The sequence below is a fragment of the Stenella coeruleoalba genome (assembly GCF_951394435.1).
Source record: "Stenella coeruleoalba genome assembly, chromosome: 2".
In the NCBI taxonomy this organism is placed as follows: domain Eukaryota; kingdom Metazoa; phylum Chordata; class Mammalia; order Artiodactyla; family Delphinidae; genus Stenella; species Stenella coeruleoalba.
In genome coordinates this window covers 36587218-36731396 of record NC_137147.1, presented here as the reverse complement: position 1 = coordinate 36731396, position 144179 = coordinate 36587218, and the positions used below count along the sequence as shown (strand labels likewise).

Here is a 144179-nt window from a genome sequence, read left to right as displayed (position 1 = left end):
ATAGCAAAAGAAAAAAACACTTCCTTATAGTTATCAGTTATGTTTATAGTGACAAAATCAAAATTAATATTCAGAACCACAGAGTTTACCAAATTGGCTAATATCAAAATCTAGATTTTTAAAAAGAAACAAATTTGAAAGAGTAACTCATCTATCTGTCAATATACTTACAGACTTCCAAGATGGCTCATTTGCACCAATTTCCTGAATCCTCTCTTTCACAGCTTCCTCCATGGCTGGTATGGGGACAACACTGTTGCTGGGAAGAGTAAACAACTGACTAAGGAATTTCTGATAGTGGGATCACAGTTTTAGTTTTCCAGTGGAATGAACACAGAGGTGTGTCTGTTTTTCCTTATGGATCAAATCTTTTCAACATTTATCCCAAATTTTCTGCCTGTCTTTTGGTCCTTCAAAGTGAAAAATGTTGTATCTTTCAAAGTTCTTGGCCAGGATAGCTTCATCTTTATCCTAAATATACTGACATACATGTTAAACTCCCATTTCGAATTTAATATGAAGACATCTATTTCCCTCCTTTTGAAATATAAATACAGTCATAGTATGAAACCTTAGGACAGAAAACCCCACATAGAAAAAAAGACTTATGAGTCATCAAATGAGAATGGTAACAGGGGTTGAAATGATGGTACTGGGAAATCATTTCTAGAATTCAGTAACTGAGTATAGAGAAGGAAAATTTTAAAGGAGATCAAAAAGATGAAAGTTAGAAGACAGTAGGTTTTAGCTTAAAAAAATAAGAATTTTCTTAAAATTAGGGCTGTCTGAAAATGTAATGGCTTTTGGAGGGGGTGGGCAGTAAGTCCTTGTCACTGGAAATATTGAAATAGACACAGATAAATACCTGTAAAGAATGTTGACTGAAAACTTGGTATATGAACTTTAATATTGCGTCCACTTCTAAGATTTTGTATTTCTGTGCTACAGATGAAAAAAAAAATACAACTTTAGGATCACAATCACAGTTCATGATAGAGTTGAGGATTAGAATACTAATCCTGACTAAGACTTCTAAATCCTGACATAATGCTCTGAACCAGAGTTTGATGAATGTCAGTAGCTTAGCAAAAGTGTGCCAAGGAAGCAAAAGGGTTTTTCAGGTCTGTATTAAGTGAATAAGTGAGAGGGGAATAAAAGTCCTCTAAAGCAAGAACAGGGTATGAGAGGAAATGTCCAAAGAATAAAAACGAACAAAGCAAAAGAATTTATCATTATACTTGTATTTTAATTTCACATATATTTATTTGGTGTGCTCTGTATACATAACGTAGTGCTACATATTCCTGAGGACAGAAATAAATTAGATAGTATCTACTCACTATGTTAATAAGTACAATAATAAGACAAAATATAAGTGCCACAACAAAGTATAAACATTTTCTATGTGAACTGGAGAATAAAGAGATCATCTGGAATAGAGATGACCCAAGGAACAAAAATAAATTTCCAAAAAGAGATGGTATTTGAGATGGTTCTTGAGAAGTGGATTCATTCATTCAACAACCAAAAAATTCACCACATTGCAAGTTTGGTCATTCATTCATTCATTCCATAAATTTAAGTATTTTAGACCTATTTATTGAATTCTGCTAAATTTCAAACATGGTAAGTATTCAGCAGTGAACAAAATAGATAAAAATCTCTGTCCTCAAAGAACTTATACCCAGCAGGGAGTAAGGGTGGAAGAGAAAATAAGTTAAACCAATAACTTATATATATTCGACAGAGATAAGTACTATGGAGAAAGATAAAATAGGGAAGGGGGACAGTGTAGGAAGGGTGAGGGAGGTGTTGCAATTTCAAAGTGAGTGGTCAGGGAAGGCCTCACCAAGAAGGTGATATTTGAGCAAATACATGAAAGAGCTGATGACAGAGTGAGCTCTGCAGATATCAGGAGGGAGAGCTATAGGAAGTAGGAAGAGTGAATGCGAAGGCTTGATGTGGAAGTGAGAATGGTGTCTGAGGACCAGTGCAACTAGAACGAGAGAGAGAGAAAGCAGAGGGGAATAAGGTCCAAGGAGATAGGAACTCTACTGTGATAAGACCTTGTAGGCCAGTCTGAGGCCACTGTAAAGACTTTGGATAAAATTTCCACAGGAGGGCTTCCCTGGTGGCGCAGTGGTTGAGAGTCCGCCTGCTGATGCAGGGGACACGGGTTCGTGCCTTGGTCCGGGCAGATCCCACGTGCCGCAGAGCGGCTGAGTCCGTGAGCCATGGCCGCTGGACCTGCGCGTCCGGAGCCTGTGCTCCGCAACAGGAGAGGCCACAGTGGTAAGAGGCCCGTGTACCGCAAAAAAAAAAAAAAAAAAATTTCCACAGGAGTGAGTGTAATCTAGGTAGAGGGAAAAGCAGGAACAAAGATGGAGAAGCAAGGGGAAGGGGGGAAATTTTGAGGAGCACAAGAACTCTTTCCAGGATCATAGTATCTAGAGGAGTAAGGGAGATAAATAAGGGTGGAAAATATAATAGAAAAGGCCTAAATATAACACAGAAGCATTGGAATTTAATTTCTGAGTCAATGGGAAAGTATTAAAAGCATGAGTAAAAACATTGAAGCTGTACTTTACAACAATTAGGATGGTTAGAATAACAGAGTCTAATAACAGGCAGCTAATAAATGCAGAACAAATACTATAATTTTTTTAAAATTTTTATTGGAGTATAGTTGATTTACAGTGTTGTGTTAGTTTCTGCTGCACAGCAAAGTGAGTCAATTATACATACACATATATCAACTCGTTTTTTAGATTCTTTCCCCATATAGGTCATTACAAACTTCTGGTTACAAGGTGGTAAGGTGGGGGTGAGGGATAAATTGGGAGACTGGGATTGACATATACACACTACTACATATACACACTACTATATACATATACACACTACTATATACACACTACTATATTCATATACTACTACTATATAAAATAGATAATAAGGACGTACTGTATAGCAAAAATACTATATTTTAAAATATCAATATTTTGTCATTCCTAGTGAAATAATTAATTCAGGTAAGGCTCATCAATGAGCTCTAAAGCCATTAAGTGAAAAATTGATGGGAAACTAGATAATCTCACAGTGATTTAATAATGGTTACAAGACATCATGTAAATAACAACCTCAATGGTGTAAAAGTAAAAGTTTAAGTGAGAGAAGTCAGGAAATAGAACAGGGAAAGAGAATGAAAGGAAAGAGCAAGGTCAACAAAAATCTTCACTTTACTAAATTAAAGATCAAGAGGTATCATAAAGAGTTGAAACAACAAGAGAAAGTGTCAGTATATTAATTTAAATCACAAAGATAACCTATGGAAGAACTAAAAATAATATAATTCTACTGTGAAGATGAGAGAAAGGCAATGAAGAACTAGTGCCAGTTATCTAAATCTTCCACCATAGGTGGAAGTCAAGAGACAATTTCTAAAGTTGAATTCAGAAAGGAGAAAGCTCTTCCTTGCAGCAGAATGCCAGTAATACAGGTTAGGAAATAGATACATGGAGGAAAGTTTGATGAGAAAGAGCATATTTAATATTATATATATACAAGGATATGTTTCTTTTTATTATTTTAATTGACATTTGAAAATTCTTTGAATTCTTTTAGTCTACTGACACAGGGTACATTTGGTTGAAAGAGAAAAGGCAGAGTGAAGAGACCATTCCAGAGTGAAAAGAAAGAGAAAAGTCAGAGTAAAAAGAAACCAGGCCCTATGTGAATATGAAAGGACAAGAAGATACCATGGCATCATGTAGAAGCTGGAAAAGGCAAACACATTATCCCCTAGAACCTCCAGAAGGAATGCACCTCTGCCACCACCTTGATTTTAGTTTGCTGGACCTGTGTAGGACTTCTAACCTACATAACTGTAAAATAATACATGTGTGTTGTTTTAAGCACTGGGTTTGTGGCAATTTATTTATTTATTTATTTAGGCTTTGCCGGGTCTTAGTTGCGGCACATGGGAGCTTCGTTGTCTCATGCGGCATCTCTTAGTTGTGGCATGTGGACTCTTAGTTGTGGCAAGCAGGTGTCTTAGTTGCGGCACACAGGTTTCTTAGTTGCGCCATGTGGACTTTTAGCTGCAGTATGCGAACTCTTAGTTGCGGCATGCATGCGGGATCTAGTTCCCCAACCAGGAATCAAACCCAGGGCCCCTGCTTTGGGAGTGTGGAGTCCTACACACTGGACCACCAGGGAAGTCCCTGTGGTTATCTGTTAGAGCAGCAATAGGAACTAATACACCAGCTCTCCTCCATTCACTCTTGCAAACATGAATGTCAATTATATCTGAACCCATACCTGGATTCAGATATAATTGTATGCCCCCAATATTAGCTCTTATATTTAGGTCTATGATTCATTTTTAGTTCATTTTTGTATATGGCACAAGACATGAATCAAAGTTTTTCCTTGCTCTCTCTTTCTTTTTTTTCTTTTTGGCATATGGATCCAATTGTTTCAGAATCATTTGTTGAAAAAGACTCCCCTTTCATCACTAAATTGTCCCTCTATCTTTATTTAAAATAACAACACAACAGATGTCCATATATGTGTGGTTCTCTCTGAACTTTCTATTCATCCCATTTATCTTTTTATTTATCTTTACACTAATATCACACTGTACTGATTACTGTAGCTTTAAATAAATCTTTTTTTTAAATAAATCTTGAAATCAGATGGTGTTAACCCTTCAACTTTGCTACTCTTTTTCAAAGAATTTCAACAGTGTTTGGCTATTCTAGGTCCTTTGCATTTGCATATGAATTTTACAATCAGCTTGTCATTCTTATAGATGATGATAGTACTCTTCTCCCAAACAAACTTTATAAAAGTAAAATGAAAATTATTTGGCACCCTGAAGTAAAAATGGAAAAACAGTAGTGTAACTCTTTACTTTCCTGATTAATAAAATGAAAACACAAAGGGGATTTCATCAAGCACTAGAAAGCATTAAGAAAATGCTTCACCATGCAGGCGTAGAGAATGGATTTGAGGACACATGGAGGGGGAAGGGTAAGCTGGGATGAAGCGAGAGAGTGGCACTGACATATATACACTACCAAACGTAAGGTAGATAGCTAGTGGGAAGCAGCCGCATAGCACAGGGAGATCAGCTTGGTGCTTTGTGACCACTTAGAGGGGTGGGATAGGGAGGGTGGGAGGGAGACGCAAGAGGGAGGGGATATGGGGATATATGTATACGTATAGTTGATTCACTTTGTTATACAGCAGAAACTAACACAACATTGTAAAGCAATTATACTACAATAAAGATGTTAAAAAAAAAAAGAAAGAAAGAAAGAAAAAGAAAATGCTTCACCAAAAGCAAAAATTCCAAAATGTGAAAATCAAATTTTGGGTAATTCTTCTGTGAAATTCTTAAAATAGCCCAAATTTTTGTTCTTCAATACATACTTACCCCTTCAGGGAAGAAGCATAAATAATAATTCCATTGTCTATTCCTAAAACAAAGATTAGATATCTCAAAAATTGGGACTCTAATTCCAGGGAAATGCTCTTACAGCAGTGAAAGTATATCCCAATTATGTATTAGTCATAACAGAATCAATAGGAGAAAGCTCAGAGATCACCTAGAAGTTCTCAACCCAGATGACATATTAGAATCTCAAAGAGGAGTTTAAAAAATACGTATGCCTGGGCCCTACCATGAGTTCTGATTGATCTTAACTGATCTAGGATGGAGACTAGGCATATATATTGTAAAAGCTGCCCAGATAATTCTAATGTGATGATAGAGAAGGACTGTCCAACTATTTATATTTTCTTTTATATATGATAAAACTAAGGCAGGGAGAAATTGACTTTCTCAGGAACGGAACTAATAAGTATTAACTAAAACAATAGAATATAATATTTACCAAAAATTGTTATTAGTTATTGGTGATAACGATACTACCCCCAAAACACAGTGCCTTAAAACAACAAAAATGTATTATCTAACAAGATTTTGAGAGTGGCTTACTTGAGTGATCTGGTTCAGGGTCTCCTGTGACATTGCTGTCAAGTTGTCACGTGGAGATGCAAACATCTGAAGGTATGACTGGGGCTGGAAAAAAATGCTTCTAAGGTAGCTCATTCACATGACTGTTGGCAGGATGTTTCAGTTCTTCCCTGGCTATTGGGAGCACGCCTCAGTTTCTTGCCACAAGGGCCTCTCCAAAGCACTGTTTGATATGTCCTCAGGATAGGGCAGCTGGTTTACCAGAATGAATGATCCAAGAGAGGGAGCAAGGAGGAAGTCATGATGCCTTTTATGACCTACAGACATGCCTCCACTGCTGCCATATTCTACTCATTAGAAGCTAGTTACTAAATCCAGCCCACACTCAAAAGGAGGGGAATTAGCCACCACGCTTTGAAGGAAAGAGTATCAAAGAATTTATGGTCTCATTTTAAAACCACTACAGGAATACTGTCTGTTTGGGTTTTTCACGTAAAACAATGTATTTAAAAATTATATACTCCTGCACTGGGGATACAAAGAAAAGAGACAGAGGCAAAAACCTTATAGAACTTACCTCCTATGACAAGAAGGACACTAAATAAGTATAAAAATTAATAAAATACTTTTAGATAGTCATAAGTGCTGCAGATAGAAAAGAATAATGTAACCGTGATCAGGGAAGGGAAATGAGGAGGTAACTCTTGATAGTGTGATTAGACAGGCCTCCTATGGATATATTAAGATAACAGATCATACTATACATTCTATTAGAAAACCTGACTTTATCATCTAACAAGGTGAGGGCTGCTAACAAAATACCATAGATTGGATGACTTAAACAACAAACATTTATTTCTCACAGTTCTGGAGACTGGGAAGTCCAAGATCAAGGTACCAGTCAATTCAGTTCCTAGTAAGCCCCCACTTCTTTGCTTGCAGTGTCTTCACTCAGATCTCTTTTCTTCTTCCTGTAAGAACAATAATCCCAACATAGGGCCCCACTCTCATGACATCATCTAAACCTAATTATCTCCCAAAGGTTCACCTTCAAATAACATCACATCGAGGGTTAGTTAGGGCTTCAATATATGAACTTGGGGCAGACAAAATTCAGTCTAATATACATACTACTATATATAAAATAGATAACTAATAAGAACCTACTGTATAGCACAGGAAACTCTACTCAATACTCTGTAATGGCCTATATGGGAAAAGAATCTAAATAAGAGTGGATATATGTATACGTACAGCTGATTCACTTTGCTGTACACCTGGAACTAACACAACATTGTAAATCAACTATACTCCAATAAAAATAAAAATAAAAAAATTCAGTCTATAGCAGCTATCTTTCATATCTATACATTTCAATATTTCCTTTAAAACTACATCCATCTTGATGGAAATCTGTATCCTTTTTTTTTTTTACAATTGTAAATAATGCTGTGATAAACACCTTTATACATATATCTTTGTGTACATGTATAAATATTTCTGTAGGATGAACTCCTAGAAGTGAAATTATTTGGTCAAAGTAAACACATATTTAAATTTTAGATAATATCAAACTGCCCTTCAAAAAGGTTGTAAAAATGTACACCTCCTCAAAATGGAAGAAAGTTTCTGTAGTTACTGCTAGTGTGAACATGTACATCAAAAGATTTTACTTATCTCTTACAAATGGGCCATTCTTGGTCTTCATTTTATTTGATAAATATGTAACATGTGACATAGTTAATTACCCTTTCTTCTACAAAACACTTTCTTCACTTGTCTTCTAAGGCTGAATCCTCACCTGTTTTCCTCCTAACACAATGGACTCGTCTTTTCGATCTTCCTTCCTGGTTCTTCCTCATCTCCTTGAATTCTAGACATTGAAGTGTCATAGGGATCAGTTCTCAGTCCTCTCTCTACCTACACCCATTCCCTTGGTCAGATCACATCCAATCTCATGGATTTAAATACCACATCTCCACTTGGATGACTAAGAGGCATCTAAATATATCTAAAGCTGGATTTATCATCTTAACCCTAAAACCTGGTCCTTCCACAGTGTCACCTAATATATTTCAACTCAGTAAATGGCAACTCCATCTTTTCAGTTGCTCAAGCCAAATCCTTGGTTTCTTTTTCTTATGCCCCAACTTCCTCTCTTCTTTCAGATTTCTGCTCAAATCAGATCCTGCCTCCCATCACCATTCCCTACACTCTTAATTTACCTATTTTTTTTTTAAATAGCATGTCTTGGGAATTCCCTGGCAGGCCGGTGGTTAGGGATTCGCATTTCCACTGCAGAGGGCCCAGGTTCAATCCCTGGTCCGGGAACTAAGATCCTGCAAGACGCATGGTGTGGCCAAAACAACAACAACAAAAGCATGTCTCAATATGTAAAATTAGAGTATATATTTTTTCAGTGGATCATTGTCTCCTCATCAGAATATTAGCTGAAGGTAGAAACTTAGCTGGTTCTCTATGGTATCTCCAGCACTTAGAGCAGTGTTTTTGGTTGTTGTTGGCATAGTGGCCACTCTATATAATTATTTGTTCAATAAATGAATGAATTGTACAGGTCATACATAGATAATATAATTGGAAACCAGGCCGATGAGGTGGCAAAGGCAGATAAAGCATCCAAGGTTCGGGCCTAGCCTAGGCACTAATATGGAGCTTTAAGCAACTTATCCTTCAAAGTCTTTTTTCATCTGTAAAATGGGGTTTATGCCATATTCTTCAGAAAACAAAGACATTTGGAATGGTCACTATCTACTTGGACAATACACAAAAGTTTCACTACCTGCAACTTCTAGGAACATTTGCTTCAATTCTTCTCTTAATTTCACCTGCTCAGGTATAACACGACTTGAGCGTAGATTTTCAGAGGCTCTTAGGTTGTATTTCCAAAATGCCCACCTAGACAAACTTTTGAGACTTGTAAAGGCAATTATCAGGAAAAAAAAAAAATCGCCTAATTCCATTATGGTGATGGTTGCAGAGCTCTTTAAATATGTTAAAAATCATTGAATTGTATACTCAAAACAGGTTAATTTCATGGTATGTAAATTACATCTCAAGAAAACTGTTAATAAGAAATTAGAGATTCTCTAATTCCATATATGTGGCTCCCGTAAGATATCATCAGAATTTAAGAATAAGGTAAAAGCCATCTACCAAAACCCCAAAACGGAAAATGAATAAAGTTCAATAGATGAGCTCTGCCATTGACTTACACCATCCTAAGAAATGGTCTGTAAAAGAAACCCAGATATTTAGTGCTACTTGAGTAACAGATAAATTAGAGAACTGCATCGGGATAACTGTAAGCTGAGTGTCTAAGAACCAGCCAAGTTCCTCGAGCACAGACAGCACTCAACGGACTCAACTTGCAGGACCAGAAGATTGCTCCCCAGTCCTGCAGTCCCGCTCCCCAAGCAAACGCCCAATCTCACTTCTCCAGAGTGGACGTCTACGAGGAGTGTCCGCCCTCGTTGGTCACTTGGCATCTAACCCCAGATGTGAGTGGGGGATCGGACAAAGCCTAGACTCGCAAAGCTGACGACCCTCCCCGCACTGGCCAACCTGGGGTTACCCCGGACGCTGAGGGAACCATGCGGGCTGGGCTTCAACCTTGGCCGAGCATCAGATTCGCCTGAGAAGGCTTTCAAAACTGTCAGGGGCATCACCCAGTCGCTCCGATTCAGTTTCGGGGTGGGGGCCCTGACACCAGTCTGACGGAGCCGGGGAGCAACAACGCCGGACGCCGCCCCACACTCTGCAGCTCTACCCACTGCCGGCCAGCCCGACGCCCGTCAAGCTCCCCACGCGGGACACGGGCCAGAACGCTCCAGCACAGGCCCCGCGCCCGCCGCCCGCGCCCGCCGCCCGCGCCCGCCAAAACGGTCTCCCGCGAGACCGCCCCTCGGCTCCGCCCCCTGCCCCGCCACCGAAGGGCTGATTCCCTCTTCAGCTGGTTCCCCGCCCACACGAAGGCGAGATCTGGAACGGCTTTTTCCACCAGCCAATCATTTCCGTCAGCCAGTCACCACCAGTTCCTCCGCATCTCCTTCGCCCTCATCCGTCCGCAGTGTCACACGGCACTCGCCCTACAGCCAAGGGTTACCCACGTTCCCGCCTCAGTGGGCTGCGCAGGCGCAACCTGGTTTAGCGGAGCGCAGGCGCAAACTTGCGAACGGCTGTAAGGAAGAGGAACGGGTGGTTCCGCGCGTCCTTGGAGGGAGTGGCTCCTCCAGTTTGGCTAAGTCCTCAGTGGAAGCTTGAGTAGGAGTGCTGCACAGGAAGGTGGAGTTCGCCTCTGCAGCCGCACTTGTCGCTAGGGTGTGTTGGAGCGCAGGCAAAGGTTCAGGGTAGGGAAGGGTCCCTAATAGCCTTTGTTTCGCGGAAGGAGACTTCTGTAGTTGGAAGTTCCGAGTCTGGTAGACTGGGGAGGAGGGGTTGTTCCCACCTTGTCAGACCTGCACACAGGCGCCTTGCCCCTGAGGAAAGAGTCGCCGGGCAAGAAAGTACCTGGTGGCTGCCTGCTGGCTCCTGTACTTGTGTGGCAGCAAGCCGCATTAATCTGACGCGAAGATGTTTCTGCCAGGATAGTTGGGGATGCCTGGAATCTAGAGTCGAACTCAGAAACCCAAACCTTATTTCCTCTAAGAAAATTCGAGTTCAGCCCAGGACTTGATCAAGGGTTACATGGCAGGTTAGAGACAGATGTTCAACAAGAACTAAAGTCTTCTTGCACGCCATTGCTATTTTCCACCGTGCTGAGTGGAACACATGCTAAATGGAGCTCCATAAATTTACCATTTCTCCTCAAACTCTTGCTGTCCTCCATATGTCGTCTCCCCAGTCTTGGACCTAGGGTCAGTTTCTTGTATGGCCCCTTAGAAAATTAAGCATTCCAGTTGACCTCTCCCTGTCCCACACCTGAAGGAGATCTAAATGCTTAAACTAGTGGATCTGGTTGTCATGTTTACTTTTGGTCATTTGGCTAGTTTCCAGTTTGGGGCAATTATGAACAATGCTGCCATGAATAATTTTGTAAATGTCTTTTTGTAGAATATACATACATATTTCTGTTACCTATATATGTAGGAGTGGAGCTGCTGGTTCATAAGGCATGCCTGTGTTCAATTTTAGATACAAACTGTGGGAGGTTTCTAGAATAATGGCTCCCTAAAAGTGTGCTTGTCCTACTCTCCGGAACCTGTGAGTATATTGGGCTACATGGCAAAAGAGAATTAAGGTTGCTAATCAGCTGACCTTAAAATATGGAGATTATTCTGGATTGTCCAAGTGGGCCTAATGTAATCACAACGATCCTTAAAAGAGGAGGGAGGCAGGAGGAGGAGAATAAAAGAAATAGTCATACGAAAAAGACTGGGCAGACTTCATGACCCTGGCTTTGAAGGTGGAAGAAGGAGGCAATGCGCCAAGAAAGTGGGCATCTTCTAGAAGATGGAAAAGACAAGGAAATGGATTCTCCCCTCCCCAGAAGGAACTTAGCTCTGAGACCTCCAGAAATGCAGGATAATAAATATTTGTTTCAGCCACAAAGTTTGTGATAATTTGTTACAGCAGCAGGAAACTGATAACACTGCCAAACTTTTCCAAAGTAATTTTATCAATTCATACACTTTGAGAGCTTTGAAATAAAATGTCCATACTTTACCCTCACACCACACTCACTGAACTGGAATCTCTGGATAAGCCCAGAAAAAGAAATGATTTTTTAATTAGGTGATTCTGCTGCATCTTGAAGGTTGAGAACTATTTGTCTAAATCCTTAAATCTAAATTCATGTCTCATCATTGAAGAACAGAGTGGCAGCGATTTGGCCACAAGATAAAAGCAGTTCTAGAAAAGATTTGTTCCAGGTAGTGGAAGGGTTCCTCTCCCTTGTCTGCTCAGAGTTAACATAGCTAATCTTTTACAGTTAACTCGTTGAACAATCAGTTTCTACTAATACAATTCATAAAGGAGCATTAAGACTAAGGACTCTGTACTTGCAGAAGATTTTTCTTTAACATGCTTATGAAGTGGCTCCTTGAGACACTTCCGCATCTTGGCACGTTCACCTTCATGGGGAACTTGACCCCAAGAGCTGACAGTACTTGCAATTCCTCAAAAAGAAGGAGTTGGAGAAGTGGGGAAACAGCTAGCCTGGCTCGTTGAGTTGTGCAGTCCTTCCAGCTCTTTGTGCTGAGGCCGCAGCAGGCAGCTGACCCTTGGGCCATGACCCTGGGGAATCCTGAACAAGAAGGTGGTTTTCTTAGAGGTTGGGTTGCAGGTGGAGGCTCTGGACAGGGTGTCCCTTCATTTCCTCAAGGATATTCTTCAGAAGAAAGGTAAGTGAACTTCTTACATTGCATCCAGGGATCCTGGAGTCAACTTACTTGGTAGTGATACCACCAACTGCTGGGCCCCCCTTGGCAACAAATTCAAAAGTCCTAAGAAGCCCTGGGCAGTTTTCATTAAAAATATGTCATCTAAAAAGAAATGAAATTGAGTTACTTGTAGTGAGGTGGATGGACTTAGAGGCTGTCACACAGAGTGAAGTAAGTCAGAAAGAGAAAAGCAAATACCATATGCTAACATATATATGGAATCTAAAAAAACAAAGGTTATGAAGAACCTAGGGGCAGGACAGGAATAAAGATGCAGACGTAGAGAATGGACTTGAGGACATGGGGAGGGGGAAGGGTAAGCTGGGATGAAGTGAGAGAGTGGCATGGACATATCTACACTACCAAATGTAAAATAGATAGCTAGTGGGAAGCAGCCGCATAGCACAGGGAGATCAGCTTGGTGCTTTGTGACCACCTAGAGAGGTGGGATAGGGAGGGTGGGTGGGAGATGCAAGAGGGAGGGGATATGGGTATATATGTATATTTATAGCTGATTCACTTTGTTATACAGCAGAAGCTAACACAACATTGTAAAGCAATTATACTCCAATAAAAATGTTATATATATATATATATGTCATCAAAAGGAATGAAGAGTGAGCCAGTGTTCAAACTATAAACTAGTAGGAGCTAACAGTTCAAGTACTTTCCTGACTAGTGTCAAATGTCAGTTTCCCTTTAAAATTTGAAATACTCCATGGCATGCTGAGCTCCAGAGTGCCTTGGCACACATTTGAGACCCATGGCTGTCAGTTTAGAAGTTGTTCTCATCTTTTCCTTGAATGAGTATTCAAGATAACCATTTTCTTCCAAAGTGTTACTTTTATAAGGTCCAGTGTAACTTCACACCTTCCACCCTGAAGATCCCTCTAAAACTAAGCCCCACAGGAGTCCTTTTCAATTGACCACAGCAGGCGCTGAGTGTCCACTCTGGCCTGTTCAGATTCTGACCTGTTCCCACAGAGGACATCTTGGATAAATCTAAAACTACCTTGGAAGATGAGCAGTTTCGTATTCTAAATGAAAAAAATTAGAGATTATATATTTAAAAACAGTCCATTAACTTAGATATCGGCCTACATCTAGGAAAACTGGCAGACACTATAAATACTAAGAAAATTTAAAACACAATATAGTCTATTGCACATTTTTAAGAATTCTTAATGACTTTCCTACCCTTCAGCATTTCACATCTGATTTTCAAACTCTCAGTTAATCAAATAGATAAGATAGATTCAAATTACAGAATATAACTTTACCTAGATTCATAAGGGGGTATAACCAAAAAACTACTCATTCTAGAAACAGGCCATTAACTATAGATATAAATATTCCAACTAAGAACAAGTTTTGATTAATATCCTGCTTAAAATACAGTTAATAAATATAATTAGATACTATATATTACAATTAACAATCCAGACTAGACCACAAGTAAATGTACAAAACAAGATTACAACAAAGAAAAGTTAATTGCCAAATATCAAAGGAGAGAAGAGATTTAAGTGAAAAGTTTCAAATGTGTTTTATTCATAACGTAGCCATATTCAAGATGCTGGAGGAAATGTCCATGTCTGCTGAGTTCTGGTTGGCAGAAATTCTTTATTCATTATCCTATCCAGTCTCACATGCAGAAGCAATCTTTGATTTGTCAGAGGCTTCATATACTTGTATAATAAGCCTTAGGTGATTGCTGATTTTCTTGTCTGCTGTTTTCATGTTAAATCTCAGCATCTTCTTAATAGTTTCTCAAAAGTCAACAAGCTACAAAGAACCACAAAAATCAAGACATGTCATTAGTTTTGCTCACCTACTTAACTATGTACAATGAAATTTTTATTAGAAATTTAGTTTTATTAAACATTTCTTTATGAAGTGTACATTATTCTATGTTCAAATGTATTTTTAAGCAAAAAAAAATTACAAGAAATCTAAAATTACCTTTGCATTTTAAGATTTGTTTTTATTTTTACAATCTTATAGACTAAACCTAATTTTATTGCTGCTTGTTTTTCATCCATGAGGTAATTATTTTTTGGACTTCTGATTTGCTGTAGGTAATAGCTGTCCCCTAAATACATATCTCTCCACCCATTCTCTAAAAACTATAGTGATCAACAAGGAGAGCAGATAAAACTCTCCATAAATCATGCCTAAAGCTTAAGTAAAGAATACCACAGACTTCAGTTTTCATATAAGTGGGGAAATAAATATTCTAAACCAACAGAGGCAGCTCCAGAGCCCACACTGGAGTATGCAGTTAGTTTCCTCTGGTGTCCCGGAAAAGGGACAGTTCATAAAGGGGGAAATACGAAGAACAAGTCTGAGACCTGATGAATCAGAATACCGGCAACTGGGGAAGGAAAAGAAAGGGGCTTAGAGCATGTGAGAGCAGAAATGGCCGATCTAGAGGGCAAGGTTTCTGAGCAGAGAGGGAGCTACTTGGAAGGGTGAGGTGTTCCCTAGAGGCTTCGTGCCAAGGGAAAAGAAAAAAGCAAGCACTGGAAATTAAGGGACCTATATAAACAAGAGAGTATTGCAAAAACAGACATCACATAAACCCCCACCCCAAAATAAAAGGCTTTACTTCCTAAGTAAACTTTAGCAACTGCACTCACCATGTCAACAGAAGAGGGTGGTACGGAGTTAAGAAGCCTAGTAAGTATACCCTGCCCCTTAAGTACCCTGAGGTAGAAACACCTGAAATTGAGAGGGCAGGGCAATCAAAGGGATTTTAACGTGAATAGATAAATGGCAAATATCCATTTTAAATTGTTATGAGAAGAAAACAGAAAAGCAGTATCATCCAAACTGTTCAGGTGGTGAAAATACTACCCCCAGAAAAACTGCCACGAAGCAGAGGCAACATGTTTGACAACACCTGAAATGAATTAAATATCAATTAAACAAGGATTTGCAGACATGGGGAAAAAACACCTTTTGAATCAGAAATGCAATAATTTGGAGGGACTTCCCTGGCTGTCTAGTGGTTAAGACTCTGCACTTCCACTGCAGGGGACAGGGGTTCGCTCCCTGGTCGGGGAACTAAGATCCAGCATGCTGACGCAGCCAAAAAAAAAGCAATAATTTGGAATAGAAATGGACAAAAATAATATCTAGATGCCTAATGGATAAGAAAGATGTGATGATTAAACACAAGCAAGACATCTCAGAAATGAAGAGTAAACTACAGAATGCCCAAAGAAGAGATCAGAATGAAAATATAATAAGGGAGGGACACTAAGAGAATAAAAACAATTAAGAAAATGAATATGCAGAAGTTAAAAAAGAGAAAAAAAAGAAAATGGTAATATCATGACTTTTGGTTTTAAGAATCTCTTATGGAAATTCGTTAAAGTCTCATGTTTCTTGGGCTTCCCTGGTGGCGCAGTGGTTGAGAGTCCTCCTGCCGATGCAGGGGACATGGGTTCGTGCCCCGGTCTGGGAAGATCCCGGATGCCGTGGAGCGGCTGGGCCCGTGAGCCATGGCCGCTGAGCCTGCGTGTCCGAAGCCTGTGCTCCGCAACGGGAGAGGCCACAACAGTGAGAGGCCCGCGTACCACCCCCCCAAAAGAGTTTCATGTTTCTTAAGAAACATGTATGGGGGTGTGACATGTAATCCCACAATAGCCCCAAATTATCATTTAGGCTTTAGAAAATTCTCTTAAAATATCTGCTTTATAAATCTAGTGAGAACCTAAGCAAGTTTAGAAGCACTACCCTCTTGTCCAAGAAAGTGATCCAGCCCCACAAAAATGGTTTCCCCTTAACTTTCATTTTCTCTCATCCCTACCCTGCTTGTATTTGGTTAGTCAGAGGACGTGTACACAATCCTAAGCTATGATAATCATATATCCCATTCCTTGCCACTGTGAATTCACTAAGGATAGGCATTTGACCTAAGCTGGGCTTGTAAGACCCTTTCTTGGGATTCTCTCTCCTGTCACAGAAAATCTAACTGTAAAATTCTGTGGCTGTCAGCCAGACAGACAAGCTGACAGAGAGCTGCCAAGAAGAATATGAGAAAGGCCTTATATTGAAGATTCCAGGTGCTAATCTGTGGCCCAGGTGCATCCCTGCCTTCTCAGAGCTCTGGTTGTTTAACTGCCTTTGATTCCACAAGCCTATCAATTCTCTTTTGTCTAAGGTAGTCTAAATTGAGGTGGGTGTTTATCATTTCAACTTAAATAATCTTAATATAGTAATTTAAAAAAAAAAAAACCTCTTCTTGTTGTCCCGGTACTTCTTCAAGTGTGCTCTTTGCTGTGCAGAGCTCAGGAGAGACAGTTTTTTAACATTTGATGGGCCCTCTCTTTGTCCCACCTTGCATCTTGCTCAGCAGAGTCTACTGTAGTTTCCAAGTCTGTTTCCATAACTGCCTTCCCTTTCATTGCTTCAACTTTTGTTAAAGATTGCCTGAGCTTCTCAATTGTTTTGTCCTGTGAGGGTATAAGGTTGGGGGAAAGGGAGATGACTGTGATTAAAACTCCTCTAAATAACAGGCATGATACATAATAACTCATGCTTTTTTTTTCTTCTTTTTCTTTTTTCTTTCTTTCTTTTTTTTTGGAAGAGCTAGATAATGGAAAAGAAAGAAAATTCCACAACTTATGAATTAAGAGACATTTCTCCACCATCATGCTCATCAATAACCAACAGTTACTGAGCACTTTTATAAACTAGGCACTTGGGATTTAAAGAGGTTTAACACATGTTCCATGTCCTCAAAAGTCTTATAGTCTGTGCTAATCAAACACAGAAATAGAGAAAATAACTGGCTGCAATAAGAGAAATATTCTTGATAATCAACTGGCAAAAAAAAAGTTGATCAGTAAGTATCTAGTGTATATTTGGTTTCAGGCATAAAATGTATGTTTGAAATACTACAACTGGAGCTTGATATAGAGAAGATCCAAAGAGCATCCCCCCAAAAATCACTAAAACTTTTAACCATTAACCCAATAAGAAAGACAAAAGTATGACTGAAACAAAAAGCAAGGGATCTAGATACCTAACATTTAGAATACCGGTTACCTTTGAGGAGGATACCTGGGGGCTTCAGTGGGATTGATAATACTCTGATTCTTAACATGAGTGGTAGATTTGTAGCATCTAATTTTATTATTCTATATGCTTTTATATTATATATATATATTCTTTTATATGTATGTAAAATAATTTTAATGTTAATTTTTCAAGTTCAAGGAGAAACATGCAGCAAAAATAGAAACAGACCAAAGCTTAAGTGAATTTTTGAAAGTCTCATTTTTTTACTTACTTTAAGGACATTTACTCTTGTCAGTTGAGTTTTCATAGTTTTATTTGACAATTTAAAGTCACTGAGCTGTTTCTGAAGTTCATGAATTTTCTCCTCTAATCTTTGAGTTGTAACAACCTTCAAATTCTGCTGAATTTTCAGTAATGTTTCTTGCTTGTTGTCTTTCTCTAGCTGCTTGAATGTTTTGCCATGCTCCATCTGGGAAATCTTAGTCTGGGAGTTTTCCTTTACAGAAATCAACAGTATTAGAATTAAGAAGTTATGCTTTAAGATGGTGTTCTACAGTAGCATACCAGATCTACTCTACACTGACAAACTGTAGACTTAATTCTTACATAAGTAGAATAGTTTTCACCATAAATATGCATTATTAAAATAATCCAGAAAATAAAATATGACAATAAAAGTGATGGCTTAAGGCTAACAAGGGTACAGTTAAGTATACAATGTTATAAACACCAGGTGATAGTAGAGATTAGTTCAACTTTTCTAAGAATGTATTATAAGGAAATAATAAAATATTTAGATAAAGACTCAAGCACAAAGATATTCTATACAACATTATTCATAACATGAAGAAATAAAAACAATGCAAATGTCAAAAAATAGTTAAAATAAATTACATGTGATTGATTATACATTCATTATAAATAAAGTTTTCAAAAATATTTACTAAGAGAAAGTACTAATGATATAGTTAAATGACAGAAGCAGGATGAAGAAAAAATATGCTATCTCAATTATGTTAAAATATTCTTGGAAAATAATCATAGGAAGATATACCTATATGTTAACACTGATTATCTCAAAGGGGTAGAAATACTGATTGTTTTAATTGTATTCTTTCTACTATTCTGTACTTTATAAAGTTACTACCAGAAAAAAAAAAGAGAGAGAGAGAAGAGGTGTAGATTTAATGAAGATACCACATATTTTCATTATATATAAACTAAAAATTAGTAAAATATATTGAAAAGAACCACTAGTTCTTTCAAAAAAGGAAACAGATACTCCAGGCAAGACTGGTTAAAGAAGGAAGAGAAAATGAAAATACACAGTATTACGAAGGAGATATATACAAAACTAATGTACATAAATTAATTTTATTAAGAGAAAAAAGTTATTAGAAGACAATGGAGTAATGCCTTCAAATCTCTGTGTGAAAATAAAGTCTAAATTCAACTATAAATTGAGCCTGAAGTTTAAAAAAAAAAATTAGCTTTTGACAAAATTCAACACCCATTTATGATAAAAACCCTGCAGAAAGTAGGCATAGAGGGAACTTTCCTCAACATAATAGAGGCCATATATGACAAACCCACAGCCAACATCGTCCTCAATGGTGAAAAACTGAAAGCATTTGCACTAAGATCAGGAACAAGACAAGGTTGCCCACTCTCACCACTCTTATTCAGCATAGTTTTGGAAGTTTTAGCCACAGCAATCAGAGAAGAAAAGGAAATAAAAGGAATCCAAATCAGAAAAGAAGTAAAGGTGTCACTGTTTGTAGATGACATGATACTCTACACAGAGAATCCTAAAGATGCTACCAGAAAACTACTAGAGCTAATCAATGAATTTGGTAAAGTAGCAGGATACAAAATTAATGCACAGAAATCTCTGGCATTCCTATACACTAATGATGAAAAATCAGAAAGTGAAATCAAGAAAACACTCCCACTTACCACTGTGACAAAAAGAATAAAATATCTAAGAATAAACCTACCTAAGGAGACAAAAGACCTGTATGCAGAAAATTATAAGACACTGATGAAAAAATTAAAGATGATACAAATAGATGGAGAGACATACCATGTTCTTGGATTGGAAGAATCAACATTGTGAAAATGACTCTACTACCCAAAGCAATCTACAGATTCAATGTAATCCCTATCAAACTACCACTGGCATTTTTCACAGAACTAGAACAAAATATTTCACAATTTGTATGGAAACACAAAAGACTCCAAATAGCCAAAGCAATCTTGAGAATGAAAAACGGAGCTGGAGGAATCAGGCTCCCTGACTTCAGACTATACTACAAAGCTACAGTAATCAAGACAGTATGGTACTAGCACAAAAACAGAAAGATAGATCAAGGGAACAGGATAGAAAGCCCAGAGATAAAGCCACGCACATATGGTCACCTTATTTTTCATAAAGGAGGCAGGAATATACAGTGGAGAAAGGACAGCCTCTTCAATAAGTGGTGCTGGGAAAACTGGACAGCTACATGTAAAAGTATGAAATTAGAACACTCCGTAACACCATACACAAAAATAAGCTCAAAATGGATTAAAGACCTAAATGTAAGACCAGAAACTATCAAACTCTTAGAGGAAAATATAGGCAGAACACTCTATGACATAAATCACAGCAAGATCCTTTTTGACCCACCTCCTAGAGAAATGGAAATAAAAACAAAAATAAACAAATGGGACCTAATGAAACTTCAAAGCTTTTGCACAGCAAAGGAAACCATAAAAAAACCAAAGACAACCCTCAGAATGGGAGAAAATATTTGCAAATGAAGCAACTGACAAAGGATTAATCTCCAAAATTTACAAGCAGCTCATGCAGCTCAATAACAAAAAAAACAAACAACCCAATCCAAAAATGGGCAGAAGACCTAAATAGACATTTCTCCAAAGAAGATATACAGATTGCCAACAAACACATGAAAGAATGCTCAAATCATTAATCATTAGAGAAATGCAAATCAAAACTACAATGAGATATCATCTCACACCAGTCAGAATGGCCATCATCCAAAAATCTAGAAACGATAAATGCTGGAGAGGGTGTGGAGAAAAGGGAACACTCTTGCACTGCTGGTGGGAATGTGAATTGGTACAGCCACTATGGAGAACAGTATGGAGATTCCTTAAAAAACTACAAATAGAACTACCATATGACCCAGCAATCCCAGTACTGGGCATATACCCTGAGAAAGCCATAATTCAAAAAGAGTCATGTACCAAAATGTTCATTGCAGCTCCATTTACAATAGCCCGGAGATGGAAACAACCTAAGTGTCCATCATCGGATGAATGGATAAAGAAGATGTGGCACATATGTACAATTAAATATTACTCAGCCATAAAAAGAAACAAAATTGAGCTATTTGTAATGAGGTGGATAGACCTAGAGTCTGTCATACAGAGTGAAGTAAGTCAGAAAGAGAGAGACAAATACCGTATGCTAACATATATATGGAATTTAAGAAAAAAAAATGTCATGAAGAACCTAGGGGTAAGACAGGAATAAAGACACAGACCTACTAGAGAATGGACTTGAGAATATGGGGAGGGGGAAGGGTAACCTGTGACAAAGCGAGAGGGTGGCATGGACATATATACACTACCAAACGTAAGGTAGATAGCTAGTGGGAAGCAGCCACATAGCACAGAGAGATGAGCTTGGTGCTTTTTGACCACCTGGAGGGGTGGGATGGGGAGTGTGGGAGGGAGGGAGATGCAAGAGGGAAGAGACATGGGGACATATGTATATGTATAACTGATTCACTTTGTTATAAAGCAGAAACTAACACACCATTGTAAAGCAATTATACTCCAATAAAGATGTAAAAAAATACTTGTCATTTATGCAAGTATTCAAAAAATTTTTTCTCTCCAAGACACCATTTCTTAGGAATCTATTAGAGGATATAACCCAGCAAAATAAGAAAGTAAACCAAAAGAGAGGAAGACAAGAGATTCATGAAACAGTGCAACCTAACCAGGAGATTGGAGAAGAAAAGTCACAGGATTATAGCTGTGCCCAGGCTGACAGAGCAAACAGTCCAGACCGACACAAGAGAATTAAGGACTTTGGATGAGAAAGAATGGGAGATTTTTATAGATTAGAAGATCCTCCGATGCAGTATTTGGGGAAAAAATTAATAAGTGAATGTTGAAAATTATACATATGAAACACAAGGGAAGTATTAACTCTAGGAAAAATAACATGCACTACAAGAAAGGAAAGGTCACAAGAGTATAATACTTGGCATTTTGTAAACACTATTTAGTGTCATAGTGAAGTAAATGCTGATTATGGATTTAGCTAAAAATATTGATATAACAATACTGGGAAGATGGAAGGGGGAGTTGGGAAAAAGATAAACCTTCATCTGTCATATAATAGGAAGTCAACAGATAATGTCTAAAATAAATAACTCAAGATATAGCAATATAAGCAAATTATTTTTAAAAATGGAATTAACTACCAGAAGCAACAGCTAAAGGGGTTAAAAGTAGTTCCCTCTGGGAAATAGGATAGATGGAGGTACAGAAGTGGGCTGCTGCTTTTCAATAGAAGACTCTTGTTATATTTAATTTTTTTAAATGTACATATATATAATATATACATATAAGTGTAAAAGGTAAAAAAAAGTCTCTTAAATAACTTCAGCTCAAAGAAGAAACGGAAACCAATAGTAAAAGTATAAACATATAAAACATAGTAAAAGGACACTTCTTATTAAAAGGTATTGGACAAGCCACAGAGGAATATTTGTAGCCTTTGATGCTTTTATGATTTAAAACAAAGGACCAAAGAAAAGCATATTTACATAAAGAAAAAGAGAAATTAGGGGTGTAGATTTAATAAAGATACCATATATTTTCATTACTTATACATAAAAAATAAATGGTAAAATGTATAGGGAAAAGAACCATTAGTTCTCTGGAAAGATAAAATAGATGCCCCAGGTAAGCCTGGTTAAGGAGGAAAGAGAGAAAGTAAAATATTAGAAAGGAGAAACATACAGAATGCATAGATATAGAAAAGATGAAAATAATTCTAAACAGTACTTTGTAACTCAGTGGCAATAAGTTGAAAACCTAAAAGAAATACATTGTTTCCTAGAAAACAATATAATATTCAACTGTGTCCAGAAAATCCAAGAACTCTAGTAAAGAAAACTATTGGACTTAATAAGTAAATTCAGTAAGGTGGTATATAATTTTTAAAGATATAAACATATCAAAGGCTTTTATCTATATTAGTAATAATCATTTCAAATAGAAATAGGGAAAATATGCCACTCATAATGGGCAGGAAATCTATTTTCCTTCCTGACCTAGGAGTAAACTTTACAAGAAAAAATTACGTGAAGGACTTTTATAGGACTTATATGAAAGAACATTATAAAATCCTATTACAGTACACAAAATAAGATCTGCTAAAGGGAAGGAGGACATGTACAAAATTATCAAAAATCATCAATTTTCAAAAATCATACCATTACAAAGCCAACTGAGTAAACTACAAACAATATTTACAAATTGCTACTTTGACAGGTATAAAATTTACATTGAACATTCAACTCATACAGTGTAATCATTAACCTACTTTTATTTTTGTCCTCTGTTGTTCCTTTAAATGTATTCTGTGGAGTTAATTCTTCATTTGCCATTAACTGAAACTAAGGCCAGGGCCATGTTTTTCCTGATCACTTTCAGTTTAATGTAAAACTTATAACATTGCCTTTACTAAAAGGTACCTTTACAACAACAGGTCAAGAACTTATAAAGTAAAAACAACCAAATAGTAATATTAGACATGACAAACATAATAGCTGAAATGAACAACACAATAGATGAGATAAATAGGATGGATAAAGCTGAGAACAAATTGAGTCAGTTGGAAAATCAGACTGAGAAACTCTCTGAGAAGGTGGCAAGAAAGGCAGTACCAATAGGGGTGTGTGTGTGTGTGTGTGTGTGTGTGTGTGTCTGTATAAAGAGAGAAAGATTTGGCTAACACAACTGTGGGGTCTGGCAAGTCCAAAATCTTCAGGGCAGGCTGGCAGGTTGGAGGCCCAGGGAAGAGCTGATGTTGCAGCTCAGGTCTGAAGGCAATCTAGAGGTAGAATTCCTCCTCTTCAGGGGACCTCAGTCTTTTCTTTTAAGGGCTTCAACTGCTTGGATGAGGCTCACTCATTATGGAGAGTAATCTGCTTTACTCAAAGACTTCTTGTTATGTTAATCACATCTAACATGCAACATCTAGACTGATGTTTGATCAAGCATCAGGGCACCATATCTTGGTCAAGTTGACACATAAAATTAACCACCATGCAAAGAAATGATGGATAGAATTAGAATTGCCAACGTTCTGTTAAGAGTCACAGGAGGAGAAAGAGTAGAAAAAGAAGAAAAGTAAAAACAAAAAAAAACAAAAGAAAGAAATCAAAAGAAAATAAAGAGAGGAAAATGTTTAAATAAATAATGGTAAAATTGACAGATGAAAGACTTAGATTTAAAAATTCATGGAGTGCCAAATAAGAGAGATAAGGTAAAACAATATACCTAAGCACATTATAGGGAAATTTAAGAACATTAAAGCAAATGAGAAAAGTTTTAAGGTTTCCTGAGAGAAAGAACAGATCACCTACAAAGGAATAAGAATCACATTTTTGTTAGACTTTTCAACAGTAACAGAGGATGCAAGGAGATAATTTTAAAGAATTTAATGAAGGAACTTTGAACCTAGAAGTTTATATCCAGCCAAATTGTCATTCAAATATGAGGGCATACTAAAAGTGTTATCAGGCACACGTGGTGTCAGAAAGTTTGCCACACAAAGATCCAATTTTTTAAAACTCTCTTGTGGAAACACTCAAATTAGGAGAAAAATCCAGGAGGAGGCTTCAAGAAATATGCAACTAAGAGAAATCAAACACGTTGGTCAAATTTGGTGGTTGTCTAAAAAATTAGGACCAAGTAAAAGAAACCAAATAAAAGATATATCATGCAACAATGAACCCCCCAAAAATTGCATTAGTGATCATAATTTCTGAAAACAGAATTTAAGGCAATATTTTATAAAGGACAAATAAGAGAATGTTTTATAGTGCTTAAAAGAACAGGATAGCAAAATCATCGTGAGCGCACATGCTCCAGTAATCTATAAAACAAAAACTGATAGAACAGCACAGACAAATGGATGAATCAAAAATTATACTTGGAGGAGTTCCCTGGTGGTCCAGTTGTTAAGAATCTACCTGCCAATGCAGGGGATATGGGTTTGAGCCCTAGTCTGGGAAGATCCCACATGCTGCGGAGCAACTAAGCCCGTGTGCCACAACTACTGAGCCCATGCTCTAGAGCCTGTGAGCTGCAACTACTGAGCTCACATGCTGCAACCACTGTAACCCGAGCGCCTAGAGCTCATGCTTCAAAACAAGAGAAGCCACTGCAATAAGAAGCCCGAGCACCTCAACGAAGAGTAGCCCCTGCTCATCGCAACTAGAGGAAGCCTACGCACAGCTATGAAGACCCAGTGCAGCCAAAAATAAATTTAAAAACAAAAACAAAAATTATACTTGAAGAATGTAGCATATCTTTTCCAGAATCAAGTAAACAAAAATAATCAGAGGTACAGACAATCTGAACCATACGAATAATATGCTTGAGCATTAGCTATTTATAGTGCTTTATACCCAACCGAGAAAGAACACATTCTTTATAAGCACACACGGCACACCTACCAAAACAGACCAATCACTGGCCATGTAGGAAGCCTCAATAAATTCCCAGGGATCATATCATACTTCTACCATGTTGTAATAAAATACAAATTTTTAAAAAATCCTATACATTTGGAAACATAAAAATGTATTGCTATATTTAAAATAAAAGATAAGGGAAACAGTACATGTCAATATTTGTGGAACAAAGCAAAAGTAGTTCTTGACAGAAAAATTATGGTTTAAATGAGTGCATTTATCAGAATATTCGAAAGGTTAATCATAAACCAGTTGCTCTTATTTTTCTTCCTCCTATTCTTCTTCCTTTCCTTCTTTCCCCTTCTAAACAATTCAGTCCTAAAGCCATAGGCATCTGCACAGAATGAGAAGGGAAATGCTGAGGCTCATAGCAGGCCTACAGAACCCAAGCAAGGTGACAAAAGTGTCTGCAAAAGAGGGCTGCCCTGCAGAGGGACTCAGAGCCTGATCACATATGGAGAGGTGACCTGTCATGGAGTGTTAGAGCCTGAACAGGGCAAGGAAGATGTGTGTACCGTTCTGGAAATCAACAAGAACAAGACAGGAACCCAAATAAGAAGATGGGTAAAGGAAACAAACGGGCAGAAACTAAAAAACCAAAAGATGAAAAACATTAAGGAAATGCGAAACTCATTAATAATTAGAGAAATGCAAATTAAATTAACAATCATTTTATACCTGATGGAATGGCAAAAGTTAGGAAGCTGCTAGTGTCAGGAAATGACAAGAATGTGGAGATTCAAAAACCCTCCTGTATCTCTGGTGGGACGATTTATTGTTCTGTGAGAGCTGACTTGCAGTACTTAGTCATATTAAGTGTATGTATACACTATGAGCCACCAATTCAAATCCTGACTTAACACCCCTAAGCAATTCTCTCTTAAGTCCATAAAGGGGACTTGTACCAGGATGCTATCAGTGATGTTGTTTGTGGTAGCATAAAAATAGAGGTAACAAGGCTATTTACCACTAGAAGAAGAGACAGGTAAAATAAATAAATAAATAAAAATAAAAAATTAAAACCATGGCAGGTATGAACACTGTAGTACTCCATGCAGTAGACAGAAGCAATGAATTAGATGAACAAATAGCAATATTAAGTGGCTCTTAAAAATACAGTGCTGAGTAATAGAATGAGTTTTTTTTTTTTTTTTTTTTTTTGCGGTATGTGGGTCTCTCACTGTTGTGGCCTCTCCCGCTGCGGAGCACAGGCTCCAGACGCGCAGGCTCAATGGCCATGGCTCACGGGCCCAGCCACTCCACGGTATGTGGGATCTTCCCGGGCCGGGGCACGAACCCGTGTCCCCTGCATCGGCAGGTGGACTCTCAACCACTGCGCCACCAGGGAAGCCCTAGAAGGAGATTTTTAACACGATACCACTTATAGAAATTTAAAATACTTGCACAAAAATTACATTTAAAGAAACACATATAAACAAAGAAATACACATTAAACATATTAGATTGACTTCCTTTTGGGGAGGCAATGGACAAGATCCAAGGAAAGAATAAATAAATAAGAGAGAGACCTTCCATGGCCCAAATTAATGCATTAAAAACCATGGACTTTGATTAACTCAACCTTCTGTATCTGAGGTCCAATTGTGAGGAATGGGGAGGCAAGGGAATCCAAGTGGTCAACAGCATTAAAAAAGAAAGTTACTCAACCTTACTAGTAGTAAGGTAAATGTAAAAACTGTACCATTTTAACCTAACTCGCACAAACACACACTCTAAAAGGATGACAGCATCCAATGCTGGCTAGGATGTGAAGAGGAAACATTCATGTATTGCTATTTGGAAAGCGAACTGCCTTTTGCAAGGTAGTGTTCTGGCAATGGCTATTAAACTTTAAAATACTTAGGATATTCCCTGGTGATCCAGTGGTTAGGACTCAAAGCTCTCACTGCTGGGGCTCCAGGTTCGATACCTGGTTGGGGAACTAAAATCCCACAAGCTGTGCAGCGCAGCCAAAGAAAAAAATTTAAAAAGAAAATACTCATACACTGTGATCCTATATTTCCACATTTAGAACTCAGCCCCATAGGGAGAGGAAGCACCAGTGTGGAAAGATATATGTATATACATACTTATTTCAGCATTATTTGTAGTGGCATAAAAAGTGGAAATAAGAGAAGGACCATCAATAATTCTTAATAGGGAATTGGTTGAATAAATAAGTTATATACACAGTATGGAATACTGTACAGCTGTTAAGGGAATAAGTTAAATCTATATCTTTTGACCTAAGGAAAGACCATGAGGTACCTACTTCTTACCAAGTAAGAAGAGTATTTTGACTGGTACAGTCCCAGTTTTGTAAAAATACCAACACCTACATATATATATTCATATATTTCCATAATCATTGCAATAGTTGTAAAAGATATAGACACATTGGTTACCAACATGAAATAGGCAGAAAGGGGGTTAGAGAAGATTATTATTGTTTCCTTCAAACCTTTTAACATGTTTTCAAGGGTTGCGGAAAGCATGCGCTATTTGTATATTCTTAAAATTTAATATTGTATTTTTAAAATTTGCATGGAAATGAATCATCATCAATTACAGATTCAAGAGCAGAGGTAGAAGCTGGATTCATCTTTGGACTCTGTGGAGTACATTGCCGATACCACCTCACTAGGTGCTGGAAGTTTTTAAAAACCAAGTGCTCAGGATTTCCCTGGTGGTGCAGTGGTTAAGAATCCGCCTGCCAATGCAGGGGACACGGGTTCGATCCCTGATCCAGGAAGATCCCACATGCCACGAAGCAACTAAGCCTGTGTGCCACAACTACTGAGCCTCTCTAGAGCCTCTCTAGGGCCACTCTAGAGCCTCCACTCTGCGAGACACAACTATTGAGCCCGTGTGCCACAACTACTGAAGCCCGTGCGTCTAGATCCCGTGCTCTGCAACAAGAGAAGACACCGCAATGAGAAGCCCGCACACCACAACGAAGACCTGCTCGCCGCAACTAGAGACAGCCCACATGCAACAACGAAGACCCAATGCAGCCAAAAATAAAATTAAAAAAAAAATTTTTTAATGTTCTATATTAAAAAAAAAACTCAGGGATCAAAATGTATTGGATCAATGAATGAATGAATGGAATAAGAGACTAAATGAGTGAGTAGTGAGTGAGTAAGTTTATGCTTGGGGGCACAGTAATTATAGAAATAGTATAATATAGGTATGGGTATGACAAGCAATTCTGTGAAGAGGTAGTGAAATAGAATCAAAATCTCCTGAAAATCATCCTACCTATTCCCATTCCACTTTTAGGATTGACCTTTTCCTTATAGATGCAGAGAAGCAGAAAATAGAGAAGGAAATTGTCTACAAGGTAATTATTGAGGAATTTCACCAACAGCCCGTTCCCAATGCCCATCATATCTAGCTGACACAGTACACCTGAAATTCCCCCTTTAGAGAGTCATTCCTTTGACCTCCTTTCCCTCTAATCCTCTTTTAAAAGTACATTAAGAAATGTGTTAACAATGCTTACAATAAATATCAAATATGTACAGTAGAGAAATGGGAGATATGGAGTAAGGAAAGGCTTTTTGATACAATCAGAATGTTCAAAAGTTTGTAGCAAATTTTCCTCCCTTTCCTAATACTAAGAAAAGTACAAATAGCATTAACAGCTTTGAACATTAGATAGTATAATAAAAGATGATCATTTTCATTGTCCAAGAAATGCCTTATACTTCAGGAAATTCTTACTTTGTTCGTGTCCAAGTCTAATCTCCCTGGGAAAAGATCATTAATAGCAATTTTTCCTTTCAGACTTTTCAAAGGTCTTTTTTGTTCCTTATACTTTTCCACAGTGTCAGATGATTCTCCAGTAGTTTCTTCACAGTGATGATACTGCTTCTCCAATTGCTTAGTGAGCATCTGAACTTCCTGCTGGTGGCCTTCAGCTCTCTGCAGGGAAAAAAAAATAGATAAAACATCCTGATGGTCCATGATTTGTATTTTTCAAAACTATTTGCAAGTTCTACTTAGAACATTAAGTTACTAAAATAGATGAATGGGGAAGACATTTAAGAAGATTTGACATGTATAAGCTAGTTTTTAAAAAAGAAACAGAAAGGTTTGATATATAAAAATAAGACATTTTAGTGAGTACTGAGAAATAAAACTGTATAATGAATTTTAAGAGAGCAGAGCATAAAAAATTTGTAACTATACAATAAACAGACTACTGTGTAATAGGTTTTACTAACACATTGAATTTAAGCAATACCTATTTTCATCTGAATTTTAGGGTGAAGAGTCATGAAATTTTACTAAAATGATTTGGACATAACAAGGAGATACATCCACTTAAACTTGCTGAATCAATCTTTCCATAGACTTGACCAGTAAATTCAAACAAATGACTGACTTAATAATTTATTTAACTGCACTGACTGAACTGACCAGTGTTTGATCATGATGGAAACATTATCCTCATCACACCACTATTTTTAAGCTAGCATTCATTGAGCTTACTGAACTGAAGCATTTATCATGTATTAATCCATTTAATCCTTACAACCATTCTGTGGGACAGGAACTAAACCTACCCCAACCCTACCCCCACTCCTGCCAAAATTTACAAATGAAACTGAGGCACAGAGAGCATAAGTAACCTGCCCAAGAGCACACAGTTGCTAATGGCAGAGCTGGGATTCATACCAGTCCTCTCAGCTCTTAACAAACACACTATACTACCTCTACTGTGATAATGGACATCCTCTTCCCTTTTATCACTATAGTAATAAAAATAAACTCAGAGCCACAGAGTTTACTAAATCAGCTAACATCAAAACCCACACCTTAAAACTAATTTGAAAGAGTAACTCATCTGTCAATACACTTACGGACTTCCAAGATTGCTCATTTGCACCAGTCTCCTGAATGCTCCCTTTCACACCTTCCTCTGTGGCTGGTATGGGTTCAACACTGTTGCTGGGAAGAGTAGACAACTGACTGAGGAATTTCTGATAGAGGGATGGCACAGTTTTAGTTTCCCATCTGAATGAATACGGAGGTCTGTCTAACTCAGGTAATTGTTTTTCCTTATGGATCAAATCTTGTTGACATTTATCCCAAATTTTCTGTCCATCTTTTGGTCCTTCAGAGTGAAAAATGTTGTCTCTCTCAAAGTTCTTGACCAGGATAGCTTCATCTTTGTCCTAAATATGCCGACACACATGTTAAACTTCCCATATGGAATTTAATATTGAGACATCTACTTCCCTCCTTTTGAAATAAAAGTATAGTCATAATACAAAGCTTCAGGAGAAAAGGCTCTCAATAGAAATAAAGAGTTACAGAGTCATAAGAGAGACAAGGACATACTCAAAAGGGTAAACTAGAACATCAAGAGGTATTAAAATATTATGTGGGGGCAGGTGGGGAGGGCAATAAAAATGATGTTATAGAGAAACTACTTTGAGAACATAGGAAATTTAGCTTAGAGAAGCAGCTGACCGAACTGCTCCAGTTTATGGAGGAACTGTTTACAGAATATTTTGAGCTAATAAATGTAGGAATAATGATAGAATTTTAAAACTCAACATTTTACTTCTCCTAAAAAAAATAACTGATTCAGGCAAGGATTGTCAATGAATGCTATGACTATTAAGTGAAAAGCTGGCAGGGAAATGGATATTTTCATAATGATTTAATTATGATTATAGAACATCATTTAATAGTAACAGCTTTGATAATGTAAAAGCATAAATAACTCACATTTCTTTCCCCCAACCTTTCCCTTTTAAGCACCCTGCTTCCACTGTAAACAGGAAAAAAATAAAAGATAATGCTTGTACTTCTCCTTCCCCCGACTTCTCCCAGGAATATTCTGCCTTTATAAATTCGAGTCTTCTTTTCACCTCTTGCCACCTTCTATTCTGAAAACTGTAACAAGTTTAGTTTCTGGGCTTTTTGTCATGTGAAACTGGGAAATAGAAGGGGAGCTAGAGTTGTTGAAGTAATGATGGGTTTGTCTCACTAAAAGCCCAGAAAAAAGAGGTAGAATAAAAGAGCAGTGGAAGAAAAGGTCAGAGCTACATGGACTCTGGTGTGGGAGAGGTTTTCGGAGATGTGACAGATAAGTCAGAGAAGTCAAAAACATGGAAAGTGTTACTGTGAATTACTTGAAAGAGGTGATTAAAAATTGGAATTACTTTAAACTCTGAAAGTAGTTGCTGAATTTTTTTAAGTAGAACTCCTCACAGTAAGGGGATCATGATGGGCCTTATTTTACATTCAGAATATATAATAAACAGTTTGGGTCCGTGGATTTCAAAATAAACTTTTACCACTTCCTTGACAGTAGTCCATCTCCCATCCTCCTCCAACATTCTTCCATAAAACTTCCATTCATCCTGTGAATTGCTATCTACTAGGGAGCAGGATAACCTCTTCCTTCTAAACCCAACTCATGCCGTAATTCTAGATTTCAATGTCCATGTAGATGATCCACCAGTTTAGTTTTGTGACTCCTGTGCTTCAGTTTCAATGACTTTCACCTACATCCCTATTCAATCCTTATACCCAACTCCAAAAACCCAGATGTTGTCAGCAACAGGAACTAACCCATACCAGAAATTTAAAACTTGAATATTTCACTCTCTAACCACCACCTCCTCCCATTTCTCTCAAAGCTCCATTCCCTCTAACCTTTTCTTTAGTATCACAGAGACCTTCAGATCTGCCTTGCACTTTTTCTCCATACCTCAGAAACTCTTCCAGTCTGCCATGCTGTACTGCTTCCTTTTATCCTCCATAAGAAGAAGACCAATAAACCACTCAACATTTGCCAATTATCATCTGGAGTAACACAAGGTAATAAAAAATCCTGTTTCTTCAAAAATCAATCAAAAGTTGTTCTCACCTTCATCATGAAACTGTCTTCTTGTTCTTTCATACTCATATAAGGGGTGAATCTGTTAACACCTGCTAACTTTTTCTCCAAAAGGTCTACTTTTCGCTCGGCTTTTTTTCTTTCAATCAGATGTACTCTGTGTAAGATATTGGCAGGTAATGATATCTTGAAACCAATTTTCAAATTTCAATTAAAATAATAAAAAGAAATATCCCCCATTTAAAGTATATTAAACATGTGTATCAAGTAAAAATGTATTTCTTATGAAAAGAGCTGTGCAGTTACCCAACTATTTCTAGGGAGAGACAAGAAATGGTAGAGAAATGAAGAGAACAACAATCCAGTGTTAAGTACTGTAGTCGTTCCCCTGGGGGAGGTCAATTTTGAAACCATCCTTTTCAAGAGGAAATTTGAGTATGAATATCTGTCTGCTACTATGGTAATATTGTGATGATCAGGAGGTTCCACATGTGTACAAGCACAGTGGGCCTCTGTATTCGAGGGTTCCACATCCATGGATTCAACCAACCATGGATTGAAAATATTCACAAAGATTCTTTTCAGAAGGTTCCAAAAAGCAAAACTTAAATTTGCCTCACACCAGCAACCATTTACATAGCATTTACATAGTATTAGGTATTAGAAGTAATCTAGAGATGATTTAAAATACACAGGAGATGTGCATAGGTTATATGCAAATACTATACTATTTCATATAAGGGATTTAGCATCTGCAGATATTGGTACCCTCAGGGGTCCTGGAACCATCTCCTGTAGACACCGAGGGACAAGGGATGAGGGAGAAATGTACTCCCATTCTAGTAACACTTGCATGGGTTCTTCAACTGAATCCCTGAATGGGGTTGCACGAGGGGTAAAGGAATTAGAAATATTAATATAGCAATAGAGAATAGAATATGTAAAAATTTGTTTTATTATCAAATATACAAACAGTTAATTATTTGCTTCTTGTTTTGATTAACCATTGGTAGGCATCGGTAACGTTTTCTACCTTGAGGCTAGGTTAAAGTTTCAGTTCATCTTCCATGCTTTTTATGTTCTCTTCTATCTAAGATTTGCATCCTACAGAATTAGTGAATTTGAGTCAGATCAAAGAAATTATCTGAATTATCTAAAGAGAAAATTTTAATTAAAAAAATTATATTAGAAACATGTAGGTCACACTCAAAATGTCTGACACCTGCAACTGTAGTCTTAGAATGAGAGTAGACACAGAATGGGACAGAAACAATATTTAAAAAATAATAATTCCCAAGAATTTTCGAAACCTGATGAAAGACATCAATTGATAGATTCAGTAAGTTCTGCAAATCCTAAGCAGGATAGATACAAATAAATAAATAAATAAATAAATAAATAAAAGGGACATTTTATATTAATAAAAGTGACAATTCAACAGAAAGATATAGACATCCTATATTAGAATGCAAATAGTTTCAAAATACATAAAGCAAAAGTTGAACAAAAAGTGAGAGGCACAATCATAATTGGAGATTTCAACATACCTCTTTCAGTAACCAATAGAACAAAAGCAAAATGTGCTGGGTCTGAAAATTTATTCCCAACTGCACTAAATGCAAAGAGAGGACAGCTAAAGGGGCTGAGGACCAGATAGGGCCTAAGAACAATCCTTTGTCCCAAGTTTCCTCCAGAGTTCACTCCATAGGAACAGCTTCCAATTCTCTTCCTCTTCAACATGAACATAAATATGAAAAAAAAATGTGTATGGTATGCTACATAGCCATCTTCCTTGTTGGCATCAAAGACAAAACAAAAAGTCCTGAGTGACTCACTCTACAGCCGTATTAAAAATTGTGCTGAAGAGTCTGCAATGCTTGGTCAGCTGTTAGGAGTTAAACTATAGACCAACTTCAGGTGGTAGCTTATCACTGAGAAGATAATTATTGGAATGATGAATTTCTTTTAAACAGTTCTTCATTTGAACTTTGTCAGTCTTCTTTTTTCATACACTGCACAACCAGAAAGAAAGGAAATCCTACTCTCCCTCTTGCTAGCCTTTAATTTTAATAATTTCTCAGCCTGAGTAAAGGTTTGTTTTATCACTTAGTTTTAAGATCCTATATAGTTTCTTTTTAAAAGAGATTTTGGAAATGCAAGACCCAGAAGAAACTTCAACCTATTCATTGAGGCAATATATACTAACTAATGTAGAATAGAAACAGCTTCACATCTGAATACAACAGCTTTTCATATTGTATGACTAACTTAAATATTATTCATATTATAAGAGGGAAAATTAATGACTTTGTTTCTCCTCCTATCAACCAAGTGCACATGATCACATATCTCCTCTGTCTGTAAACCAATTAAGTAACCACGGGTCTAAGAATAACGCATTGTATAAAGGACAAAACCACACAATCATCCCAATAAATGCAGAAAAATCATTTGACAAAATCCAACACATTTTAGTGATAAAAACACTCAACAAACGTAGAAGCGAATTTCCTCAACCTGATAAAGGACATCTACAAAAAACCCATAGCTGAAAACGTATTTAATGGTAAAAGACTGAACCCCCCCCCACCACCACCTAAGATCAAGAACAAAAGAAGGATGTCTGTTTCTCACGACTTTCTTTCAATACTGCACTGGAAGTTTGAGTCAAGGCAATAGACAAGAAAAATAACTTAAAAGCATCCAGATTAGAAAGGAAGAAGTAATACCTCAACATAATAAAGGCTGTATATGACAAACCCACAGCAACACACAACATCATACTCAATGGTGAAAAGCTGAAAGCATTCCTTCTAAGATCAGGAACAAGATAAGTATGCCCACTCTTGCCACTTTTATTCAACATAGGTTTGGAAATCCTAGGCACAGAAATCAGAGAAGATAAAGAAATAAAAGGAATCCAAATTCAAAAGGAAGAAATAAAACTGTCACTGTTTGCAGATGACATGATACTATATATACAAAATCCTAAAAACACCACCAGAAAACTACTAGAGCTCATCAATGAATTTGGTAAAGATGTAAGATAAAAATTAAAATAAAGAAATCTGTTGCATTTCTATACACTAAATAAACTATCAGAAAGAGAAATTAAGGAAACAATCCCATTACCACCACATCAAAAAGAAAAAAATGCCTAGAAATAAACCTACCAAAAATTATGAGACACCGATGAAAGAAATTGAAGACAACACAACAGATGGAAAGATATCCCATGTTCTTGGATCAAAAGAATTAATATTATTTAACATGAGCATACTAACCAAGGCAGTCTACAGATTCAATGCAATATCTATCTAATTACCAATGGCATTATTCACAGAACTAGAACAAATAATTTTAAAATTTGTATGTAAACACAAAAGACCCCAAATAGCCAAAACGATCTTGGGAAAGAAGAACAGAGCTGGAGGAATCATGTTCCCTGACTTCAGACTATACTACAAAGCTACAGTAATCCAAACAGTATGGTACTGGCACAAAAACAGACATGTAGACCAATGGAATAGGATAGCAAGCCCAGAAATAAACCCATGCACTTATGGTCTATTAAGCTACTACAGAGGAGGAAAGAATATACAATGGAGGAAAGACAGTCTCTTCAATAAGTGGTGCTGGGAAAACTGGACAGCTACATGTAAAAGAATGAAATTAGAACATCCTCTAATACCATATATAAAAATAAACTCAAAATGGATTAAAGACCTAAATGTAACACCAGATACCATAAAATCCCTAGAGGAAAACATAGGCAGAATGCTCTTCGTCATAAATCACAGCAATAATTTTTTGGATGGGTCTCCTACAGTAATGGAAATAAAAGCAAAAATAAGCAAATGGTACCTAGTTAAACTTAAAATCTTTTGCACAGCAAATGAAACCATAAACAAAACGAAAAGACAACCTACAGATTGGGAAAAAGTATTTGCAAATGATGTGACTGACAAGGGTTTAATTTCCAAAATATACAAACAGCTCATATAGCTCAATATCAAAAAAACAAAAAACCCAATTAAAAAAAATGGGCAGAAGAGCTAAATAGACATTTCTCCAAAGAAGACATACAGATGGCCAAAAGGCACATGAAAAGGTGCTCAATATCTCTAATTATTAGAGAAATGCAAACCAAAACTACAGTGAGGTATCACCTCTCACAGGTTAGAATGGCCATCATCAAAAAGTCTACAAATTATAAATGCTGGAGAGGGTGTGGAGAAAAAGGAACCCTCCTACACTGTGGGAACGTAAATTGGTGCAGCCACTATAGAGAACAGTATGGAGGCTCTTTAAAAAACTGAAAATAAAGTTACCATATGATCCAGCAATCCCACTCCTGGGCATATATCTGGAAAAGATGAAAACTTTAATTGGAAGAGATACATGTACCCCAATGTTCATAGCAGCACTATTTACAATAGCCAGGACATGGACAACTTAAACGTCCATCAACAGATGAATGGATAAAGAAGACGTGGTATATATATACAGTGGAATATTATTCAGCCATAAAAAAGAATGAAATAATGCCATTTGCAGCAACATGTATGGACATAGAGATTATCATGCCAAGTGAAGTAAGTCAGAAAGAGAAAGACAAATGCCATATGATATCACTTATATGTGGAATCTAAAAAAAATGATACAAATGAACTTATTTTAAAAACTCACAGCCATAGAAAACAAACTTATGGTTACCAAAGGGTGGAGGAGGGAGGATTAATTATGAGTTTGGGATTCACTGATGCACACCACTGTATATAAAATACACAACAAGGACCTACTGTATAGTACAGGAAACTATAGTAATATTTTGTAATAACTTATATGGGAAAAGAATCTGAAAAAGAATATATATATATATACCTATATCTATATCTATATATCACTTTGCTGTACACCTGAAACTAATACAACATTGTAAATAAACTATACTTCAATAAATAAATAAATAGAAAGGAAGAAGTAAATCTCTTTGCCAATAACATGGTCTTGTATAGAGAAAATCTTACAGAATACACACACAAACACACACACACAGGAAAACCTATAGGAGCTAATAAACAAGTTCAGCAAGGTTAGCAGGACACAAGACTGACATAGAAAAATCCACTATATTTCTATTCTCTGAAAATGAACAATCCAAAAACAAAATTAGGAAACAGTTCTCTTTCCAATGCATAAATAAGAATAAAATACTTAGAAATGAAGAAATAAATTTAACAAAAAAATGTAAGACATTCACTAAAAACTGCAAAATATTTTTTGAAAGAAATTAAAGACCTAAATAAATGGAAAGATGCCCCATATTCATGGATTAAAGACTTAATATGACAGTATTCCCCAAATTGATCTACAGATTCAACACAATCCCTATCAAAATCTCAGCTCCCTTTTTTACAGAAACCAACAAACCAATCTTAAAATTCATATCGAAAAGTAAGGGACCCAGAGTAGCCAAAACAGTCTTGAAAATAAAAAGAAAAAGTTTGAGGACTCACATTTCAAAACTTACTACAAAGCTACAGTAATTAGGACAGTGTGGTACTGGTATGAGAATAGACATATAGACCAGTGAAACAGAATTGAGAGTCCAGAATTAAATGAATACATTTATGGTCAATTGATTTTTTTTGCAAAATTGTCAAGACAACTCAATGGGAGAGAGAATAATCTTTTCAACATGTGGTGCTGGGACAACAAGTGGATCTTCATATGAAAAAGAATGAATTTGACTACTATACATAAAATAGATAACTAATAAGGACTTACTGTATAGTACAGGGAACTTTACTCAATACTCTGTAATGACCTATATGGGAAAAGAATCTAAAAAAGTGTGTATATGTATAACTGATTCACTTCACTGTACAGCAGAAACTAACACAACATTGTAAATCAACTATACTCCAATAAATTTTTTTAAAAACAGAATGAATTGGGACCCCCTAACTCACACTTACAGAAAAATTAGTCAAAATGCATAAATCGTACCAATGTTTTCTTAGGTCAGTCTCCCACGGCAATAAAAATAAAAGCAAAAATAAACAAATGGGACCTGATGAAACTAACAAGCTCTCGTACAGCAAAGGAAACCATAAACAAAATGAAAAGACAACCTACAGGATGGGAGAAAATATTTGTAAATGACGCGACCGACAAGGGCTTAATTTACAAAATATACAAACAGCTCACAGAACTCAACAACCAAAAAACAAACAATCCAATCGAAAAATGGGCAGAAGACCTAAATACATCTCTCCAAAGAAGACATATAGATGGCCAAAAAGCACATGAAAATATGCTTAACATCACTAATTATTAGAGAAATGCAAATCAAAAGTACAATGAGGTATCATCTCACATGGCTCAGAATGGCCATCATTAAAAAGTCCACAATTCATTAGGATTTATACTTAAGATATGAAAAACTATTACATATATATTTGTCTCCAATAAAAAGTTTTTTAAAAAGTCTACAAATAACAAATGCTGGAGAGGGTGTGGAGAAAAGGGAACCCTCCTACACTGTTGGTGCGAATGTAAATTGCTGCAGCCACTATGTAAAACAGTATGGAGGTTCCTCTAAAAACTAAAAATAGAGTTGCCCATATAATCCAGCAATCCCATTCCTGGGCATATATCTGGACAAAACTATAAAAAAGAATGAAATAATGCCATTTGTAGCAACATGAATGGACCTAGAGATTATCATACTAAGTCAGAAAGAGAAAGTCAAATACCATATGATATCACTTATATGTAGAATCTAAAAAAAGGGTACAAATGAACTTATCTACAAAACAGAAACAGATTCACAGACATAGAGAAGAGACTTGTGGTTGCCAAGGGGAAGGGAGTGTGGGGGAGGAATGGATTGGGAGTTTTTGATTAGCAGATGCAAACTATTATACATAGAATGGATAAACAAGGCCCTACTGTATAGCACAGGGAACTATATTCAATATCCTGTGATAAACCATAATAGAAAACTATATAAAATAGAATGTATGTATATGTATAACTTAATTTGCTGCACAGAAAAATTAACACAACATTGTAAATCAACTATACTTCAATAAAATAAAATTTTTTTAATTAGTCAAAATGGATCAAAGACAAAAATTTAAGTACTAAAACAATAACTATTAAAAGAAAACATACGTGTAAATCTTTGTGATACTGGATTAGGCAATGGTTTCTTTGATATAACACCAAAGACACAAATGACAACAACAAAAAAAAGATAAACTTCATCAAAATTAAAAGATTTTGGAAACCAGCCTGGAAGTTGCTCAGAAGTAACCTCAAAAAGTTAAACATAGGGTTACTTTACGACCCAGCAATTCTACTCCTAAGGCATATACCTAAGAGAAATAAAACATACAGTCATATAAAAACTCATATAAGAATGCTCATAGCAGCTTATTCATAAAGTCCCCTGCAAAGGAAACAACCCAATGTTCATCAACTGATGAATGGATAAATAAAATGTGGTGTATCCTTATGATGGAATATTATTCAGCAATACAAAAAATGAAGTACTGATTCATGCTAAACGGTGATGAATCTTGAAATCATTGCGCTAAATGAAAGAAGTCAGACACAGAGGCCGTATATTGTATGTATCATTTCATTCATATGAAATGTCCAGAAAAGGCAAGTCCACAGAGAAAGAAAGTAGATTGCCAGAGACTGGAGAAAGTGGAATGGGGAGTAACTCCTAACAGACATGGGGTTTCTTTAGGGGTTGATGGAAACATTCTGAAATTAGAGAGCGGTGATGCTTGCACAACCTTGTGAATATACTAAAAACTACTGAATTGTATATTGCAAAAGGGTGAATTTTAATGAAATGAAAATTATATCTCAGTGAAAAATGTTTTTTTAAATATAATTTTGAGTCTGTATTTAAAATTCCATTAGATTTAAATTCTGTGATCAATCAGGATATGAGGTTCATATATTATTTGCAAGCTTATGACAAATGACATTTTTGAAAACAAACTAGAAAATTCCCTACCTTAGAAGGTTTTCTAGTTCTATAATTCTTCTAGTTAGATCCCAGTTGCCTCTTTCAAGATTCTGAATATTGATGTTTTTCAAAGATTTAATTCTGGTGAGAGAAGCAACAAGTTCTTCTAGGTCCTTGATATCATCTTTCAGGGACATTATGTGGAATGACTGTTGCACATTCTTTTCTTTGTAACTTTCTAGCTCATTCTTCATCTCTTGCAATGAAGTTTCTTTTATGAAAAGTTTGTTTCGAAGATTTCTTAGCTAATGAGAAAGGAAAAGTGTTATTTAAAAATCATTTATAAATTTGGTTTTAGAAACTTCATGATTTTAAATCATTATGAGTATTTGTGTGTGTGTGTGTGTGTTAGTTTCTGCTTTATAACAAAGTGAATCAGTTATACATATACGTATGTCCCCATATCTCATCCCTCTTGCATCTCCCTCCCTCCCACCCTCCCTACCCCACCTGTCTAGGTGGTCACAAAGCACCTAGCTGATCTCCCTGTGCTATGCGGCTGCTTCCCACTAGCCAACTATTTTACGTTTGGTAGTGTATATATGTCCATGCCACTCTCTCACTTTGTCCCAGCTTACCCTATCCCTTCCCCGTAGTCTCAAGTCCATTCTCTAGTAGGTCTGCGTCTTTATTCCCGTCTTGCCCCTAGGTTCTTCATGACCTTTTTTTTTTTTTTTTAGATTCCATATATATGTGTTAGCATACGGTATTTGTTTTTTTCTTTCTGACTTACTTCACTCTGTATGACAGACTCTAAGTCCATCCACCTCACTACAATTAACTCAATTTCGTTTTGCTTTATGGCTGAGTAATATTCCATTGTATATATGTGCCACATCTTCTTTATCCATTCATTTGTTGATGGACACTTAGGTTGCTTCCATGTCCTGACTATTGTAAATAGAGCTGCAATGAACATTTTGGTACATGACTCTTTTTGAATTATGGTTTTCTCAGGGTATATGCCCAGTAGTGGGATTATTATGAGTATTTAAATTATACATTATTATACAATAAAATGAAGACTTCTGAATCTCCTAACAGTAAATTCCAATGTTAAATACATTTTAAAAATCATGTCAAATTGACACATAGGGTTTGGAATAAGTGATTTTATTCTCATCAACATTAACTTTGTTTAAATCTTGTTATAAAAGTAAATTAGACAAATAATTAATTTTATAATTTCTAGCAGAAAAGAAATACTTTATGCTTTGGCTGTGGATGTTTTGTTTTATGATGGGTTGTAAAAGGGAATGTGGTCACAGGCCGCTCTTCTAAAGAGCAGCCTATGTTTATACCACTTGGTTCCTGGCCTTATTTGTGCTGATCAGAGAAATGGGTAGAGGGAAGAGTCAAGAGAAAGAGCCAGGCTTAAATTGATTATATATATATATTTTAAGGCAACTAAAGGAAAGAAGAGATCATAAAGCTATAAAGAGAACCAAGAATTATATGAGACATCACATGACATAAAAGAGCCACCAATGGCTGCCACTGGGGGAAGAGTCCAAAAAGGATCGGAGAGGCAAGGGGCACAGCTGCTGTGAGGTAAGTTATTTATCTCTTGGTAGCCATGTAAAAAGTCTCTGCTCTTCTACCTGATAAGTGAAGAAAGTTCACTAGATGAAGAAAATTGAGGCACTGCTGACATTCAAGGGTCAATTATCTTTTAATTTAATCTAATTTGTTCAAATTTCTTAATAGGCTGTGTGTAAACCTGATGAACTAGTAAGAAAGTAAAGCCAAATTTCTTCTTTTTATTGTTATTTAAAAAAAATTTTATTGGAGTATAGTTGGAGAGTTCCCTGTGCTGTACAGTAGGTCCTCATTAGTTATCTATTTTATACATAGTATCAATAGTGTATATATGTCAATCCCAATCTCCCAATTAATCCCACCTGCCCCTTCCCCCTTGGTACCCATACATTTGTTCTCTACATCTGTGTCTCTATTTCTGCTTTGTAAATAAGATCTTCTATACCAATTTTTTCAGATTCCACATGTATGCATTAATATACAATATTTGTTTTTCTCTTTCTGACTTTACTTCACTCTGTATGACAGTATTTAAGTCCATTCACGTCTCCACAAATGACTCAATTTTGTTCTTTTTTATGGCTGAATAATATTCCATTGTATATATGTACCACATCTTCTTTATCCATTCCTCTGTTGATGGACATTTAGATTGTTTCCATGTCCTGGCTATTGTAAATAGTGCTGCAATGAACATTGGGGTGCATGTGTCTTCTTTTTTTTAATATAAATTTATTTATTTATTTTTGGCTGTGTTGGGTCTTCGTTGCTGCACGCAGTCTTTTTATCTAGTTGTGGCGAGTGGAGGCTACTCTTCTTTGCAGTGTGCAGGCTTTTCATTGCAGTGGCTTTTCTTGTTGTGGAGCACGGGCTCTAGGAGTGCAGGCTTCAGTAGTTGTGGTGTGCAGGCTCAGCAGTTGTGGCTCACAGACTCTAGAGCACAGGCTCAGTAGTTGTGGCACACAGGCTTAGTTGCTCCGCGGCATGTGGCATCTTCCTAGACCAGGGCTCGAACCTGTGTCCCCTGCACTGGCAGGCAGATTCTTAACCACTGCACCACCAGAGAAGCCTGCATGTGTCTTTCTGAATTAAGATTTTCTCTGGGTATATGCCCAGTAGTGGGATTGCTTGGTCACATGGAAGTTCTATTTTTAGTTTTTTTAAGGAACCTCCATACTGTTCTCCATAGTGGCTGTATCAATTTACATTCCCATCAACAGTGCAAGAGGGTTCCCTTTTCTCCACACCATCTCCAGCATTTATTGTTTGTAGATTTTTTGATGATGGCCATTCTGACCGGTGTGAGATGATATCTCATTGTAGTTTTGATTTGCATTTCTCTAATAATTAGTAATGTTGAGCATTTTTTCATGTGTTTGTCGGCCACCTGTATATTTTCTTCGGACAAATGTCTATTTAGGTCTTCCGTCTATTTTTTGATTGGGTTGTTTGTTTTTTTGATATTGAGCTGCATGAGCTGTTTGTATATTTTGGAGATTAATCCTTTGTCAGTTACTTCATTTGCAAACATTTTCTTCCAAGATGAGGGTTGTCTTTTCATCTTGTTTATGGTTTCCATTGTTGTGCAAAAGCTTTTAAGTTTAATTAGGTCCTATTTGTTTAGTTCTGTTTTTATTCTCATTACTCTAGGAGGTGGCTAGAGTGTTCTGCCTATGTTTTCCTCTAAGAGTTTTATAGTGGCTGGCCTTACATTTAGGTCTTTAATCCATTTGGGGTTTATTTTTGTGTATGGTGTTAGGGAGTGTTCTAATTTCATTCTTTTACATGTAGCTGTCCAGTTTTCCCAGCACCACTATTGAAGAGGCTGTCTTTGCTCCATTGTATATTTTGGCCTCCTTTGTCATAAATTAGTTGACCATAGGTGCGTGGGTTTATCTCTGGGCTTTCTATCTTGTTCCATTGATCTATATTTCTGTTTTTGTGCCAGTACCATACTGTCTTGATTACTGTAGCCCTGTAGTATACAGTCATGGAGGCTGATTCCTCCAGCTCCGTTTTTTTTTTCCTCAGAATTGCTTTTGCTATTTGAGGTCTTCTGTGTTTTCATACAAGTAAAAGTTTTTGTTCTAGTGTTGTGAAAAATGTCATTGGTAATTTGATAGGGATTGCACTGAATCTGTAGATTGCTTTGGGTGGTATAGTCATTTTCACAATATTGATTCTTCCAATCCAAGAACATGACATATCTCTCTATCTGGTTGTGTCATCTTTGATTTCTTTCATCAGAGTCTCATAGTTTTCTGCGTACAGGTCTTCTGCCTCCTTAGGCTTATTCCTAGGTATTTTATTCCTTTTGTTGCAATGGTAAATTGGATTGTTTCCTTAATTTCTCCTTCTGATCTTTCTTTGTTGGTGTATAGGAATGCAAGAGATTTCTGTGTATTAATTTTGTATCCTGCAACTTTACTAAATTCATTGTTTAGCTCTAGTAGTTTTCTGGTGGCATCTTTAGGATTTTCTATGTATAGTATCATGTCATCTGTAAACAGTTTCAGTTTTACTTCTTCTTTGCCAGTTTGGATTCCTTTTATTTCTTTTTCTTGACTTCCAAAAGTATGTTGAATAATAGTAGCAAGAGTGGGCACCCTTGTCTTGTTCCTGATTTTAGAGGAAATGCTTTCATTTGACTTTGTAAAACAGCATATGCTTTATAACCAGAAAAAAGTTCAAGAATACTCTGTTACTGAATAAAATTACATTAATTAGAAATGCTATAATTCCCAGCAGCAAAGGAGGTACGAAGATCAAGCATTTAAAATTCAATTTTTAATACAGTATGTGTATACATCGGTGTCTAAATCATTCTGTGGAATTCAATGAAATAAACCTTATATGTTCTCAAAACATACCTTTATGTATTTTCTAATCATACTGCTATTTAAAAAACACATCCCCATGAAGCCAGTAATTTTATAGAGAAAGAAAATATGGAAGAGTGGAAAGACCTCAAAATCTGGAGGAACAAGACAGATTGTGGCCAAGACAAATAAGTTAAATTTTCTTAACCGCCTTACATTCTGGTTGTAAGAAATAAAAATAACATATATCAAGGGCCTAGCATAGTGTCTGGCACATATTAGAATATAACTATACACTAAATTATAAGCATATGCTAAATTGCAGATGTACACTAAATTGCAGTTTGTGCTCCCTTGGAACTTGAAATTAAGTCATCCAAAAAAGTACTCCACAAACTTTGCTAATTAGCTGCAGAAGCAACTAAAGTATCTGAAATGGAGCAGGGTGGTGCTCAAATAAGTTCGTGAAGATGAAGTGAAAGATTTGAGCTCAGGCTAAAACCCATTTCTCCTCTTCATTGCCCAGCCACACTGACAGTAAGAACTCTCTGTGCTCATTCTTTATCTACTATTAATCAATTTTTATATCATTCCATCTCTCATCCTTTATGCCTCACCATGGAAACTCTTCTCTTATGTCAGATTCAACACTTCTTTTCAGTTGTCATCATATTCCACATGTCACTGAAGCTTTTGATACCATTGGCCATGCTCTTTTGCTGGGTACAGTCATTGGCACTTGGTATCCATTCCCGTTCCTGATGTCTCCTTGTTCCATAGAACTAGAAATAAAACTGTTATTTTCCAGACTCGTTTTTGGAGGCTGGGATTCTCTAGGTCAATGGTTCTCAAACTTTAGCATGCTTCAGAGTGCCCTGGAAGTCTTCTTTAAAAACAGATTGCTAGACCTACCCCCAGAGTTTCTAGTTTGGCCTGGGACTAAGAATTTGGTTTTTTTGTTTTTTGTTTTTTTTGCGGTACGCGGGCCTCTCACTGTTGTGGCCTCTCCCGTTGCGGAGCACAGGCTCCGGACGCGCAGGCTCAGCGGCCATGGCTCACGGGCCCAGCCGCTCCCGCAGCATGTGGGATCCTCCCGGACCGGGGCACGAACCCGTGTCCCCTGCATCGGCAGGCGGACTCTCAACCACTGCGCCACCAGGGAAGCCCAAGAATTTGTATTTTTACCAAGCTTCCAGGTGATGTTAATGTTGCTGGTCTGGAGAGTAAGTACACTTTGAGACCCATGCTTTATGTAAAGTGGGCTGCACCAAAGAGAGATGCATTCTCATTAAATTTAAATTAAAGGAGAAAAGACCATCTTCCCACTGCTATTTCTGCTGGTAACCAAGTTCAAGGAGAAAAAACATTCTCCTTGGAGAATGGACAAAAAAACATTCCCTGACCTGTTTACCAGTTTTGTGGAAGTTGAGAGACAGCTGTGGCTGTGCAAGAAATGCTCAATGGCAGTAGCAGCAAATTCTGGACCTTCAGATCTCATCTACAGTGGTGTGTCTTTGAACACATTCATCCAACGCTGGCCCCAGCTCCCACACAAAGACTTCCCAATCATTTTGTATACATGTAATTCTCTGTATTAAATAATTTTTTTTGGAAAAGTCAGAGTGGTTTCTGTTTTCTGCAGTGACTCCATGACTGATCCTTGGCTTTCATGAAACCATCGGTCTCCTTTTTATCTCCGTCCCTGATTTTCTTTCCATTAGTGCCGGTATCAAAGAACAATGCAAACCTGGATGTGACAAATTCTATGTTGTGTTTTGTTTTCCTTTAAATGACCATAAGAGAGGTAAATTTTTGAAATGAATTTTACAATTTAGAAGCCAGATAAAGCTTCTCAGCGTGAAGTAGAATCTTCAGAATTCAATAAACTCTTCATGGTCAGCACCATAGCCTCCAGGGTTGCACTGACTTCATCATTTAGATTGCTTTTTAATGCCATTTCCAGCACATGGCCAATCTTCTTTATAAAATATTGTTCCATTTCCCCCAAAATATGCATATTAAAAGATGTTCTATAGTTTTGATCCTTGAGCAATCCTCATAGAATAAATATAACCTTCCTACCATAGAGGAAATGGAAATGGCTTACAGTCTGGTTGATAACGAAATGTTTTAAATCTTTTTACCTTGTACTAAACTCTAGGATCAGATTTTTTACCCCCTTCTTACTTTTCACACAAGTGAAACTTTTACTCCTTGTGTAAAGGAATTATTCTCTTATGGCATTTCTTGAGCACTTCCACTCTTCATTCGTCAGTTTCTATTTATTATCAAAATATGTGATTTGCTTCACCTCTGCGTCTATGTATTACAACTCAGATCCTGTCTTAAGACCTATTTATTTAATCACAAATTAATTTACTTAAAATAATGGGTTAGATATTCTATGAAAGATCTATTTAGAAAATACCTCTTAATAGCAAGTTCAAATGTTTAAAAAATGGAAAGTGGGAGCCCCCTGGTGGCCTAGTGGTTAGGATTCTGAGCTTTCACTGCTGTGGCCTGGGTTCAATCCCTGGTCAGGGAACTGAGATCCCGCAAACAGTGCAGTGTGGGGAAAAAAAAAAGTTTAAAATTCATTTATATCTAAATTGATTCATTTAAAAATATGTTAATTAGATCAGAGTCATTTTTTACTCACCCTTTTGTTTTTAAGTCTCCCCCTCAAGTCATTTGGTCTGTTCATTGTACTTCTAATGTCTTTCATATCTACCCCTTTCTTCCCATTTATCTTTGTCTTGTTTCAGGGCTTCATTGTCTATCTCATGCACTGTTTGGTGTAAGACATCGTACTTGGTCTTCCCACCTCCAATCTAGCAACCCTCTGAGCCATTCTTTATTCAACAGACAAGGCTTAGTGTCTTCTGTGTTTCAGGCATGTGCTAGGCTCTGGGGATCCTGAGAAGATTAAGAACTCTCAAAAATTTCCCAGCTCACTAGGGAGACCAATTTTGAAACAACTAGAATATACCATAACAGGTGCAATAACAGTGGTATGAGCAGAACGTTCCAAGAACACAAGTAAAGAATATCTATTCTACCCTTAGCTGTTTCAGATCATATAATATCACTTCTCCTCAAAACCCTGTGTTGGGGACTTCGCTGGTGGGGCAGTGGTTAAGAATCCGCCTGCAGGGGACACGGGTTCGATCCCTGGCCCTGGAGGATCCCACATGCTGCAGAGCAACTAGGCCCATGCACCACAACTACTGAGCCCGCGTGCCACAACTGCTGCAGCCTGCGCACCTAGAGCCCGTGCTCCACAACAAGAGAAGCCACAGCAATAAGCCCGCACACCGCAACGTAGAGTGGTCCCTGCTCGCCACAACTAGAGAAAAGCCCGCGTGCAACAACGAAGACCCAGTGCAGCCAAAAATTTAAAAAATAAAAGTAAATAATTAATTAATTTAAAAAAAACAACAAAACACTGTGATGATTCCCCATCAACCTCAAACTCATTATAGCATGTTATTCTGGCTACTTCATTGACTCCAACCTACTTTTACAGTTCTACACCCCTATCTTCAGTTATTTATTTTATTTATTTTTTTGGCCATGTCGCACGGCATGTGGGATCCTAGTTCCCCAACCGGGGATCGAACCTATGCCCCCTGAAGTGGAAGCGCAGAGTCTCAACCACTGGACCACCAGAGGAGTCCTCCTACACCCCTATCTTCAACTTCTATGCCCTTCAAGTTTCACCTTAACTGCCCCTACCTCCAAGAAGCCTATGCTCAGAGTTTACCTGGTATTTCCTTTCATTGTATATGCCTAACTCCCCACCTTCTAATTTTTTTGTGGATGAGAATCATGGTTAATTTATTTTTATATCCTCACCTCCCAAGTGCCTTATTTTAGTAATTTTCACATGGCAGAACCTAAACAAATGCTGAGCTGAAACTTGATTCCTATCAAATAATCCCAATTTCTGGTAATCACAATAATTGCTCAAGTCTGTCAGCATTATCTTCATTATTTTAACCAGTAAGTCAGGGGGTTCTCTGAACTGCAGTGGTTCAGCGATACCATGTAAATAATGAATGTCCCCTGGAGTTGTGTAATGCAGTGGTCCCATTTCGCTATACTAGGATATAAGAACTATGTTTTAAGATCTTATTTTTAGTTATCTTATTGTTAGGGTATTTTTAAGATAATGTTAGGTAACAGGTTTCTTGAAAAGTACTTAAGGTAGCATGAGTCTCAGACTCACACAACATTGATTCTAGATCTAGTTTAATTTTCCTTTTAATGACCAAACCTTGTCAATTAGTCCTCCAGAGGACTTGACAGTTCTAGTTTTTACTTCCTCCAGATAAACAGTGATTTGCAAACTCTAAGAGTTAAAAACACTCCTTCATGAGAAACACAAATATCATATGATAACGCATATATGTGGAATCTTAAAAAAGGGTACAAATGAACTTATCTACAAAACAGAAATCGAGTTACACATGTAGAAAACAAATTTACAATTACCAGGGGTTAAGGGGGAGAGGAATAAATTGGGAGATTGGGATTGACATATACACACTGCTACATATAAAATAGATAACTAATAAGGCCCTGCTGTATAGCGCAGGGAACTCTACTCAATACTCCATAATGACCTATGTGGGAAAAGAATCTAAAAAAGGATGGATACGTGTATATGTATAACTGATTCACTTTGCTGTACACCTGAAACTAACACAACATTGTAAATCAACTATACTCCAATAAAAATTTTAAAAAAGTCTGACACATGTAGTGGAATATTTAGGAAAGTCCAAAAAATTACAGCTATGTAACGAAAAACTGGCATCGAGCAATATTTTATTGTGATTAAAAAGTCATGACTTTATGAATTACAAAAAAAACCCAAAAAACAACAACAACAACAAAAAACCACCACTCTTGCATTACAGGCATACTTCAGAGATACTGCAGACCACTGCAATAAAGCAAGTATCACAATAAAGCGAACCACATGAATTTTTTGGTTTCCCAGTGCATATAAATGTTATGTTTACACTATACTATAAAATGTGCAATAGCATTGTCTCTAAAAAAACAATATACATACCATAATTTAAAAATACTTCATTGCTAAAAAATGCTAACCATCATCTGAGCCTTCAGTGAGTCATAATCTTTTTGCTGATGGAGGCAATTGAAATTGCCTCCATGCTGATGGCTGCTGACTTAAGCAGGTGGTGGTTGCTGAAGGTTAGGATGGCTGAGGCAATTTCCTAACATAAGACAACAATGAAGTTTGCCACATCAATTGACTCATCCTTTCACAAACAATTTCTCTCAGCACGTAAAACTTTTTGAAAGAGTTTTACCCATAGAAATCTTTTTAAAAATTGGAGTAAATCCTCTCAAACCCTGTCCCTGCTTTATCAACTAAGTTTATGTAATATTCTAAATCCTTTGCTGTCCTTTCAAGCATCTTCATAGCATCTTCACCAGGAGTAGATTCTATCTCAAGAAACCACTTTATTTGCTCATCCATAAGAAGCAACTCCTCATCTGTTCAAGTTTTATCATGAGATAGCAGCAATTCAGTCATATCTTCAGGCTCCACTTCTAATTCTAGTTCTCTTGCTATTTCCACCACATCTGCAGCGACTTCCTTCACTGAAGTCTTGAACCCCTCAAAGTCATCCATGAGAGTTAGAATCAACTTCTTACAAGTTTCTGTTAATGTTGATATTTTGAACTCTTTCCATGAATTACAAATGTTCTTAATGGCATCTAGAATGGTGAATCCTTTCCAGAAGTTTTTCAATTTCCTTTGCCCAGATGCATCAGAGGAATCACTATGGCAACAATAGCCTTACGAAATGTATTTCATAAATAATAAGACTTGAAAGTCGAAATTAGGGACTTCCCTGGTGGTCCAGTAGGTAAGACTCAGCACTCCCAACGTGGGGGACCCGGGTTCTATCCCTGGTCAGGGAACTAGATCCCACATACATGCCGCAACCAAGAGTCCACATGATGCAACTAAGAAGTCCACATGCTGCAACTAAAAGATCCCGTGTGTTGCAACTAAGACCCGGAGCAGCCAAAATAAATAAATAAATAAAATCTCTAAAGAAACATGTTGAAATTACTACCTGATCCATGGGCTTCAGAATGGATGTTGTATCAGCAGGCATGAAAATAACATTAACCTCATTGTATATCTCCATCAGAGCTCTTGGGTGACCAAGAGCAGTAATATTTTGAAAGAAATCTTTTTTTCTGAGAAGTAGGCCTCAACAGCAAGTTTAAAATACTCAGTAAACCATGTTGTAAACAAATGGGCTGTCATCCAGGCTTTGTTGTTCAATTTACAGAGCACAGGCAAAACAGATTTAGCATAATTCTCAAGGGCTCTAGGACTTGGGGAATGGTAAATGATCACTGGCTTCAGCTGAAAGTCACCAGCTGCATCAGCCTCTAACAAGAGAGTCAGCCTGTCCTTGGAAGCTCTGAAGCCAGGCATTGACTTCTTTCTAGCTATGAAAGTTCTAGATGGCATCTTCTTCCAATAGGAGGCTGCACTGAAAATTTGTTGGTTAGTGTGGCCACCTTCATCTTGATCTTAACTAGTTCTTCTGGATAACTTGCTGCAGCTTCTACATCAGCATTTGCTGCTTCACCTTTTATGTTATGGAAACAACTTTTCCCTCAAACCTCATGACCCAACCTCTGCTAGCCTCAAAACTTGTTTCTGCAGCTTCCTCACCTCTCTCAGCCTTCCTAGAATTGAAGAGAGTTAGGGCTTTGCTCTGGATTAGGCTTTGGCTTAAGGGAATGCTGTGGCTGGTTTGATCTCTATCCAGATCACAAGAACTTTTCTCCATATCAGCAATAAGGCTGTTTCACTTTCTTATCACTCGTGTGTTCACTGGAGTAGCACTTTTAATTTCTTTCAAGAACTTTTCCTTTGCTTTCACAACTTGGCTAACAGTTTGGGGCAAAAGGCCTAGCTTTCAGCCTATCTCAGCTCTTGATATGCCTTCCTCACTAAGCTTAATCATTCCTAGCTTTTGATTTAAAGCAAGAGATGAGCAACTCATTCTTCCACTTTAACACTTAGAGGTCATTGTCGAGTTATAAATTGGCCTAATTTTAATATTGTTGTGTCTCAGGAATAGGGAGGCCTGAGGAGAGGGAGAGAGATGGGGAATGGCAGTAGGTGGAGTAGTCAGAACTCACAACATTTATCAATTAAGCTCGCTATCTTATATGGGCACAGTTTGTGGTCCCCAAAACAATTACATTAGTAACATCAAAGATCACTGATCACCACAACAAATATAATAATGAAAAAGTCTGAAATATTGTGAAAGCTACCAAAATGTGACACAGAGGCATGAAGTGAGCAGATGCTATTAGAAAAATAGCGCCAATAGACTTTCTCAAAGCAGGGCTGCCACAGACCTTCGATTTGTGAAAAACACAATATCGGCGAAGTGCAATAAAGTGAAACACAATAAAAGAGGTATGCCTGTTATCTTTTATATTAAAGAATCCAAATTTTTGAATAGTTTGATGTTGGATTTGGACATAATGAACCAGAAATATATTCAGAACTTAGCTAAATTTAGGTAACCCCCAAACTCAGATACAGCTTGTTGATAAAAATTGTCAACAAAAGACTTACGTCTAGAATATATAAAGGACTCTAGACTCTCAGAAAACAATCTGATTAAAAAATGGGCAAAAGACTTGAACAGAAACTTTACCGGAAAGGATATGTGGATGGCAAATAAGCACATAAAAATAGGTTCAGGGACTTCCCTGGTGGTCCAGTGGGTAAGACTCTGTGCTCCCAATGCAGGGGGCCTGGTTTCGATCCCTGGTTGGGGAACTAGATCCCACATGCATGCCGCAACTAAGAAGCCCTCATGATGCAACTAAAAAAAAAGATCCCACATGTCACAGCTAAGACCCGGTCCAGCCTAAATAAATAAATAGTTAAAAAAAATACGTTCAACATCACCAGCCATTAAGGATACGCAAATTAAAGCCAAAATTTGATACCACTACACATATATTAAAATATCTAAAATACAAAATAATGACAACACCAAACGCCGGTGAGGATGCAGAGAAACCAGATCACTCATATGTTGCTGGTAGGAGGATAAAATGGTCCAGCTACTCTGGAAAATAGTTTGGCAGTTGCTTTTAAAACTAAATATGCAAATACCATATGACCTAGCTATTGTATTTTGGGGCACTTATCCCAGAGAAATGAAAAATTATGTTCACACAAAAACCTGTACATGCATGTTCATAGCAATTTTATATGTGATAGCTAAAAAACCAACAAGTCAACAAATGAATGGTTAAACAAACTGTGGTATATACATACCACAATCTCAGCAATAAAAAGGACCAAACTATTGATACAAGAGCTTGAAGAAATCTCCAGGAAATTATGCTGAATGAAAAAGCCAATCTCAAATGGTAACATATGCATGATTCTTTTGTATAACATTTTAAAAACAGCTTTATTGGGGCTTCCCAGGTGGCGCAGTGGTTGAGAGTCCGCCTGCCAATGCAGGGGACACGGGTTCATGCCCCGGACCGGGAAGATCCCACATGCCGCAGAGCGGCTGGGCCCATGAGCCAGGGCAGCTGAGCCTGCGCGTTCGGAGCCTGTGCTCCGCAACGGGAGAGGCCACAACAGTGAGAGGCCTGCGTACCACACATACACAAAAAAGCAGCTTTATTAGGATATAATTCATGGATTCATCCATTTAAAGTATACAGTTGACTGGTTTTTAGTATATTCATAGACTTGTGCAGCCATATTGAACAATTTTTTACTTTTTAAATTGAGATATAATCCACATACCATAAAATTCACCCTTTAAAGTGTACAATTCAGTTTTTAGTATATTTGTAGTTGTGCAGCCAACACCATGATCTAATTCCAGAACATTTTCATTATCCCCTAAAGAAACCCCATACTTGTTAGTAGTCACTCCCCATTCCCCCCTCCTCCTAGCTCCTGGCAACCACTAATCTGTTCTGTTTCTATGGATTTGCCTATTCTGTACATTTTATATAAATGGAATTGTACAATATGTTGCCTCTTGTGACTGGCTTCTTTTCATTTAGCATAATGTTTTCAAGGTTCAACCATGTTGGAGCATGAATCAGGACTTCATTCATTTTTATGGCTAAATAACATTCTACTGTATGGATATACCACATATTGCATATCTACTCATCAGCTGATGGATATTTGGGTTGTGTCCACTTTTTGGCTTTATGAAAAATGCTACAGTGAACATTCATTTACAAGTTTTTTTGTGAATATATTTCTAATTCTCTTGTCTATATATCCAGGAGTGGTATTGTTGGGTCATGTGATAACTCTATGTTTAGCTTTTTGAGTACATGACTTTTTCTTTTCAGTATATAACATTCTTGAAATGACAACATTTTAGAAATGGAGAAGACATTAGTGGTTGCCAGGATTTGGGGATGGGAAGGAAGTGGGTGTGGATAACAAATGGCAATGGGAAGGATCTTTGTGCTGTTAAAACTAACTGTTCAGTATTTTGACTGACTGTTTAGAACTTGATACACACAAACACACAAATGAGTACAAGTAAAACTGGGGGAACTTGAATAATATTAGTGGATTGTATTGTATCAATGTCAATATTTAGGCTGTTACATTATACCATAGTTTTGAAAAATTTGGGAGAAACTTTGCAAAATCTACAGTGGATCTCTCTGTATTATTTCTTAAAACTGCAAATGAATCTACAATTACCTCAATTAAAATTTCAATTAAAATTAATAATAACTGGTTCTCACATATTTTTCTTTAGCTGCAAAATTTATATTGCCTCCATTCTCCCCTCCAGAGCTGGCTGCATCTACCAGCTTTCTACTGTTTGCCTTTTTACTACACTAAGGGAAGAAAACATCTTATCTGCAAAAAACACTGTCATATTGCCCTCACAAATAAAAGTTTCCATGAAAATCAAATTAAAAATACTGGCAAAACACATTAAATTTATCTTCAATTTAAGACTCTAGGCCTTATTGTACATATTATCAGTAATTTGTTTTACAAGTTGTTTAACTTTTTTTTTTTTTTAATTTTTTCTTGGCCGTGCCTCATGGCTTGTGGGATCTTAGTTCCCCAACTAGGGATCGAACCCGGGCCCCCTTCAGTGGAAGTGCCAAGTCCTAACCACTGGACCACCAGGGAATTCCCTGTTTAACTTTTACTACTACAGCAGCCCACCTAGCACTATGCTAGAGTTTTAGCTAAATATCATATTGCCTAAACTAGACAACACCATCACCAACTGAATACTTTAATATTTATCCCTTCTATACCTGGCTTTTCCTAAATATAGCTCTCTTGCACCTGTTTCTCCATTATTGGACAGAAACACATGATAATTATTTTTGTATGTCCCACAAAGAGATAAAGTTAATTATAACAAAAGATTTAAATGTATGCAGTGAAGAGAAAACCTGTCTCATCAAGACAATTGTGTTCCTGTAGGATTAAATAATAGGTTATTGGAAAAGGGAAAGATGACTCATGCTGAAGGTACTCTACTGAAATCACTAGACTTTTTTTTTTTTAAGTAAGTTTGACACAGTTAAACTGTCACTAATTTTTATTAAATTCAGAAAATGCCAATATGAGCTATGGAATACTTTTTAACGTATATAGTATCTAAAATCAAGTCAAAATGAGACCTTGTAGAGCCTTTTGGATATCTGTTTTGACAAATAGATGAAAAATATGTATAGGTACCAAATGCTTTATGTACATGTAGAAAATTGCTTTTAAAAAGTACTTGGAAATTCTTGAAAATAGCTTACATATTTTCTTTAAACAAGGTTTAAAACCTGTCTTTTTTTGACAATTTGGTTTAAAAGTTTTTTTATGAATTAGGCATAGACATAAACCCTAATTGAATCCAAATCCAAATTATCAAAAATCCCAAACTTCAGAAGTATTAGTAGTAAGTTATTCTGTGGAGAAGAAGAACAATGCTACCCATAGTAAAACTGCTACAATTTTCAGGGATTTGCATCACATTTTTTTCCTGAAAGAAAAAACTAAGAAATGTCTCCAAAGTGTAATAAGATTTATTGTATCTATGTAAATTATGTTTAAATTTAATTTCTATTCACCTCTCTATGCTAAAAGAGGGAAAATGTTAGCATAAAAAATTGAAAGAAATTATCTATCTATCTATCTACCTGAAACCTGGAGTCAGGCTATTGATAGATAAGATAGCAGAAAAGAACTTTAATGAGGTCCTGAGCAGAAAAGAGGTCTCAAGGAATAAAGCCACTCTTATGGGCTGAGTGTGTCCCCTCAAAATTCATATGTTGAAGTCCTAGCCCCTAGTACCCCAGAATGTGACTGTATTTGAGGATAGGGTGTTTAAAGAAGTAACTATGTTAAAATGAGATCTTTAGGGTGAGCCCTAATTCAACATGACTGATGTTCTTAATGAGAGGAAGAAATTTGGACACAGTGACCAAGCGAAGACACAGAGAACAGATGGCCATCTACAAGCCAAGGAGATAGGCCTCAGAAGAAACCAACTGTCTCATCATGAAAAAAAAAAAGGTAATTATGTGAGGTGGTGGACGTATTAACCAACCTTATTGTGGTAATATTTTGCAATACGTGTGTATATCAAATCACCACATTGTACATCTTAAATTTACACAATGTTATGTCAGTTATATGGCAATAAAGCTGGCGAAAACATTAAAAAGAAGAAACTAGCCCTGCTGACACCTTATGTTGGACTTCTAGCCTCCAGAACTGTGAAAAAATAAATTTCTGTTATTTAAGCCACCCAGTCCATGGCACTTTATTATGGCAGCCCAAGCAAACCAATACAGACACCATAGATAACTACTTATTCAAAAGGGTGGTCAATGTCCCAATAAAAGCATTTAGAACATTTTACTTAAAGGTAACCATAGAGGCAATACAGACATAAGCAGCCACATCATGTTACCTTTAACAATGACAATGGCCTTTGGGATTCCAAACTTGGTTACCTATCTCTTGCAACAAATGTTTAAGGGTGCTTGAGTTCAACTAAAGAATTCCTATAGGCACTCTCTAGTTCATCACAGGGTGTCAAGGCATTTCCTACAAATGTGGTTTCTTTTTCATCTGTTGATATTACTCAGATGTTTCATTAAGTATTTAATAAGAGCAGTGGGTATTTGCCATTTGGTGCTATATTGGAAAGTGGGAACTCACCCTTTCCATTGAAAAATGCTTAATACATGTAACTATTATTATTATATACATTTTGAGCATGGCAGTTCCTAAGCAATGTTCTAATACTACAGCATTCAGCAGTAACTCAAAAGCGGCACTACATATTATACCATCTTCAAAGGGACTTCTCTGGCAAAAGACAGATTTGGGTCTACATTAGTGCTCCTCGGTGATAAGAGGCTTCAATATTGAGAAAACAGCAAAACTGAGTTCAGATAATACTTTGAGCTTTTTATCAGAATGTTTCTCTCCCTACAGAGGATATAATTTCCCATGGTGTTTTATTTTCAGGTAATCCGCATACCTCAGCTAAAAGATTCTTGTATTTCACCAACAAACCAGCAAGGTCAGGATGGACTGGGTCAGCTGCCCTTTTGTTGCACGTGATTGGGTTCCTGGTGGGAACCACTTCAAGAGGTGGATCAAAACAAGCCTACAAAAAGAAATTTCAAATTAATTAATTAATCATGTAACTATAGATCAAAAACCGCAATGTTTTAGCCCACACAAACTCAAGTAAGTAACTCTAAATAAAATACAACTTTAAAATATTGATTTTGAGGTGCTATCCTAACAAATGAAATAGGTCTCAAGAAAGCAGCAAGTAACATGTTAACCTAAAAGGCAACTTTACATTTTTCTAAAAATTCTTACCTGACAATTTACAACACCAGTGATAAGTAAATGCAGCACATCTAATAAACATAATTTCTGAGAGTGTAGGAATCAAGAAAACACATATAAAATGTCTGGGGAAGTTTTAATTCACATCTAGTAAAACCTTTACAGAAACTTGAACTATTATAAGGTCACTGATGAAAGATTTACCAGTATTTGTTTTATTTTTGATTATAAATCAATTCCTATGCTTCTATAATTATACAAATTGATTTTTTAAAAAAATCTGATTTCAGTAAATCAACATCAATTTTGTGTTTCTTTCACACCTTACTGAGGGTAAAAATTAGGGAGATTTACCTGTATTGCAATATCTCCTCCTATTGTCAAAAGAGTGTATAATGTTCTAAATTTTAATTAGCATAACTGGTTAAGAACAAAGTTTATATGATTCAAATGAAGCCAAGAAAAATGTGTTAATCTAAATCTCTAAAAAGTATAAATATATCACATGGTGCTTAACGTATTAAAGGAACAAAATACATTTTTCTAAAGTTATCAGGTTTTAGAATTTTATGCTTACCAAGATACTAGGAACATAGGCCTGCATAAGAGAATACAAAATAACTATGTTTAAATGTTTAAAAAAATAGAGAACTTTTGAAAATGTGATTAAGTCACAAGAGACCACAAAGAATTAACATATTGGAAAACATGTTGGAAAAACAACCAAATAAGACTCTTAGAAATAAAAAGTGTAATCGTTTTAATTTGAAAACTGAATGGACACATTAAAAAGCAACTTAGACATAGCTGAGGAATGAGTGAACTCAAATATGAAGGAAATTATCAAGCATATAGGAAAAAAAATAAATGGTGAAAGAGAGTTTAAAGGCAGAGAGATTGAAATGAGAAGGCCTATCATACGTCTATTTGGAGTCCAAGAAGGCTACATTCTAGAGAAGGGGGAAGAGACACTATGTGAAGAAATAATGTTTTGATAATTTTACAGAATTGTTGAAAGATTCCAATCTAAGTGGTCTAGCAAATACCAAGAAAAGTGACTAAAAAAAATTTCTTTACCTCCACACTCATAATGAAACTGTAGAACATAAAGAAAGATCTAAAAAGCAGATAATAGAAAGGACAGATAATTACAAAGAAATAGCAGTTAGACTGGTGAGTGACTTCTCAATAGTAACAGAGGCTGAGAAACAGCAAAATGATATCTGTAATGTACTAAGAAAAATATATCATCTTTTATTGAGTCTAAGATGCACAAATTTTCACATCTCTGCAACTGGGCTGCAGCTTAAAGTTGATGCTAATTCATATATGGATAGGTTAGCTGAAAACATACTTTTGAATTTCAAAATAGTGGATAAAATAGTAGTATTTCTTCAAATCAAGGATATAAGGTAACTGCCAACCAGAATTTTATACTTAATTATGTTTTAAGATTAAGAGTAAAATAAAGATATTTTAAACAAACAAAAATTGAATTTACCACCAATAGGTCCTCACTTAAGAGAATTCTAAAGGATGCATTTCACATAGAAAGAAAATGAACTCACAAAGTCTGAGATACAAGAAAGACTAGTTAAAAAAAAAGAACAAACAGTAAATATTATGTGGGTATATTTACATAAGCGTTAATTAATTTAAAAAGTGTGATTTATGGGATTGAAAATAAGGAATAGAACCAATGCAGGACAAAAAAAAGCATATACACTGAGAGGAGAAAAACAGTTTAAAGCACTATAAAATATTCATATTTCTCAAGAGTAATCATACAGATTTCAGTTAACTTTGCTAAGTATATATGTTAAAACAACTAATATAACTAGTTAAACAATAGTCATACAGCATATAACTTATAAACTAGTAGAAAAGGAAAAAATAGAATGAGAAAAAAGAAATAAATGCAACACAACAAAACAAAAACAATCAGTTTTTGGTATGAAAGAAGGAGGGAAGAGGAAACAAAAATAATGGGACAAATAGATTACACATATGATGATAGAAATACACCCAAATAACCAGTAATATCAATAAATGCAAATGGACTAAACTTTCCAGTTAAAAGCAAAGATTAACAATGTTATTCAAAAAAGCAAAAAACTGAAAACAACCCACATGTTAAATAAGAGTTTAATGGATAAGTAACTTATGGTATATTTGTACAATAGAATAATTATTGAATAATTGTACATAGATCAACACAAATCTCATGAAGTAAAAGAAGTGACAAAAACACAAAAGCAGTATAATTCCGTTAAACAAACTTTTAAAACAGATAAAATTAATATTTATTAGGGATACATATATGAGTGATAAGACTAGGAAGAGAAGCAAGGGAATGATAGACACAAAACTCAAATATCCACTATTTTTAAGTTTAGGTGGGAGTAAAGGGATTCAGTTAGTAAGGGGCACACAGGAAGGTTCTAAGGTACTGGCAGTGTTTTATGAAACTAGATGATAGGTTCATAGGTATTTGTTTTATTACCTAATCTGTGTGTATACATTTTACAGTTCTTTTCTATTTTTTATTCTATTTTTTCTATATTCTTTTATTCTATTTTTTTATTCTATGTTTTAAAAAAATCCATTCACAAAACAAAACTACATATTTTTTAAGATGCATATATATCCAAAGACATATGTCAAACATATTAAACTGAGATGAGATAGAAACGGAGATGGAGAAAAAATAAAGTGAGAGGGGTCTTGCACAGAAAGATGATACTGTACCATGAACTAAGCATGATTAACTTGACTGTGTATCTGAGATCTAAAACAAAAGGGCAAATTGATTAAAATGTGCTAAATGTCTTATTTTTAGTACACCACAATATCACTAAGATTTCAAACACCAATAATAAAAAGAAAAAAATAATACTATGTTCAATTAGGTTTTTAATTTATAAAAGTAAGAAATATTCAACCAGCAATTAATTTTGTAGTCAAGTTCTTTCAAATACAGCTTGAAAACTTTTCTTATTTCATAGTTTAGAAGATATGAACAAGGAGACATGCTGTACAAGAATACTCACTGTAGCTTGTTTATATAAGAAAAAAACTAAAATGTATAAAAACTGATATATTACTATAATTTGTAATGGAATTCTATGCAGCAGTTAACATGCCCAGACTAAATTTATGTGAATCAAAAAGAACTACTCTCAAAAACATGATTGAGTGCAAATAGCAAGGTAGAAAGTTATGTCTAGTAGAATATCATTTATGTAATTTTTTAAATCCCCAAAACAACATAAGAAGCATTCACATATATCTAAAAACATGGACATAAAGGCTATACACTTAGTTTAGAAGTTATCTCTGAAAAGGAAATAAGGGCTACCCTGGTGGCGCAGTGGTTGACAGTCTGCCTGCCGATGCAGGGGACATGGGTGCGTGCCCCGGTCTGGGAAGATCCCACATGTCGCAGAGCGGCTAGGCCCGTGAGCCATGGCCGCTGAGCCTGTGCGTCCGGAGCCTGTGCTCCGCAACGCGAGAGGCCACAACAGTGAGAGGACCGCGTACCGCAAAAAAAAAAAAAAAAAAAAAAAGGTACAGGATGGTCCAGTAGTACTTTCACATAGACTTGTAATAGCAGCTGCCCTAACACCCTCATCTCTCACCACCCCAGTGGATTTAGATTTATTGATACTGAAGACACTTATTAAAGAACAATTATCTTTAATGAAACTTTAGTCTCGTCCCCATTTTAATTATTTGATACTTAAAATCATTACTATATCAATTCCTTTTCTAAGAACCAGAGAAGAGACTTAAAAGAACAACTAAAATTTTGGTGAATTGAAAAGGGAGAATGAACTGCTCCTCAGTCCTGGCACAAGAATCATACTGGAGACAAAGGTTTTCTTAAGAATCCTATCCTCTGCTTTTATTTTTATTTCCTTACCATTTTATGAATCTTATGCTCTATTAAAAACAACTTATTAGTTTCACTCATATTGCCTCTAAGAAAAAAGCTACTATGTGGGCCAAAATATATCCCCAGAAGCATGAACTGATCCTGCAGTATCTCAAGTACCACCTCCTTCCTTGGTTCACACAAGGTGAGGGTAATCTCTCTCTCCTCCTGACTCTTATAGTATATGATCTATACTTTTCCTTTGATTGTTATCTCATTCAATATTGTATCATGGGGACTTCCCTGGTGGCACAGTGGTTGAGAGTCCGCCTGCCAATGCAGGGGACACAGATTCAAGCCCTGGTCCAGGAGGATCCTGCATGCTGCGGAGCAACTAAGCCCGTGCACCACAACTACTGAGCCCGCGCGCCACAGCTGCTGGAGCCCGTGTGCCTAGAGCCCGTGCTCCGCAACAGGAGAGGCCACCGCAATGAGAAGCCTGCACACTGCAGCGAAGAGTAGCCCCCACTCACTGCAACTAGAGAAAGCCCGTGCCCAGCAACGAAGTACCAACGCAGCCAAAACTAAATAAATTTATTAAAAATATATATATTGTATTATGTAAAAAATCTTATGTCTCCTACTAAATTAAAGGTACATTAAGAGCAGAATCTATTTCTGGTTTATCTCTATCATTCCATACGAGGAACAAAAACTACAGATTGAACAACTAAAGAACCCAACAGTTCTTTCAAAAAAACCACCCTTATATACAAAGTTAACTTATATAGGTGATAGTACTGTTCTCCCAAACTTACCTTATAGAAATACAATAAAAATATAATAGGAGTCTGAAGTAAAAAATAAAATACAGCAATATGACACAATTATTCTGTGAATTTAGGTTTGTACATAACTTTATTTTTTACACAGTCATAAGATTCATCAATACTCACATTAGAAAGATACAGTATGCTACGCTTCATTTAGTGGAAAGTGAAAACCATAAATTTTTACCATATCAGGCACAAGAGAAAATTTCAAATCCAAGGTCAATTCTAAAAGAAACCTGAATTGTCCAGTATGAGTGGCTGCCCTGCACTATTTACCAAAAGAACGTTTGCACATCAAAGGAGCTGTTGCTAGGTGAACGCATCACAGAGGTCCAGGGAAGGGCAGAGACCTCCTAAAGTGATAAAGTAAGGCCTGTGGTTCTTTATTTCCCTAATTAATGAAGTGAAAACATAAATTGGTTTCATCAAGCATGAGCGAACTTAACAACTCTTAGGAAGGTGATCCCACTGAAAGTAAACATTCCAGCAAAGGTAAAACTTATATTTTGGAGCTTTCTTTTGTGAAATTCTTGGAATAGGTCAAATTTTTGTACTTCAATACCTACAGCTTATCAAGAAAGAAGTATTTTGAAAGGAGGAGAAAAATGATGATTCCATCTACAATTCCTAAAGCATAAGATGATTTGTCTGAAAAACTGGTATTCTAATTCTTAGAAATTATGTCCCTATTATGTATTCTTGATACCAGAATCACTGGAATTACACTTCAAATATCATCTAATCTAGTGGTTCTCAACCCTGCCCACCCATTAGAATCTCAAAGATAACTTCAAAAAATACTGATACTGGGCTTCCCTGGTGGTGCAGTGGTTGAGAATACGCCTGCCAATGCAGGGGACACGGGTTCGATCCCTGGTCCGGGAAGATCCCACATGCAGTGGAGCAACTAAGCTCGTGCACCACAACTACTGAGCCTGCGCTCTAGAGTCCGTGAGCCACAACTACTAAGCCCACGTGCCGCAACTACTGAAGCCCACATGCCTAAAGCACGTGCTCCACAACGAGAGAAGCCACCGCAATGAGAAGCACACTCACTGCAACGAAGAGTAGCCCCCACTTGCCACAACTAGAGAAAGCCTGCGTGCAGCAAAGAAGACCCAACGCAGCCAAAAAAAAAAAAAAGGGAAAAAGAAAATACTGATACTCTGACACTACCCCAAGTTCTGACTTAATTGGTCTGCAGTGGAGAGCCTAAGCACAAATATTTTTAAAAATCTACACAGGTAATTCTAGTGTGACTTGAGGGTTAAGAACGACTGTCCCCCTATCTTTATTTACATATGATAAAAATGAGGCAGGGATAAAATTAGTATTAATAGGAATGAGAGTAATAGTTTAATAACTAAACCAGGAAAATAAGAAATATCCGTTTTTTTTCCCTCTAAAACTAGATTTTAAAAATTACATCCCCAAGCAGCAGAAACATAACTATGAACAAGACAGGAAATTTCTTATAAAGCTGAAATTCTGGTGGAAAAAGAAAAAGATAGTAAACAAGTATATAAATAGATAAAATCATTTTAGATAGTGTTCAGTGCTGTGAGTAAAATAAGCTAATGTATAGTAACAAGGAGGTAAGTGAGGGGGCAGTTTTTGATAATGTAATCAAAGAAGGCCTGGTTTGAATATATTAACATAAATCATATTATACATTTTACTGGATAACCTGCCTTGATCATTTAACAATTTGTGAAAGTTGCCTTACAGTGCATCTATAGTATATATCCATTGTTCATTTTTTTTTTTTGGTGGTACACGGGCCTCTCACTGTTGTGGCCTCTCCCGTTGCGGAGCACAGGCTCCGGACGCGCAGGCTCATCGGCCATGGCTCACGGGCCCAGCTGCTCCGCGGCATGTGGGATCTTCCCAGACCGGGGCACGAACCTGTGTCCCCTGCATCGGCAGGCAGACTCTCAACCACCGCGCCACCAGGGAAGCCCATATCCATTGTTCCTTTAACAACTTCATCCATCCTGATGGAGATTTTATTGTTTTTTACTATGTAAATTGATGCTGTGAGGAACACTTTTATACATATATGTTTGTATATACGTGTAACTATTACTATAGGATGAATTCGTAAAAGTGGAATTACAAGATCAAAGAAAGCACACATTAAAATTTTGATAGATGTTATCAAATAACCCTCAAATTTTTTGTAAAAATGGAACTTCTGCAGAAAGGATACACAGTTTTTCAAGCAATTACCATTAACAGGATTTGAATAAAAATATTTTATCTTTCTATTCTCTGTGAAATGATCGGTTCTCAGTCTTTATCTTATTAGACCAACGTGCAATATACTTGGCAGAATTAGTTACCTCTTACTCCTGTGAAACTCTTCTTCACTTGTCGTCTAAGGCTGCATGCTCTTGGAGTTTTTTCTCATAACACGCTGGACTCTTCAATCTTCCTTCCTGGTTCCTCCTCATCTCTTTGAATTCTAAACATTGAAGTGTCATAGGAATCAGTCCTAGGTCCTCTCTCTACCTACACTCATTCTCTTCCTGGGCGCTCATCCAATCTCATGGATTTAACTATCGTATCTCTCGTTTATATGAATATCACTAAGACATCTGGATGTCTAAGAGGCATCTAAAAACATCTAAAAACTTATTTCATCTCTGTAATGGCAACTCCATCTACCAGTTGCTCAAACCAATCCCTTGCTTTTTTTTTTCTTACTCCCTACCTTCCTCTCTTTATTGAGGTTTCTGCTCAAGTCAGATTCCCCGGAGAAGCCTCTCTTAGCACATTTCTAAAACAGCACTCTCCTGCCTTCCACCACCATTCCCTATCCTCTTAGCTTGCCTATTTTTAAAAAATGCTAGGTCTCAATATCTAAAATTAGAGTACATATTTCTTTAATTGATCATTAGCTGATGTGGGGGGGGCAACTTTATTGGTTCACCGTGGTATGTCTAGCACCTAGAGCAGTGTCTTGTGTTGTTGACACAGTAGCTACTCAATAACTATCTGCTCAATGAATGAATGAATGAATTGTACAGGTCACATAGAGATATTATAGTTGAAAACCAGGCCTTTAAGTTGCAAAGGCAACATATTTGAAACATCCAGTTTTGGTCCTAATTTTAGGCACAGCTACGTATCTTTGACTAAGTTATCCTTCAAAGTCTATTTCTCCATCTGTAAATCGGGGTTTATGTCATCTTCCTCAGCAAACAAGAAGCTGTAGTCAATATCTATTTAATATTACAATCACAAAAGTTTCACTACCTGTAATTTTCCAGGAACATCTGATTCAGTTTTCGTCTTAATTTCAGTTGTCCAGGTATAACATAATGTTACGGTATGTATTCAGAAGTCCTTAACATTTTAAAGTTATTATACAGTTGGCCCTCAGTATTTTGGGGTTCCACATCCTCAGATTCACCCAATCGTGGGTCAAAAATTATTTTTTTAAAAAAAGTTCCAGGGGCTTCCCTGGTGGCGCAGTGGTTGAGAGTCCGCCTGCCGATGCAGGGGACACGGGTTCGTGCCCTGGTCCGAGAAGATCCCACATGCCGCTGAGCGGCTGTGCTCGTGAGCCATGGCCGCTGAGCCTGCGCGTCCAGAGCCTGTTGCTCCGCAACGGGAGAGGCCACAACAGTGAGAGGCCCGCGTACCGCAAAAAGATAAAAAAAAAATAAATAAAAGTTAAAAAAAGTTCCAGAAAGTTCCAAAAAGCAAAACTTGAATTTGCAGCATACCAGCACCTATTTATATAGCATTTACCCTGCATCAGTCATCTAGAGATTACTTATCTAGAGTAATCTCAGGAGTATGCATGGGAGTATGTGCTTAGGTTATATGTAAAAACTACGCCATTGTTTATAACGGACTTCAGCATTTGAGGATTTTAGTATCTGTGTGTCGGTCCTGGAACCAATCAGAAACTTGCAGGCCCTGTCCTAGCAAACACCCCGGCAGCCTTCCAAGAGGGAGGGGTGCCTGCCCCTGTCAGTCACTAGGCATCCAGTTTATGTAAGGCCCGCGTCCTTTCTCCAACCCCAGATCTGCGTGGGGGAATCTGGCAAAATCTAGACTCGCAAAGCTGACGACCTCCCCGTACTGGCCAACTTGGGGTTATCCACACCCTGAGGGAGCCACGCGGCGCTCCAGCTCCACTGGCCTGAAACAGCGGGCTGGGTTTCAACCATGGCGGAGTATCAGCTTCACCTGAGGAGATTTTTAAAGCAGTCAGAGGCGCCACCCAGACTGTCCGATTCAGTTTCGACACCAGTCTGACGGAGCCTGGGAACGAGAACGCCGGACGCTGCCTCACACTCCGCAGGCGTAGCCCCTGCCGACCAGCCCGGGGCCCACCTAAGCTCCCCACGCGGGAGCCGGAGCACAACACTCCAGTAGAAGCCCCGCCCCCTCAGCCCACGCAGGCCTCCGGCGCCAGCCAAACTGGTCTCCCGCGAGACCGCCCCTTGGCTCCGCCCACTGCCCCGCCACCTAAAGGCTGGAATCGGGGGTGATTCCCTCTTCAGCTGCTTCCCTGCCCACACGATGGCGCATTCTCGCAAGGGTCCTTCCACCAGCCAATTATTTCCTCCATCCAGCCTTCCACAGAGTTCCCTCATCTTCCCGTGGCATTTCAGACCCTCTACTCTTCAGCTTTTCGCTGTCTAAGGGGCCTACGTCCGTCTGGACTGCGCACGCGCGCATCCATGACCGGGGGCGCACGCGCAGTAGCAGGGTCGGCCTGGGCAGTCGCTAAGCGCGTGTGTTGGGCAATCCCGCGCCGCAGTGGAGCGAGTCGAGCCTCGATTTTGTCGGTGTCCATTGTGGGCAGCGGACTTATATAGAGGTCATGGCGCCGGCGGAAATCCTGAACGGGAAGGTCATCTCTGCGTAAGGACCTGTCGTTGTTAGGGCGTGTTGGGCTGCCGGCAAGGGCTGTGAGCAGGGTGTGCAGGTCCCTAAGGACCCTTTTTTTTTTTTTTTTTTTTTTTTTTTTTTTTGCGGGAGGGAGACTTGGAGCCTAAGAGTCTGGCCAGCCGGGTGGAGAGGGGGGACATTGTCCTGAGCCCTTCACACCTGAAGGCCGGTTCCCTACAACCAAAGAAAGGGGCCTGGTGGCTGTGCCCGCTGGCTCCTATGCTTCTGGGACAAGTCCTCTTACCCCGACGACTGTGCTCCCAGAAGTGCAGCTGCCAGACGAAAGAGTAGTTTGGGTTGTCTGCAGCATCCCAGTCAGAACTCAGAAATCCAGTTAATTCCCTTGCCCTGTAATTTGGAGGTGAGGAGACTGAGATTAGTGAGGTAACAAGGTTACAAGGCTGATTAGTGGCAGAGAGTCTCCTTCCAGACCATAGCTTTACCCACTGCACCAGAGTCATCATTTGCTAAGTGGAACCCACTAAACGTTTTCTTTTTCCGTCAATTTCATGCCCCTCTAACAGCTATCTCCTGTGTCCTGGTCCTAGATTTACTTTCTAGTTTGGCTCTTGAGTCCTGACAGTATTTTCTATTCCTTTTGACCTCTGCCATTTCTACCCTATGGGAAGTCTGAATGCTTCGCTAGTGTATATGATTGCCAGACTTAATTCCCTGGGAGTAACACCTGGCTGTTTTTTGTCTGGGAGGTGACTGGTGGGGAAAGATGAAAGTAGAAGGGGAAAGGATATATTTTGTGTGATCCACCTGGAGGTTGCTCTTGGGACCTTGGACCTCACCAGTTATTTGGTAACAACTGTAGCTGGCAACAATAATTGCCCCGTGAAGCCCTAATTTTGTGAGCAGAGGTTTTTGAGTGAATTATAGAGTCATTGGCAGTGAAACCCACCTTGAGTTTCCTGGAAGATAGAGATGGTGGACAAAGAAGGTGAGATGTAAATTAGATGGTGGTGAATCTTTCACATTGGTGAGGAGGAACCCCAAACGTTTACATTAGAAATCACAATACGTACATCTGAGTGCTTTTCTGCATGTGGTTTGCTAAACTGCATTGTTTGTGCTTGACCTTCGTTTTTTGTTTGCTTATATTTCAAACCCAGTCACTTAATCAGTGGCTTTTCTTGGTAAAATCTTCTTTTTAGAAAGACTGGTTGTGAAGAGATAGTTTAGGTTTGCTTCTTGGCAGGCTACTGAGAATAGGTGCTTACTGGATATGTTTTGGTTGAGTGGGGAGCAAGTTAAATATACTTGTAAGCTCCATAAGGGCAAATACATGCATTGTCTTATTTGTGTCTATATCCAAAACACCTAGAAACCTTCTTTCACTCCTTACTAGTTTTGTGGCATTAAGCAAATTAGCTATCCTCTGTGCCAAAATTTTCTCAAATGTAAAATAAAGATAATATCTAGGCCATTGAATTGTTAGGAGAATTAAATGAGTTCCTAACTGAAGAGCATTTAGAATTGTTCCTGGTACATAATAAGTGTTCAGTACAAGTTAGCTGTTAAAGATTAGTAATTAGTTAATGTATACAGAGATGATTGATTCATTATCTCTTTGACAGTGATAGTTGCTTAGATTCATTCCGTTTTTTTTAAAAAAATATTTATTTATTTATTTGGCTGCGCCAGGATCTTCATTGCCACCTGCGGGGTCTTCGTTGCGGCATGCAGGATCTTTAGTTGCAGCATGTGGGATCTAGTTGCCTGACCAGGGATGGGACCCAGGTCCCCTGCATTGGGAACGTGGAGTCTTAGCCACTGGACCACCAGGGAAGTCTGGCCTTGAGATCTATTTCAATGGTTCTCAACATTAGCTACAGATTAAAATCACCTTGGGAGCTTTTTGTTTTTGATATTTCTTTTTATTTACATATGAATACATACAGAAAAGTGCAACTGTCATCAGTGTAGAGCTCAATGAGTTTTTCATTACTGAACTTGAGTAGCACCCAGTAAGAAATGACATTGTTGGCATTCCAGAAGCCCCTCTCTCACTCCCATCCCATCACCATCCCCAACAAAGGTAATCACTATCCTGACTTCCAACACTGCAGATTAGTATTGCCTGGTTTTGAACTTTATATAAATGACATCATACAGTATAAAGTCTTCTGTGTCTGGCTTCTTTCAGTCAATGTTGTGTTTCTTAAATTATTTCATGTTGCAAGTAGTTGTAGTTCATTTACTCTCATGGCTGTTTTGTATTCTATGTGAATATGCCACTATTTGCTTATCCATGGACATTTTGGTTTCTAGTTTTGGGTGATTATGAATAGTGCTATGAGCATTCTTTCATATGTCTTTTCATGGAACATATAATATATACCTTTCCGTTGGTTACATCCCTAAGAGTAGAATTGTGGAGTAATAGGACATATATATGAGCAGTTTTATATAAGTAGAAATTGCCAATCTTTTCCAAGGTAGTTTTACTAAATTATATTCATAGGAAGCGTCAATGCTTGGTACCACACAGACTGATTTAATTGGAATTTCTAGCAATAAGCCACTGGACTCAATATTTTAAAAATCTTTTAAAAGCTCATTGTTTGATTCTAATGCATCTTGAAGGTTGAGAACCACTTATCTAAAGCCTTAACTCTTTTTTTTTTAATATTTTTTTTTATTTACTTGGTTGCGCTGGGTCTTAGTTGCGGCACACGGGCTCTTCAGCTGTGGCATGCGAACTTAGTTGCGGCATGCATGTGGCATCTAGTTCCCTGACCAGGGATTGAACCCAGGCCTCCTGCATTGGGGCCACAGAGTCTCAACCACTGTGCCACCAGGAAAGTCCCTAAAGCCTTAATGCTTAAGTCCAAGTTTCATCAATGAGGAGGAATAGGGCAGTGATTTGGTGGCAGGTACTGAAAGCATTCTCTGGAAATGACTGTTCCAGGTACTGTTCCTCTCCCTTGTTGGCTCAGAAGTAACATAGCTAACCTTTTACAGTGCCCTGTAGTTGAGCAATCAATTGAACTAATTGATACTAGTTCCTACTAACACAATTCATAAACAAGCACCAAGACTAAGGATTTTGTGCTTACCGAAGATTTTTCTTTAATGTGCTTATAAAATGGCTCTTTCAGATGCTGCCACAGCTTGGCACCTTGACCTTCATGGAGAGCTTGACTCCAGGAGCAGGTAGAGCTCACAATTCCTCAGAGAAGAGGAGCTCTGGAACGGGAGACGGCCTGCTTGGTTGATGAAGTAGTGCAGTCCCTCAGCTCCCCATGCTGAGGCTGCAGCAGGCAGCTGACCCTTGGCCATGGCCCTGGGGGAATCCTGAACAAGAAGGTGGTTCTTAGAGCTTGAGCAGGTTGGGCTGCAGGTAGAAGGTCTGGGCAGGGTGTCCCTACCTTCCTCTTTTACTAGGCCAGGGACACTCTTGAGAGGAAAGGTAAGTGAACTTCTTGCATTGCAGCCAGGGATCCTGGAGTCAAAGGGAAGGGTCCCTCATTCCCCAGATTTGCAGGTCAGCTTCGTTGTTTGCCACCACTGTTGGGCCTCTCTGGGGACCAATTTGCAAGCCTTCAAGCTCCCTGGGCAGTTTCTTGTCTGATGTAGTATATGAATTGCAAAATTTCTTCCTTGAGGGAGGAAGGATGGGGCAAGTCAAGAATTCCACAGTCAGAATTTCTCTAAAATCTAGTTCACTGCCCATCCTATCCTGCAAGCTGAGGAAATAGTTGAGGCAAGAAAAGTGTTGTGATTTGGCCAAAGGTTACTTGGCTGGTTAATGGCAGAGGCTCAATTAGAACCAAGGTCTTAACCCAGTACATGGTGCTTCTTACTTTGTCAGGCACTTACTACTTTTGCTAAAAGGAATTTCATAAACTAATTTTTTTTTCTTTATAGCAGTCTTCCTCTTGCCGTGTTTCCCATTCTGCTGAGAAGGCCATCCCTGACTTTTCTCTACTTTTATTTATTCTCCCTTTATATCTTTCTGGTAGCCAGGACTGGACAAAATTCATCATTCCAGATTCCTTCTCTGCCTATGGGAAACCTGGATCTGGTTGCCAATTGTGTCCCTTTGGAAGGAACACTTCCATTTCTTCCTTAGGGGAGTTCCAAGGTTATAGCCTGGATTTGAAAATTGGGGGAGATCTGAGGGTTAGGGACAAATATCTGTTTTTGGATATTTATTCACTTAATAAATATCTGTGTGCCTCCTATATGCCGGGCACTCTTCAAAGCCACGAGACTATAACAGTCAACAAAACAGCCCACATCCCTACCCTCGTGGAGTCTCTTGTCCTGATACGTAGAGACAGATGGTAAAATTGGTAAAACAGAATGTAAGGTAGTGAGAAATGCCAGAGAAAACCAGAGGAGGGAAGAGGGACAGATTTCTGAGGCATGGGGGTTATAATTTTGAATATGGGAATTAAGCTCATACTCATTGTGAAAGGAACTTCTGGGCGAAGATTTGAAGGAGGCGGGGCCGTGAGCCTGCCAATGTAAGAGGGTTCCTGACCAAAAACACAGCCTGTGCCATGGACCTTTGACCTCACCAGTTATTAAATGACTGCTTTGGGGTCAGCAGTGATGGCCTCCGAGAAGCTGAAGGTGAGTAGAAGGGCTGAGGGAAAGAGCACCGATGGTGGTGAGAGCCTACCCTGGCTTAAGGGAGGACCTCCTAAAGAGATTATACAAAGGCAGGGGTGGAAAATAGTGTCAGAAGAACTGCCCTGATTTGGCTTTTAGACCAGAAACCACAATTCTTATATACGTGTGCTTTTCAGAGTGGGGCCTGCTAAGTGTTGTGTGATTTGTTTGACCTTTCCTTCTGTTTGTTTGCTATAGTTGAGCCTGCTCCCTCCATGGGTGGCATTTTTCTTGATTAAGTCTTTTAGAAAGACTGAAGAGACAGATGGTTTGCCACTTGTCAGGCCACTGAGAGAAGGTGCTCTGAGTTGTGGGTTGAGCAGAGCGGGTTGGTGTGTTTGTAACACAGCTCCCTGTGGGTGGTATCCCCAGAGCTAGTCACAGTGCTGCTCCCTCCTCCAGAATCAGGGGGTGACTTAGTTTACCTACTTGTGCCTTAGCTTCCTCATCTATATGTTGGCCACCTAATTCACAAGGTTGTTAAAATTGAATGAGTCATGACTTGTAAAGCATTTAGAGCAGTCTCTGGCACATAGTTAAGTTGTAATAAATTGGTACTTAGAGAGTACCTGCTGAATAAGCAAGTGATGTTTGTGTTTATCCAAGCTTTATCTGCGGCAGCTGGCTTATTATCTTGAGCCTTAAAATTAGAATGTATCCTATTGTTCAAAGATAAAAATGGAACCATGACTATATGTTTAGCTACAGGGTTAGAAGAACTATTTTCTGTAAAAAGAGTTTGCTCACCACAGTGAAGTTGATAAGCTTTTCATTTTGTCCTGTAGACAAAGTACCTGAAGGCCTTTTTGTGCTTAAAACGATTTGCCTGTAATGAGCTCCAAAGTGTGGGCCTTTCTGAAGGTCCATGGAACCTTGACTGTCAAAGCTGGCTTCACTCTGGGAGCCTGTGCAGGAGAGCAAGTGAGAGTTCCTGAGAGTGGGACCTTCTGCTGGCCACCCAGCCAGGCTATTGGATGTGTTGCTATTGTGAATAGTGCTGCTGTGAACATAAGGGTGCATGTATCTTTCTGAATTATAGTTTCGTCCAGATATATGCCCAGGAGTGGGATTGCTGGATCATTTGGCAACTCTATTTTTAGTTTTTTGAGGAACCTCCATGCTGTTTTCCATAGTGGCTGCACCAATTTACATTCCCACCAATAGTGCAAGAGGGTTCCCTTTTCTCCACACCCTCTCCAGCACTTATTGTCTGTAGATTTTTTGATGATGACTATTCTGACTAGTGTGAGGTGGTACCTCATTGTAGGTTTGATTTGCATTTCTCTAATTAGTCATGTTGAGCATCTTTTCATGTGCCTGTTGGTCATCTGTATGTCTTCTTTGGAGAAATGTCTGTTTAGGTCTTCTGACCGTTTTTTTGATTGGGTTGCTTGTTTTTTATTGAGTTATGTGAGTTGTTTATATATTTTGGAAATTAAGCCCTTGTTGGTTGCATCATTTGCAAATATGTTCTTCAACAAGGACGTAATTTAATCTTTTTTTTTTTTTTTTTTTTTTTTTTTTTTTTTTGCGTTATGTGGGCCTCTCACTGTCGTGGCCTCTCTCGCTGCGGAGCACAGGCTCCGGATGTGCTGGCTCAGTGGCCATGGCTTATGGGCCCAGCCGCTCCGCGGCATGTGGGATCCTCCCGGACCGGGGCACGAACCCGTGTCCCCTGCATCGGCAGGTGGACTCCCAACCACTGCGCCACCAGGGAAGCCCTAATCTTTTAATTTGACTTAACTAACTAGGAATTTGAAATATATGCCTTTCTTGGAACACTAGGTGGCCTCAATTGTTTTTACAAGGAACTACATGTTAAGTTTTTCAGAAAATTTGAAGAATTTTTTAGCAGTGTAACAGTTGTAATGAAACATAAAACAGCAAATGAACAAAATGAAAATAAAGCAGATGAAATCAGACATTTGTGTTGTACTGCATTGTAAAATCTTATAACAACAGTCTCCTTGTGGGGGTGGGGGAGGGTGAGAAATGTCTGTCCTTGTTTAGAATAGCCCTGCATGTTGAAGATGAATGTTCTTGATTTTTCTCTGATTAGTTACTTAAAGGCCTATTCTGTGGACCTTTTTTTTTTTTTTTAATTAATTTATTTATTGGCTGCATTGGGTCTTCGTTGCTGTGCGCGGGCTTTCTCTAGTTGCATTGAGCGGGGGCTACTCTTTGTTGCCGTGCGCTGGCCTCTCATTGCAGTGGCTTCTCTTGTTGGGGAGCACAGGCTCTAGGCGTGCGCACCTCAGCAGTTGTGGCACGCGGGCTCTAAAGCACAGGCTCAGTAGTTGTGGCACACGGGCTTAGTTGCTCCGCGGCATGTGGGATCTTCCCGGACCAGGGCTCGAACCCATGTCCCCCGCATTGGCAGGCGGATTCTTAACCACTGCGCCACCAGGGAAGTCCCCTCTGTGGACCTTTTGAAGATCACTTGCAAATTCCTCTAAGCCTGTGCTACATTTCAGTGTTTGTTGACTGGGCAACTTTTTTCCCGTCATGTAGATTTCTTAGCCATGTAGCTAAATACCCATTACTGCCTCCTTTTCCTACCTGTAGCTTCTGTTGAAATGTCCTTGTTACATTTTATTTTAGCAATACTTTTTTTTTCTCAATCATAAAATGTCCAAAATTTGAAAATAGGCCATTATGTAAAACAGAATGAGTTGGAATTCATAGTGGACTTTTTGAGGAATAATTGTACAAGACTTGAGGCAAGAGATCTGGGTGACTGTTAGAGATACTAGGCTCTGACTAGGACTCTTCAAGGGTGATGCGATTCTGTAGGGATGTACACCTTTGACTTTTGTTGACTAGGCTCTTTGACAACTATATGTGGGAGAAGTCAACTTGGAGAAAACTGATAGTCACGCAAATAACTCTTATCCATAGAGATTCAAACAAATTTTGACAGGTTGAACTATAAATGATTTCCACTGTGATTTTTGCACCTTAGAAAAGATAACCGCAAACATTGCATTTTATTGGCCAGTAGCAGGGTTTCTCATCCTTGGGCACTATTAACATTTGGGCTGGACAATTCTTTGTTGTTCTTTGTCCCGTGCATTGTAGGATATGTGATTGTATCCCTAGCCTCTACCCACTAGATACCAGTAGCAACTTAGTTAAAACTGCATCTGTGTCTGTTCATGTTTAATTAGCTATGACTATTTTACTAGTATCTGTCCATCAGGACCAGAGAGACTTCAATGGTTTACTGCTACTTGGTCCTGCTACCTTCATTGGCACTCTTGTACTGATTTCTCCTACATCAAGATTGAGATATGTCTTCCCTTAGATTTTAGAGAATGTTGATGGAAGATGGTGTGACTGGCATGTGTAGTTCTATTCAGGGATCAGGGGTGTTTCTCCACATGCCCACTTCTGCCTCACTTTGCCCCCAGAATCTTTACCAGGATGGTATAACTCATGGGGCCGAGGATAGAAATGGGAGGCATCTGCAATTCAAGGAAGTTTCTGTTTATTTAGGAGGTTTCAGTGATTCGAAAGTTGTTCCATTATAGCATTTATACTTTCTGGAAATGAGCTATAAAAATTAAAGGGGTTCCCACCATTTAATTCATCACAGCTCTATGACCCTAAAATAAACATAGACGAGGGAGGGAGTATTAATTTTTCTCTCCATGTTCTTCTTCTGTAGTTTCTTCAACTTCAGACACACCTGACACTTGGCTTTTGTTATTCCACTTTTTGTTTTAAGGTGCTTCAGTTAGTGGCCAACCAAGAAAACCGGGCAGGAAAAAAATTTTAAGGGACTTAACAGAGACGTAATTACAATTGTCTTGATTTTTTTTCTTTTTTCCTCACCAGGGCAGAAAATTTTCCACTGGTTGCTTTAGTGTTCTGGGCTGTCTAGTTCTTGCTGATTGTGGCTTAAAATGAGACTTAAAAATGTCTCATTGCTATTCTGGTCATGTCTCAGAGGCCCAAGTGTTAGCTTTTAAACAAATCTTTGTAGTTGGAAGAATATCCCTGCTAATGCAACTTTTAAAACAGTCCTGCTTCTTAGAAAAAGTTTAAGGGAGTCAGTATAACTGATCTCAAGCTATAATCTTTTTTAGGGGAAAAAAATGCATACTTAGACCCATTTAAATTATAGCATAGAAAATACAGAACATTTTGTTCTTTGCTCTTAACCTACTGGGCTGAAACAACATTTTCCACCTATACCACCTTGTAGTACTGAGTTCCTGTAGCTTGCTACCTGCTGGGTGTAAGTATTATTTTTATTTGTCCCTAGATTCCTTCCTTGGGTCTCAAATGCTTACTTATTCTACAATCCTTATAAGATTTGGTAAATAAATTCACTGTATCAGTATGAAGTCTGCTCTGTTCTTAAAGTATTTGTAGTTGTCCGTCTTCCCAGCTCCATTTCACACACCCCAAAACCTAAGAGTCATCTGTAGCCCTGGCATTTCCTCTGTGTTTCATGTTTAGTATATCTAGAATACATCTGCTTCTTGCCAACTTACCACCGATACCTTAATCCAAGCCACCATCACCTCTGGCCTGGATTTTGCAATTGCAGTGACTTCTTGCTGCTGTCCCTGATTCTCACCATTCCCTCTCGGGTCTGTTCCCAATTCAGCAGCCAGAATAATCCTTTAAAAATGTAAGTCCAGGGCTCACTTTGGCAGCACATATACTAAAATTGGAACGATACAGAGAAGATTAGCATGGCCCCTGTGCAAGGATGACATGCAAATTCATGAAGTGTTCCATATTCTTGGTGCTGATGAACCTAGTTGCAGGGCAGGAATAAAGAGGTAGACGTAGAGAATGGACTTGAGGACATGGGGTGGGAGGGTGAAGCTGGGGTGAAGTGAGAGTAGCATCGACATACATACAGTACCAAATGTGAAATACATGGGTGGTGGGCAGCAGCAGCATAGCACGGGGAGATCGGCTCGGTGCTTTGCGATGACCTAGAGGGGTGGGATAGGGAGGGTGGGAGGGAGGCTCAAGAGGGAGGGGATGTGGGGACATGTGTATGCATACGGCTGATTCGCTTTGTTGCGCAACAGAAACTAACACAGTATTGTGAAGCAATTATACTCCAATAAAGATCTATTTTAAAAAAAATGTAAGTCCAATCATGTCAGCCCTGTTGAAAACCCTCTAATGGCTTCCCATCACATTTCAAATAAATGACTGTATACCGCATTTGATTACTGCTTCCCCTTGGGCCTCAATTACCCACTCAGAGCCTTTGCACTTGCTGTTCTTTCTGTAAATTGGCCCTGGGAAAGCCACCCGACCTGACTGCTTAGAGCCTGTGTCTACCTCTGTGAGCAGGGATAAGAAAGCTTTTTCTCCCTCACGTACTTCAGAGGGTTATTGAGAGTCTCAGACGTGTTCAGTTCTTCTCACTGTTCTGTCTCCTTACTGTCTCACATTGTGCCAGGAATGGTGGGCTCTTTACCCCCACCCCCACCCCAAACCGTGGGTTTTGTTTGGGTCTAGAGGGTTAAGGAGAAGCAGTGGAAACCTTTGCTTAGCACTTTGTGATCATACAGTGGTTGGGGGAAGGAAGGGGAGAGGAGAGAGTGGAGTCTGGAAACTTGGCCCCTGGGAGAGACAGACCTTCTGCAGCTCCCCGGGCAGCGCTTTTGATCATCATGCAGGAGAAACAGCTGTGGCTGGAACTGCTGGGGAGTTTCAGTGGCAGCCTAGGGAAAACTTGGCAGCTATAGTATCTCCTGTTATCTTGTGTCAGGGCAGAATTGTGGCCTCTGTTCAGGTCAGAGCCCAGTAAAAGGAAATCCAACAGTCCATTAATACTTCTTTTGAACGATACGATTTATAGAATACTGATTTGAAAAAACAAGTCTATTAGCTTAGAAGATTTTGAAGCCTTCGGTATGACTTCTTGTATCGTTCAACATTCTTACCATTTACTAGGCTAATACACATAATCTGTTTTTGTGACTCCTGTGCCTTTTTATGCCAGATATTTGTCAAGTGTGGAGAACTGGGGAAGGGAGTAACCAAATTAGGATGAGGGAAGAGATGCTTGCTAATGTCCGGGTATATTTGTTTGTCAAGTGTGGTTAGGATGAAAAAAGATAAATGACAAAACTGGTTCTTCAGGAGAGACAGATCCTGTTCAAGTTAATAACTGTATCGTAACTGGACAAGGTTGGACTACTTTGAATGTTTACTTATAGATGTAATATAATTAATTGATGTCTTATTGTATTGTTGAGAGTTGTGTGTTAGTAAGTTGATGTATCTTTGTTTCACAAGAGGTTATACTTTCAACCTTGAGTAAGGAAAATTCTTTTGTGAATTAGGATATAATTTGTAAATTCATATTGAATTCAGAGTGGGATTCATTGATTTATCATTCAGCCTTATGTGGATACCCTGTGATCATCTTACTAGGTAGGGTAGGTTGAGCAGAAGGTGTGAGCTTGAGTTCTTTCCCGCAAACGTTTTTCCTACAGCACCTGAAGAGTGGAAAGGCTGAAAAAGATGAGGATTAGCAGCCTTCCAGAAGTGCTGGTCCAAGTTTTTATTTGTTCACTGTATGATTTTGAATGGCATCAACTAGTATTTTTTTTAATTATTTTTAATATTATATTGGAGTTAATTGATTTACAATGTTTCAGTTTCAGGTGTACAGCAGAGTGATTCAGTTATACATATACGTGTATCTATTCTTCAGATTCTTTTCCCATTTAGGTTATTACAGAATATTGAGTAGAGTTCCCTGTATTATACAGTGGGTCCTTGTTGATTGTCTATTTTATATATTCAACTAGTATGTTTTAAACTGGCCCATACCCCATGGCCCAGTCAGTGTCAATAAGAGTTAGAAAAGTTCCATGTCTACTTGAGGCCTGGAAAATTGATGGGTGGTACAGGATACATATTATATCAGATAATGTCTGTTAATTAAGGTGTTTTTAATTTAAAAGAGAAATACGTCCAGTAATACACATTGCTTATTTGTGGCTTGAAACATTAAATGTTAACTCCAATTTTTTCCTGTTTCTCTAGGCAAATAAGGGAGAGACTGAAGAACCAAGTCATTCAGATGAAGGAGCAAGCACCTGGTTTCACACCAGGTCTGGCAATTTTACAGGTATTGTGATAGTGTATTTCTCCTAATATCTTTCTTCCTTTCTCAATCTCTCGATAGCATTTAAGACAACAGGCACATCAAAGCGCTTCCTCTTTTTTTTTGGCTTCTGTGAAACCTCAGACCTTTTCAGTTTCTCTTTGCAGGCTCCTCCTCTTCAGCTCAACTTCTATGTGTTGGCCTGTCCTGGCCCTCTGCTGTTCTCTGTGGGTACCTTTCCCTAATCCAGTATCTCTTGACCTTTGGTCTTAGGACCACTTTACACCCGTAAACTTTCGTTTATATGGATTTATCCATTGATATATACTATTTAGAAATTAAAACTAAGAGTTTTAAAGACATTTGTATATTTTAAAATGCCAAGAGTAAGCTCACTGTGTGTTAGCATAAGTAACATTTTTATGACAAAGTAACTTTTAGAAACAAAATTGAGTGAGAAGAGGGGCATTGTTTTACATTTTCGCAAAACCCTGTACTGTCTGGCTTAATCGAAGACAGCTGGATTCCCATCTACTTCTATATTCAGTCTCTTGCTATGCTGGTTTGATTGAAATATATGGAGAACATCTGACCTTATACAGATGTATGGTTGTAAAAGGAAGAGTTCTTTTAATAGCCTTCCCAGATAGTTGTGGATATTTTTCTTTAATACTATAAGGACTCAGTAAGTAAAGTTTTTAAAAGGTAGTTGCAGTGTGGACTCTGAAACTGTTATCAGTGAACTTTCATACTTTGTTAAATCAAAATCTTGTTTCATGTTGCAGTTTGAATGGCTATTTACCTGTGTCTGGTTTTGTTATGTCCTTCATTCCCCATTTGGGAAATAACGGTTCACTGAATTGTGCAGGTCTTCCAAATGTTAACACGTTTCATTATGCAATATTTAAAAATCATAATCATTAATATCACCAACAAACTTATCAGAAAAGTCTTTAAGTGTTGAGAAGTTGTCAAGCTCACAGGAGTACGTAAATACCAATTTTTGCTTGAAAGCTCAAATTTTGTCATTGGTAATTAATACTATTACTTATTTTCCTTGAAGTAGCAGGCTCACTTTATCCAATTTTGAGAAAATATTTGCCAAATATTCAAGCCCAAATAATCATTATTTGTCAGTTGTTCTTTTAAGTAAAGATGGTGTTCCATTTAAAAATCTGCTAGCTCTGCTTGCAAGGCAAGAAAGCTCAAGTGCCTTTCCTGGTGACAACCACTTCTGTATGTGGCAGAAGTGCTTTGTGATTGCTTCCCCATTCTTTATGCAGAATATTAAAAAGACATGTACTCAAGGGTCAATGTTTAATAAAAATAATTTTTACTGCTTCATCAAGAGCACTTCTAAGTGAAATTGGTGTCTTTTTTTTTTTACTGAGACTGTGTGACTAGTACAGGTTGGTGCCATTGTCTTGATTTAGTGCTAAGTCATCAGCAGTCTTACACAACCTAACTTGTGCAGCCTCAATACAGATGTCAATACAGTGAAAAAGGCAAATGACATCATAGTATTATGGCACTCGCAAATCTTCTGAAAGGGTGTTGGGGTTCCGGCAAAAGTGTGTGAACCGCACTTTGGGAACCATTGCCTTACGCAGTTTTATCTGACCCCAGATATCAGCTGTAGGTCAGGAACTTGTAAACCTGGATCTCTTCTGGTTCTAGGCTCTTGGCTTCTAGGACATCACTCCTTCTCTAATCTTTTTTGCTTGTTGTTCCTGATACCTTCCTGATACCTAGACCACTCGAATACCTCAACGCTCAGCCCTCAGACTTCTTTTCTACCTTATTTTTTCCCTAAGTGAGCTCCCCCAGTCCCATAGCTACATGGGAGAATACTTCCTATCTGAGGTTTCTTTCAAGAGCTCCAGATTCATCCAGTAAGAGGCCTTCAATAAATAGGCAGGAGGTATTTAATAAATATGTGTCATATGGCCAGATGTACAAATGAATGTTTGAAGGGTTGATTGGGATGACAGGAAACTGATAGCTTGCATTTGAAATTCCCTTCAGAAACACCTGCTTCCTCACTTCACATTTCTCTCTGTATGTATGTCTCCATGTATATCATTTAATCCCTTGCTAAGTTTCTGTTCCATGTTCATCAAGAATTTCAGAGTGAATAGTACTTAAATATTTTCCCCCATTGCTATTCATCATCCGAGAGGCCTTAGTTGAGAAGAAAAGCACAGAAGGCCTGTTGTTCTGCCTGGTATGTCCTGTGCTGTGGTGGATTTTCCATTTTTGCAAATTACTAAGAATCGAAGGTATATGTTGTGGGTGTCCACTTGGTACTTTTGTGGGACCAGTTATTTCTTGGCTTATTCTTGTGAATTGTTTGTTGTAGGATGAGTAAATGTCGTAGACAAGAAATCTGTTTCTGTAAACCTTTTTGTAGCAATATCGAGGGGTTTTTTTTCCTGCTTTTTAAAAATTGACTTCCAAACTCCTATTTTAAATTTATTGATTGCAAAGTGTTTTTGTTACATAAACACTGTTCTGCAGCTTGTCTCTTATGTCCTTGCAATAAAACAGTGGTAGAATATATTAATCTTGTACTTTAGCACCAGAATCAACATCTTTCTATGATGCAAGGCTCACAGATTATGTTGTAATCACATCTGTGCCACCTCAGACCTCTTGTTTTTTTTTCCATCCTGGTGACAGGCACCACCATTTTCCCACACACTCAAACTAGAAACCTGAGCCGTCTCTTTTGGGCATCTCCCTGCTCTCTACATCCCCTTAGGGACTAAGGTACTATTGGTAATGCCTCTCATAAGCTCTTGGGATATCTTCCCTTCTTTTGATTTCTACTGCTCCCTCCCTCTGGGCCACTGGTCAGCTGCTTACAGGCTTCTGATCTGGATGCTTTCAGTCCTTTTAACTGCAAATGTAGCCCTTGTCAAAATGCAAATCTGATCACAATCCATCTAGCTACACCCACTCTCCCCATCCTTTACAGAGGGAACAACAGTACTGCTTATGTAGAGTGACTGCTGTAGTTCAAATGATTTGTATATATTACTAGTGGTTCTGATTTTTATACTACCCCTGCAAGATGGGAGCTGTATGAAACCGAGCAGGACCCTCCCTGGTACAAATCCTTCCTGTGTCCCCCATATCTTGTTTGTTGGAAATAGGCTTCATTCAGCCTCCTTGACCTTCCCTGAGTTCCATAGGACAGATTCAAACAGTTGCTAATCAGGGAAGGGAGGGGATGCAGAAACATGGGAGGAACAGTCTAGAAATAGTGGTGTAGCACAGCCTTGGGGCAGGGTCTTAGTTCCTCCTCAGGGAATATACATAACAATATCTTTGAGTTCTTCTGCAGAACTGAGACCCCCAGGTGGAGGATGGCAACTACAGGCTGAGCATAAGATTCCTGGAATACAGCCCTGTTACCTCACCATCAACCAATCAAAAGAAAGTCATATACCCTGTAGCCCTCAACCCAAATTTTGCCTATAAAAGCATTTCCCTCAAAACCATCAGGGAGTTTGGGGTTTTAGAGTACAAGCCACCCATTCTCCTTGCTTGGCCCTGCAATAAACCTTTCTTTGCTCCAAACTCCGACATTTCAGTTTGTTTGGCCTCACTGTGCCTGGAGCACCCTAACTTGTGTTCAGTAACAGTAACTGGTGGTCAGAGATCTTGGGTAGCTTGCCCAAAGCCACAGACATGAAGGTACTGAGTCTGGATACGAACCCAGCTCTATCTGTCTCCAAAATCAATTTGCTTTTCCCATTCGTTTTTCTAATTCATTAGCATTGTATTAAGGATATTCAGGATCTGGTCCAGGCATATATACCTACAAGTTGGAATTTCTTTTAAAACAGCGGACTGATAACTTACAAATAGTTAAATATTTAATGGAAATTAAGACTTGGATTTCATCACAAGAGATACAAATGATGGACTTCCCTGGTGGCGCAGTGGTTAAGAATCCGCCTGCTAATGCAGGGAACATGGGTTTGAGCCCTGGACTGGGAAGATCCCACATGCTGCGGAGCAACTAAGCCTGTGTGCCACAACTACTGAGCCTGTGCTCTGGAGCCCACGAGCCACAACTATTGAAGCCCACACACCTAGAGCCCATGCTCTGCAACAAGAGAAGCCACCACAATGAGAAGCCCATGCACCACAACGAAGACCCAACGCAGCCCAAAAATGAATAAAAATTTTTTAAAAAAAGAGAGATACAAATGAGGCTGTATTTCCATAAAATAGTTACTAATAATATAATAACATTTGCTTCCAACCAGGTATTATTTAAAGTGCTTTTCATAAATTTATTTATTTTATTTTTGGCTGTGTTGGGTCTTCGTTGCTGCGCATGGGCTTTTCTCTAGTTGCAGCGAGCAGGGGCTACTCTTCCTTGGCGGTGTGCGATTGCGGTGGCTTCTCTTGTTGCAGAGCACAGGCTCAGTAGTTGTGGCTTGCGGGCATTGGCGGGCAGATTCTTAACCACTGCACCACCAGGGAAACCCTAAAGCGCTTTATAGATAGTAAATTATTCAGTCCTCACAAAAGACATGGACAAAACAAAAAAAATAAACTCAATTGGCCTGAATGTTTACAAAAGGCTCCTGGAGCAGAAGAAAAATTAATCAGTAGACCAATGCCCAAGATATTTTATGGTGTAAAACAGGGATTGGTAAACTGTGGCCCATGTCCAAAACTGCTCAGGTTGTAAATGGTTAAAAAAGAAGGTATGACAGAGTATGTGGCCTGAAAAACCTAAAATATGTGCTGCCTGGCCCTTTACAGAAACAGTTTGTAGATTCCTGGTGTAAAAAAAAAAAAAAAATCCCTAACTTGTTCTACGATAGTGTTGTAGGAAAAATGGGGCACAAGAGGATGGTCATATCCCAGGTCTCGGGTGAGTCCCTCAGACAGGCCGCCAGGTGAGGGTCCTTGGCCTTGCATAGGAAAGAATTCAAGAGTGAGCCATAGTGAAGTGAAAGCAAGTTTATTTAGAGAGATACACGTTCCATAGACAGCGTAGGCCATCTTAAAAGGAGAGAGTGGTTCCGTGGTGTGGGGGTGGCTAGTTTTTATGGGCTGGGTAATTTCATAGGCTAACACGTGGGAGGATTAGTCCAGGTATTTTGGAGGAAGGGCAGGGACTTCCAGGAATTGGGCCTTTTATGGTCAGCCTCGGAACTGTCATGGCACCCATGGGTGTGTCATTTAGCATATGCTGATGTATTACAATGAGTGTATAATGAGGCTCAAGGTCCACTGGAAGTAGACTCTTCCGCCATCTTGGACCTAATGTGTTCTAACCAATTTTTGTGGTATCCTGTTCTTAATGGTTGTGTCATTCTTGTAATGGTTGTGCCCTGCCCACTTCCTTTTCTGTCTCAATAGGACGTTTTTTGGATGATGTAATTCACGTCCTTCAAGGAAGAAATTGGTATTTCTGATAAAATGCTTAAGTGATTTTTTTTAAATAAACTATAATGGGATTAAGATTTGTTCTGGGAAACCAGTAGGCCATCCACCCACTTGCCTGTCAGTCAAGAATCTACTGTTCTTCAACTAAACATTCTTTTTGCATCCAGTCTATCAATGATTATATAACCATTTTTCCCTATGAAATGCCTAGATGAGAATATTTGAACTGGATCTTAAGAGGTCTTTTTCTTTGCATTAGGATTACAGTAAGATTTTGACATATGCTCATAACTGTTAAGCTTTCTGTTAAAAAACTGGTGGTAGTTTTGGAGTTTCAGATAAATTCCTTCAGAAACATTCAGACAGAAAAGTTACCTATAAAGGAACAACAACAAAAGACTTCAGACTTCTGTCACACTAGATGCCAAAGACAGCAACTCTGAAGGAAAATGTCATGACTCCAAACTCAGCCAAACAAACTCAGTGCCTTCAAGTGCAAAGACAGCAGAGAAATATTTTCAGGTGCACACAGACTCAGGAAAATGCCCACACGCCATTCCTGGAAAAGTGACTTACAGTTGCATTTAGCTACATGAGAGGTGAAGATAAAGTATAGAACAGACAAGTTATAATTTATAAAAAAAAAAAAAACCGGCAGTGAGTGATAAAACCATTTAATCTCCGAGTTAAGTCGTAATAACTAATTGTAGTTATAAATATTGTCAACTTAAAAAACGTACCACGTGAGAGCTGTGAGTTGAGTTTATTCAGTGTCTTACTGAGTGCTATAGCCTAGGAGACAGTGACAGTCTCTAATTGCTCAGAGAAACTGTTCCAAAGAGGTAGGGGAGGAGCCAGTATATAGATAATGTGTGTGTGTGTGAATTTGGGCTGGGAGATACAGGCAGTCAAGATCTCAGTGAAAGGCTACTGCTGGTCACAGGATCAGCTATCTCAGTTAATACTTTTTTAAAAAAATAAATTTATTTATTCATTTGTTTAAATTTTGGCTGTGTCGGGCTTCGCTGCTGCACGCGGGCTTTCTTTAGTTGTGGTGAGCGGGGGCTACTCTTCGTTGCGGTGCACGGGCTTCTCATTGCAGTGGCTTCTCTTGTTGCGGAGCGTGGGCTCTAGGTGTGTGGGCTTCAGTAGTGGCACACGGGCTTAGTAGTTGTGGCTCGCTGGCTCTAGAGCGCAGGCTCAGTAGTTGTGGCTCACGGGCTTAGCTGCTCTGCTGCATGTGGAATCTTCCCAGACCAGGGCTCAAACCCATGTCCCCTGCATTGGCAGGTGGATTCTTAACCACTGCACCACCAGGGAAGTCCCCTCAGTTAATACTTTTAGGGCTTTTCTATGTGTGGGAAGATGCAAGAATCTGGGGTCATTGAAATTCTTCCTAAGACATGCATTTGAACTATCTAAGGGACCCGTATATTCCAAAACATGGAATGCTGCACCCTGAATTCCTTTCAGGGTGTACTTGCAGGTCAGCAACTGCAGGGGCTAATGACTTGATCCTTATAGAACTGAAATGGCAGGCAACATTCTTTGTTTACAATATTAATAAAAATGAAAAAACAGTACTCTGTTTCCTACTTTGTTCTAAAAATCCCAGAGTGTATTAAATCTGGTAACTGAATCAATGAAGGTTGGATGATAGGGGCAAAGGTCATATATATAAAATGACAAAAATGAAACATGAGAGGCACTAAAATTCTAGGGAAGCCCCACAGGAAGCACCTAACGCACTTAGGTGCAAATAACCCATAGAAAAATCAAATTCCCCTCACCGCATTCATCTGGCTCTTGAAATTCAAATTAGCACTGGCAAAACTGAGACTTCTCTATAAAGGACACCTGCAGCTAAGAGTAAGGCCGTGCTCTGTGAGCCTGAGGGGAGCTTCCAGTAACTGCATCAGCGTGACCAGACCTGGAGATACTCTGTTCCTAGGGCCAGCTTCTTTCTCCACAGTTGTCCTGTTTAAAGCAACCATGCATCAGTTACCTTTGGTGTCAAGGACGTACCGTTTTTCCCTCTGCAGTTTTGGGAGAAACTAAACTTATTGTGGCATATCACCCCGAGAGGACGTTTCAACTTTGAAAAGGACAAATGTCAACCACCGAAACGTGGAAAAATATTTGTAAAGGAAAATTTTAGATAAATGATTACAGTGGAAAACTAAATATGTCCGTGATTAAAGAAACAGGGAACATAGTGAGACCTAGCATGGTGGGGCAGGGGATTTGGCTTCTGCATGCTTCTTCCTCTGTCTTGAGGCAGCAGACTGCCCTTTGCCTGGCGTGGGCGTCTCTTCCGTGAGAGCTAGGATTAGGTCCACCCTAACAGGAGTCTCGTGATTAAATATTCCTTTTGTCAAAACTAAAATTTTAGAAGCTTTTCCATACACTTTGCCTTTCCCTAATCATCTGATTTGCATGTCTTTATTTTTCTAGGTCGGCAACAGAGATGATTCTAATCTTTATATAAATGTGAAGCTGAAGGCTGCTGAAGAGGTAAAGCCCAGAACAGCGGCGCCAACGCCCCCGCCCTCCACTCTTACCCCTCCCCCTCCCCAGGTCCTGTCTGCCACCCCTTCCCCTTTGTGCTCCCCCCACAAAAACTTTTATCACCCACAGCATGCTTCAGTTTATGTATTTTGCAAGTTAGAAATGGGTGACAGAGCTTCAGCCTCTGGTTTGCCCTGGAATGTTTTCTAATCAGTGATCTGCTTGCTTCTAAAGAGCAGGAATAGGGCTTCCCTGGTGGGACAGTGGTTGAGAGTCCGCCTGCCGATGCAGGGGACACGGGTTCGTGCCCCGGTCCGGGAAGATCCCACATGCCACGGAGCGGCTGGGCCTGTGAGCCATGGCCGCTGATCCTGCGCGTCCGGAGCCTGTGCTCCGCGGCGGGAGAGGCCACAGCAGTGAGAGGCCCGCATACCGCAAAAACAAAACAAAACAAAACAAAAAAACAAAGAGCAGGAATAGTGGACATAAAACTGCTTAAGTGCTGTGGTGACAGTTAACAAGTAAACTATGGATGGGTCAAAGTGAGAGACTCGTTCTTCAGGATATATGAGGGTGAAATGATGCCTGCCACCTCCTGGTTTGTCTTAGTCACATCTGTAGAAGAAATGGGCCCATGTCTCAAGTCCTTTTGCCATGCACCTGTTTTAAATGTTCATTCTTGCAGATCGGGATCAAAGCCACGCACATTAAGTTACCGCGAACGGCCACAGAATCTGAGGTGAGCTGTTAAGAATCAACTGTTAAGAGGGCAGCTGAAATGCTTTCCTCTCTGGTTTTAGTTTAGTGCAACTTTAGGGACTGATGCATTCAGCATACATGAAACCTCCAGGTAATTCTTTCTTCACAGACTCAGCCTTCAGGAAATCTTTGAAAATACCCGCAGAGTAAATGGGGCAGTGCTAGGTATGAATGTTTGGTACTCACAGTGTGATTGCTGCATCATTTGTTTGCAAATCACCTGCGATGTTCATTGAAAACTGATCACTGTCCTGTTGTTACCTGCACTTGAAAAATGAAATGTATATTTCATTTCTGTGATGTTCAATAGGCAGAACAGATCATGGGTTAGTAAAGTCAGAACTGTGGGGGATTAACTGGGAAGCGGCAGGAGGGAAAAGGGACTTCCTGAGGTCGTGGAAATGTTCTACATCTGCATTGTCCAGCAGGATAGCCACTAACCCCATGTGGTCATTTAATTAAAATGAAATAAAGTTTAAAATTCCGTTCCTCAGTTGAACCAAGCCACATTTCAAGTATTTTAGTAGCCACTATTGTAAGGTACAAATTACAGAACATTTCTGTCATCACAGAAATCTTGATTTGGGTGATGGTACCATGGATTTTACTGTTGCAGTAATAGTTTATTAAAGTTCTTAGCTCTTTTGTTTGTTGGATTTCTTGCAAGACACCTGAAGGTTACATTCTGTGTTAAGGTAGAGTTGCTCTCAGGATCCAAGGCAAGGTACATTCTGAGAGGACTACAGTTAAACTCTCGGGGGGAAAATGGGACTTCTGACCTGGAAAGTGTTTCTCCACCCTGTTGATTTCTATGTGGTATATAAGTTGTATGTGGTATTATTTTTAGGTGTTAAAGTGCATTACATCTTTGAATGAAGACCTCAATGTGCATGGTTTCATAGTGCAGCTACCTTTAGATTCAGAGAATCCCATTAACACTGAAGCATTGCTCAACGCTATTGCACCCGAAAAGGATGTGGACGGGTGAGTGTGACTTGGCTTTCTGTACCATATTGCATGATTGCGACTATAATGTATTTCTACTTCAGGAACACATCATTTTGGTTCTAAAGAGTAAAGACGCCGATCACTTTCCTTGTTTTAGATTGACTAGCATCAGTGCTGGAAAACTTGCTAGAGGTGACCTAAATGACTGTTTCATCCCTTGTACACCCAAAGGATGCTTGGAACTCATCAAGGAGACAGGTAAAAACAAACAGACAAAAACAAAGCACCATTTCATGGAGCCTGGTCTTGACCTTCAGAGGTATAGGGGAGATACACTGTGAGCCCTAAATAAGTGGGCTTGATTGGCACAGGACCTGTGTGCTAGGGGCTTCTTTACCTAAATTCTCATTTTCTCAACAGCCCTATGAAGTAGGTAGGTATTCTTATTGTTTAATAGCTGAGAAGACATTCTCAGAGAGATTGAGTAATTTGTCCAAGAGGCAGCAGAGCCAAGATTTGAACTCAGAGTTATTTGAGTTCAAAGCAATTTATTTTGTGTGAAAAAGTAACCTACGTGATAATAAAGATTCAGATAGTCCGTAGGGTGCAAAGTGAAAAGTCTGAATCCCAGAATGGGCCCCGAGTCACCGCTGTAGATCTGGGAAATGGATTCCTTGGATAATTGGCCGTATTACCCCGTTACCTAGTCAGCCTCTTGGTATTTTAATTTCATCATGAATACTTTTTAGCAGAGGTTATTTTTTACAAGGAAGTGCACCCTGTTTAAAGGAAGTGGATCAGAAATTTAAAGTGGAAAGTTTTAGCTAACGTAAGTGAAAAATTTTCTGTGGCTGGCAAGGAAAGGTCAATCTGTAGCCTTGGGACAGCTATCATCGTTCAGTCCTACAGCAAAATGTATACTCTACGGCATGTTTAGCACACAGTGTGCTCCAACTTGATAGAAAAAATCCCATGAGCCGTGGCAGCTGTAGGCTCCCCACCTCCTCTTGTTGATATTGAAGCGACCATTTGCCCTAATGCAGCTTCAGGTCCTTTACTGTACCCTAAAAAGTATAGAAAGTTACCTTCTAAACACTTCACACTTTGAGGCCTTTACTTCTAGATGTTCATGATGTTAGCATTATATAGAAACTTACCTTTTTTGGATAGAGTTAATGTTAAACAAGAAGCACAGTTTAAACATAAACTGCCTTAAGGAAGAGTCCGCTTCAGTGGGGCTGGATAGAAGGGCTCAGTAGAGTCCTCAGGACCTTATTTCCGCTCCCCTTTGCGTGGTGGCTCGTTCTGAGCTCTACTTGGTGGCCCCGAGCAGCTCCAGCCTGTTGCATCCTTGTGCCTAAGAGTCATGGGATGGATCTCATTGTCCAGGGGATGAAATATGGTCACTTGTTCACTCTTGGGTGTTCACCCACACCATCTCTACTGAGGAGAGTATGTCAGTCCTGAAAAGGACATTGGGATAATGCCAGAAGAATGGGTGCTCAGTAAACAAAAAGAAAATTTTTTACTACAGTTAAGTTCCCCTTTATCACTTCCCTGCAAATAATCCTGTGGCTCCGGCCCTAAGCCAAAAGAGAAATTTGGATGAGGAACTAAAGGGTTACTGATACTAATCTAATTTCCCTCCACCCCATTACGTTCACCCTGTTTCCTATAACTGTTTTTCCCATGTAATGTAATATGTCCTCTTCTTCCATATGGCTGTTTAGCTGTATGTCAGGGTTTCTTTCTGATTTGAGTGTAGGTTTTCTCCCCACTCTCCTATGACTCGATGAATGGATCTTGGCTTAAGCTCCTCTCAGAAACCCACAGCAAGAAGGACACATGTACAAGTCCCAACTTGTAGCTGAAACCCTGAGTAGCCAACAAAGGGATGGTTTTAGGAAGATTGCTTTTTGATGCTAAGAACCTGCTTTTGTGCACTTGTCCTGAGTTCTCCCATTTAGGTGGCATGCGAAGGAGGGCAGCTTCCCCCAGTTCTCTGATGCACGCTGGCTTTTCTTTCAGGGGTGCAGATCGCTGGAAGGCACGCTGTGGTGGTCGGGCGCAGTAAAATAGTTGGTGCCCCAATGCATGACCTGCTTCTGTGGAGCCACGCCACAGTGACCACCTGCCACTCCAAGACTGCCCACCTAGGCGAGGAGGTAAGGGATCGCGCGCGCGCGTTTGCATGGCCGTTCCTGCGTGTGGCAGGGGTTCTTGCCTAATGAGGATGGTTCATATTTAAGTGCCAGAAGCTGCCATGTACTTTATTACCTCATTACCGTGTTTAACCCCTCTAACAATTCTGTGATTCTTGTCTGTTTTAGAAGATGAAGAAACAAATTCAAATTTAAAACTTGTCCAAGTCTATGCAGATTTTTGTTTGGACTGTATTCTTTCTGTGCCAGTCCATCTGGTGGTAGATAGGGGTTAGCAGTATAGGAACTGGGATTGACCCATGGCAGCCAGATCCCACGTATGCGACAGTGGGTGGTCTCAGAGGTGGAGGTGTCCAGAGCGGGTTATGGACAGTGGTCTTGTGACCTCGGTCACAGCTTGTTCTTGACCCCTGCATCAGATTCCTGAGCCCAGGAATTCCCAGGAATGATTCCCAGGAATCATCCCATTGACAGTGCAGTCTCTTAAATGTGGCGACAGACCAGAAGAGAGGCCCAGCACCTCTTTAATCCTCCCCAAGCAATGCTCTGCTGAAGGTGGTGGTCCCCACATTCTGGGGAAGAGGGGGCAGTCTCCAGGTGTCATGTAATTCAGGGACGTTGTCCCAGGCCTGTGGCTCCAAGCCTGTACTCCTCCCTGTCTCAAAGGTTCTCATCAGGTTCCCCATTCAGTAAAATATGTAGTGAAAGGGGAGGTTTTGACGTGTGTAGGAATGAGCACAGTATATGAAGAGCTGTCAGACAGTGTGTGGCCTGCATAAAATAGCTGACGACAATGAAGAATTTCATACAAAGCTTACGGATGTCCTTTCCACTTCTGGATTTTTTTTATGTTTCACTGTTCAGTTTCTGAAGTCAGAACTGTCTTTCCCTAGGTAAGTAAAGGTGACATCCTGGTAGTTGCAACTGGTCAGCCTGAAATGGTGAAAGGGGAATGGATCAAACCTGGGGCAATAGTCATCGACTGTGGAATCAATTATGTCCCAGGTGAGTGTTGCTGGGGGAAAAAGGTGGTTTCTGGAGGCGGGCTGGGCAGAGGAAGATGAAGCCCAAGCGAGAACCCCTTGTCCCATTTAGGCTTGAAGTGCTAAGGTTTAGAGTGATCAGCCTACCCATGGGGGCATGAAGTTAGTAGACGGCATAGTTGCCCCTTGCAGGAAGAGCCTGTGATTTTAGCCACTGTGCCGTGCCGTGCAGTCCAAGATGACCTTGTCCAGGGAGAGGGTGGGAGAGGAGGCAAGATGATTTCTCGCTTCATCATCACGTAGAGATGGATTTTAACAAAGGATGGTTAAAATATAGTGTGATCTTTGCAAAGTGCTGTGAGACTCCAGGAGAGGGACACATTGTGTCAAGAGTCCTCTAGTTAGGGCTTTGCAAAGATGTTTGGCCTGGGCTGTTTCTAGGTCAAGGATAAAGCCAACATTATAGTCATGTCCAAAACTGTCCTTGTATCCTCGTCCCTAAGTTACTCCTCACTGCGCCGTTTTGGTTAGTGATATCATCACCATTCTTCCTTCCCACAAGTCTGAAACCTTTTAGTTTCCCTCCCAATCGTTCCATGTATGGATCCGTTTTTAAATTTTATGATTTTTTTCCCTTTCTTCTCTGTTCTCAGTGTCACCACTGAGAGTCACCCTCTCTGCTGGATGCACTGCTATAAATTTCTCCCTGGTCTCCCTACCGCCAGCTGACTGCCACTCAGATCCATCTGTGCACTCTTGCCATGTTTATGGGTCTTGATGTGGACCTGTGAGCCTCTTTCTTCCGTGTTACCTGCCAGACTCCTTAGCCCCATACTAGTTTCAGCCACCTCTGTGGCCTTCTTTCTCACACACACTTTTTGATTACCTGTCTTAAACTGTTGTAAAATGGACCACATGCTCTCCTGCACATGCCTGTTTGTACTTTGCTGCCCCTCTGCCTGCATCTTTAGTGGGGCAGGCTGTTCTTTTCCTCATGAAGTTTTCAAATGTAAAATCTGAAAGGACAATTCAGTGAATACTTGTATACATACCTCGTGGGTTCAAAAAAGGAACAAAAAAATAAATAAATAAATAAAAACAAACAAACAAAAAAAAAGGAACAATTTTTAATCAAGCGACTGTTTCTGTGCATCAGGCACCACTCCAGGCCTTGGGCTACACAACTGAATAAAGCGCAACCGTGATCATCACTTCCAATGACTTCCTCCCCACCTCCTCTCTGTCCAAAATGTCCATTCTTCCTTCCAAACCTTGTCTGATTTTCCTTCAGCAAGAGATGATAAAAAAAAAAAAAAAAAAGAGATGATCTCTCCTTCTTCCAAACTCCTTCTCTCCCTCCCTCCCCTCCCGCAGAACTTGGTGTTTCTCTCATTGTATGTCACTCATGCTTGGTGTCCTGTGCCTTTTCCCCACTAGTCTGCCTCTAGGTGCCGTGTCCAGCGTGTGCCTTCTGACTGCTGGCAGCCATATCTGTTGGAATGTTAAAAAGAGTTATAGCAAGAATATTCTTTTTCCTCCCCTCCCATCTCAAGTTTGAAATATAGTCACTAAGCTGCCAGGAACATGAGTCACTGTCAAGCCTTCACCGTTTTTAACCTCCCTCCCACTCTCCGTACCATGTTTTTAAGACAGTAGCTCATAATTGATCACTCCTTTTCTTGTAGTGTAATTATCTGATGGGTGATAAAGAAATTGCTGTCCTACAACTCCTCACTTTCAGTACTTGCAACGTGACATTCAAGCTCATTCTGTTTAAAACCTTGCATCTTCTATATCATATTTCTGCTTTTGACTTTTTTTGTTTTAGACTGGATTTGAGAGAGGAAAGAAGAAAAACCTGGGTAGGGCTCTTGAGTCTCGTATGGCTTACACATGAAACTTAACCTCCTATTCACATTTATTCCTCATGTAGAAGGTAAAGTATGAATAAGGTCAGAGCAGTATCTTTCCTCCTGGTCAGCTGTACTTTTTCTGATCCTGGGGATATAGGTGAATAAGTATCGTTACTGTTCCCCAAGGAAGGCAGGATCACTGTTACAGACCCGAGGGTGAGCGGGAGGACCTAAAGACTGCTCTTTGCAAGTGTTCATTCCTTTTTTTTTTTTTTAATTGTTACTGATGTATAGTTGATTTACAATGTTGTGTTAGTTTCAGGTGCACAGCAAAGTGAATCAGGCATACATATATCCACTCTTTTTTAGATTCTTTTCCCATATAGGCCATTACAGAATATTGAGTAGAGTTCCCTGTGCTGTACAGTAGGTCCTTATTAGTTATCTATTTTATATATAATAGTGTGAATGTGTCAATCCCAGTCTCCGAATTTATCACTCCCCTTTTACCCCCTGGTAACCCAAAGTTTGTTTTCTACATCTGTAACTCTATTTCTGTTTTGTAGGTGAGTTCATTTGTACCCCTTTTTTTAGATTCCACATAGAAGTGATATCATGATATTTGTCTTTCTCTGACTTACTTCACTCAGTATGACAATCTCTGGGTCCATCCATGTTGCTGCAAATGGCATTATTTCGTTCTCTTTTATGGCTGAGTAGTATTTCATTGTATATATGTACCGCATCTTCTTTATCCATTCCTCTGTTGATGGGCATTTAGGTTGCTTCCATGTCCTGGCTATCGTAAACAGGGCTGCAGTGAACATTGGAGTGCATGTATCTTTTTGAATTGTGGTTTTCTCTGGATATATGCGCAGGAGTGGGATTGCCGGATCGTATGGCAGCTCTATTTGTAGTTTTTTAAGGAGCCTCCATACTGTTCTCTATAGTGACTGTACCAATTCACATTCCCACCAACAGTGCAGGAGGGTTCAAATGTTCACTCTTGAAACACCACTTTCCACAACTGGGCCACTTCTTGGTTCATATTTTGATTTAAATCGTTTGCATGGTCCTTTCAGGGATGACATCTTATTTTCCAAATTAAGGATGAATTAAGGTACGTAGTTTTTTGTTGTTTTTTTTTTTGTTATGGGTTTTTGTTTTGTTGGGGTTTTTTTTGAGGAATATTTTTTTAAGATTCAAGTACAGAGCAGAAAGTATTGGCCAGAGAAGCATGTAAAAGTGTTCTTCCTGGTGGTTTACTAAAGATAATTTGAAAAGGGCTGGATTAATAGTGTTTTATTTGGAAGGGTTATAAAAGGGGGGAACAGATTCCTAACCCCTCTCAATCCAGTCTCAACCTATCCAGCGTAGTGGCTTCTATACTGGACCCTGTTATTGGGGCCCCCAAATTACATGCGAAGGACTCAAGGCTCAGCTGGATTGGGTTTTCTTTTTTCCTCTACCGTGCAGCTCGCGGGATCTTAGTTCCCCGACCAGGGATTATAAACCCATGCCCCCTGGAGTGGAAGTGCAGAGTCCTAACATTGGACCGCCAGGGAAGTCCCTCAGCTGGATCTTAAGTAGTTTTGCACTAATAGTTCCAGATGAAAGAGAAATTCTAGGGCTGGGATAGATAAGCAAAATGTTTGATGGTTACTGAAGCCACGTGCTTAGAGACAGAGTCACTTTTCCACTGACCACATCACACCTTCCGTGAAACCCTGTACATACATCACAGGGCACTGAAGCCAGCCCTGATAGCATTTGATTAAGGAGCAGAGCTGAGCTCACCCAGTGCAGCGTGAGGTTGTGCAGTAATTGACGTGTCTCCTGTATGTGCAGAAACACACGGAGAAAGTGACTAACATTCATAAATAGAAGGAGGTACAGGGGTATTTTTAGCTAACTTCGGTGTGTTAGACAATTGAAACCCATGCAAGGGCAACCCTCAACCGTTATTTCCCTGGCATTTTGAAACGACCTTAGTGATTATGAGAGGACGTGTTCTGCCATTGCCGTAGCCTGCTGCCTTATAATCTAGAGCCTGAAACCATCACAAGAGGTTGTGTTCACCAGCTCCTGAGAGTACATATAGAAAATATCTAATGTTATCTAGGGTAGGAAGAGAAACCCTTATGTTTGGAGAATGTTTTTTCTTTTTTTTTTAAATTTATTTATTTTTGGCTGCATTGGGTCTTTGTTGCTGCGCGCAGGCTTTCTCTAGTTGCGGCGAGCGGGGGCTACTCTTTGTTGCGATGCGCAGGCTTCTCATTACAGTGGCTTCTCTTGTTGCGGAGCACGGGCTCTAGGTGTGTGGGCTTCAGTAGCTGTGGCTCACGGGCTCTAGAGCACAGGCTCAGTAGTTGTGGCGCACGGGCTTAGTTGCTCCGCGGCATGTGGGATCTTCCCAGACCAGGTCTCAAACCCATGTCCCCTGCATTGGCAGGCGGATTCTTAACAACTGCGCCACCAGGGAAGCCCAGAGAGTGTTTTTTCAATCTCAAGAAACACACACAATTTACGTGATTCTCCTCAAGCTTGTGAAATAGGTAGTGTTCATCCTTCTTTGCCCCTTTGGACTTCTGATCAGTAAGGAGCCCACAGGGGCTGGAGACTCGAGGTTAGTGAAAGAGCTGATCCTAGAGCTGAAGTCGCTTAATTCTGGCTTTTTGGCTGAATCCTGAGGCTTCCTTTCTTAGTTGTGGCAATCTGATCAAAGAGGTGAAATGGCTAAGATCTTACCAGGTCCTGCCTTAGAACCAACCACAAGGTCTAGCCCTGTCCCCAGCCCCTCCTGGAAGTGCACTGAAGCCAAGTGTAGGAGTGAGTGAGCAGTGATGCATCATGGGGTTTTGTTCTCTTGAATAGCTGTTCTTTGCTGCTAAGATTTGTAGTTCTTGTATCCTTTTAACGGGAGTGTAATTATATTCTTTGCCTTTTTGCATACATTTAAGTAGCTGCTCGTCTTTGGAATTGGATGTTGAATTGTTCCTCCAGCTCATGCCTGGAGCTTACAAAATGCTGACAGTTGCTCTAGAAACCGTATCTGGCAGCTGCGATATAGCTGGGGCTTTGTGCACCCAAAAAATTCCTTTGAAGGCCTTGGCAAATTAACATTTTAAAAGGTGCTCATTGTATACTTGGTGGTTGGCTTTAAGCATAAAACACAGTTGGTATTTTATTTGCCACCTGACAGAAGACAAAAGGATTCTCCTGGTTCTGAAAAACCACTTAAGCATCTTGTGGAATTTTGCAGGTAAAGTAAGTTTCTCCCTAGGAGATAGCAAACACCTGTCATCCCACAGCCTTTTTTTTTTTTTAAACATCTTTATTGGAGTATAATTGCTTTGCATTGTTGTGTTAGTTTCTGCTGTATAACAAAGTGAATCAGCTATACGTACACATATATCCCCATATCCCGTCCCTCTTGCGTCTCCCTCCCACCCCTCTAGGTGGTCACAAAGCACCGAGCTGATCTCCCTGTGCTATGCGGCTGCTTCCCACTAGCTATCTATTTTACGTTTGGTAGTGTATATATGTCAATGCCACTCTCTCACTTTGTCCCAGCTTACCCTCCCCCTTCCCCGTGTCCTCAAGTCCGTTCTCTCTGTCTGCGTCTTTATTCCTGTCCTGCCCCTAGGTTCATCAGAACCATTTTTTTTTTTTTAGATTCCATATATATGTGTTAGTGTTCAGTATTTGTTTTTCTCTTACTAACTTACTTCACTCTGTGTGACAGACTCTAGGTCCATCCACCTCACTACAAATAACTCAATTTTGTTTCTTTTAATGGCTGAGTAATATTCCACTGTATATATGTGCCACGTCTTCTTTATCCACTCATCTATCAATGGACCCTTAGGTTGCTTCCATGTCCTGGCTATTGTAAATAGTGCTGCAGTGAACATTGTGGTACATGACTCTTTTTGAATTATGGTTTTCTCAGGGTATATGTCCAGTAGTGGGATTGCTGTGTTGTATGGTAGTTCTATTTTTAGTTTTTTAAGGAACCTCCATACTGTTCTCCATAGTGGCTGTATCAATTTACATTCCCACCAACAGTGCAAGAGGGTTCCCTTTTCTCAACACCCTCTCCAACATTTATTGTTTGTAGATTTTTTATGATGGACATTCTGCCCGGTGTGAGATGATACCTCATTGTAGTTTTGATTTGCATTTCTCTAATGATTAGTGATGTTGAGCATCCTTTTATGTGTTTGTTGGCAATCTGTATATCTTCTTTAGAGAAATGTCTATTTAGGTCTTCTGCCCATTTTTGGATTGGGTTGTTGGTTTTTTTTTTTTATTGCACTGCATGAGCTGCTTGTATATTTTGGAGATTAATCCTCTTGTCAGTTGCTTCATTTGCAAATATTTTCTCCCATTCTGAGGGTTGTCTTTTTGTCTCATTTATGGTTTCCTTTGCTGTGCAAAAGCTTTTAAGTTTCATTAGGTCCCATTTGTTTATTTTTGTTTTTATTTCCATTTCTCTAGGAGGTGGGTCAAAAAGGATCTTGCTGTGATTTATGTCATAGAGTGTCTGCCTGTGTTTTCCTCTAAGAGTTTGATAGTGTCTGGCCTTACATTTAGGTCTAAATCCATTTTGAGTGTATTTTTGTGTATGGTGTTAGGGAGTGTTCTAATTTCATTTTTTTTACATGTAGCTGTGCAGTTTTCCCAGCACCACTTATTGAAGAGGCTGTCTTTTCTCCATTGTATATTCTTGCCTCCTTTATCAAAAATAAAGTGATCATATGTGTGTGGGTTTATCTCTGGGCTTTCTATCCTGTTCCATTAATCTATATTTCTGTTTTTGTGCCAGTACCATACTGGTTTTTTTGTTGTTCTTGTTGTGTTTTTTGTTTTTTTTTTAGTACCATACTGTCTTGATTACTGTAGCTTTGTAGTATAGTCTGAAGTCAGGGAAACTGATTCCTCCAGATCCATTTTTCTTTCTCAAGATTGCTTTGGCTATTCGGGGTCTTCTGTGTTTCCATACAAATTGTGCAATTTTTTTTTTTTTTTTTTTTTTTTTCAGTACACGGGCCTCTCACTGTTGTGGCCTCTCCCGTTGCGGAGCACAGGCTCCGGACGCGCAGGCTCAGTGGCCATGGCTCACGGGCCCAGCTGCTCCGCGGCATGTGGGATCTTCCCAGACCGGGGCATGAACCCGTGTCCTCTGCATCGGCAGGCAGACTCTCAACCACTGCGCCACCAGGGAAGCCCAAATTGTGCAATTTTTTTGTTCTAGTTCTGTGAAAAATGCCATTGGTAGTTTGATAGGGCTTGCATTGAATCTGTAGATTGCTTTGGGTAGTATAGTCGTTTTCACAATGTTGATTCTTATAATCCAAGGACATGTTATATCTCTCCATCTGTTTGTATCATCTTTAATTTCTTTCATCAGTGTCTTATAGTTTTCTGCATACAGGTCTTTTGTCTCCTTAGGTAGGTTTATTCCTAGGTATGTTATTCTTTTTGTTTCAGTGGTAAATGGGAGTGTTTCCTTAATTTCTCTTTCAGATTTTTCATCATTAGCGTATAGGAATGCCAGAGATTTCTGTGCATTAATTTTGTATCGTGCTACTTTACCAAATTCATTGATTAGCTCTAGTAGTTTTCTGGTAGCATCTTTAGGATTCTCTGTGTATAATATGTCATCTGCAAACAGTGACAGTTTTACTTCTTCTTTTCCAATTTGGATTCCTTTTATTTCTTCTTCTTCTCTGATTGCTGTGGCTAAAACTTCCAAAACTCTGTTGAATAATAGTGGTGAGAGTGGGCAACCTTGTCTGGTTCCTGATCTTAGTGGGAATGGTTTCAGGTTTTCACCATTGAGAACAATGTTGGTTGTGGGTTTGTCACATTTGGCCTTTATTATGTTGAGGTAACTTCCCTCTTTGCCTACTTTCTGGAGAGTTTTTATCATAAATGGGGAGCTTTTATCACATCCCACAGCTTTTAAGTAAAGTAGGCACTTGAACCAGATGGGACTACACACCCTAAACTCGACTTAGTTTTTGGAATAAGCTGTTGTAATTGATCACATAACTTAGAAATAAACATGAAGATTGTGATTCTGAGACTGTGCTTTGATTTTTTTACCTCTTTGACCAGATGATACAAAATCAAGTGGGAGGAAAATTGTGGGTGATGTGGCATACAAGGAGGCCAAGGAGAGGGCAAGCTTCATTACTCCTGTTCCTGGTGGCGTCGGGCCAATGACGGTGGTGATGCTAATGCAGGTAAGTGTGAATGGACGTTTCTGTAATAGTTCTACGAAACTGATAGAATTCCAGGTACTGCATTTCTCCCCAAGTAGAAATGTCATAGAACCTACTCAGAATCTAAGTAAGGATGTGAATCTGTTGAAGAAAAAAAGGAAATGGAAGTAGAGAGAAGTAGAATCAGTCGTATTAATAGAGGGAAGTAGGGGTAGCATGATTCTGATTTACTCTGGAATGTGATAACTTAAGGGGAAAAAAGTACAAGCTTCACTCAGTATGTTTTGGCTTCTTGCCCTTTGTAACACACACCAGCTGGTGGGGGTGAGGCACGCAGCCCAGGGCATCCTGCTGCCTATAGACTCCGGCCTCGAATTGAAGCATGTTAACAGGCGGATCCTGAAGCTGTTCATTTTGTGATTGAACTTGAGTGACCAGGACTAGGAACTGAGGTGGAGGTTAAAATCATCACCTCTTCTCAGTTCCACTTGTGTCATTTTGTTTAGAGCACGGTAGAGAGTGCAAAGCGTTTCCTGGAGAAATTTAAGCCAGGGAAGTGGATCATTCAGTATAACAAACTTAACCTGAAGACACCCGTGCCAAGGTAAAAGAAGCTTTTGCTGTTTTCACACTGTGGATGGTGGGGTTTTAGCTGATGGATACCATGGTTATGTGTATGCCCCCTCCGAACATGGTTGAGATGGGTCATTACTAGGATGGCATTGATTGAGTCCTGTGAATAAAGGTTGATACATACTTTCTATATTTCTCCTAAGTGACATTGATATATCACGGTCTTGCAAGCCAAAGCCCATTGGTAACCTGGCTCGAGAAATTGGTCTGAGCTCTGAAGAGATAGAATTGTATGGTGAAACCAAGGCCAAAGTCCTGCTGTCAGTACTGGAACGCCTGAAGCACCAGCCTGACGGGAAATACGTGGTGGTGACCGGGTATGGTTTTTGTCCATTTGCCAGTTGAATCTTAATATTAGTCCTGATTATTATTACCAGGGGTTGCATTTGCGCTTAGCCACGTATATGTGGAGGTTCCTTTAATTTGGTTTTAGCTTTTTATTTATTTTTTATTTTTTTTAATTTTTTTTTGCGGTACACGGGCCTCTCCCTGTTGTGGCCTCTCCCGTTGTGGAGCACAGGCTCCGGACGCGCAGGCTCAGTGGCCATGGCTCACGGGCCCAGCCGCTCCGCGGCACGTGGGATCTTCCCAGACCGGGGCACAAATCTGTGTCCTCTGCATCGGCAGGCAGACTCTCAACCACTGCGCCACCAGGGAAGCCCAGGTTTTAGCATTTTCATATGTATTTTATCTAATTTGATCCTTAGAGCGAGCCTGTGAAGAAGAGTAGACAACTCTATAGAGATGAGAAAATTTGTCAAGGTTATTCATCTAGTAGGTGGAAGAGTTTGAATCTTAAAACCTGATCTTCAGATGGAATTGCCTTTTTTAAACCCCAGATCATTAATTCTGTAGATCTGTTGAGGATTCATCTATTTTTTTGTTTGGCTAAGTTAAAAGCTAGTTTTTGAGACTAAATTGAGAAATTAAAAGTATAGCAGTGTCTCTTACAAAGTAGAGTATATTTGCCCCTAACTGTCAGAAGAACTAAAATGCAGAAGTCTTTTTTAGTTTCAAACTGGGGGGAAGTTACAACTAAGACCCTTGGAAAAGATCCCTTTCATGTGTTTCATCTTTCTGGTTATTCAGATTAAGAGTCACTCTAGGATCAGAGCTGACTTAGTGATACACATGAATTTAATTTACATAAATGTAATTTTCCTGTTTTGCTTTCATCTTAAAGAATAACTCCAACACCCCTGGGAGAGGGGAAAAGCACAACCACGATTGGGCTGGTGCAGGGCCTCAGTGCCCATCTCCATCAGAATGTCTTCGCGTGTGTGCGACAGCCTTCTCAGGGCCCCACCTTCGGAATAAAAGGTATTAGTGAGACCAGACCTGGGTGGCCAGAGGGCGCCTGCACCTCCTTCAGTCCTCCTGGCCCACTTGGCCCATGAATGTGTGCGGGGTCTTCAGCTCATTTAGACACTAGAAACAGCTTCATCACATCCCAGAAGAGCATCATGGTGCTTTTGGTGAAGGCTTTCATTGGATCACCCCAACTCCTGCTGTCACTGTCTGACACTGCACAGGGATTCCCTGGGATGGGTAATATGTAGCCAGGGGTGCTTTTATATGACCGATAGTCGACTCTCATAGTAACAATAAAGGTAATCACAGCCGCTGATCACCATGCTGACTTTCTAGAGACAAAGACAAACCCTACAGATGTTTCACACTGAGGGAAGAAGAAAAGCATATGCTTTTTGAGTATAGGCTTCGTGCCAGGTTTTGTGCTAAGCAGTTTATGCCTATTACTTTATCTTCTAAGATGGTTAGTTTTATCTCCACTTACAATAGCAGCAACTGGGATTCAGAGGTAGCTTGAATTCAAGGCAGTATCATCAAGTACCAGGGTGAGTCCCCACGTCTACTTCAAGCTCTAAGATAATACCATCAACCCAGTGTTTCTTCTGATTAGATGAAAACACAACATCAATAACTGTACTTCACCTTCAGTTTTTGATAGCTGCAGTACTGCAAACATGTTCATTTAATTAAAATTATTTTTATTAATTAAAATAGGTTCTCAGAGTCAGCTTCATCATTTGCTTGGCGATAGGGTATCACATATCCTGCTTGTTCTAACAATTACTACAAATGTTGACACGGGGTACGCCTTTGTCCTTCTTCAGCCTATTGTTTTGATATAAGTCCGTTAACTTAGTTCTGCCTTTGAGCTTAATAACCCCCTTTTATTTCAGAATGAGCCTTTTCCCCCTCATTGAACCCAATATGCTCCTTTTCCTCTTATCACAAATTGCCCCATTTTCATTGCATGATCTCTGCCCCACAAAAAAAACCCACACAAAACCTCTACCTCAGATTGACATTTATCTCACTGTTAACCTGGACATTTTTAACTGGATTTTGGTTAGTAATCCAAATGGGCCAGCAAAAATCTAGCAGTTAAGCTGTTTTCTACCATATGTGTCCTATTTAGGAAGAATTGCAGTCTCTGTGTTTGTGTTGCTGTGTTTATTTTAAATATTCCTTTTTTAAAATGCCAGAATAGCATTTATGAGGGTAGGAAATTGAACAGGTTTGCCTTTATGTAACTGTAGGCTGGGTTTTTCTTAACAAATGTTAGGAATCAAGGGGAACCTGTTTCTAAAGATAATGAGTAGGTATGTTATGTGTTTATGGTTTTGTCAGTTAGATTCAGATTTCAGTTGAGAGACTATTCAGAGTGAACAAGATCAAGCGGTTTAGTTTGGTCAAGAAAATTAGAAAGCACTTGACCAAATCTGTCCAAATGGTTGTAAAAAATAAATAATATGCGGAGCAGTTACAAAAACCAATTTGCTTTCATTTGATTTGCAAGTCATGGTGAAACGTGCTTAACATGAGTCTTCAACCTTGACCTGTCCTCCAGGTGGTGCTGCAGGCGGTGGCTACTCACAGGTCATTCCTATGGAAGAGGTAATGTGGTCTGGGATTTGGTTGTATCAGACCTTTTTTTACAGTTTTTCCTTCCTGGGATTAAAGTTTATTGTAGAGATCTTAGTAGGCAAATGACTTGTTTGCTCAACAGAAGCAGTACTTCAGAGAAAAACATCTTAATTTGCCAACTTTTAAACAGTTTACTTTTTTTTTTTTTTTCTGTGGTACGTAGGCCTCTCACTGTTCTGGCCTCTCCCGTTGCGGAGTACAGGCTCCGGACGCGCAGGCTCAGCGGCCATGGCCCACGGGCCCAGCCGCTCCGCAGCATGTGGGATCCTCCCAGACCGGAGCACGAACCCGTGTCCCCTACATCGGCAGGCAGACTCTCAACCACTGCGCCACCAGGGAAGCCCAACAGTTTACTTTTTTGACATGACAAGGACTTCAAAGCCTGGCTTGCAGTGAAAATAATAAGCAAGTGATTAAATGAAGCATAAGATAGGGAAGAACAAACATGAAGTGAATTCAAAGGAATAACCACAGAAGTGGGAGCAGCGTATATGCATGGAGTTGGGTCGCTCCAGTGTACTTCTTGCTCACTGTTTAAAGGACGTGTGTTCTTACTAATCCAGCGTTGCTGCTGATCCCAGGGGTGTGGCGTTTATGGTTATTGGCCATGTCTCTTAGGGAAAATCAGTGTTCCTTCTGAGGACAGATAGTAATTTGTTTTCAAGAGATGGCTGTGTTGGTGTTTGTCCACTAGCTGTGCTGCCATCAGTTTTCCGTTGGCTTTAACATAGGGATTGGTTTGGCTGCAATAGAATGAATGTGAAAAGATGCAGAGAAGTTGGAAGACTGATGTGGCTTCTACCCTTTTGTAGTTTAATCTCCACCTCACTGGTGACATCCATGCCATCACTGCGGCTAATAACCTTGTGGCTGCGGCCATCGATGCCCGGATGTTCCACGAACAGACCCAGACAGACAAGGTAGGCTGCTGAGACGCCCACGGGCACTTTCAGAAGGTTTGAAGCACTCGAATTAATGTTGGACCCTTGGGTACCAATAATGCAGGTAGCAAGACAGTGGCATTCCTCTCTCTTAAAAGCCCTCTTCCTCCTTTTCTCTAAGGCCCTCTTTAATCGTTTGGTACCATCAGTAAATGGAGTGAGGAAGTTCTCTGATATCCAAATCCGGAGGTTACGGGTAAGCTTTTCCCTTGTTCATTATTGATACTGTGTGAAATTAGGTGATTGATAAGGAGGTTATAATCTCCTTAGAGTAGCCTGTTTTGGACAAGTTCGTCCATAACCATAGTCATAAGGTTATGATATACATAAAGATGGGTGGCAGAGGTTGTTTCTCACTTATCTTTGAATTTTTAGTGGTTAGTCCCAGGATCAATAGAGCACTGAGGACCTGCTCTCAGCTAAGAAGAATGACACTTCTTTATAGCATGGATATAGGAGTCAGGATGCCAGCGTGGCAACACAGCAGCTTCTAGAGTTTGAATACCTGCTCTTTGCAGCATCAGGGCCTTAAGCAAGAGTGGTTACTTCTGTATTTTATTTGAACTTCTATTACAAATATATAGTTATTAAACGTACACTGTACCATATGACCCATAAATTCTACTCCTAGGTATTTATTCAAAAGAAATGCAAACTTGTATTCATATAGAAACAAAATCTACAAACAACCTAAATATCTTTCTGTAATAAATGGATAAACAAACTGGTACATCTATGCAGTAAAAAGGAATGAACTGTTGATACACACAACAACTTGAATGAATCTCAGAGGCATTATGTTGCTTGAAAGAAGCTAGCCGCAAATGGTTGCAAACTGTATGCTTCCATTTATATGACATTCTCAAAAGACAGAGCTATAGTGATGGAAAATAGATCAGTGGGTGCCAGGAGTTATGGGTCAGGGAAAGGTGTGGCTATAAAGGGGTAGCACAAGGAAATTTTCAAAATAAAATTCAAAATATATTCTTGTGTTACTTTTACATATGAAAGAAATGTTATATATCTGTAAATATTCTTTAGACTGCCTGACACATATAAGCATTCAATAAATGGTCTGTGCTACCTAGTTATCAATAGTAGTTACACTCACCTTATTTTTAATTTTTTGCAACTTTATATTTTAATGCTGTAAGAATAGTACACAAGCTCCAGATGCAGTAATGATTTACATTTTGCCCTACTTGCTTTACAGTTCTGTCACTATTTATATATATGCATTTTTCTCTGGACTTGAGAAAAAGTGACTTTTACACAGTTTGATATTTTTTAGCTTCTCTTGTTCTCACACCCCACAAAACATCCTTGCATAAGGTAAGTCAGCTATTACCTTGTTATGTAAAAGAATTGTGTTCTGCAAGGCAGCAAGTACTGTAGAAGAGCAGGCAACTTCTAATCTTACCTTTGCTCATGGAACTTTCTGTCAGGTGTGGGGAGGGGCTGGACTCAACGTTTAAATGATCCTTTAAAAAGCTCTGGGATTTGAGATCAAGGGACTTGTCAATGGCCACAGCACCCCTCACCAGGTTGGAACTAGAACGTCGATCTTCTGTTTCCTGGTCCCCAGGCATCCTCTCTTGTGCTGTATTATCACAGTCTACCCACCAGGTACTCAGTCAAGAAGGGTTGTCAACAGCAAATTCTCAGCTTAGTGACTGAGGGTTTTGCTGACTTCTGTAAACAATGTCATGTTCCAGGCTTGTGATGCTATTTGACAAGCCAGTGAGCACCAGCTCTGAAAACACACCTGAGGTTTTAAAAAAAAGTCCTCATAACCCAGGAAGGGAACTATGGGAAGAGCAGGGTTTGCTGGGGCCACTCAGATCCACCAGAAGTTAAGAGAAAAAGAGAGTACATTTTAAAGGCATTTTCCATTTCAGTATTTGACCGTGGTACACATTGTAAATAAATAAATTTCCAAGTTCCGTGAGGAGGAAGAAACAAACCCTTCTTGTGCCTTTTGGAATAGTAAGAAGGCAGTGAAAGGATAGTACTACTTAAAAAGCATGTACTGTGCTAGAGCAATGTCTCTTCTTTTCTTCTGCATCGAAAGGACTATTTATCCCTTTAAATATACTCAAAAGGTCAGCATATTAGTTTTTAAAAAAGCATTTAAAGTGATTTACATTGATTTTTATTGATCGATATTTGGTTTTGCCCTTCTAATTTTGCATGTGACTTGGGCTTCTCAACTGTTTGATTGAAAAAGCTTTTCCTTTCAATATGTTTGCATATGGTGAGTTAGGTACAACACTTTTTGGTCACTATGTTTACGTAGGGCTTCGGTTTAGGGAAATGCCTCTGGTGCTCAGTGATAGGGACAAACATGTTAATAATACCTTTGTACATGTGTGAATGGGAAATAAAGATTTAGCCAAAGGGATCGTAGTTTTCCCTTCTGAATTTAACATGGTTTATATTTCCCCTATCTGGAGATAGGGATAAAAAAATTTTTATTAAATCATATCTGCTTTTGTTTGGTTTGTCTTATTTTTTAATTTTCCTACCTCTTCAGAGACTAGGCATTGAAAAGACTGACCCTACCACACTGACAGATGAAGAGATACACAGATTTGCAAGATTGGACATTGATCCAGAAACTATAACTTGGCAAAGAGGTACCAGAGCAGGGTGTACACCCCATTGGTTTGGTTATACTGCACGCCCCATGACCTCCCTTAGAGGTGATAAAATGGGAGGTCCATAGCTTGTGTGTGGGTATTTTCATGGTTAAGGCCTGACTAAGATGGCGACTCACTCGTTTTCCTGGCCACCTCCATCAGTCTCCCTCCTTATTAGCTGTAATCAAACCTCCTTTTGTTCGGTTAGTTGGACATTTTGCTGGCTCTTCAGTGTTCATTGGAGTCAGGAGTGTTTTAAGGAAGTTCATACATAAACCAAAAATAACATTTTGCAACTTTCATTTTATGCAGGAAGTTTTGGTGTCATTAAGTAGAGAAGTGATGTTTAATCACTTCTTAAATCATGTTGCCCTTTATTCTTAGAACTCTTGTCTGGCCTAAGTGACTTGATTTTTCTTGTAGGTCTGGAGCTTGCCTGCTCACTTTTACCTCATTTTCTTAAACTCTCTTGTAACAAAGTAGGTAGCCTTCAAGGTTTAAACATCCAGCAGACTGGTGAGTGAGTTGCCTGGTTTCACTGCCAGATGTTGCTTTTCTCTGTGTCAACTAGCATGGCTTAGAGTTTTATTTTGTACCAACAGTGTATGCGTCTAAACTCTGTCACTGCTGAGAAGAAATTTTCATCTAGATGCACAGAATGCAGCTGACAGGCAATTTATTGACTGTTTTTGTGACTGTCGTTGGCTCAGTAACTGTGCTAGCTAATGGCATTTTTAAGGCAACTCTCCTAATATCTAAAACCACACTGATCTTTCTCTTCCTTTGCTTCAATAGCTTTAGACATATGGTATCATATTTTATGAGGAATAAGCTAAAGATCCATTTTGAAAATTTATTATCACAATCATTTTTCCTTTGCTTTATATGTAATTCATGCTTTCTAAGAAAGTAGAAGCAGACAAGGGAAAACATGGATCATACCCATTGACTGGCTGTTCTATACACAGAAATTAGATGCAAGGAACTAGACACTATTTTTTTTAAAAAAAATAAGGATACACTCCAACAACTCATTACATCCTTCACTTATCAAATGGGGTGGTGTGTGTGTTTCCCCAAGTGCTGCACAAGACACTGCTTTTAGTGTTTAAATTATTACAGTCTTTAAGGAAAATACTTTGGCATGTTATCAAGTACCTTGAAAGTGCCTCTCCTCTTTGACCCACCCTAAAAGAGTGTGAACTGGTTTGCTGCTGTTTTTCATTTTGTGTTTTGTTGTTATTTTTGGTATGTCATACAAAAAACAAAATTGGGAATACACTAAAATGTTCACCGTAGTTAGACCTAGGAGGTGGGGGGATTAAGATTAGTTAGTAGGTTGATCTTTGCCATGTTTTCAAGAGTATGCAATTGGAAAGATGTTCTGTCATCAGAATGGAAATTACTTCTTCTAAGTGTGCTAAAGGAAAGAGCAGGTCTGTTACCCAGCCTGCTTCAAAAGGCATTGCCTTTGCCCTGTGTTTATGGGCCTTGTGTGTCTTAGGGTTATGTAAGATCAGTGAGTCATCCCACAGAACAACATAAACCTTGGCCTTTTGAAAAACTGGCCTGCTCTGTTTTTTTGTGGAGTGTGGAATATGCTTTGAAACGGATTCCAGATTTCTAGTTAATTGTTTGAATTCTCTAGGAAGAATAAACCAAGCTACTCTACCGTCTTGTCTTTAATTCCTGCACATTAATGGTATGAAAACATCATTTCTAAACTTGGACCCATATTCTAGCTTTACCATAAATTTTGAAATCAAATATTATAGTCATTAAGTTAGATTTGTTGCTTAAAATTCTGCTGGTTCCTTTGACTTTATGGTCCTTTTCCCTCTCTACTATATCTGCTGTATTTTCCCTCTCTACTGTATCTTCCTTTTCTACCATAGTGCTGGATACCAATGACAGATTCCTGAGGAAGATCACAATTGGACAGGCTCCCACGGAGAAGGGGCACACACGGACGGTAACTGCCTGTTCCTTTCTAAGTAAATTAGTTTATGGGCACTAGATCCTTGCTGCTTCTATCCTCCTCCATCCCCTCCTGATCAGCTGATACTGCCAGCTGTTGTTCTGCCTTCTCCCTTGTAAAATGAGAGCGAGTAGGTGTGTGGTATTGAGCACTCCTGACAGTTTTTGCAGTAAATCCCATGTGTCACCTGTGTATTTTTCCCCCAGTATTTTTTCCTGGAGGTGGAGTGCCCCAAGTGAATATCCTTGTACATGAATTGATTAAGATTGCTTCTTTTTTGTGGCCATTTTGCAGTATGTCTCTTCGGTGTAAGAGCTTCTGAGTTAGTCCCTTGTATGTTAGGGAAACCATGATCACATGATTACAAGCTGCCTTCACAGGGATCGTTGGTCCTACTAGAACATTTATGCGTAAAAATCGACTACTCAAGGTCTTAGAATAATTAATTACAAATTTTTGCTGTTGGAAGGTTATTTTCATTAAGTTCTTTTTGTACTGTTCTTTTATTCTGTCCTTTTAAGCTATTTGTTTAAGCCTGGGATGCAAACAAGGATTACTTTTGCAATCCACGCTTCTGTTTAACACAGTTTTCCCTGATGCGTCTTTTCCCTGCCAACAGGCCCAGTTTGATATCTCCGTGGCCAGTGAAATCATGGCTGTCCTGGCTCTCACCAGTTCTCTAGAAGACATGAGAGAGAGACTGAGCAAAATGGTGGTGGCATCCAGCAAGAAAGGGGAGCCCATTAGTACCGAAGATCTGGTGGGTAGCTGGGCACTCCAGACTTGGCAATCCGTCTGCGTCTGTTGTCCCAGCATTTCTCAGCAGTTACCACTGACAAAAACTGTGGCATACTTAAGATGCTGCAATTAACTAATTCATATGATCTTGTTACTCACTATATAATTATGAAGTTTATAAAAAGTACTTCATAGTGAGTGATAGATGGTATGCTCCAATAATAGACCACAGGTGGTTTGAGCAATATCTTCAGCCTGTGAGTATTTCCAAGAGAGGGTGTCTGACTTCAGTTTCAGAGAGCATCGGGAGTCCATGTGCGGCCCTTAGAGCTGAGCTTTGAGTCACCCCCCGGCCTCTCCCCATGACAGGCCTCCCTGCACAGAGGCCTCTCATCATGAGGCTCGGCACCATATCCACGCTGATGACCACATTGGGAACAGCTCAGCCGGTTCTTCTAATGGTCCTGCTATATTCATTGTCCACATCAGGATTATTTCTGAACTATCTACATGGTATTATGGAGTTTGAAATGAGATAATCTTATAGATTACTTTTTTTTTTTTTTAGCTGCGTTGGGTCTTCGTAGCTGTGCGTGGGCTTTCTCTAGTTGCGGCGCGCGGGGGCTACTCTTCATTGCAGTGCGCAGGCTTCTCATTGCGGTGGCTGCTCTTGTTGCGGAGCACGGGCTCTAGAGTGCAGGCTCAGTAGTTGCGGCTCACGAGCTTAGTTGCTCTGCGACATGTGGGATCTTCCCGGGCCAGGGATCAAACCCGTATCCCCTGCATTGGCAGGCAGATTCCTAACCACTGCGCCACCAGGGAAGTCCCCTAGATTACTTTTTTAAAAGCCTGTTTGTGTTCACATACACCAAAATGGTTGGCCTATGATTAGCGGTCTGTCAGATGAATCCGGAAAAGGGGGGAGATATTAATTTCCTGTTTTCACAGTTAATGTGTATAAGAACAGAAATTGTTTTAAATTTTTACACCAAGCCAGGAACTTAGAAACTCATTAAAACTGAATATAAGTGGGATCCATAGCTTTATCTTACAGTGATACCAGTTTGTTCATCTGTGGCTGGATGGCTTAAAAAGAGGGACCTGATATGTAAGAGTTGGTGTTGAACTCCTGCGTAAATTTTCAGATTAAGGTACAGGAGACACATATTAAATCAGGTTTACAGCCATTTCTGCCCAGACACCAAAGTTACCTATAATTCAGTATTCTTAGGAACTAGCGTTTCCATACCGTAAATGAGTCTAAAATGGATTATCCACATCGATCAGCAACAGAGCTTCACTGAGATGCTTGTTTCCAGGCTTATGTATTTTTCCAGAATTTACATATGGATGTCATTTTCATTCTCTCTTCTCCGTTAAGATAATTGGCAACTTTATTGTATATCCTGAAAAATAAATAAACAAATGAATGGGTGGTCTAGTTTAGGTAAAAGTACTCATTGGTCCAGGATGGCTAAAAAAGGAAGACCTAAGAATGTTGAATTTTGGCTTCAAAAGGTAGGTTTTTTGCTGGTGGGAATCAACCCTTCATGCCTTTGTTTTGCAGGGAGTGAGCGGGGCATTGACAGTACTCATGAAGGACGCCATCAAGCCCAATCTCATGCAGACATTAGAGGTGAGCAGAGTGTTCCTGCCTTCCTGGATTGGTTGTAAAGCAGATTGTTCCTGGGGAGTCAGAGACCTTCTCTCCCTGGTCATCTCTTTCTTCCCATTCTTTCTCATAGTTGTGACTGGGACTTTACTGAAATCTAAAAGAGGCGGCTTCATACTTTCCCTTGGGAAGTCTTTTTCTTTTGGATTCCAGCTAATTTTGGTCCCCTTACCAAGTGGTCCCTTTTGAAGCAGGATGCGCAGCTTCGCTCACGATGTCTTGATTTCCACAGGGCACTCCGGTATTTGTTCACGCTGGGCCATTTGCCAACATCGCACACGGGAATTCCTCCATCATTGCAGACCGGATTGCACTCAAGCTTGTTGGTCCCGAAGGGTTTGTAGGCGAGTGCTTTTGCAAAATCAGTGATAGACTGTTTTTTCTTTTAACATCAAGGGAGTTGGGATGGCATTTTTACAGTTGCTTTTCTCGTGACAGTGACTGAAGCGGGATTCGGAGCAGACATTGGAATGGAAAAGTTCTTTAACATCAAATGCCGGTATTCTGGTCTCCGCCCGCATGTGGTGGTGCTTGTTGCCACTGTCAGGGCTCTGAAAATGCACGGAGGCGGCCCCACGGTGAGGATCAGGAGTTGGAAGAGGCTGGTTCTCAGAAATGTTCTGAAGGCTAAAGGGAAACTGGATGACTTGTGCCAGTTTCTTCATTAAGCTGCTCTTGTCCTCATGACTAATGGGTTGCCAGAAGCAGGGGATGTTCAGACGGCTCTCGTGCTGGCCGCCTTATCACTCCTAGGCAGTACCAGCTCTTGGCATTTTAAGAGGGCCGAGGTTGTCTTCATGGCCTACCTTTCGGAGCAAAACACCTGATAATATCAAAACCCCTCCAAGGACATGTGCTTGGCTATATTTACAAAAAACTCCTTTATGTTCAGACTGTTCTTTTTAAATCTGAGTCCCTTTTCCCTCTAACGGTGATGCTGGCAGCCAGCCAACGAAACCATTTAGCTGAGATAGAGGTCAGCCCCTTATTGGGAGGTGGGTGCTGGGCAGGACCGGTAACAGCTTGGAGTCGGGGGAGAAGGAGCTCCAGACTGCCTCCAGGTGATGGGGAGAAACAGGTGAGCATGGTTGATCTTCAGCTCCAACCTGAACTTTGTGTTTTCCTGAATTCATACTGCTTAGAAATTGTACTTTCTGCTCTATTATTTTAACACCTTTTCTTCAGCACCTGCATGTGAAGACATGGTGCTCGTTTTCAGAAATTAGTTGAAGTATGAAATTTCCTGTCCTCTGGGAGCTGGTCTAGTAACTTGATAAATAAGACCTCCCTCACCTACAAAAGAAACTCACTGTTTCTTAGTGTAGTGATCAGGGGTTTTCCTGTTATAGCAGTTCTCAAGAATGTTGGTCTCAGAACTTCCTTAAGCTCTTAAAAATTATTAAGGGCCTAAAAGAGCTCTTTGTTCAGGTGAGTTATGTCTGGTGATATTTACTATATTAGAAATTAAATATTGACATAAATATTAACATAAATAACATTTTTTTAAGTGAAAAGTGACTATATTTTCCAAAACAACATTTAGGCATTGTACGTTTTTCAGATCTCTTCAGTATCTCGCTTAATCGAAGACTGATGGAGTCTCATCTTTGGCATTTGATCTGTTGTGATATCACATGTTACATAATCTTCGGAAAAGTCCATTGTATACTCAGGAAATAATGAGAGTGAAAAGAGCCATAATGTCTTAGAATTATGGAAATAGTCTTGAACTCTTGGACCCCATGAAAGGATTAGGTCCCCACTAAGGGGAGAGCCACTGCTCTCACAACCCCAGCACACCTCTGCAGTCGTACTCGTCCCCGAGGCGCTCCTAACCCAGGATGCCCCTTTCTGCTAGGCGTGCAGGACGGACTCCCTTTTCCTTCCTGATCATAACCAACATTTCTCTCTCTTGCACCCCCTCACTCACCCTCACGCCTTTGCACCTCCTCTCCTGATCTCATGTCTGGAAAACACTGTGGGCGCGTAAGCTGGCAGCACTGAGAGGAGAGCTTTGCGCACAGCTCTGCCGGGACCCTCGCCTGCTGCTCCTGTTACCTGCTGGAGCCACGTGTGGCCCGGACCGTGGGCTCAGGTCCCTGCTTCGTGCCCCGCCTCTCCGAGGCCCCTTTGGAGTTGGAGCACCATGGTGTCTCTGAGGAAAGGGAGCAGAGCAAGCTGAAGGCTTCTTAATCACTGTCCATTGCCCAGTGGGGTCCCTGGAACTGGCGCCTTCACCCCTGTTGCACTTCCCTGTGGATGCAGCAGGGCTGACCCACCAGGTACCTCTGGAACAGTGAGCACCCACAGAGGAAGAAAATCCTTGTGTGTTGTTTCCCTCTTGTTCTTGTTGCTCACGTGCCCCATTCAGCCCCGCAAGGGAGTGGGCTGGCTCCATGGACCAGCTCACGGACCCGTCGCAGGGCATCTGACTTCACGGCAGATGTCTCAGGGTGGCTTTTGCAGGGCTCACAGCTGCCTTGTTCTCTACACTGAGCTTTACCTCCACCCCCACTGCTGTGTGCTTCACTCGCTGGGGTTATTGCCCCTGCCAAGGACACATCCCTTCCCTCACCTGCCTTCATAGATTCATCCCTTCTCACCTCTTCAATTCAGGCCACGAAGGTCTCCCACTCTGCTCAAAGCAGTCATTTTTGTTCTGTCCCATAGTTTTGGTCATAGCTCTAAATCCTTAGGGCAGAAAACAACCTTCTACTGCTGTGTATCCCACAAGCATGCAGCTTCTGGCCTTTAACACATGGCAAAGCACTGTTTGAAGCCGAACTCTAATTGAAGTAGAAAATGCCTCTGACTTTGCTTCTTTTCCTTCCAGGTTACTGCTGGACTTCCTCTGCCCAAGGCTTACATAGAGGAGGTAACTTCAGTCACTTCTAATTACTTGGCCTAGAAAGCACCACGTTCTGAATCAGCATTTCCCAACCTGGCCCATTTAGAAATGACTGGGCTGTCGCTATGACCCAGGGTTGCTCTTGGGAGCAGGGTGTGCTAACAGGCCTGCAGTGTGCTAAAGAACTGTACTAAATGAAACAGGGAAGAAATGCCTCATAAAGCAATTGCCCGCATAGGATGTCAGTAAAACCGCTCCCCTAGACCAGTGGTTGGTTCTCAACCAGGAGCAACACCCCCCATCCCAACCCTCACCCCAGCACATTTTGCAATGTCTAGAGACATTTTTGATTGTTGCAACTTGAGGTGGGGAGTGCTACTGGCATTCAGTGGGTAGAGGCCAGGGATGCTACAGTGCATAGGACACTCTCCACTATAAAGAAATATTCAGCCCAAAATGTCAGTAGTGCTGAGGTTGAGAAAGCCTGCACTAATCTCATGGAAGTTTCCTTGTCTTCCCTGCATTAGCTCGTTGATTCTCAAATGCCGTTCATATCAGAAGCAAGTAGAGGCCTTTTTTGAAATGCTTTTTCCTCTGCAGAGTTAAATCCATATTAAGGGGCCAAGATAGGGTCAGCATCCTGGTTATTTTTCTAGGCAGTTTTCATAAACTGATTTGGTTTATGGCATTAAGCAGGGGCTCAAGGAATTGTGAGCTCAAACCTTTTCATATTTATATCATTAACCATCGAAGAAACATCTCTAGCACCAGTTTGGGGTTATCATGTGAGAGATTAGGCCCCCGAATGAGATGGTAAGCTCGGCTGCTATCACTGTTGATTCAAGTTTTTCTGCCTTTTTTGGAAGCTTTTAAATTGTCAGGCAGTACAGGGTCACTTTTCAGCCCCCAAATGAAGTAATTCAAAAGCAGCTAGCAAAGAATTGCTGGTGCCTTCAGTTTGCCTGTCTTCTGAGTTATGATTTGCCTTTTATGGTCATTTGTCTGATTCATGCGTAGGAGGGGAATTCACAGTTCTGGCCCTCCTGCCACCCCGCAGCCTTTCCTGCATCTAATTAGAGCAACTGCCCTTCACTGGCCCAGCTGGTGTCTTCGTTTAAGAAATTCTACTTATTTAAAACTGTTCTCAATCAATCTTATGTATTAATTGGTTTTCATGTGACTAGAGGTAAGGAATTAGCTGTGCTCTTTAGAATGTCAACTAAATTCTAATCTCAGTTTTCAATTATTAAAGGGGGAAAAAAGCATAAATCATGTTTATAATGATCTCAGTTGTTTTCTATATCTTACCTTTTTTCTGCTGTTTTATGAAATCCACAAACCAAGCGCTATTACTGCTAGGTTTTACTCACGATCTAGTGTACTTATTTTTATATAAGACTATGATATTTTCATTTTTAAAATACTTAATGTATTTTAAGCTTATATAATAATATACCCTTGGTAAAAAAAATTAAATAATACAAGAATATAATATATATATGATTTGAGTCCCCAGTTAACAGTTGGTGCGTATCTCTCAACATTTAAAAAAATTCCATGAATATGCACGTGTATTTTTGTATTTGTCCAAAAATGGGATTAATTAATCTCTTCATAGTTTTGCCATTTCAGTACATCTTTGAGAGGTTCCATGCTAATACAGATATTCGCACTCTTCATAACATGTACCTGATACATATTTATCGAGTGTGTATATCATGATTCACTGGCTCAGTCCCCTACTGAAGGAGCTTTGTGTTGTTTGCAGTTTTCCCATGCTGCAAGCAGTGCTCCAGGAAGCATATTTTAAAATATTTTAAAATGTGTTTCCTTAATTACTTTCCTTTAAATTTCATAGTATTTGGTTCTTAAAAATGGTATTTATCTCATTTCTGACACAAGAAGGTTTATGGTTCTAACACAACATTGTAAGCAACTATATACCAATAAAAATTAATTTAAAAAAAAAAAAGGTTTATGGTTGAGTTCATTTAAACCCGTGAAAGCATCACTGACGACTCCATGTTTTCTGACAAATGCCACGCACTATGTATGCTAGGCCCTGTCTTCTGATGGCAGGGTCTGTGCCATGCTGAACAGAGTCGGTTTGTACTGCTGTACCATATAAGTACATACAATCTATAAAACAGGGGTCGTAAATATAATTTATTTAAAGGCAGCTGATTCCGTTCAAACAGCAAATAAGCTATTAAGGTACAGCACGATGAGGGCAGATGCACCAGCAAATCTCACCCTTTCAGGGCAGCCAGGACAGGAGCACAGCTCACCCTAGGGCTGCAGGCTCCAGCATGTCTCTATTGGCTTGTCCTGACAGTGAGTGGCTTCTGGGTCAAGGAGACAGTTTCTCTTTTAAGAAGAACCTGCAACTGTTTTCAGTTCTGCTCTCTGACCTCACAGACCTTCCACTGTTGTTTCTGCAGAACCTGGAGCTGGTTGAAAAAGGCTTCAGTAACTTGAAGAAACAAATTGAAAATGCCAGGATGTTTGGAGTTCCAGTGGTAGTGGCCGTGAACGCCTTCAAGTAAGTATAAAGTGTAAGAGTCGAGGGAGACTGTGGAAAACGGCCAGCAAACATCTCCTGGTGCTGATTGTGCAGCCCAGCTTTTAGCTTTGTTCTCTTCTTCAGTTACTGCTATTGGTTATTAAGCCTGTGCTTTGGGAGCTGTTGATGAGAGCCTGCCATATGACAGGCACCGCATATGTCACAGGGGACTCATCACCTCACTTGCTGAGGGTCCAGAGTCAGATTTGGCTCCTGTGGGTGCCCTTCTCCACCAGGTGAAGTGGGTAACACACAGGCCAGAAGTTAACTGTTCCTTTTGGTCTTTAAAGGCCTTTTGTGCTAAGAGAAGGTCATAGCCCTACACAGTTCCATTAGTTCACCAGGCCTGGTAGGATGTTGTCTTGACAATTTGTTAAACGTATTGAGCTGGAAGTGTTCCTGTAAGAGAACTTGTGTGGGTTGTTTAGTTATTGTAATGCTGGTTTTGGTTTTGTTCTGATGGTCTAATCACAGCAAAATAGGAAGCAAAATTTTTGAAAAGCTAGTATTTATCGATTCCTTATGATGTGCCTAGAATGTTATAAGTACTTTGCATGTATTTACCATCTAAGCCTCATAACATCCCAATGAAATAAGTGCTATGATTATGCCCATTTTACCCATGTGGACACCAAGGCACATAAAGTTTAAGTAACTGGCTGAAAGTCACCCAGCTAGTAAATTGTGGAGCCAGGGTTCAAACCCAGGCAGTATTACTTGATTAGTGTCTGTTTATCAGTGGGTAATTCACATGGGTTTTAATGGCAAAAACATGACAGATTCTGTCCTCTCCAGCCATCGTCAATGCTTTAACATGAAGCGTTGCCTTTACAGGACAGATACGGAGGCCGAGCTGGACCTCATCACCCGCCTCGCCAAAGAACATGGGGCTTTTGATGCTGTGAAGTGCACTCACTGGGCAGAAGGGGGCAAGGGCGCCCTGGTGCTGGCTCAGGCCGTCCAGAGGGCAGCTCAGGCACCCAGCAGCTTCCAGCTCCTCTATGACCTCAAGGTGGGTTACCTGCTGTATGCAAAAAAACAAAAAGCACAGTGCAGTTTCTGTGTGGCTGCTTCTGCTTAGAGCCTGTGTTTAGCAGCTTCAGCCTGTGGGTTTGATTCCCATGTAGGTGAGTTACACGACCACAGCCTGGACTCTCAACTCCAGACAGATTTCTTATCAACACACGTTGCTGCTTACGGGCAGAGGAGGGCGTCCAGGCAAGAACACCCCAGGAGGTTGGCTCACATCCTAACTTTGAAAAGACTCACAGTACAGTCCCTTTGCTGGCAGGAGAGAGAGGGTTACATATAGAAGCAAGAGTCATGGCAAATTGGCAAGGGGCTACATCAAACTCAGAAACATTTTCCCCAATATAGGGGAAAGCAGTGTGGTCCGAAGTGTACTTCTGGTACGGGCGCTGCCTCAAGTTCAGAGAAGCACCCAGGTGCAAAACCAAAGCACCTTGGCAGGCTTCAGCATTCTTTCCATCACTGAGTAAATTATGGTACATCTGGCTCAGGCAGAAGCACTGCTTATTCTGGGACGCAGTAAAGACAGTTCACAAAAATGTTGTTATTATAGGGTTGTATTTTGTTTTCAGTTCTCTGTGTATTTCAGGATGTGATTAGACATTAAGTAGTATGCCCACAATAACTGGAAACTGTTAGGAACATGGGATGGATGTTGAAGCTAGTTCTGCTTGTATTATCTAGGCTGCTTTTTGGCTTGGTTTTTAGAAGATAATCATAAACTTTCAAAAATAGCCATAAAAAGGTAGACGGAAGAAACCCTATTGCTCTTGAATTTTAACAATCTCGTTTTCTTTGCCCCTTGCAGGTATAATACTCTTATATCTTAGTTACAATTAATTAACATTCTCCTATTGACATGGACATTTTCCTGTTGAGCTTTAGTTTTATAGACTGGTTTGAGAACCTGTTCAACCAACCATCTTTTTAGGAAATGCCCTAAACACAAGTTTGCACACAACTACAAAGCATTTATAGGCACCCTTTCTAAGCCGCATCCACAGTACCTGAATTAGGAAACCCAGTCCTTGAAGGCGAGCAGGAAGCCTGGAAGAAGTGGGTAATGAGGACTTTATGACCCATTTCTACCTGGAACTTTTCTCTGTTCTGACAAACAGGAGGCTGCCACTTTTTGTCTGAAGCATCTGTTGGTCTTAAATCACTCCTCAACGGACGTACTTTTGCTTCAGAAGTTCTCAATATGCCTTGGCATTTATAGAGCTCCAATTATAAGAGGCATATGAAAGTAGTTCCCATTGGATCTTTATAAAGCTGTAATTGAATAGACAATTATATTTATTTATATCCATTATACAAAGCCCCTTCATAAATGATCCCTGTTTAGTTGAAAATGTTTATTTTCATTATTTAAGATAATTATTTCTTTCACCAAACAAAACTCAGTGTTCTCTTAGCCTTAGTTGCTAGGGAGCATAGAGTCTGATATTGCCTGATTTCAGTGATTTGCTCACCCAGGTTACCTGTGAATAGCTGTCCTTCCCATTTCCTTCGGGTAGTTTCTCCCTGTGCTGTTTGCTCTGAATCCTAGTGCCTTGAGCTAGGCTGCAGGAGCATTTAAGAGGCCAGGCCCCACTTCCGAAAGCTTTGCCCTGGAGGAAGCAGCCCTGGGCTTCCTTGTTAGACCTAGAGGTCACTGGTTGGACCACTGGCCTCCCTCTGCTGCACTGTTTGCACAGGTGCCATGGAAAGCATATCCTTTCCCACCACACCCATTGCATGTTGGTTGTGTAAGTCACTAGGTTGTTTAAATATGTAGATGATCTAAAGAAATATATATATATGTAGATGATCTTGTTTTTATAACAATTTCTAAGTAGCAGCAATTAACGATCGGTATGTTGTGTTAAAGATAGCATCTGCCTCTCCTGTACACACCAGGGGTTCTGTGAATGGATATCAGTTGCCTTAGTTCATAAACAGTATCCCAGGTCTGCTTTGACAGGAGACTGATCTTCGTTATTGGAGCGTTACATTTTATTTATGAAGAAATAGTTATTCTTGAGTAGTGAGCAGTATTGTTTATGATAGTGAGGTCTTAAATACACACACACACAGTAATTTTACACCTGTGGGACATTTTCCACATATAAAATCTGGGGCTTGGTAGTAAAAAAAAAGTTCTAATCCAATAAACCTCAAACTATTTGCCTGTTTCTGTATGTGTATAAAAACTTCTCTGGCCCTTTTGGGGACTCTGACCTGGAACATGGCTGTAAGTAAAGGTTCGTGTCCTCATGGGTGTCTAGTCATGGTCTCCCCTCTCTTTCCTGTCTGTTAGCTCCCAGTTGAGGATAAAATCAGGATCATTGCACAGAAGATCTATGGGGCAGATGACATTGAATTGCTCCCCGAAGCACAGCACAAAGCTGAAGTCTACACAAAGCAGGTAGATGTTTGGTTGGTTCTTTCAGCTCTTTATCCAGCAGGCCTTGGGGTCAGAATCCCTGCATTCTTCCAGCCCACCAGGCATTGCTTCCCTCTTCTGGGCGGCAGCCTTCTCCCCTCTTAAATACTGAGCGTGGATTAGGTGGTCTGGTCCCAAGTTCTTTATCTACCTAGAGGTGGTATGTGAGTGTGGGAAAGCCATGAGGAAATATGGGGTGTCTTTATTGAGAGCCTTTAGTCGTACCTTCATGTCTGCTCCAAGCTATCATTTTTAACTGGTTATATAAATGAAAGTGAAATATTCACTTGTGGGATATGGTCGTGAGTGCTTACCTCCTTCACCCAACAAAGGTTTTTTTTTTTTCTAATCAGTAATACCTAAGCTGGAGGAGGGCAGTGACGTAGAGATGTATGTAAAGGGAGTTGGATGTTTCAAATAAATTGCGGAAGCCATATCAGCAAGGTGCCCGGATGTTCTTCGTTGCGTTGCCAGCCTTTCATTTGTCCCACTTCTGTTCCTGTCTTTCCCCAGGGCTTTGGGAATCTGCCCATCTGCATGGCCAAGACACACTTGTCCTTGTCTCACAACCCAGAGCAAAAAGGCGTGCCCACTGGCTTTGTCCTCCCCATTCGCGACATCCGCGCCAGCGTTGGGGCTGGCTTTCTGTACCCCCTGGTGGGAACGGTGAGTGAGCACTGCAAGCAGAGAGCGCTGCTTGTTTACCCGTGCTTCTTAAATTGATTACTGAAGCCATCACGCAAATGCCGAATTAGCAGAGTTCATTGCTGAGGAGAAAGCTGGAGTCGGGCCCGTTACGATGAATCGTCTTGCTATGGACCATCTTGGTCTCAGTTCAAGGATGATGCTGTGACTGCTTGTACTGAATAATAATACTGTTTCCCAGTGGCAGTATGACCTTGACTGAATCCAGGATGGGCTTGATTCGTAGGCTGTGGTGGTGCTTATATATAATCACAACTGACTTTTTTGGGCACCTTTCACAGACTGACTCGGTCCTCCCAACCAGCCCCTTTGAGGCTCTGCACCTCCCAGGTCTTCTCGACAGGCCTGGAGTTTATGCCTGAAATTCAGGGAATGCATCATTTTTGAGTAAAGAATTTTCCCCTTAAAATGTGAGTGAACCCTGTAGATATGAAAGGGGAGGGGGTTTATTTACACTTTGAGATGATTTGATTATCAAATCTCATCTTACAGGTTTCATGCATGTTTAAGGAGGAAAATTGCTAATAGGGAGGTAGAGGAAAGCTTAAGGACATACTTGCAGTTTGGACTAACTTTGTCCCAGGGTCTGCATTGATCCTGTGCCCAGGTTCCCCCACAGATCTGCCCAGTGTCCTACATGTGCAGATTGTTCTTACTGCAGTACAGGATCGAAATAGTAAACTAAGCCAATACACAAGTAAAGGAAACCAATAGACCTCCTTTTGGAGCTTCTTTCAGTATAGTAAGAAAGCAGTAGGAGGTGATATGATAGTTGAAAGTACGGAACATTAAAACTGAATCCACTTTCACCCCTGCTGGTTTTGGCCTTGGGCAGGTTATTAAAGGTGTGAGCCCTGCTCTTGTCAGCTCTCTGTGGGGCAGCGTCATCGCGTCACAGTGGTGGTCAGACAGGGTGTGTGCACCAGTGCCCCTCAGCCCCTCCCTCCAGAGGCACAAGGCGTGCGTCGCTCTGCTCCGAGACATCAGTGCCTGGGGTTTGTAGAAATTCCCTTTCAGTAGGAACGTTAAACCATTTACCCAGCACCTCGAATATTGCAGAACGTGTGTTGTTTCCGGAGAAATTATCAGCACCTAGCAGCTGAAGGAGCAGTATTGTCGCTGCTACTTTGATGTGTGGGTGCAGAGGGGTGGCTGTAGAGACGAAAGCAAAGCTGAAAGTGTCAGGCTGGGATTTTCTCATCCAGAACAGACTCTCACCTTAGAAGCCCACCTGGACCAAGACGTTTCCGCACATAATCTAGACGCCTTAACAATTACTGTTCTTCAAGGTTTCTGATTGCCGTTGGGGCCTGAACAGGGTTCAGAAGCCTTGAGAGCATTTTATGTACTAATTCAAGGTGTGGTGGCTTCTTTTTGGAGTTTTATATCTAAGTTCCTATATGTATGTACACATACTCTTTTCTTTTAAAAACATTTTCTGATTATCAACATGACCAATGTTTAAGGGGAAAAAAGTCCTCTTTGGGAAAGAGTAGTACTGATAATTCTACTAATCGCTATTTTGGGGATTATCTTCAGAATTTTCTGCCCATGTGCACATGCGTGTCTACATCAGTGGGCACCTGTCCTTCATCTTTTTTATTTAAGTAATTAATTTATTTTTATTTTTGGCTGTGTTGGGTCTTCATTTCTGTGCGAGGGCTTTCTCTAGTTGGCAGCAAGTGGGGGCCACTCTTCATCGCGGTACGCAGGCCTCTAACTATCGCGGCCTCTCTTGTTGCGGAGCACAGGCTCCAGATGCACAGGCTCAGTAGTTGTGGCTCACGGGCCTAGTTGCTCCGCGGCATGTGGGATCTTCCCAGAGCAGGGCTTGAACCCGTGTCCCCTGCGTTGGCAGGCAGACTCTCAACCACTGTGCCACCAGGGAAGCCCTGTCCTTCATCTTTAGTGTCATCTTCAGGCTCTTAGGCTAGGGCGGAGGACCAGTCCCTTCCTTTTTCCTCCTTGTCCCCACGCTCAGCAGTTGCTTATCTCTTACAGAATGTGAGAACAGAGACCCATGACAGCTACCTGTAGTAGGTTCTAGGAAGTATTGATTGGCGCTCAGATGTCAGAACCAGCTTTTGGGTTTTTTTTTTTGCGGTACACAGGCCTCTCACTGTTGTGGCCTCTCCCATTGCGGAGCACAGGCTCCAGACGCGCTGGCTTAGCCACCATGGCTCACCGCCCTAGCCGCTCTGCGGCATGTGGGATCTTCCCGGACCGGGGCACGAACCCGTGTCCCCTGCATCGGCAGGCAGACTCCCAACCACTGCGCCACCAGGGAAGCCCTCTATGACATTTTTATAGTTAAGTTGTAGAAGTTCCACTTAAACTCTTTTCCTGTCTAGATCTGATTTGAAACTTGTATGTATGTATTCATTATAAAGGACATTGTTACAGGTTAAAAATATACTGAGTTTTCCACTTACAAGCCTTACAGATTTATATCTAAGTAGATGTTTGTCAAAGCCAACTCTTTAGAAAAAGAAGCAAGTGTAAATAAAATCCATGAGCATCGCAAGTTCAGGTTTAGAAGGCCAAATTGGACCAGTAAGAACAGTGATTGTAAAACCATCTAGATTAGGTACAGAAATGTCTTGGCCCAAGTTAAAGGATACTGATTCCTAATGTTGTGTTGCTGAAGCAAAAATAATATGGGTATCTACACAAGACTCATTAAAACAAAATTAAACAGCAGACAAGCCCTGCACCTCCTTTTGGTTTTGTGATGTGAGGACCAAGGGGGTGAATAACTGACTCCTCAGCCCCCCCAGCACCTGCCATTGTGGAACGAAGGTGGAGGCACCTCCTCAGCCTCTTATTGCACCAGGCTGTGTGGGAGCCCATGAGGAAATCTGGTGTTTGGTTTGCTGGAGGACTCGAGGGTTTCTCTCTGAGATCATAACAGGATCAGTGACTTGGTTTTTAATCTGTAACATGAAGAGTGCCATTTTATGGTTAACTATAAAATAATATTCTGTCTTTGTGCCTTGAGCTTTCTAGCTGAAGGGAAGGTGAAAAAAAATCATATTAAGTTTGTTTGTAATGCTATTTTGCATCTCCTAGATGAGCACCATGCCTGGACTCCCTACCCGGCCCTGTTTCTATGATATTGATTTGGACCCTGAAACTGAGCAGGTGAATGGGCTGTTCTAAACAGGTAAGTTGTTTCTGGTGAAAGTTCTGCTTTTTTCCTTATGAGGCATGTTTATGAATTATAGGACTCCAGCTAAAGCTACGAAAGCGCAAATTCAGTGCTTTCAAAAGATTTCTTTCCAGACATCAGTGAGAGGAGAGGGGGCAGTAGTGTAACTAATGAATGAAATACTTACATTTCAACATTTTTGGAAAAAGAGCAGGGTTCATCACAGTTTGGCAGCGTAGGGTGGAAAGGCGCCATCCAGTGAACTAAGGAGGGACCCCAGTGGAGGTTAGACCCCCCCCTGTGGAGCCCCAGGAGGCTCCGGGCTTGGAGCTGATAGCACATTGGAGGGCAGGAGCAGCTGAAGGTCTGCATACTCTGAATAGACAGTTGGCACACAAGAGTGAGTAAATGTCCCAGAAAGTAGAAAAGAGAAGGAAGCAGGACCAGTCCAGGAGTTCTTGGGTCTTAAGTGAAGGGCCCCCAAGTACTCATCACAATGAATGGGCCACCCCTGGACATATCCAGGTGAAATTTCAGAAACATCAAAGATGAAAATCCTAAAAATCCTCTCCAAAGAAGAAGAAATGGCTTTTGCCTATGAAAAAAACTGAGAATTAGCCTGAACCTCTGTCTTCTTATCAGCAGTAAAAGGCTCCTAGACAGTGGAGGAATGCCCTCCAGGTCTACGGGGAAAGATGACTTTCCACCTGTGTTTACACCCACCAAATCAATCCAGAGGTTTTCAGACACGCACAGTTTGGCACCCCGACGCCTCTTCCTAGGAAGGGATTTAGCAGTGTACTCCAGCACAGCGAAGACCAAAGAAAAGGGAGACACGGTTTTCAGGAAACCAAAGCCTGGTCTGGACTGTAAAGAAGGGGAGTCCTGACAACTGCAGGTGACCCAGAGTTACAAATCCCACATGGAACAGGAGAAGGGAGGAATTGAGAAAGAGTAGAGAGAGCTAGAAAGACAAGGGTGTCAAAAGGGTAATTATGCAAAAGAAAAGCTCTAACATTGTTTAAGAATGTAAAGGTCCAGGTGGAAGCAAACCGTGGCCATCATCTGGGCAACTGTAAGGGTGGTTGCTCATAGAAGCACCTCTGCTTACACAGCAGAGAGACCATGTGCTAGATGCTGGGGGAGCACACAGAAATGTCATCCTGGCTCATGCTTGGTCTGCCCTTGAACAGTATTCACACAGCCATAATGTAAATGCTGTGCATTGTCTTCAAGTCTATGGACAGACCCCAGAAGAGCTGGCAGTGGGAAGGGAGGTAAATGTTGACAACTTTGACAGTGAGAGAGGGTGATGGTGCTGTGTGGAAGGGAAGAGGAGATGTTTCAGCGCTTAGAGAAAACTATTTCTTGTTTCATTTTCCTTCCAGATTGTCCATCTTCAAGAAGCAACTTTGAAAGTTTGGCCAGTGTTTATTCAGGCCTCCTATCGGGAAGTGTGTGGAAGTTGAGAGAAGTCAGTCCCGGCCCCGAAGATTTTCTGAAAAATAAGTAGTGGGAGTTTTCCCAGAAGCCTTTCTTCAGTCTTAATTCCCACCATTGTGTATAAATCAACACAAATCATTCATGCACATGCCTAATTACTTTACTGCATCCATAGAATAAAAGTAAATAATTTTGCAATCTCGGTGTTCAAATATAAATTGTAGCATTAACAGACTGCTGCCCTAGCTCTGCTGTCCTGTGTGATCTGGGAGACCCCTTGGACTGAAGAAGCAAGTTGTAGTGTGTACTATATGATACATTGTGTTTAAAGGGGGAAAGGTGCATGGCTTGTGTGTTTCTGGGAGGACAGGAGACCTCCTGAGAGGGCTGAGAGAGAAGTAGAATCCAGAGGACATGCCTTTTTGTCATGTACTTTTCTGTATTGTTTTTTTTTTACGCCGAGAAAGTATTGCTTACACAGGTTTTTGTCCTGAATTTCCTTAGAATTCCCGTTTCTGTCACAGCTTTAGCACCATTTTTTTTTTTAATTTATTTTATTTATATATTTTTTTGGCTGCATTGGGTCTCCGTTGCTGCGTGCGGACTTTCTCTAGTGGCGGAGAGCAGGGGCTACTCTTCATTGCCGTGCACAGGATTCTCACTGCGATGCCTTCTCTTGTTGCAGAGCACGGGCTCTAGGCAAGCGGGCTTCAGTAGTTGTGGCTCACAGGCTCTAGAGCACAGGCTCAGTAGTTGTGGCACATGGGCTTAGTTGCTCCACGGCATGTGGAAGCTTCCCGGGCCAGGGCTCGAACCTGTATCCCCTGCATTGGCAGACAGATTCTTAACCACTGTGCCACCAGGGAAGCCCAGCACCACTTATTTTTAATAAGTCCTCAGGAAGGATGGTCATACAGCATTAACTGTAGGGTAGCTCTTTCTGCTCTGTTGGTTCAGCACATATTTATTGAGCTTCTACCCTGTGCCTGAGCTCTCTCTCCCTCCCTACAGGATGTTTTTTCCCTCACATGTTTTCCCTTCTCTTCTTGTTCTTTATCTTCTAACTCTGTTCTTCCTCTCCCATCTTTCCTCCCTTTTCCCCTTCTTCTTCCTGCATTGGATCCTTCCAGAAGATGTTGCATCCCCACCGGCGCCAGTGCTAAAAGACTGCTAGCATGGGCAGAGCAGTGTTTTTCCTGGTGTCCTTGGTTTTATTATTTTTAATCCCCTAGGTGTGATTGTAATAGTGTCGGTTTTGCAGTTTAAAGAAATGATGACAGTGCTTTGGAGGGCATATGGCAAAGGGGTCATGAGCACGGAGCCCCAGCTCCACCATGCTTTGTATGCTGCCTGGCACATTGTACACACTCAGTGATGTCATTTCCTGTTCAAAAGCATCATTTGGGCCCTGTCTGCACAGAGTTCATTGTTTCTAGTGTTTTTTAAAATGTCCTATAAAACCTCATCTGGATGGGACTTTCTGGGAATTCAATTTGTAAACAGGGGAAGAAAGCAGTCTATTGTCAGACGTGGTGACTTAAAGATCACCTTAAGGAATTCAGGCTTCCTCATATCACCAAAAGCCATGTGGGTTTATTTATTTATTTAATTTAAAAATTTTTCTGGTCGCACCCCACGGCATGTGGGATCCTAGCTCCCCGACTGCACCCGCTGCATTGGAAGCCCGGAGTCTTAACCACTGGACCACCAGGGAAGTCCCTGCTGTGTGGGTTTAAATCTTTAATATTGATAGAAGTAGTGAACACAGTTGGTGGGAGAGGGTAAGTGGAGGTTTATAAGGCAAAAAAACAGCCCTAATACAATAAATAAGCCAAATTGTCTTTACCAGGTATTGCTTGGAGTGAATGGACTAATGCAAGAATTTTCCTAGAAGTAAAATATGCCTTCAGTAAAATTTCAAATGGTACAATTTGCTCTTTCCACTTGGCAATATACCTTGGAGGTCTTGCTCCATCAGCAGTTTGGGATTCATCTTGTTTCATATGGCTGTGGAGTATTTAAACAGTCCTTCTGATGGACACTTAACCATTGTTTCCTGGTTTGGTAGCTACAGGCCCAGGCTGTGGGTGAATAGGGACCAGGATGGGAGAAACGGTATGATCAGTAGAGATCAGATAAATAAGCAAGTGATTTTATTGGCTCGCTGTATCTGGTGATGTTAACAAGATAAGCTGTAGGTAGGATAATTTCTCATCAGATTGGAGATATATTTAGAGCCTGTTCTCATTATATAATGAAAAGCTACTAATTGAGTAGCAGACAATGATATGGGTAATAACTTACTAACTGTCACTTAAGTGAGTTCAAGGATGACAGGTTTCTTTCCTGTATGAGGTACTGGATACATTTTTTTTTAACTCAGATATGGCATCGGGTTCTAGTTGTATTCTAAAGAAAAACGACAGTGCAGTATTTTATTTATAGTTCTGTACTCTGTGAGTGTGTGTGTTGGAGGTTGGAGATGAGTTATATGTAATACACCTTACAGAAATCTGCCCTTCAAATACAAAATCAATTCACCTCTTACCTCAAACCACTCTTCAGTTCCCTTTCAGTAGTCGGTTTTTTTTTTTAAGAAAAGCAACTGGGATAAGATCTTACAAGTCCTTAAGATGGCCTTTATTGCTTTTAACCTATCGCTGATTTCATTTCCAGTTACTTCCTAATAAGACAGCTATTCTACCCTGTCTTCATCTAGATAAGCTCATCTTATTTTTGCCTGAAATTGTTGCAAACTCCCAGATCTGCTAGATTTGAGAAAACTTGGATCTCAATAAGTAATTGCATCTCAGTTGGTTATGAGTGGCATGGATTTCTTTTGGCTTGTTTAAAGTTCAAAACTGACAGTAAGCAGGGTTAGTAACTCATCTGGGGATATAAAACATCTTCACAGCCTGGTATTCAATGAATGAACAAAGATAAATTGAATTCTTAATTATAACTACTATAAATTAGATGCTTCTGGATTTTCCTGTTTTACAGCTCTTGTCTCTAAGATCTTGACAGCTTAGATTCAGCTTTGCTGTTGTGTCCTAATAGTGCTTTGCTTAATAAGTTTCAGTGGAAGCTATAGAAACTTAGAGGTAAAATATATTCTTGGAAAAACATCCAAAAATGGGTAACTGAGGTTTACTCTCAAAGATCATGATCCTATTGAAGAAAAGAGTTAAGTACAACTACTTTTCAGTAGTTCTTCCCTTCATCATAATAGGTTCTTCATCTGCCTGGGAGGGGCCAGAGGAGAAGGCAGGAATTGTGCATCCCACGGGACCTCACCTCTGGAGCTCCCAGGAATGCCGTTGTAGGTAACATTAAGCCCACTCTCATTGTAACACCTTTCATTAGTGTTAAATGCATTGTACACAATGGATTATGTGTACAAATAAATGCTTATGGTGCTTTTCACTAAGGCTAGGAACTTGTTTAAAGACTCAAAATGTGTGAAAATACACAGCCTACCTAGTCAGGCAGGAGGGTAGATACTGCCTGTGCCCTTTGCTCTGATCAGGACTGGAATTGTGAGGAAAGCTGTCTCCTATTCTCCATGCCCCGCTTGAGAGGAACAAGGTTAAGCAGCCACCTAGGAATATCCTGAAGGGAAACATGGATAACTTGTAAGCTACTTATTCTTGGAAATATATATAAGGTATAAAGGATGGATGGGGCTGGGTTCCTGTGTTCTGACCTCGATGGCACACAGGTTGCATCATCTCTGCCTGCCTTCTAGATACTTACGAAGACACGGGTTTGTGTCTTGGGCCTCTGAGAGGATTTGGCAATGAACCCTTTGACACCCAAAACTTTTCCAGGAGTGGGTTTGGGTGTAATGAGGTTTTTCTCTCTCAGTTCATGTAATTTTCTCGCCAAACGAGATTCACTGCACAGTTTTGAATCCTACTTTTAAAATGTGGTATCTGCTGTGACTTAAATATTCAGTGGGGCGATTTATAATGGGAGTACCATAATTTAAAATTGGATTTTGCTACTTTGCGTCTGAGAAAATGGGAGGCTTATGACCCTGGTCCCCTCCCCATCTGCCAGCCCTCTCTTTTCTCGGTGGCCCCCGATGTGGTCGCGCGCCAGGGATTCGCGCCAGGCTGGGAGCGCCCGTGGCTGGGCGAACTGCTCTCGGAAAGACCTTCCGATCACCCCCTCACCCTCCCCCGCGCCCACCGCCCCTAGCCCGGCCCCGTCCCGCGCCCGCACCCTCCGCGCGCATTGGTGCAGCCGGCTGTCTGTCCCCGCCCTCTGGGGGAGGGGGCGCCGCGGGGCTGCGTTCTCTGCAGAGGGCTGCTTGCTCCGGGTGCGACCGTGGCTTCCCGCCTACCCGTGCGCCCAGCCCAGCGAGCGCCCCCGCGACCTCGGCGACAGCGTCGACCAGGGACCCCGGCGCCCGCGGTAAGTGAAGAGGGCGAGTAGGTTGCAGGTAAAGGGTGCGGACCGGTGCACCTGCGCGGCAAAGTGGGCGGGAGGTGCCCACTGGACACCGGGAATCCGGGCCGCCCGAGGTGGCCGGAGTGAGAATCGGGAAGGTCGTTTGTCTGCAGAAATCTCCAGCCAGCGCGACCCTCGAAAGCTCTGCCCACATCTATCCTCTGCGCGTTACAGCTCGTGTTGCTGGTAGCTTTTTTCCTTCTTTCCCCTTTTGGGGGAAAATAGAGTGCCGGGTTCCTGGACATTATAATTGTGCAGATAGCTTGAAGCTGGGTTATGTCTTCCACGCCCGCCCCAGCACTTTCCTTTTTGAGTACTTTCTGCTACGCTCTAGCTCCTGCCATAAGGCGATTCAAGCCGAAGGAGAGACGCCCTCCTCCAGGAGAAAGCTTCGTGGTCCACACCTGGCGCTGGGAGAGATTCACTGCTTTCCCCAGGAAGTGGCTGCTCTTTGCCTCCGTGCTTCTCTGCTCACGGGAAAAGGGGAAGGGGTATTTTTTGTGGCAGTAGACTTGCGATTCTATCAGGAAATTACAACAGGGACTTTAAGATTGCCCAGGCGATAAAACTATTTGTGCAGGTTAAGGGAGAATCATTTGCAGTCTAATGTCCTGCAAAGTTTTAGTATCTACAGGCTGCATTTTCCCCATTTCAGTTAGGTTTTGTTTGGGTATTTATTTCTGCATCATGATATACATTTAAGTGAGCTTCTCAAGCAGTTGTCTTTGGGCAATCCAGATTAGTTTCAAATGATACATTCCTAAACATGATCCGATTTCAGTATTTCTATTAGCTATACAGCCTCTGGTTAATAAAAACTCTCAGGCACTGAGAACTCACAAGAGGTGACGAGACTTAAGGAGCTATAATCAGCTGTGGTTCTTGTGCTTATGGAAACATCGTATGAGGAGGGACACTGTAAAATGTTCATATTTTAGTTCCATCATTGTTCTAGGATGACTTTGCCTTTCTGTCAGGGGCATGGAGTATGTAACACTCAACCTAAGAGAATATTTACTTAGATCATGAACTGATTTTCAGAGTTCCAATTCCTTCTGTGGTTCACAGAATCAAGAGCTACCCAAATAAACCTTCAACAGTGAAGGATTTACAAAAAAAAAAAAAAAAAAATACAAAGAAAGAGTCCCTTTGCTTATTTTAGGACATCCATCAACTAAAATTCATAGGATTTTTGTTAGGTGATCACCTCACGTCTCTATTCATTGGTACCCTCATACCGTTCTGTGGATTGATTTAAAATATACCTTTATATTTATATGTAACTAATCAGTTTGCCAATTGCATATCTTATCAACTTATTTCTGGCTTTCAAATTAGTTCCAGAACCACAAAAATAAAATATAAAGAACTGCAAAAGCTTAAATTTTAAAATAGCAAGAACTCAGTCTAGTCTTGGTTCAGTTATCAGTTGATGGGCTACATTATGGTAACACAACCATTTAAGCAATTTTTAAATTTTTTTGACTAGCGAGTCTAGTGCAGATTAGCATCTCCAAACAATTCATTTTTCTGATGAAACTCTTAAAACCCAGTTCCAGAGGACGGGCTTTAGAAACAGGCAATCTTGGGTTGAATCTGAGCTCTGTTATCGATTAGCTGTATAATCTAGAGCAAGTTACTTAACCTCTCTAGGCCTCAATTTCTTCATCTGTAGATGGTGATACCACCACCTACTCTGTAATGTTGTGGGAAGATTAGAGATGTAAAAGTGCTTATTAGCACTTCCTGATAGACAGGAGTTGCTCAATAAATGTCAACTATTATTACCATTCACTCTGACCTTCAACTATGTGCTCGTTATGGAAAATGTCTGAACTGCAGATACTTAGAAAAAAAAGTCAAAATTACACAAACAGATTTAAGAGTGGAGAATGACAGTGATGTTAAAAATTTCCCAAGGCATGTATGAAAAGTAGCACCTCCTTCACGGAACATACATTTTTAGAACAGAAACCTTATGGTATAATGGAAAGAACATTAGAGAGTCAAAGTCTTCAGTTCTAACTCTGGCTATGACCTCATCTAACTGTGTGGCTTTTAGCAGGCCAGCTGCCTACTCTGGAGCTCAGTTTCTTCATCTGGCTCGACTTGAATAATCTCAAATAATCTCTAAGATCCTTTGCAACTTCAGAGCTCTTTACTGCATTAATAAAAATTACACCCTGCCCTTCATTGTTTTTTGTTGTTCATGGTGGTGTGGTGGTTTTTGTTTGTTAACTTGCAATTCAGAGTCATAAACGATTCGTAAAGACAACACAACTCCAGAACTGATAAAATAATATCAGATTTGCAGAGTAATCCAAAATGAAGTTTTAACAAACAGACAGCAAAAGAAATTCACACTGAAATCTTTTGGATAGGGCAAAAGTAAACCCCAATTTTTATTCTCCAGTCATTTTAGTAAGTTATTATATGGGAAACATGCCCAGTAGAACCATATGCATTCAACTGAAATAGTCTCTATAGAAAACAGTAGGCTGATGGTGAAATAAAATACCACTCTCTTTTCTCTTATCAGGTTGACCCTTAAATAAAACAAAAATCTATCCAGTAAAAGGGCTTTCATGAAGAAATTAAAGAGATAAATTACAAGTAATAGTAAAACAAGGCATTTTTATAACTGGAAAAACCACCTAAAACAACTGTATGGAGTAAGACGAAAGGAGTGATTACATCGGGAAGAAATTTTACTTAGTGTGATATTTTTGCCTACTTTTTTGTCATAAAAGGCTGCTAAGGAAGAGAGGATACAGATTTTAGAGAAAGAAAGAGTGTAATATAAAAATGGAGATCACAGTTCCTGAAATACAAGTAGAAAGCAAGGATGAGAAGAGATCAGCAGAGGTTAGTCCTCAGAATGAGAGGCAGGAGGAAAAAGCATCGACGCTTTGCTTCAAGAGAAGAAAGAAAGCAGCCAAAGCAATGAAGCCCAAAGCTGGCTCTGAAGCTGCTGACGCAGCAAGGAAGCGTCCCCCAGAAGCAGGAGCTTCTTATCAGCCAGAGCCCCCCGGGGGGGCCTGGGCTTCCATCAAACGCCTTGTAACACGCAGCAAAAGGTCAGATTCTTCAAAGCAGCCAAAGCCCTTTGAGGCCAAAGTGCAACCTGAAATCAATGCTGAGGATGATAATTCTAAAAAAAAGGCAAAATCCAGACTCAAGATTCCCTGTATAAAATTCTCAAAAGGGGAGAAAAGAAGTAATCATTCCAAAATTATAGAAGACTCAGACTGCAGTATCAAAGTCCAACGACAGGCTGGAAGTTTGGATACAAAAACTCTGACCCAATCAGATGACCAGGCAGCAAAGACCAAGTCGAAGCAGGATGTAAGGGAAGATGTCTCACAGAAAGGGAGTGATGAGGTCTGTGAATCAAATGTGAACAACAGCATAACTTCTCCTGGAGAGAAAGTGATTTCAGTAGAACTTGAGTTAGATATAGGGCATTCTGCTATTCAAACAGGAACTCTAATCCTTGAAAAAGATATTGAAACGCTTGAGGAAAAACAAAGCATTCAACCTCAGCAAGCAAGCCCACTGGAAACTTCAGACACAGAACACCAGCTCCCAGTGGTTTCTGATGTTCCTCCCTCACCTGCAGTCCCAGATCAACAAATTCTGGAAGAAGCCAGAAACAGTATCCTAGAAAGTGGACCAGACTGGAAAGACCGTGAAAGTAAAGAGACTGTTGCTGAGGAGAGCAAGCCGAAAGATACTGAACTGAGCCAGGAATCAGATTTTCAAGTAAATGAAATCACTGCAGAAAAACCCAAACCAGAAGAAAGCAAAAGAATGGAGCCAATTGCTATTATTATCACAGACACTGAAATCAGTGAATTTGATGTTAAGAAATCTAAAAATGTCCCTAAGCAATTCTTAATTTCAATCGAAAATGAGCAAGTGGGGGTTTTTGCTAATGATAGTGGTTTTGAGAGTAGAACTTCAGAACAATATGAAACACTCTTAATAGAAACAGCTTCTTCTCTTGTCAAGAATGCTATCCAGTTATCTATAGAACAGCTGGTTAATGAAATGGCCTCTGATGATAATGCAAAAAGCAATCTTCTACAGTGACTTAATTTCCACATCATGGGAGAGAAAAAATGCTTAATGGTAAATTATTTTACATATTTGTGGTATTTCTTATTCAGTAACAAATGAGAGATTTAACATCTGTAGAATTTAAAGGTACAGTTCAAACCCAGAAGTGCTAAAGAATTAAGTTGTAAAATCCTCCCTTATCACTGAAATGTAGCCACTTCTGGATTGAAGGAAGTCAGTACAGATTGCAATGAAAAGTAATATCTAAGAAATTGCTAAAATGGTTTGTGGAGATTAGACTGCCTGGGAGAAGCAAGATGTATTTATTGAGCACTTGCCGTATGCCATAAGCTCTTTAATGTCCTCTGATGTCACAAAGCCTGGTTTCCTTTTAAAAGTTCAACACTGTGTATAGGTTAACATCGCATTCTGTTTTCAACAACTTTTTTTTTACAGTGCACTTTTATGTTGTATAAAATGGTGATAAGGTGAGCTATTTTTGTGAATGTGTGACTTAAGCTGTTATACTCCTAGGTAGTAGTCTTACCTCAAAAAAATACTGCAGGGCTTCCCTGGTGGCACAGTGGTTGAGGGTCCGCCTGCCGATGCAGGGGACGCGGGTTCGTGCCCCGGTCCGGGAGGGTCCCACGTGCCGCGGAGCGCTGGGCCTTTGAGCCATGGCCGCTGAGCCTGCGCGTCCGGAGCCTGTGCTCCGCAACGGAAGAGGCCACAACAGTGAGAGGCCCGCATACCGCAAAAAAAAAAAAAAAAAAAAAATACTGCAAACCAAAAAAATAATAGTTTGATTAAACATGAGTGGTTTTCTAGTCTTGCTCAAGTTCCTTACAAAAGCCATTCACAAATTACTTCAAACAGGCAAATAATTACCAAGTGCAAAGGTGTGGAAACAGGGAGTGCATTTTCCATCTCCATCTTTCTTCTGCCACAAGCAGACCTGTATAAAAATCCACTTGCGCACGCGGGCTTCCCTGGTGGCGCAGTGGTTGAGAGTCTGCCTGCCGATGCAGGGGACACGGGTTCATGCCCCGGTCTGGGAAGATCCCACATGCTGCGGAGTGGCTGGGCCCGTGAGCCATGGCCGCTGAGCCTGCGCGTCCGGAGCCTGTGCTCCGCAACGGGAGAGGCCACAACAGTGAGAGGCCCGCGTACTGCAAAAAAAAAAAAAAAAAAAAATCCACTTGCGCATGGGATCATCTGCTGAAAAGCTAAAAACAAAAAACGGTTTCCCTGGTGGCGCAGTGGTTAAGAATCCGCCTGCCAATGCAGGGGACACGGGTTTGAACTCTGGTCCAGGGAAGATCCCACATGCCGCAGAGCAACTAAGCCAGTGCACAACTGCTGAGCCTGTGCTCTAGAGCCCGTGAGCCACAACTACTGAGCCTGCGTGCCACAACTACTGAAGCCTACGCAGCTAGAGCCTGTGTTCCGCAACAAGAGAAGCCACCGCAATGAGAAGCCCGTGCACCGCAACAAAGAGTAGCACTCGCTCACTGCAACTAGAGAAAGCCCACACGCAGCAACAAAGACCCAACTCAGCCAAAAAATAAATAATTTTTTTAAATTAAAACAACAAAAAGTGGATTATTTTCCATCCAGGAGAAGACAAACTTCCCAAGTAACAAATTACCACATATAACACACGATTCGTCTTGCAAGATTAAATCTCTGGAGACTGTCTTCATCAATCTCTCCTCAAAGAGGGGAGAGTGGACTCAAAGCAAACCTGGCAGTAAAAGTCATAGGAAATCATAATAATTTAGTGAAAATATTCATGCTTGGCTAAGAATGAGCCAAATACATCTTTCATTGTGCCTATGTGTTGAGAGACACCAGTAAAAATTTTACACGGATATTGAAAATAAACTTTTTCATCAGTAATTTTAGTCCAACTAGTCCCTTACAAAAAAAAAAAATGAACTTAATATAACAATGAGAAGGGCTTGTTTGCATTTTATTCAGTTATTTAAATCATCGATCTCAATGATTGTCATATTTTTTGAAAAAATAAGTAATTGTTTCAACCTTTCCTTGTGTGAAATGACCCTAATACTGCAACCCACTTCCGTACCTCACAGGTCAGGGTTCCTATTGTACAGTCCTCCACTGTCTAAACTGAGTGACAGTGTCACTCTGAAAGTAGATGAAGTAATGAAGAGCTTTTGCTTGAGTTGTAAGGTATTTGTACATTCTTGGAGAAAAGAATGTACATTAGATGATTTCAAATGATCTGGTGACTTCCTGCATTATTTATGGATTGCATACAGAAAGTATGTGCTAATTTGTCCCATAGAATCTTTGTTTCTTCCTGTAAGTACATATTGAGACCTCTGGCAGAAGAACCTAATCTGACTTTGGAACTGAACCAGATAATGGATATTATTAGCAAGATTCTTTGCTGAAGTGTAAATGTATTCCCCGTATTCCCCCAGATTTTCCTACCTTCATGCTTATAACCGTGGGGGGGGGGGGCGGTGGGAGGAAGAGGGAAGCTACCAAAATCCTTCAGTTTCACAAGATGAAAAGTGGATCTTTCAAAACATGACCCAAGAAATCAATTTCATTTAATTGTATGATTTTTAAACATTTTTTAAAAAAAGACTGCTAAGTCATCCTCCCTAAAAACTCTTTTTAATTCACTATATGTGGTGCTAATGGACTTGGACAGCTACCAGCAACTACATATTTAAAAGTGAGCAATTTAAAAAGACTGATTAAAGTTGGTGCATTTAACAGTGTTTCGAAGAATCCTGCCTTCATTTACTGCAAGGATGGCTCAAGCCATATACTTTCATTGTAAATTTTTAGTAATTTCTCATGAATAAGCAAAAAGTATAGCATTTACCAGTTATTGAAAATATTTTGAAATGTGCAGGTATATTTATTTGGGAGTTTTAAAAATGTGAGGTAAATATGTGTAATGAAATTCTTCTAAGAAAGTAACATTTTATCTAAGTAGTCCTAGGTTTCTATTTTTTTTCCACTGTGGTGTGGTACATATTTGGTTAGAATGTATTATAATTGATAGTTTTTGTGATGAAATGTGTACTCTATTTGCATTCATTCTTAAGTGGTTTCTCCTCAGTCTTTTCTATTGAGAATATCTGGTGAATTAAATAAGTAGGATCCAGTTTGAAAAAGGATTCCAGAAATTAATTGGTCTCAATCTGATTATATCTGCTACATGGCCAAATCCCACTACTATGAATTGTAAGGTGATCTAAATTGTTTTGTTGTTATAGAAATAATTAGGAATCAGATGACTTAGAAGTTTCTCATAAAATATTTTTTTTATTTTAATGGTATTTATTTTAAGCAATTTGACCTTATATGCAAGACATTAAATGAATATAAATAGGTTCTTATTCAATTCACATCCATTTGACAATATTAAAATATCACTTAAAAGGCAATTTAATAACACCACATTAATTTTCCTTTAAATTTGCTGTGGTATAAATGCTGCTTTTAGTGAACATTTATTAAGTAGCTGGGATTCAGTTTCTCTTTGAACTCGATTTTACAAGGCTGGTTGGTTTATCAGGTAACTTCTTCAGCACATTATCTTCCCCCTTTTAAGATTCAAGTATTATTCAGTTTGCTTTACAACAAGCGAATACAAAAATCCTCCTCTATTTTGTGTAGCACTATTCACTTAACATTTTCTCAAAGTACTTCATAGGATATAAAAATAGTTCCTGGTCACATTTAAGTAAAGGTAGCAGAAAACAGAAGAACATTCAAAGAGGAATCATGTTCCCTGCCACCTCCTCCACCTCAAGGAACAATAAGCATTTGGTACAAATGGAGTTCTTCAGAAAAGCTGTCAGCATAATTTTCTTTGAAGATAATCCATTTGACAGCACGAAGTTTGTGATCTTAATTGGTCTACTATTTAATGAAGTCTTAAAAACTCTGATTTATTTCTGAGCGATTACGTTATTTCACCAATATGTGTGAATAGCCTTCCAGCTAAAGGCTTTTAGAAATAATGGATCATGAGAGGGCACCAGTCGAATCTGGCTTCTGCAAAAAATCCAGAGTTAACTTCATCCATAAGTTTCTAACTTCAAGTTGCCTTATTTTTTATAGTTAATAATTAATTTGGGGGGATTTACAGCAGAATTAACATAATTATTAAGCTTTAGAATCCATTGTTTGAAAATACCCCTTTAATGTCAACTTTATTCAAATGTGTGAAGTCTGCTTTCTAATTTCACCTGATACTCAATACATTAGGGGTGGACTTTTCTGCCTGCCCTTTCTGCATTTTTAAACATCCTCATTTAAGGTTTAGCGTTTCTTAGTTTCAAATTCCTATGATGTTTTATTGCTTCACAAACATGAAGTTTCTCATTATACAGAATTCAAAATTTCAATATGTAGTACATTTTATGGCACATTTTTGAAGTTTTTTTGTAATCCTTACTTAGTTACAAAAATTTAACAGAAAGAAACTACTTAAATTTAGATTAAATTCAATTTATTCAACATGTGTTGGGTATGACACATGCCAAACACTGATAAAGGGGACAGTCTCCCTGCCCTCGAAGAGCTCAACCTAGGGAGCCGCAGCAGCTGAAACTTGGACAGGGGTTAAGGCAAAGAACCACAGTAATGCAGCATCGTGAGTGCATGGAGACTAAAGAGAAAGAGATTCATTTTGTCTGGTATGAGGAGATGGTCATATAAATACAGGGGCAGTTTGATAGCATTCGGTTGCTAAATAGCTTAAAAGTATATTCCTTCTGATTTGTGAACAGGTGCAGAAAAAAGCCTGCATAATGTTACATATTTATAGTAGTTCTTTGTAAAAATGTTAAGTGGATGAGCTATTATGAAAGCAGAAGTTCCAATTTGTATTTCTCATTAAAATTAGTATTATATTATTGTGGATCAGATGCGAATATTAAAGAAATCATACTCTGTAGAAAAAAGGTTTCAAACCTGAATTAATATATGTACTGTTAATACAAAATAAATGTTATATTGGCTCATGTTTATTTTATTTATCCAAATCTTTTAAGAGAAACGTGGTATAGTACATTAATTTCCTAAAACCATAAAGATCACACTGAAACTACTGAGTTCGTACCACCAAAAGTTCTATTCTCCTGAGTGTTGGCCAAACTTTACAAGACATCCCTAAAAGAGCCCACCTCCAGCAAAGAGAAACACAAACACCTCGAACTTGAATTCAATTTCACTGAAATAATTCCATCTAAAGGGCAATTCTGACTTTGATGCCATCTATGAAGTTGACAGAAGTGTACTTGTTTTCATTGTCTCTTGCTATTGTCACTAGTTGTCTTTTCTGTATTAACCTATAAATTGGTAATAATCTGTATGGTTTTCCAAATTACTAAGCGATCTTTATGTGGAAATGCTTATTCAGATGGTGCCTGCTAAAGCTGGGTGTTTCAAAAGTTCTGTGTTTATTAAGACACTGATTTTCTTCCCTTAACATCAGCAACCCTGTTTTTTTCTTAAGCACAGCCCATTGACAGTAAATAGGCACTATGAAAGAATGTGCTTTCCAAATCTTGGGACCAATTTAAACTTGATAGCGTCTTAAAAGTCCTAAAACTAAACTTTGTTCCAAAATAAAATGTCTTGTTAAGGTACACTGTACATAGGGTATTTAATATTTCACACTTTGCAGAATTTAAAAAATTTTATTAAATCACATCTTTCTAATTTAAGAGAAAAGTACATAACCTTTTGCAACACTTGTCCTCTCAGGCAATTCTGCCCTTAACGCTGAATTCTGGAGTTCCCAATCCCTTGGAGAAGTACATACCTTTCTTTTTTTCCCTGAAGCTTGAGATCACTGGAGGCTAAGTTCCTGAACTTAGGGAAAAAAGCAAGTATATGTATATATGTACATGAGCACACTATACATTCACAGAAAATCCTCAGCAAAGCTGGGCACAGACACTACGAACAATTAAGGAAAACCTACGTGAGGGGAGGATGGTGGCTCCTAGGTTGGGAAACTCCCAAACTTAAAACTGTCTCTGTAAAAAAAATTAAAAAAAATAAAAAAATAAAAAAACTGTCTCTGTAAATTCCAAACTATCATAATAGCAATGGTAGTGGTGTCCAGCAGTTTCTGCATGTTAGCAAGACGAGACGCACTTTCCTCACAATTTGTTTCGTGGCTAGACTCAAATAGGACTTTTGGCCTTATCTTGATATTTATGACAGTGCAATTATAGAGCAGAGATTAAGCCTTTCCTACACTTTTCACAGCTATACTTGTTGCCATAAAAAACAGGCCTTCCAATTCCATATTCCTGGGAGATAGGGAGCACAGGGTGACACAAAAGCAGATGCAGTCATTTGTACACTTGTACTCAAACCTTTTATTCCCAAATCCCTACTTTGACATCTGTACCTTCAGAACACAGGAAGGTCCAGTCAGTATAGCTACAAGTGGGTCTCTGGACCATATCTGTGATCAGTCACAGGTAAGAGTAATGCAGCTACAGGCATGCATGCTCAAACCAATCAAATATCCTCATATATAAATTACAATGCAGAGGTTCCGTGTGGAATAGCCATTTGTGGTATAAAAACTTAACTAGAGGACTTCCCTGGTGGCGCAGTGGTTAAGAATCTGCTTGCCAATGCAGGGGACACAGGTTCAATCCCTGGTCCAGGAAGATCCCACATGCCACAGAGCAACTAAGCCCGTGTGCCACAACTGCTAAGCCTGCGCTCTAGAACCCGCAAGCCACAACTACTGAGCCCTCGTGCCACAACTACTGAAGCCCGCACACCTAGCCGGTGCTCCACAACAAGAGAAGCCACCGCAATGAGAAGCACGCGCACTGCAACGAGTAGCCCTCGCTCGCTGCAACTAGAGAAAGCCCCCATGCAGCAACGAAGACCCAACACTGCCAAAAATAAATAAAATTAATTTATTTTTAAAAACCCAAAACTTAACTAGAGTATTTCTATCCCCCTGATCAAAATAACTGGTTAGAACTCTTCTTGTAGTCTGTGAAGGCTAACATGCACGGAATGCCAAAATAATTGGTCGCTCACTATTCAATTCAGGTGAAAAAAAGTCAACCTTTCAGATGTGCCACAAACAGCCTTATCAGTAATTTGGCTTATTTCAGAGTGAATTTCAGAATTACCTTTTTAGTTTCATGGGTTTTCTTCTCTATACTCAATATCTGGCTGGTGTTTTTTTCTGACCTATGGAAGGATTAAAAGTGAATGATAATCATCATGGCTCATTAAGCTCCAAGACTTTCTATATTTATCTGGGTGGTCTTAACCTTTTTTCATTAAGGTACAATTTACATACAGTAAAATACGCCCTTTTTAGTGCACAGTTCTACACATTTTGACAAACACATAGTTGTGTCACCGAGGGAGTATTCATTTTTTCTTATTCTGATTTCATTGTTCTTTATACCACCTGTGTATTTTAGTTTAATATAATTTCCTGGCTGCATCAGTGAAAACTGCTACTTGCTGCAGAAATTCAAAATAAGGGCTTCTTAGACTCAACATTTAACCCAGGATAAGGAAAGGCACGGCTGCCTTGCACAGCTGTTCAAACTATACAGCCCAACTCCAGAAGCACGCATTTGGTGAGTGACGCCCCCTAGAGTTTATTGTGCATAATTTGCATGGCTCTATGTGGTGGGTCTGAACATAACCACCAGTTTGAGAGATCTGCAAAACTGGTGATGTTAACAGTGAAACAGGAAATGTTTTAAATTTTAAAAAGGAGCCTTCCATTTATATGCCTTTCCTCCCACACTTTAAAATGTTGTGATAGAAAGAGAGGACAGGTACCACCGAGCTCACAGCAGACTATGCACATATGTGAAAGAAGGGCAATGTTGGGAAATGAGAACTGGTCCAGTAAAAAAATCTTTTGAGACTCACCCCACTGGAATCTTTGGTCTGCATTTTAAAATCTTTTCCGTTATCTTTGCAAATGTATCCTTTTCCTATAGAACCACCATAGGTTCTTTAGATTTTCCTCCCTACAAGGCACTTAGTACAAATGCCAGAAACCAAAAAAAAATTTTTTTTTTCAATTAGGTACTTTCCTACATATGGTTTGGACTAAGTACCATATGGCTTCCACTACAGAAAAATGCGGCAGAGCTAAATTCACAAGATCTCATTCCTCAAAGGCCTGTTTGGTCCACAAAAATCTAACATGAACCTTCCTGAAATTCAGTAATAGCATAGATCAGACAATGGATAACAACTGCAGCTGATGAAGGCCTCCTTCCCAGGCCTCCTTCCTGCACAAGCCTCTCCCCCAGCTCCCAAGAGAGCAAGGACCAGTTCAGTTGTGCAGAGAAGCTCTCCCAGAGCACTGCTATTCCTTCAGATTTCTGACATAAAAGGACACCAAGGTTTTCTAACAGCTTAAGGGAAGATCCTTTATTTCCATTATTTTGATACAATATCACCAAGTTGTTTCAATGAAAAAAGTTTCAACATTATATAAATACTGGAAGAGAATTTATCTGGGAGGAAGCAGGTTCATTCTCCCAAGTTGCCCAAGCCCAAGTTGGCTAATCAGTTGTAAAATAAATTTAAGAGAAGCATTTGGTGATGAGGTACAAAGTCCTAGGATAATATTAATAGTAAATTGTAAGCAGAAATTATGGGGAGGAAAGGGTAGCCTGTATTCACTCAGTATTGGAAGGTACAAGAACTCTATTAGAGAATGTCTCAGCCGTCTCGGAGAATGAAACTGGTGGAAGGAAGTGAGGGAAGAAAAGGATAAGGAACAGCAGCTTAGAAAGCCAGTTGTTGAATCACAGTTGAAAGAGAAAGTAAATTTCAGAAAATAATATACAGGCCAAACTCCGAGGTTGTGGCTATGAAGAAAAGAAGCAAGAGGTAAGAAACTAGGGAGTATTTACTCAAATGTCCCTGGATTTATCTCTTGACCAGGTAGAACACCAAAAACTGAGTCTGATGTCTGATTAGAAGAACAAATGTGATTGAGACTAAAATTCTGAAGACTTAATGTTAAAGACTTACAAGAATCCTCAGAAATGCTTGATATAACAAGCACACTAAATGTGATATTTTAAAAAGTTATCTGCTGCTGTACAGGTAAATTGGAAGCATCTTGATCAAAGAGGGATGTCAGTATATTTCAGTACCTAATATATTATGGGATTCAAGGAAGATTCTCATTAGTCATGACTCTATAAAGTGAAGCAAGATTCAGGAATAGCTAAGTATTAAATATATGTGAATTAAGCAAACAGTGATGCCAAATTTGAGCATAATGTAAAATAGACTTTTAAAAGGTACACTGGTGCCACCTTTTGGCCAGATTAAATATTTACACAAATTACAAACTACGATCACATTTTAATTTCAGAGAGACCTTATTATAGACACAATTGTTTAGTTCAAAGGTTATATGAACAGACTTAAAACTGTCTTGTTGCTTAATACATCTATGATTTTTAATAATCACATTTTGTACCTTTGAAAAGATGGCATAAAAGTGAATACAGATAGAAATTTAATTCTGAACAAACACCTCTCATACTCCATAAGAACTGTATTAACTTCAAAGATGACTGGGACAAAAATCGCTAAATTTAAGTTTTGTATCCTTTAGCTCTTAACAATCCTCATAAAACTTACTTTGCCCTTCTAGACCAGGAGTAGCCTATCTCGGCACTACTGACATTTTGGGCTGGAAAACTCTTCGTTGTGGGGCCTATACTCTACACTGTGAGATGTTTAGAGCACCCTCGGTCTCTCTACCCACTAGATGCCAACAGCAACCTTCCCCTACCCCCACCCAGCTGTGACAACCCAAAACACCTTCACATTGCCAAATTTCACCATGGTGCAAGGGGACCACCCCGTGTGATAGTTAAATTTATGTGTCTAACTTGACTGGGCCATGGGATACCCAGATATTTGGTCGAACATTATTCTGGATGTGTCTGTGTTTCTGGATGAGATTAACATTTGAATCAGTAGACTGAGTAAAGTAGACTGCCCTCTCTAATGTGAGTGGCCCTTGTCCAACCAGTTGAAGGCCTGAATAGAAAAAGCTGACCCTCCTAAGAGTAAGGGTAACTTCTGCCTATTAAGTTGGGACATTGGTCTTTTCCTGCCTTTGTGATTCTCAAACTGCAAAGTTTGGACTGGAACTACACCATTGGCTTCCCTGGGTTTCCAGCTTACCAACTGTAGATCTTGGGACTTGGCCTCAATATCTGCATGAGCCAATTCTTTATAATCAATCAATCACTCAATCTTTCTCTCTCTCTCTCTCTCTCTCTCTCTCTCTCTCTCTCACACACACACACACACACACACACACACACACACACACACACACACACACACAGTGTG

General features: G+C 39.8%; 4 protein-coding genes across 11 annotated transcripts in view; 2 read left to right on the top strand and 2 right to left on the bottom strand.

Moving 5' to 3' along the window:
• ESR2 (estrogen receptor 2) overlaps window positions 1-10651 on the bottom strand; it is a 133599-nt gene extending 122948 nt beyond the window's left edge. For both annotated transcript variants that reach the window (XM_079912186.1, XM_079912187.1), the window contains exons 1-5: window positions 8784-10651; window positions 6005-6954; window positions 5441-5483; window positions 866-942; window positions 172-259 (exon numbers count right to left, since the gene is read on the bottom strand). The gene's annotated coding sequence lies outside the window, so the exon portion shown is untranslated. The remainder of the gene's footprint in view (window positions 1-171; window positions 260-865; window positions 943-5440; window positions 5484-6004; window positions 6955-8783) is intronic.
• A 5658-nt stretch (window positions 10652-16309) lies between these two features.
• On the bottom strand, window positions 16310-58465 carry LOC307182309 (uncharacterized protein; the record flags this gene model as incomplete). The annotated part of the gene is made up of 8 exons (XM_079913565.1): window positions 16310-16841; window positions 17681-17905; window positions 28920-29120; window positions 30062-30376; window positions 32083-32209; window positions 40094-40350; window positions 57057-57185; window positions 58454-58465. 8 exons carry the CDS (start codon window positions 58463-58465, stop codon window positions 16677-16679), a joined length of 1431 nt encoding a protein of 476 aa, XP_079769691.1. The 3' UTR covers window positions 16310-16676.
• An 8219-nt stretch (window positions 58466-66684) lies between these two features.
• MTHFD1 (methylenetetrahydrofolate dehydrogenase, cyclohydrolase and formyltetrahydrofolate synthetase 1) lies at window positions 66685-126143 on the top strand. 7 transcript variants are annotated; one of them, XM_079912881.1, is made up of 29 exons: window positions 67018-67937; window positions 68642-70153; window positions 78647-78731; window positions 86574-86633; window positions 87313-87366; window positions 88234-88370; window positions 88492-88592; window positions 90363-90499; window positions 91390-91501; window positions 99456-99583; window positions 100069-100166; window positions 100339-100512; window positions 101379-101515; window positions 103071-103117; window positions 103960-104067; window positions 104210-104284; window positions 106622-106724; window positions 108623-108699; window positions 109325-109465; window positions 111011-111079; window positions 111348-111459; window positions 111554-111693; window positions 113949-113990; window positions 116405-116505; window positions 117361-117538; window positions 119855-119962; window positions 120494-120646; window positions 123755-123848; window positions 125222-126143. In XM_079912881.1, the coding sequence occupies exons 2-28, from the start codon at window positions 70086-70088 to the stop codon at window positions 123842-123844; spliced, it is 2835 nt and encodes a 944-aa protein (XP_079769007.1). In that variant the 5' UTR covers window positions 67018-67937; window positions 68642-70085; the 3' UTR covers window positions 123845-123848; window positions 125222-126143. The 7 variants fall into 7 exon arrangements, 6 of the variants coding, with proteins under 6 accessions (XP_079769005.1, XP_079769007.1, XP_079769009.1 ...); XM_079912879.1 differs by lacking the exons at window positions 67018-67937; window positions 68642-70153 and adding an exon at window positions 66685-66964; XM_079912883.1 differs by lacking the exon at window positions 68642-70153 and having other exon boundaries at window positions 67020-67937; window positions 125222-126142.
• Window positions 126144-129565: 3422 nt separating this feature from the next.
• Window positions 129566-134365, top strand: AKAP5 (A-kinase anchoring protein 5). Its single transcript, XM_079912888.1, has 2 exons — window positions 129566-129695; window positions 132271-134365. The coding sequence occupies exon 2, from the start codon at window positions 132537-132539 to the stop codon at window positions 133821-133823; it is 1287 nt and encodes a 428-aa protein (XP_079769014.1). The 5' UTR covers window positions 129566-129695; window positions 132271-132536; the 3' UTR covers window positions 133824-134365.
• The last annotated feature ends 9814 nt before the right edge of the window (window positions 134366-144179 follow it).

Bases quoted from the DNA above. Each gene is read 5' to 3' on its own strand.
- MTHFD1 (XM_079912881.1), top strand. From the start codon at position 70,086: ATGGCTCTTTCAGATGCTGCCACAGCTTGGCACCTTGACCTTCATGGA. The intron at 78,732-86,573 runs GTATTGTGATAG...TTATTTTTCTAG, and splicing joins CAGGTCTGGCAATTTTACAG to GTCGGCAACAGAGATGATTC. The intron at 90,500-91,389 runs GTAAGGGATCGC...GTCTTTCCCTAG, and splicing joins CTGCCCACCTAGGCGAGGAG to GTAAGTAAAGGTGACATCCT.
- AKAP5 (XM_079912888.1), top strand. From the start codon at position 132,537: ATGGAGATCACAGTTCCTGAAATACAAGTAGAAAGCAAGGATGAGAAG.